At 41.4% G+C, this 111,262-nt stretch overlaps 7 protein-coding genes and 1 long non-coding RNA gene across 21 annotated transcripts in view; 5 read left to right on the forward strand and 3 right to left on the reverse strand.

Moving 5' to 3' along the window:
* The window catches only part of zmynd11 (zinc finger, MYND-type containing 11), a 14,839-nt gene extending 9,106 nt beyond the window's left edge, over positions 1 to 5,733 (reverse strand). Inside the window, exons 1-4 of one of the 2 annotated variants that reach the window (XM_088428770.1) lie at positions 5,573 to 5,733; positions 2,438 to 2,573; positions 1,392 to 1,551; positions 724 to 747 (exon numbers count right to left, since the gene is read on the reverse strand). In XM_088428770.1, coding sequence (XP_088284896.1) covers positions 724 to 747; positions 1,392 to 1,551; positions 2,438 to 2,568 — 315 coding nt within the window. In that variant the 5' untranslated portion in view covers positions 2,569 to 2,573; positions 5,573 to 5,733. The remainder of the gene's footprint in view (positions 1 to 723; positions 748 to 1,391; positions 1,552 to 2,437; positions 2,574 to 5,572) is intronic. The other variant, XM_088428768.1, reaches the window with a different exon arrangement.
* On the forward strand, positions 5,278 to 12,530 carry LOC148414489 (uncharacterized). 2 transcript variants are annotated; one of them, XR_015867378.1, is made up of 3 exons: positions 5,278 to 5,824; positions 8,255 to 8,342; positions 12,429 to 12,530. It is a non-coding gene; the product is annotated as an uncharacterized LOC148414489 (long non-coding RNA). The 2 variants fall into 2 exon arrangements; XR_015867377.1 differs by having other exon boundaries at positions 12,389 to 12,522.
* On the reverse strand, positions 7,404 to 17,927 carry vipr2 (vasoactive intestinal peptide receptor 2). Of its 5 annotated transcripts, none has more exons than XM_088428774.1 (13): positions 17,753 to 17,927; positions 17,336 to 17,441; positions 15,154 to 15,288; positions 14,988 to 15,079; positions 14,304 to 14,401; positions 12,426 to 12,558; positions 12,189 to 12,339; positions 11,465 to 11,525; positions 11,324 to 11,393; positions 10,541 to 10,632; positions 9,851 to 9,980; positions 9,698 to 9,739; positions 7,404 to 8,903 (listed from the first exon to the last, which is right to left on the reverse strand). In XM_088428774.1, the coding sequence occupies exons 1-13, from the start codon at positions 17,798 to 17,800 to the stop codon at positions 8,730 to 8,732; spliced, it is 1,332 nt and encodes a 443-aa protein (XP_088284900.1). In that variant the 5' UTR covers positions 17,801 to 17,927; the 3' UTR covers positions 7,404 to 8,729. The 5 variants fall into 5 exon arrangements, with proteins under 5 accessions (XP_088284900.1, XP_088284903.1, XP_088284901.1 ...); XM_088428777.1 differs by having other exon boundaries at positions 14,304 to 14,377; positions 15,175 to 15,288; positions 17,336 to 17,444; XM_088428775.1 differs by having other exon boundaries at positions 15,175 to 15,288; positions 17,336 to 17,444.
* A 254-nt stretch (positions 17,928 to 18,181) lies between these two features.
* Positions 18,182 to 21,226, forward strand: LOC148414491 (uncharacterized). The gene is made up of 4 exons (XM_088428779.1): positions 18,182 to 18,824; positions 18,931 to 18,979; positions 19,316 to 19,519; positions 20,440 to 21,226. The coding sequence occupies exons 1-4, from the start codon at positions 18,453 to 18,455 to the stop codon at positions 20,952 to 20,954; spliced, it is 1,140 nt and encodes a 379-aa protein (XP_088284905.1). The 5' UTR covers positions 18,182 to 18,452; the 3' UTR covers positions 20,955 to 21,226.
* Positions 21,227 to 21,406: 180 nt separating this feature from the next.
* On the forward strand, positions 21,407 to 32,981 carry dnaaf11 (dynein axonemal assembly factor 11). Of its 2 annotated transcripts, none has more exons than XM_088428772.1 (12): positions 21,407 to 21,987; positions 22,131 to 22,298; positions 22,382 to 22,459; positions 22,997 to 23,169; positions 24,194 to 24,357; positions 24,490 to 24,642; positions 25,639 to 25,716; positions 25,800 to 25,865; positions 25,994 to 26,063; positions 26,840 to 26,935; positions 27,075 to 27,166; positions 32,656 to 32,981. In XM_088428772.1, exons 1-12 carry the CDS (start codon positions 21,978 to 21,980, stop codon positions 32,663 to 32,665), a joined length of 1,158 nt encoding a protein of 385 aa, XP_088284898.1. In that variant the 5' UTR covers positions 21,407 to 21,977; the 3' UTR covers positions 32,666 to 32,981. The 2 variants fall into 2 exon arrangements, with proteins under 2 accessions (XP_088284898.1, XP_088284897.1); XM_088428771.1 differs by lacking the exon at positions 32,656 to 32,981 and adding an exon at positions 31,212 to 31,845.
* Positions 32,982 to 36,552: 3,571 nt separating this feature from the next.
* kcnq3 (potassium voltage-gated channel, KQT-like subfamily, member 3) lies at positions 36,553 to 66,229 on the forward strand. 2 transcript variants are annotated; one of them, XM_088428764.1, is made up of 16 exons: positions 36,553 to 36,739; positions 37,243 to 37,669; positions 59,135 to 59,225; positions 59,299 to 59,425; positions 59,542 to 59,714; positions 60,256 to 60,429; positions 60,499 to 60,609; positions 60,716 to 60,811; positions 60,889 to 60,983; positions 61,068 to 61,094; positions 62,665 to 62,879; positions 63,895 to 64,000; positions 64,076 to 64,207; positions 64,276 to 64,371; positions 64,462 to 64,549; positions 65,218 to 66,229. In XM_088428764.1, exons 2-16 carry the CDS (start codon positions 37,380 to 37,382, stop codon positions 65,836 to 65,838), a joined length of 2,442 nt encoding a protein of 813 aa, XP_088284890.1. In that variant the 5' UTR covers positions 36,553 to 36,739; positions 37,243 to 37,379; the 3' UTR covers positions 65,839 to 66,229. The 2 variants fall into 2 exon arrangements, with proteins under 2 accessions (XP_088284890.1, XP_088284891.1); XM_088428765.1 differs by having other exon boundaries at positions 37,246 to 37,669.
* A 144-nt stretch (positions 66,230 to 66,373) lies between these two features.
* On the forward strand, positions 66,374 to 76,652 carry hhla1 (HHLA1 neighbor of OC90). Of its 2 annotated transcripts, none has more exons than XM_088428766.1 (14): positions 66,374 to 68,593; positions 70,606 to 70,690; positions 70,833 to 70,880; positions 71,075 to 71,140; positions 71,696 to 71,779; positions 71,852 to 71,935; positions 72,044 to 72,127; positions 72,204 to 72,260; positions 72,333 to 72,404; positions 72,653 to 72,742; positions 72,806 to 74,146; positions 74,697 to 74,835; positions 76,024 to 76,106; positions 76,520 to 76,652. In XM_088428766.1, exons 1-14 carry the CDS (start codon positions 68,441 to 68,443, stop codon positions 76,561 to 76,563), a joined length of 2,430 nt encoding a protein of 809 aa, XP_088284892.1. In that variant the 5' UTR covers positions 66,374 to 68,440; the 3' UTR covers positions 76,564 to 76,652. The 2 variants fall into 2 exon arrangements, with proteins under 2 accessions (XP_088284892.1, XP_088284893.1); XM_088428767.1 differs by lacking the exon at positions 66,374 to 68,593 and adding an exon at positions 69,911 to 70,042.
* A 299-nt stretch (positions 76,653 to 76,951) lies between these two features.
* On the reverse strand, positions 76,952 to 103,086 carry efr3a (EFR3 homolog A (S. cerevisiae)). 5 transcript variants are annotated; one of them, XM_088428760.1, is made up of 25 exons: positions 102,565 to 103,086; positions 95,060 to 95,136; positions 94,687 to 94,814; positions 94,123 to 94,273; positions 92,113 to 92,234; positions 91,604 to 91,753; positions 90,000 to 90,146; positions 88,092 to 88,170; positions 87,012 to 87,147; positions 86,321 to 86,392; positions 85,410 to 85,577; positions 85,229 to 85,343; positions 84,216 to 84,267; positions 83,555 to 83,727; positions 82,879 to 82,954; positions 82,602 to 82,763; positions 82,401 to 82,532; positions 81,896 to 81,963; positions 81,670 to 81,797; positions 81,358 to 81,408; positions 80,217 to 80,302; positions 79,524 to 79,572; positions 79,344 to 79,447; positions 79,210 to 79,259; positions 76,952 to 79,144 (listed from the first exon to the last, which is right to left on the reverse strand). In XM_088428760.1, exons 1-25 carry the CDS (start codon positions 102,572 to 102,574, stop codon positions 79,039 to 79,041), a joined length of 2,592 nt encoding a protein of 863 aa, XP_088284886.1. In that variant the 5' UTR covers positions 102,575 to 103,086; the 3' UTR covers positions 76,952 to 79,038. The 5 variants fall into 5 exon arrangements, with proteins under 5 accessions (XP_088284886.1, XP_088284885.1, XP_088284888.1 ...); XM_088428759.1 differs by lacking the exon at positions 102,565 to 103,086 and adding an exon at positions 99,116 to 99,155; XM_088428762.1 differs by lacking the exons at positions 86,321 to 86,392; positions 102,565 to 103,086 and adding an exon at positions 99,116 to 99,155.
* Positions 103,087 to 111,262: the final 8,176 nt, after the last annotated feature.

Consider the following 111,262-nt stretch of genomic DNA (forward strand, 5'->3'; position numbering starts at 1 on the left):
TTCCTCATCATATGCTGCGAGACATGTCTGTGCGTGAGTAGCGAGTGAGTTTTTCAAGGATCTTCCGCTCACGTCCGCCAGAAACGTAGTGCAGTCACAGACATTAAAGAACTTTTAGATTCTTCTGTGATTGTCTTTGGCAACCAATGGAGATACCCCATAAAAGTGTAGTTATACTAATTCATACTCATTATTGTGCTACTCGTGATCTAGTTCCATGTTCTCATAAATAATATGATAGATATGAGGAACAGTGAACGCTTTCTACTTACAGTTCTTGGATTTAAAAAAAAGGATAAAATAATAATGCACCATTTTATTCGGTGGTTAGTTTAATATTTAAAAATCATTCTTGCTTACTGATTTTTTTGGGGGATGAAGGGAAAATAAAATTTCCCAATGCAACTGAATGGGCATCAACTGCATACACAGCAGAGCTCTAATGTATCATGTATATAATTTGAAAAATAAAATGAATACATAAAACAATAACTTAACCAATTACTTCATAATATAAATCCAACCAATTTAATATTTTTACAAAAACGGATCCCATTTATATATTGTTATTTTATGTATTATTTAACCAAATTGACATAAGAACAAATCTCAGGGAAAAAAAAAAAAAAAAAATCTGTGACTGCACCCCTTGACCATCGTGCTTTAATGTTAGTAGAGATTGACAGAAAGAGAGAATTGTTTAAGTAAAAATGCAACACGTACCTTGCTTCCCTCAGCTTGAGGCTCCTGTGATGACAACGATTCACATAGTTCAAAAGTGACACCCGTGCAGTAATGTGGCGAGGCGGGGCGCGGCGCGGCGCTTACGCATACACACATAAGAATAATCAAAATACAATACTGAGAAAATTTCTATCAAATTAAAATGCACTATAGTGAACGCCGCTTCATCTCTCTATCAATATTACACTCCGCTTATGTTTATTATTATTATTAGCTTATTCGCTGCCATTAATGGATATAGACGTCTATGGCCGTCAGTGGCAGTGAACCATATAACATTCATTTCCTAAAACTATAAGGAATTCATGTACATTTTGTATTCTTCTTATTTCTAATTCGTGACTGGAAAACATCCAGAAGCGGGCGGTGGATACTGGTATCGTCTGCTATCGCGAGTTCCGATAATTTAAAATGAGAATGGTTTCTTAACCAGTGCCCGGTATTGGTAGTTTCCCATCCCTAGCAAAAACTGGTCATTGACAAATTCCTGACTCGTAAATCTATCATGCATAGGAAAAAAACAGCCTAGCCCTTGTTTTAATTCCGCATTAAATATAATATTATACATATGACAATAAAACTCTTGAATAACAGGATGTTGACTTTTTCCCCCCCCGAGATTCTTGGAGTCAAGTTTGCGGACTCACCATCTCGTCTCCAGGCAGCCAGTAGCCCTCCTGCTCGATGCCCGCCTTGGAGCCTTTACAGCCCACCGTCAGCGTCTCCACCACCAGGCCGTCCTTCACCGCCAGGCTCAGTTGACGGGCCGTCTCCTTCGGGTGCATGCCGAAAACGCGAGTAAGGTACCTGGCAGGGGGGCAAAAAACGGAACATTCACCAACCCTGTCACTACTTCCTTTGATAAGAGGATAGGTTATAAAAATAAAACCATTTGACGCTTTTAAAAAGTTTAACTGGGGAATCGAACGAACGGCAGGTTAGGGCTTGATTTGGCCAAAATAAAAAAAAAAGGTTGAGAACCACAGTTTTCGGAAAAATCAAAATAAAACTATCGAGAGTGTTCAACACTAACGCTACAAGCGCTAAGTGAGAAATATCAGAGCTGGCTGCAGTCAGGTTCGCATCTCCTTTCCCGAATCCCAAAGCGATTTGCCGGGCCGCTTCACACGGCACCTTGGCAAGGGCCTACGCTCGCCGCCTGCCAAGCCAACGCTGGCAGAGCGCGGCTCTTGTTGTCACGGCAACGCCAAGCAAGCGGCACATCGCCATGGATATTCCCGCCGCCGACAACTCCCCCGTCTCACTTCATTCCAGCAGACGGACTTTCGGGCCAGACACAGACAAAATGAACCTGAATTAAAATCCAATCGCCCATGAGTTTAGAAGTAAAATTTGTTTTTGTTGGCTGTCGCAAGACCTAACCAGTAGCCGAAGCTTAATCAATTTACTTGCAAATATCCTCTTTTGAATAAAGTTTAGAGATTTTTTCTTTTTATCCAATTGATTGAATAAATCGAAACTATAAATAGATTCAGTGACGATTATTATTAGATGGGATCTACTGCATTTTAACGAGAGAATTTGAGTACTTCCTCTTACATGTATGTGCATTGATAATGTTGAAACTGCAGAGTTACCTTGGCTATTAATCATACTTTTTAAAAATAAAATGCTGAGTGCATAAATGTCGCAAGGAAGCACGACATGATTCCATGGTGCAAACAGAACTTACTTAGAGATGCGGTCCATGTTGGCGATTTGCTTCTGGTTGCGAATGACCTCGATGGCGGCCCATACATACTGGACCACCTTGGGGTCCGCCAACCTCTTCTTCTCCACGCGGGACATCACTTCCTTGTTCATCTCAACTATGACCAAATACAAATGCAATTAGAGGATAATCTGAAATACTTGTTGAATTTTCTTTCCGACAATGCCTCGTTTGTGAAGATTGAACTAGTAGTAGGTCAGATAAAAAGGTTAAAAAATATCAAAAGTCTGTGAGTCGTAGCTTCAAAACCGCCATTTTAATTTAGCGTTGCACAATCGCTATCAACAGGAACACCAAGTTCTGTCAAACTCAAAGTCGGCTTAGTTAAACATATCAGCTGTTTTGCCGTGGAAAGCATCCATGAAAGGATGAAAATGGAAAATGTTAAAAACAGGATCCACTGATTTGACAAAATATTCAACAAATCCATTGACTGTTCATATAAACAATTGCAGCTCCACATGGAATGAACATGTTAGCAAAAAGTCCATGAATTCAGAATTCCTATACTTCGGCGTCTTCATTCATGTAACATTTTATTTAAAATTTTATCATTGTCTGATTAGTTGGATGTCATTTTTAACGGCAATCACAGTACACTGAAAGGCAGCGATGAATCCGAAACAGTTGGCCAATGAAGCGGAAACGTGTAAAAAAAAAAAAAGATATCCCTAGCAGCTCTCCTGAATCTGTTACCATTTTGTTCTGTAACATCTGTTTGAAAATCTGACAAAAAAAAAAGTTTATTATTGTCTTCCACAATGAAACCAGATGCTTGCAATTCTATTCTGATACAACAGAAAGATAATTGGCTCCAGAAAATGGAAAATGCTTACTGTGAAGCACTTCTAATTTCAAGGCTTTGCTTAGTATTATATTAAAAATGTCACTAAACAATAATTAACCAAAATAGTTGATTGATTTGGTAATACATTGGTAGACCGTTCATTGATTAAAAGAGCCTTGAATTTTTCACCTGGTACATTATGATCTCACCGTTTTTGTGAAATGACAAAATATGGACTGAAACCGATTAGGAAACACTGAAAACACAGCAAAATGGAGGCTGTGCTGCTTCCTGCGAAAGACTCTGCTCCACCTTGGAGGATATTTCTTCCAAACAATTTATTGGTGTTCATACTCGGCCGCACAAGCCTGACCTGCCCTCCGAAAATTCATTTCATGAGGTCCTCCCCCAGAGCGAGAGCGAGTGCGTTGCTTTTGTAAAAGCGAAGCAATCGAATGGGGCTGGGAGCTGGCATTTTTACACAAGGGGGACAAGATGCTCTGATCCAAAACTGATCCTGAAATGAACCGGCCAAGGGCAGGAAAGACTCTGAAAGAGGTTGTTCATGCCACATTTAGCAAAAATGAGCAGTGGCAGTGGTGAGTGCCTCATTGTGTAGAAAGAGGCTACCATAAAAAAAAGGCTATCAAAAATGCCAACAACAAGTTCAATTAATAGATACATGCTAAATAAAAAGTAGTTGAATAGTATTTGACTAACTACTTAATAGAAGAGGATTTGTACTGGTATTTATTTGTCAGTTTTTTAAGAACAAATGGTATCAATACTTGGCATGTGTGTTGTTGACGATACTGTATGGATATCGGTTAAAAAAAAGTGATGTTGAACATCCTTAATTTATAGTGATGGCAATGCTTGTTGACAGAGTAAATGGCAGTAGAAAAAACTGACAAAGACCATTTGAAACGTTTCACTGCGTTTGAGCAAGTCTGGGACAATGTTGTATTTTAATGTTACTTACAAATAAATGCAAATGACAAAATGAAACATTCAGCTTGAAGGTTGAAACTTACGGATGCAGCCAGCAAGCCTTGGAGCTTGTCTCAAATAAAGAGGGAAAATACAGTTTTTAAAGCCATGTTTTTTTTTTTTTTTTGCTGTGTATCAATCTTTTGATCTGCCACAATAACACATTAAATGGGAAAAACTCTTGAGGGGTTTTCTCAGAAATTTCACATGAGATTCAAAAGAAATTAATTAGATCAATTAGTTACAAATATTAATAAACCAATCACATTTTTAAAAATCTGAACAAGTTATGGAAATCATTCCGAACTTCTTTTTTTGGGAGGGGGGGCTCTACATGTTTGAGTGTTCAATTAAACAACATCAACAGCACATCACCATCAATAATACTGTCATTTTTTATAACCTGGACCTTTGCCTTTGTATTATTATTTTATCGTGATTATAATTAATATGTTTTGTTACCAATGAGTTCAATTTCGACCTCTTCGGCTGCAAAGATTTACAACTGCCACTAGGAAGTGATACTAATATATCACTGGGAAAATCTTGAAAAAAAAAACATGTCTAATAAATGTGGTGCAAATAAATTATTGTTGGACATATGAAACGCAGAGCGTCCGAGAATGGGCGACAGCATGTCGAGGTGTCAGTCACTCGCTGATGCTCACGCTCATCGCTAGCCACCAGTTGAACCTCAGGAAATATAACGAAGCGTTTAAGGAAGGACAAAATACGTAAATGTTGAATAATAGCAAAAGTTGTTTTTGTCCACGAAAAAACATTCGTGGCAGGCAGGCCACGAGCATTGCAACACACCACAGAGACGGACTGCGGCTGGCTAGCAGCTAGCACGCTACCTGGCTAACGTGCGAGACAAACTGCGTTTAAAATGCAAATTAGGGCCTTAAATTATGTAAATTGTCATTTTTATAGCCCGATATTATAATTACGTTCAAAATGAGACTGGCCGCTAAAAGAACACGACGACAAGTTGGTTTAGTTTGCTATGCTAAAATGTTGTGACGTTGCTACGTTTAGCTAGGCAGCTTGAAAAGAGATTAAAAAAAAAACAGCATCCCTCCTCGTTTTAAAGGGTTTTTATAATTTGTTGGTTTGGAAATATTCAGCCAGGCGAGACAAAGCATTCTTAGAATCGACTCGAGACAGGCAGGTCGTGGTTTGTTTTGGAGGGCGCCATGTTGACGGAGGGAGCTCCCAAGTTAGCCGCCTAGCAGCTCACGTCCGCCGGACAGTCGTGTCGAACCGAGCCGCCGCCGTCTACCTGTCTGTCAACAAGGTCCGACGTTAACGTCACTCACCTCCGGGCGCGGCGTCGCCAGCGCAGGGGCGACGACGAGGATCCACGCGGAAGAAGTTTTCACACCCGTAGCGAGCGAAGCGAGGCGAGGCTACGGGGCGACGCTGCGTGTCCAGCCGGCCACTGTGGAGCAGCGCGCGGCTGGGAGGTAAACAGAGGAGAGGCGACTGTCTGCAGACGAGTAGTGGGCGGATCGAGACAAATATTGACAGTGTCGATATCAAGGCAGTATCATAAGAAGATCGATACTCGGGTAAGCTGTACAGTAATGACTCGCTATCTCGCGGTTCAAGTTTCACGGCTTCACTACATTACACCGCAGATTTTATGAAAAATATTAATTTATGAAAAATAATCATTTCGACTGTGTGTGTGAGAGGATGTCAAATTAAAATGTTTCATTACATGTATAGAAATGTAGGTTTTTTTTTTTTTTAAATATGTGAAATATCTAATTTTAGCTGCTGCTGGCTTCTAAAAACCACATTATCCTTCTCACTATGAATGTAATATCAACAGCGGCCAGAAGTGGCGCCCCAAAAAAAAACAAAGATCAAGCACAAACGTATGAACTGTTAAATTAAATCATTTCCAAAACATTATTTCCGGTGCAGCCCACGCGGCTCGGGACCAGTTGATCCATGGACCGGTGCCGGGCCGCGAACCGGTGATTGGGGACCACTGCTGTACAGTACTATTTGTGATAAATACTACCTCCTCCATCTGCTTAGGAGCCGTGTTGCACTTGTCATTGAACGGGAAAACAAACCATTTTTTTGTTTAAAAATTGGATGCTTATAACGTTTAAATGTGACACATTATCACATTATGATGGCAGATTTTAGCACATAAAGTGATAGTTTCATGTCACATCGGGACAACATCACGTTATACCATGACACAGTATGTTACCAGAAATTCATGAAATTTAACATGAAAAACATTACATTTATCAAGAATGACAATTTATCATGTTCAAATTCGAAAATTATACCATAAAACGTATCAAGTTAAAACGGGATACTGAAGTTTTTTTCTGGTTTGTGATGGCTTTTGTGAACAAAAATAGAAGCGATCATATGCCAGCTTGCCCTAATCATCAGCTGACCTCCTTTTATGCGGTAATAATTGGCGAGGCTGCATCGGGGCTTCTGTCACTTGTCGGACACAAATCGTCTTTGTGAACTTACGTGAACGTAGCACTCATTTTTTCTCGGCCTGGCCGTGGAATCCATCAGAAGACAATGAAGGGTCGTGCATTCCCACCGGACATCGCTGACCCATGAAATCCGCCACAAGCACGCACAAGCCGGTCACTGTGTGCACCAACATGGAGACGCGATTGTAGCCCGCTGTCCATTGCCAACGATGAAGGGAACGTGTACTCTACACTGAGTTCGAGCACCCATTTTTCACAGGACGTGCGTTCTGGAAATTGTTGGAACAATTGGTGGAACATTTTGGTGCTTGGTTGTACTGTTTTATGTGCTAGTTTGATAAAATATATGTTTTTTGGAACGGTTTATAATGACTTAGCATCTACGCTATTTTCTGTTAGCCCTTCTATGGCATTTTGCATTATACATTAGGAGATGGTATGGATTAGTGGGGCATTTCGTTGTTTCGCTTTTTGCTTTGTCTTCTTGTTAAAAAATATCATAATCATACTTTCCAGGAGCACACCTATGGTATTTAATATTAGACATTAGCATTTCTTGGCAAACTGGCAAAGGAATAATTGGAAAAGTGTCATCATAATTTTGAGCGTTTTAAGAAATTATTGAGCGACAGTTAGACACAAACGCAAAAGGACCATCACAACTTTCATCATATCATATGACCTGCATTTATTCAACACTTAGTTACATTTCCCATTGGACAAAACACATTTTGGAACACATTTGAAATACAAGTTTGCACTTGTTTATACTTAATTGTAAATGTGTGTACTAAAAACAAAGGGCTATGCAATGTAAAAGTAAATGTGGGCGTTACACAAGGTTCTATCTCCAGCCCTGTGTACTTTTTTTTTCAACACTTTACAAATGGAGCAAGTATTTATATAATTGTAATGTTTGATTTTATTACAATAATGTGACAGACATTTCAAATGTACTGTTTTGAATTAGTAAAATGTCTTTCTTTAAGGCACAATGGGATCTCATACACAAGCGCCTGATTGAATAAAGTTTAACAATACATTACATGATTGTCTTTAGTGTAGTACTACAATATTTTGGTGGAAAATCATGCCATGCAAGGCAGTTTTGCTTTGCAGATGACAAATGCCAAGTTGTTTTCTTTCTAAGTGTAAAATGATCTCAAAGTTTGCACTTTCTGACGTTTCCTCAGTCGCTCCTTCTGGCTTTCACGTATTGGTCTTCAGTCAGCATGTGGGAAAAAAAATCTAAAGAAACCAGCCATTAAGCAAAAATTACACAACTGAATATCAGAGATCCTTTAAAAAAATCGTGATAGACCATGAAAAAAGTGAACTGTAAAATTGCTTGGGTCAACTGTGCTGATGCATTTTTTTTTTTGGTCAGCCCGTCTTTAATGTTTTGCATTGTATAGGTATACTAGTCTTATGCTAGCAGGCTTTTGTTGAACGGAAATATATGGCCTGGTGTAACATTTTTGGTGTTTAAATATCCAATGTTTTATTTTCTTTTTTATGTGTCAGTTTTACAGTAAACTTTGACCCAGAGTGACAGTCATTTTGAAGCAAGCATGCGTAACACATCTTGTTGAAATCACCATGCAAGGAACAGGTAAGGAATAGTTTCAAATGTGTCTTTTCAAATGTCTGAGTGTGCTTTAGGTTTAATTGAGTTTAACCTAAAATAGTGCAAGAATGATATGGAAGAAAATGACCAGAAAATTGTCAAAATTCACAAGGGTTAAAGCGCTAAAACTACAGTATTAATTTTTATGTTGTTGTGAATTGTCATTGTGGTTGGGGTCGGAAAGTATCCCCCATGGTAAAAGAGGCTTCGCCATCCGTCCAAACTACCTGTTTAAAATATTGAGTGCATTTTACGACCGTTCGCAAGTATTTACGGCGAGTCAGCCCAAGATACTCCCTTGAAAATTTACAATCCATTTCTGAAGTCCTTCAAGTCGATGCAAGTAAAACTGCTGAGCGAGCGAGTCTCGGTTCACAGCACGGTGGTCTCGGACTGGAGGATGGACTGAGTTCTGGAGTTGCGTTGGAAGTGGACCACATGTTCAGATCCTTTCCTGGAGGCCAGCGCCATGCTGAAACGTTGCGCTCGCTTCAGGCCACAGTCCAGGCACAAGCTCCGCCATTTCCTCTTTAGCTCAGTTTGAACCTGCACACACGCACAACAGCCTTACTTTGTTTTGTTAGGAGATTAGAAAATTCAAGGTTACCTCTAAAACCATTTTATGCAATGAACATTTCAATGTTTCAACTGGAATCTAAGGGTTAATTCACTTGTTGATTAGAAATATTTTCATCAAGTGCATTTTTAGGTGAGGAAAAAGGTGACGTCTGTTAAATTTAAATTTCTCCATAATTGAAATGACAAACAGACCGGGGTAGTTTGAGATTTTCTGCTCTAGGTTTATTTCATCGAAAGCTTGCTTTTGTCACAATTTAATGGTGTTGAGGTAAAATAGGGACCACTATGCAGAAAAGAAGGAATATTCCAAAAATGTATGAATTCAAGAAAACAAACATACAAACAAGGCACATGGAATTATCAAAACGTTAAATTGACAAAGCCCTCTCCAAAAAAATGCGAGGGTTAAACAAACAGCAGGAAAAAATTAGATGACATGGCAGGACACAACATGGCATGGCTGGACATGACATGGTTGGACGTGACATGGCTGGACACGATATGACGGGACATGACTTGACTGGATATGACGCAAGATGACTGGACATGAACCAACGAAGACTTAATGAAAGTAGAGAACTAAATAGATAACAGCTGATAAGACAATGAGGTACACCTGGACAAGACTCAAGTGACAGGATGGAGCTGATTGGTCGACACAAGTGCAAGGAGAGTTTTCTAGTTTTTTGGGCCTTGAAATTCAATGAAAATAGTAGAAACCAACTTGCAGTCACAGTTTAAGTGGATTACGATTTACAAACCTCGCTGTTGAGGAAACAGTAGAGAATAGCAACCACCAAGCCCTGAAAGGCACCAAATGGAATCATTTCAAATGAATGAAACAAATCAGCAAGATAGCGCCTCATTGTAACGTTTACATCCTATTCATCACAAGCATATGACGTTCAAAGCACCTGGAAGGATCCGAGGGCCAGGTCAAAAAAGATCTTGTAGTCTTCGGCCATGGATTCTGAAAGAGATACAAAGACGACGTAGTGGATCCCAAACAAGGGAATGAGCAGAAGAGTCGACTTGGCCAACCGTCTGAAATACCAAACAACAAAAGAGAAATACATCAAAATGTCATCAATTATAAATCAATGTCCTCCACCTACTGCCCGAAGTAAGCTGGGATAGGCACCAGCAAGCCTGTGACCCTTGTGAGGATAAGTGGCTCTAGAAAATGGATAGATGGATAAATCAAAACTAGAATCAAGAGTGGAAAATGCCCCAAAAGTAAAATGGGTGTTCCACAAGGTTCCGTCCTCAGCCCCCTTTAGTTTGTAGGTCAACAGTTTATAAAAGTACCAAATACTGAACTTATACAACTTAACGTTTTCTTTTGATCCAAAATTGTGAGCATGTCATTTAAGAACAACTTTTTTTTAAAATATTGAGTACAACCTTCTTTTAATATTGAGTATATTTTTCACACAAGAGGTTGATAATTCAGAAAATGACAACAAAAGTATTTTGATCGAGATTAACATTCCTTCACATTTGTTTAGCTGCGCTGACGTTGGAAAGACAAAATGGTCCAGACCCTTTAAGCCAGCGATGACAAATGGGTTGAAGTCCGTAAAATGTACGTGTTAGCTACCCACCCGTACTGAGAGTGGTCGCCGCAACTCACGTCAGGACACTGCAGTTTCTGCACCAGGATGCGAACGATGCGAATGAAGAGTAGGAAGTTGACCTGGAAAAATTCACAAAGCAAAAATGTCACATTTCAGAAAAAATAAGAACGCGATACCAATCAGTTGAGAAGGAAAAATAGATGATATTGGGATTGACAACCTGTCCACCATTTGTCCATATGTGTCCTGACATTGATGGGTGACTTATATATTGTGTGTCCATATGTGTCCTGTCATTAGATGGTGACCAGTCGATTGTCTACACTGTATATGGTGTGACATTGATAGGTGACCAATCCATTGTTTTTCAAAGTGTACAATAATGACCATTCAATAGTTTTGTTTACATGGGTCCTGCCATTGACTGGTGACCAGTCCATTTCTTGTCCATATGTGTTTTTCCATTGACTGGCAATCCATCTATTGTTTGTCCATGTGTGTGTTGTCATTAGGTGGCGACCAGTCCATAGCTTCGCTACATGTGCTTTGCCATTGAGCAGTGACCAGTCCTTAATTTGTCCATATGTGTTCTGTAATTAGTGGGTGACCAGTCTATAGTATTTCTGTGCTTTTACAGTGGTGACCGGTCCATAGCTTGTCTATGCATGTGCGGCCTTTGAAAAGTGACCAGTCCATAGTGTCTAAATCTGTTCTGTCTATGCCCAGTCATTCAAAGGCGACCAGTCCATTTGTCTGTGTGTACCCTGCCAGTGAGTGGCGACCAATGTGCAAATGCAAATTCCTTCCTACCACAACGACGAGCCCAATGGGTCCATTGATGACCCAGTTGGGTATCGGGTTGTCGTTCCTCTCCCAACACCTGTCAATCAAAAGGTGCATTCATCACAAAGATGCACAAGCATGTGATTGGCCACGCAGCCTGTCACTCACCCTGTGTCCTCCAGATAAATCCTGGTTAGCACCCACGTCAACACAAAGACGGCGGGGATTCCTGCACCAAATATGGAGCGCATACCAATTCAACTTCCCCCCTAATTATTTCTTTAATCCTGAAATCTTTTTTTTTTTTGAGGACTTAGTACATAATAGTACATATTTGTATGAGTGGAACAGTTAGTTAAAAGATAAGACAGGATCCGCATTAGCATCTCTGGTGAGTACAGTATCACTTATTGAAAGTTTTTTATATTGTCCGCAGACTTTACCTCAATCTGATTGGCTTGATCGTGATTGGCCAATATTTGGCGATTGATGCAAAATTGGCGATCGGCTGCAATGAATGCTGAGTAATCAATGACGTTCTTGATCGGTTCCGCAAATTACATCCTGCATGGACGTTATGAGAGGCAACATTATGCCTTTTATCTGCATAGTGTGATTATCAATTTTGTAGAGTTATAGGAATGTTTTGCTAGTAAAATAAAAGCATCCCAATAAAATGCAATTTAAAAAGCCAATATGAGTGTTCCACAGGGTTCCATCTTTAGCCCCCTGTCTTTTTTTGGGGGTCACAGTTTTACAAAAATACAACCAGATATTTCTATATATTTTTATCTCTAAGTTAAATTTTTGTTAGTAGATTTGACACGATAGATCAACTATACACAAAATCAAAGTGAATAAAGTCATGTTTGAATGCCATGATGCATTTTACCCCATCCGGTGAGCATGTAGACCACAAAGTGTGTGTTCTGAGAGAACATGGCCACAAGGAGTGTATGAAGATACAAGGCTTCCACCAGTAGCCAGAAGAAGTTGGCCATGATGAAGTACTGTAACAAGACCAGGCTGGCTCGACACGCCACCTGGTGTGCACACCCACAATTAATCAGACCGTCACTTGCTCATCACCAGACGTACTTGGCCGAGTGCAACTAATGAAGTGTCTCACCAGCGAGGGCTGCGCTGAGCAGCGCGCCACGCGGCCAAACAGGAAGTGGTCCTTCACCAGCACGGCGACCGCCCTCAGGATAAACGACAGGAAGAGGTTCAGGTGGATGAAGTTCCTGGTGCAGTGCAGCTTCCTGCGCAACAAATCATCGTTGTCACGGCAAGTCAAAACACTAGAGTTGCAAATCTTCTTGCAATGATGAATGGCATGAAAAATGCATATTATTATTATTACTACTTTTTTATATAAAAAAAAACTTATTACAGCTAAAATTGATAAAATGGGCTATCTCTTTAAATTGTGATGAACAGTAATTTCTAATAATTACTTTAATCTTTGATTAGCACTACTTTAATAATCGGTAATAATAAACTTTTTAAAAGTAACAAAACTTAATTTTAATTCATGTAGTAACCAACTTAAATTCACAAAACATCACAAAAATTATTCAATAAAAGAAAAAAGATAACATACAGATATTGATAACATTTTGGATTTTACCAGTCACACTAACAGAAGAACCACTCATGTCTCTCAAAAAAATTGAGCAGTATTACACAAAAATACAGATACATGGAGCTGGTCACGGCTTCTCAATAAGCCAAGGTAATATTAATCACTCCTTGCAGAGGATAAAGAATATATGCCGTGAGTATGAATAATATGCTATACTGTCTACATGTATTGCTGTGTTTAAATCGTCAAGGCTTCAAGAGTAAGAGCACCAGAAAACTGATGCTATTTGTTAGCCTGTCAATTTTTGCATTCATTTGTTAGCATTGCGCTAAACTTCTAGCAAAAAAAAAAAAATCAGCCCAAGGAAGGACCTATAGTTTTTAATAAAACAATTCTTACTATACGATTGTGCAGCATAAACACAAACAGTGTAATAAACGGAATGTAAAGAATTTAGGTCACTCTTATATCGACACAGTCAATTTTTCCATAATAATTCCCCTTCGACAGCTTGTTATCCTCTAATCTGGCCCGTCTGCTATACACCTGCAGCGACACACACCCACACATTTCAAACACACAAACCCACGCACAGGATGTGACAGGATCATAATAGCATCTCAGTTAATCTCTCATACACGAGGCAAGTTGTCCTCCAGGCGTCCAGCTTTGAAACAACTTTGAGAATTCCGACAAACGCCAGCCGCTTTTTAGCCCTTCCTACACAATCAAGTGTTTTTTCCTCGTTTTCCCTAATCCCACGCGACAATAATGAGCGGATGCTGTCACACGTTCAGATCGCTGCCGTGATGCCTTTCGACATGCCGGTAAAAGGATTTGACTCGGTTCCAGACATACGATACATGTGCATAAAATATGGAAATGGATCATCAGGAGTTATCCCTCCATTCAAATTGTTCATTATATCAAGAGGGAGACAAAGCTAAATTTCGCTAAAATCCTCATTTCCATTTCTTTCTGTATCTCAAAAATCATTCTCTTAACTGAATGTTCTCTTCTGGCTGTCCCAATACTTTTGACCAACGTTCCACCTTTCACTGTTTCTACTTCCCGTTGTTGTTCCGATACTTTTGTCTCCAATTTATTTTGATTTGCATAGTTTCCTAAGACATTTGTCCACATTTATTCTTCTACTCTACTTCCTGTTTGCGTCGCCACACTTTTTTTCACTTCCCCAAGTAGTCCCAAAACTTTTGTCATTATTTGTCACTCTTTTCAATACTTGTACATGTCCCAACACTTTTGTTCACGTCTTATATCAACTTCCTGGAAGTGTCTCAATACTTTAGCCATTTTGACATCCTGTATAAGTCCGAATATTTTTTTTTTTTTGGTAAATGCTTACAAAGCTCATATGCGCCCCCTACTGTGAAGGAGGCCAATAAGAGACTTCCATCTCACCTGAAGAAGCAGAGGACAGCGCTCCCAGTGGTGAGGAAGATGAGTGACAGGCTGTGGCCCAACGTGTACAACGTCTGCACTAGCACGTAAAACACCAGCTTAACACACACATACACAAACATACGTGTCAACAAAATTGCTGAAAATGATGACGATAACATTCATGCTAATACATTTGCTAAGCTAACTAAAGCTATAAAAGCTTTTCAGGTTATGCGTTGCTTTGCCAAGTATATGCTACGTTAGCTTAGCATCCTGGGATGTTTTGGTAGACTTGTGCGTCTCTCTTGTGTCTGAGTAACACAATGCGGAACTTTATCCAGTTAAGTGAGCAAACACAAGGAGGAATTGACAACCAGACATTGGCAATCCCAAATGAACTCAACTCAAATGAACCTAATACTAAGCTGGGGAGCCACAATTAGCAGAGCAGTTCTGCCAAAACAACAACAACATGATAACAACCCATTTTTGTTTCAGCAAATGTTTGTGAATGCATTATAATTATGATTATTATCAACGAAAATAACTCTACCCACAGAATAGGCTACCCCCTAATCCCAAAACATAGCCTCAAGGTTCCAATTTATTTATTTATAGTCCAATTAATGCACATGTCTACACTCTAAAATAGGTTGTTTATTTTGGAACATCAAGTAAAGTGGATCGTGAGGACAACTGCACCTTGTCCTGGCTGGTGTCCGAGCCACATGCGCTGGTTATATTGGGGAACACCTCGGACCATCCGGACGCCGTGCACCTCCTGCTGATGTTCCCTGCAGGAGGTCATTATGATTGAAATAAATAAATGATAAAAAACAATAATTGTAAATGCAAACGTATTCCAAACCTAGTCGTGGCTGGACTTTACCGTTGGTGCCAAAGACGGTTCTGAGAAAGCGAGGACATGGTATGGTGGCGGTCTGGCCAATCCCGGTGCGTTCCCAACATGTTATGTTGTCCCAAGCTCCTTTGCAGCCCGCCTCTGAATTGTACAAACGTGAAAAAGAGAGAGTTTACATGCAGTAACAGCTATTAATTGAAAATAACAATAATAATAATAGTGTAGGTAATGACAACAAAAGCAGTCAGAACTTGTCAGAAAATGTGTGTTTGGGAACACATGACCAGATGATCTACATTGTAGTATATAACTGACCCAGAACTTTTTTTATGAGTCGTGGCTTCCAAGGAGGACAGATTTGATAGGAAGAACAAGTGTTGCTGTGTGTTCTCTCTTGACAGGTCTTTTGCTCCGTTGGCACTCCAGTTCACCTCAATGTCAGTAAAATGCCTGTTTTTAGCTCCTTCATTCGCTATTACTGATCGCTCCGTTAGCTTTTTTGTTGTTTTTTTTTATAGCGGTCTGCTTAAGAACGATGACACGAAGCAGGCGCGGCAGCCACACGGTGAAAGGCGGAGTTTAGGTGAACGAACCCTTTCACTTCCTGTTTAGAAATCCACCCACAAAAACAAAACCTCATTTATAAAGATAAGATTTTCGATTTTCATACGCATATGTGGAAAGTTTAAAATCTCATATGAGCTCTTTAACATGCATGAAAACTTTATTCACATATCAAGCCTGGGAATAAACAAACTATTTTTAGAGATGCCTCAAAAATGCCTTAGTAGCACCTCATACTAATTAAGCAAACATTCCAGTACCCTACCATGCCCAGGGGTACAAAAGCCCGCGCATCGCTAATCGCAGCTCCAGTTTTATTTTATCTTGAAACCAAGGCCAACAGAGTCGTGTTTATCATCCCACATGAACCAATCAGACTAAATACAAAGAAATAAATAAATTAAAAGTGGCTTTGGTTTGCAGAAGCCGATTTTGCGTCTGGGGTGGAATATGCGCAGAGATGATTAGGAACAGATAACATTCCACGCCGAACGCTGCCCAGATGATCTCGACAAAATAAACTGGGGGGCGAATAATCAGCGGCGCGCGCGGGATTTTGTTTGGAGCGGATTGAAGGTTGTTCATCTCTTGAGTGCTTTGCCAGCATCGTGTTTCAACGTCTCGACATATCCTCATTATCATATAGGACACGCGCATGCGTGTGAGAATGCGAGTGGGTGTCTTCTTCATTAATTGCTTCACAAAAACTAATGATGAGAGCGAGAAAAATGCTGAGCACGCCATTTTTTTTCCTTTGTAACTTGGGAAGAAGAAAAACTATGTTTTTGTTTTTTTTCAAGTCCGAAAGTGAAAGTAAACGAACACTTGCTTCCTGGAAATTTTAGGAATCTGCAACTTTCATGATTATTTAGTAGGGATGGCCGAGTTCCAATACAAGGTTATATCGGTGCCGATACCAGCCGTATTTCAAGGTATCGGTTCTCTCAATGGCAGTATTGGAACTAGGAATTAGAGGAATAAATAGTTGACAATTCTTGCAGTTTTAAAGGAAAATTGCTATATTGGTGTATTTGCAATAGGTCTGTTTATAAAGTTATCTGTCAGATGTTTTTGTGTATCAAAAGTACTAAATCTGTACTGAGTATCGGTGACAATGGTGCTTAAAAAGTACTTGAATCGGTCTGGTGTTGAACATTCTTACTTGGTATTTTGATGACATTCGAAAACAAATGTGTTAGACTGAGTTACAATTGGGGTTTCAAATCAGGGTTAGGATTTGGAATTAAGGATTCAAACCAGAGATGAAGTTTCAAATTAGGGTTTCAAACCTGGGTTATAAACAAACTTTGGGGTTTCAAACCAAGGTAAGGTTTTCAAATCAAGGATTTAAGCCTGGAATAGGGTTTCAAATTAGACTGTTAAGCCAAAGCATTGGTTTTAATTCGGGCCATGGATTTCAAATTACGGTTTCAAATAAGTGGCGAGGCTTCAAATTAGGTTCCAGTCAGGTTAAGATTTCAAATTGATCCTGAGCTAGGGATTCAAACCCGGGTTAGGTTTTCAAATTAGGGCTCGGTTTTCAAACTGATGTTAGGATGTCAAATGAGGGATTACTGGCTGAGTTAAGGATTTAAATTTTGTGTGCTTTGTTTGTCCTTGGTACCTTTTTGCGGTGCTTGTCTCTCTTGGTCGTCCAATCGCTTTACACACTCTGCGTGATCTTTCTCCACCTCCAGCAAGAAGCTGCAAGTGGGGTGGCGTCCAGTCACCTGCTGTGCACAGCATAGAAAAATCGTAGTTGCAAAAGTCTACTTACAGTAAATAAACATGTTCTGAAAATGTCAATATCTAGAAAGTGACCATAACTTTATGAATACAGCTTTTATTTCTTTGTGTGTGTGTGTGTATATATATATATATATATATATATATATATATATATATATATATATATATATATATATATATATATATATATATATATATATATATATATATATATATAGTAAAACTACACTCATTCAATCAATCTGGACAAAGACAGTAGAAAAAAAAAACATCCAATAAGGAATTATCTCACCAATACAGACGTGGAGAAAAACGCCAAGAAGAAAATACAACTTTTCATATTTTCTTTTCAATCGCAACAAACAAAGGGGTCCATCATTAAACTTCTCCGTTATCAATATTAGTTGTCCTGTTTGAAATATGTCCGCCACGGTCCAGAGGGACAAGAAAGATGCACGTCTTCAGCACGCAAGATCGCTGAGGTGTCATTTCACCGTAGTAGGCTAAAACACTTCCTTCTGTGCCCTTCACAATAAAGTAAAAATCGGAAACAACGTGTTGATTTTAGAATGTGTAAACGTTTATTTTACCATTTCCAACTACCTCTTTGTAATCTCGCACTTCACAAAAACAACATACGTCAAAGACAAATAAAATGGAAATAATACAATATTTTTTTAAACAAGATCTCCTCTGCTAATATATGCCTGTAAGTAATTTGGTATTGACCGTTTGCATGCCTAATTAATGTTAATCTACAGTTTGTGATAAAGTGGTATCGGTTAATGCGGAACCTTTTAGTAATGGTCTCAATGGCATTATGCAGAATAATTTTGCGTACTACAGTCGCTAGATGGCGGTAATGCACGTAAACGCCGCCTTGCCAGCCGCCAACGACACTGCGCAAGAAGAAGAACAAGCGTGTGTTTTCGGCGGTGGTTGAGGTTGTAGTTCTGGCCGCGGTTGCGCTCGAATCTCGATCTTAATTGAAAATGTCGCAGGTTCTCACGTCTCAAGTCCTCCACGACCAGCTGAGCGCCGTCATGGCGGCGCTGAGCAAGGCCGCCGTGCTGGATATCTGCAAGCTAGTCGAGCGAGCGTTGGCCGGCCTCAGAGACGAAGTCACTCGCAGCCAGCAGGAGAACCGCGAGCTCCGCAACAGACTCAGCCTCATCGAGTCCGTCGTGGTCGGCGGGACCCGAACCGGGTCTGGCACTGATCTCGACTCTGGATCCGCGTCCGGCCCGCGGAAGGACACCTGCGGGAAACCCGAAGGACACCGTGACCACCGAGCAAGCCAAACCAAAAGAATGGCTCCTGTTTCCGGGGAGAAGGGGAGCACATGCGGGAATGCTACCATTATGGTTACTGCGATATCAATGCTTATTTCATTAAGCCCTTCCATAGGGTTTCATATTGTATGCTACATTTTGGCAAGTGCACTTTCATGGATGTTTGTTTGTTTTTCAGCTTCCCGAAGGTGTGCAAATCAAAGCTGAAGACTCAGATTGTGAGGAAGGTGAGCGGTGACGCCATTGAAAGAGGCGGGTATAGAGCGAATTGCTTATGACGGCTTTTTGGCGCAGAGCTTGTGTTTAAAAAAAAAAAAAAAAAAACTTTATTCAACAACAACAATGTACACAAGCAGTACATTCCATGGAAGTATAATCTACTAGAAAAATAATAACAAAGCATAAATGAACAACTGGTAAAAATAAGGTGATGAAGGTAACAATAATTAAAATATAGAAATAAATACAATAATGTAAGTAAACTGTACAAAAGAAATGAGCTCAAGTCCTTTTCCTTTCTTTGTACGAGTCACAGTCTTTGCACAATCTTCTGGTCCGAATAGATTCGGGGGCAGAAGTTGTGAAGTCAGCAGTCCTCGTGAAGGAAGTCGTCACCACATCTCCGCCCGCGCGGCAAATTAAGAAAAAGAAGCAAGGCTACGACTCGGATGGAAAGTCCAGTCCCTCGGAGGTGCACAGCATGGCCGCCGTGTCCTCGTCGGACACCGCTCAGCTGGCTGTGGATGATGTGGCGGCAGGAGAGTCGGGTGCGTTCAGAAATGTCATTAACTTTGTGTTGCGCCTTTAACGGCATGCTTAGGTAAAAACAGTCATGGCTTGCCTGCTTTGATTTTTTTTTTTTTTTGGTCATGTGATGCTGCAAGCAACTGTGACGTCATTTTCAGTTGATGGCAAATGGGAGCCTACTGATAGGATCAAAGCATTTTGCTTTTGCTTATCGTTTCTACTCAAAGAAAATATTAATCACAATGCTGTGTTTAGACAAGTGGAATAAACCGAACATATTATCGGTAATACCGTTTGAGACTTTGTTTACAATAGAAAAATCATCAATTTGTCAGGTCCAAGTTTCTGTAGCCACAGCATGTAAAATGTGTAAATAATTTGCAATATTTGAACCTATTTTCACGTACATTCTAACAAGTTTCCCAGTCAGAAATTTTCCATCTTGGTAGCGTTACACTTCAGTGGAAAATATCTTAATTTTGGTATAGAACTGCAACTATCGATCAATCAACAATTGATTATCAAATTCCCCCTTTTTCAAAGGAATTATTTTTCAAAAAACTCCAGCGACAAGTGAAATCCAAGAAGGGGCTGATTTATTTTTTTTCACCCTCTTCCCTTTCCCCCATTTATGATCAAGATTCAAACCTTGATGGAAAAAAAAATAACCGTGAAATGGCGAACACTATAATCAGTAACCATTTTTGAAAATTGATTCATCCTTTTGTGGATTAGTTCAATTAAAAATGCTCAATCCTTCAACGTAATGTCATATTTGCATAGTTTTGAATCAAAAGATGTTTTTAGTATGAAAAAGGCAGTGAAAAATTCTGGTCTTTTTTTGAGAGGCATTGCGGATAAAATCATTTATTGTAACTTTACTCGTATGATTAAAAAGTTGTTAGTTGTAGTGTAAAATCGTGTCTGTGATCTGTTGTAGAAGCTGAAGGCAACCTATTAGAGTGTGACGTTCACCTCCCCGTCGTTGACCAGCTGCCGGCTAACCCCGGAGTGGCGCCGCTGGAGCCACGCCCGTCCGAAAACGTCTCTTGCGATAAACCGGCGTCCGATCACGCAGCCTTCAACGGCAGCAAGCCGAGCGAAGCCTTCGGCCTCCAAGTGATCAGCGTGTCGGGCGCCGCGCCGTCCGACTTCACCGCCCCGCTCGAGCACGACGACGAGCCAACGGGTAAACCGCGTCGCTTCACGTGCCGCATGTGCGGTAAGACTTTCGCCAAGTCGCAGAACCTGGACGTGCACATGCGCATACACACGGGCGAGCGACCGTTCACCTGCCAGCAGTGCGGAAAGCGCTTCACGCAATCGGCGCACCTCAAGTCGCACCTGAACATCCACACGGGGGCGCGACCTTTCGTATGCCGGCTGTGCCCCCGCAATTTCCTCAGCAAGTACACCCTCAACATGCACCTCAAAAAGTCACACAGCGACACGTGATCAAAGGTCGAGTATGAGCGCGTCCTATAAATGGTAACTTGAGGATTAGATCTATTTTTATTTTTTTCATTATTTGAGCGTCTTATACACAGGTGTGTCTTCTATTCGAGGAATTACGGTGTTATGAAAAACCTGCCCCCTTTTATTGTTGATCGTAGTTTTGCATGCTGTTAGCGTCCCTTTAGCTCCCCCCAATTATGAAAATGTACTGTCACATTTCTTTTTTTATTCAATTGTATAGCAGGATACCAGAGATATATTCCCAGTCCCAAAATAAAAGTGGTTCCTTCAAAATAACAGCTTGATGTCATGTTAAGTTGGTGAGCATTTGTGTCTGTGTTTATCTTTTTAACCAAAAAAAAGAATGCATTAGCTCAGCATGCCTAAAATTCGCTATTTAATTTTCACTCCTGCTTTAAGCAACAAAACGAAGCAATTCCTTCTAGTTCAGCTCAGTATGTTTGGCTTTTTTGTGTCGTAAATAAAAGTTTTAGATATGTAACTATTAATGCACAAGCAGAATAATATTTTTTAAAAACGTTAAACGATTTTAAAACACACATCTTCAGTGACCGGAAGTAAATACAGTACGTGGTTTTGCGTTGTTCAGAACAGAAGTGACACTTTGATTTAACTTGAATTTTCTCTTTATAAACATTAAATTCAATACAACAAAACGCGAGGTTTAGTACATACTAAAGTGTTAGCTTTATGGCTAGCAACATGTGAGTCACAATCTGATCATTCGTATGGGAATATGTGACGTTTAAGTCATTTCCGTACATGCTTTTATCACTGAAAAAACAGCAATATAATTGAAACATTAAAAGTAAGAATGCAATGCATATCTATTTGGCTCGTGAGTCTTGATGCAAACAGAAGTCGTAGCCATCAAGATTTTGGAGCTGCGTGCTAAGCGACAGCACGGAGGATGTTTAGTGTCGGCGTTCCTCGTGTTTCCCAGTGTTTTTGAACGCAACAGCGGTTTTGGTTTCTACGGCAACGCCTAACAACAGACGAATTATGGTTCACAGTAAGTCCACTTTAGTTTACATTAATCAGTTAAATGACCTCTGAGTAAGGCTATACGTTATATTAAACATATGTTAAGAAGTGAAAAGGGTAAAAAATATATATTTCTTTAGTTATCTAATTGTTCATCATTCGCGCATGTAGTTACAGAAGATCTAATACGGCGTCGCGCCGAGCACAATGAGTGTGAGATATGCTCCCTGGAGGAGGTCTCCCTGCACCAGCAGGACATCGAGAGGATCGAGCATATCGAGCGCTGGTGCAGGGATCTGAAGATCCTTTACCTGCAAAACAACCTCATACCAAAAATCGGTGAGGCCCACTATTCACTTTTGCATGTCTGCGTGGTGCAAACCCTACAATGAGTTTCTTTTTTCTTTTATTTTTCTTGGCAGAGAACGTGGGCCGCCTCAAGAAACTGGAGTATTTGAACCTGGCATTAAACAACATACAAGTCATTGAAAACTTGCAAGGTACATCTGGGTGTGTGTTAACTTAAGAGATTCAGAAGTTGACGTGCTAACTCGCTGAGTAAACTGAAAACATCACTAAAGCAAATATCAACAAAACCATCAACACTTCAATCCAAATTTATTCTATTTAGTTTACTGCGACCCAATGAATATATTTGTTAAGTGTGTTTTTCAAATTCTTGCCTCCTTTGTGGATATCAAAATTATAAACTACTGATTGCATTGCTTCAGTTTAGGTAAAGCTCAGCACAAGGTTTGAGTAGAAGATCAAGAATAGGGGTAAATCTTGGCTTTTCAAGGGGACAAATGCTCACACAAGTTTAGGCACAGAGCACATACAGTACAGTATATGTAAGGGAAAATGGAATATTGTGCCGATTTTACTAGAAAATTAGTTGCAATGTGAGGAAATAATTCGATGTGGCGTGAATCAGTGGTAACGGTCAATCGGAAATACAAGGTAACATGACTAAACTCAAAGTTACTGTTCCAACTCATCACTTTTTTTAAACAAATGTTGTGTGTGTGCGTGCACAGGGTGCGAGAATCTTCAAAAACTGGATCTGACGGTAAACTTTGTGGGACGTCTGAGCAGCGTTGAGAGCCTGAAAGAAAACATCCACTTGCGTCAACTCTTCCTGGTGGGGAACCCCTGCACGCTCTTTGAAGGCTACCGCAAGTATGTTGTCGCCACCCTACCACAGCTCAAGGTATGACGCCGCACGCAAACGCAGCGGGCAAGGGGTTCGTGCTGTGAATTCAATTGTTAATGAGGTGTCAAGGCGGGTTTAGTTTTCAAGTGACATTTTCAAGATGGAGCAGGGTTTGAAGGGATTAAGTTATGGTGAGGTATTTTTTTTTTAAACTTGTGGCATTATGTTACAAATGATGGAAATCCCTTTGATTTGTTAATGACATCATAAAAGTATCAATGGGAAAAAAAATACTAGGGAGCTGAAATTTCCACCGAATGAATAAAACATGCAAAATTTCAAAATGAAATAATTCTGACATTTTTATGTGATTGTAGCAGACATGCGAGATTTTTGTGTACAAAAATAATCATTGTCCAAAATTTGGACCATATAAAACCATTATAATTAAAAATTTTTAGATGCATTTTAATAGGATTTATTCCATTGATTTTCCTGCGATTTTTGCAACATTTTGTTGAGCGGCGATTAAACTATGTCAGCAAACAGAAAATCCTTTGATGACTTGTTTCACCTCAAGACAGTAGGTGGCGGTAGAGAGCAGTTAATGGCTATGTCTTCAAGTGTCATCATCACATCACAGGCTACAAAGACATACCATAACATTTTTTAATTTTTTGTGGGTGTTAATAAATTTAACCTACATGTGTATGGATAGAAATGATGCCACTGAACAATTATAAATTGGTTGAATTTTGAGGGGTATCTTGGAAATCATTCATGTGACATTTTCATCATTTTTACCTTGACGAGGAAAGCAGTTTTGTTGGTAAAAACGAATTGTTATTCATACTGCGCATCCTACGAAAAGCAGTGCGGTAAAAAATAAGAGGAATAATAATAAATTATTAGTAGAAAATGTTCATTTTTATTTATGTTGCAGGCTGCTTAAAAATAGAGGGCGGACCACAAATGGCCCCTGGCCTTAATTTGGGATATCAAATGAATTTGTAGGCTTTCAGACAAATTTTACAGTTTGAAAGTAGGGTTCCAAGTCTTTTTCACCTTTGTCTGTGTTCAGTGTCTGGATGGCACCGAGGTAACGCGGTCCGAGCGCATCGCCGCCAATCAGGGCCTGGAGGAGCTGAGGAAGCGTATCCTGGAGCAGGAGGACCAATATCTGAGCAAGAACGCGCACGAGCGGGAAGAGGCCAACAGGAAGCAGGTCGCGGAACTAGGAAGTGGGTACGAATCAGGTCTCCATGAACACATTTTGTAACAACATGGACCTAAATAGTCCTGAAAATATCCAGCCAAATTTTTTTTGTAAATTCGGCAAAGTAATGACTTCCTGCCCCACGGTTTCTTCCCGCTTAGTCCTCCTGACTCAGAAGAGAAGCCGGAGCAGACGACAGAGTCGGACGAAGAACGACAAGAGAGGGAATTCTGGCACACGCCGTGTGCTTTCACTCCGGAATCCCGCCTAGAGGCTCACCGCCACTTGGAGGCCAAGCGGAAGGCCAAAGAGAAGTGAGTCACCCATCTGCGGAGCTAGACAAGCACGCATGTAATTAGCATGTTTACTTCACTTTTTGAGGTCCGGAGTTCGAATCTTGGGCCTTCAGTAAAGGCTAAATCAGGGCTGTCACACTCCTTTGAACCAGTGTTCCAGAAAATGGAAAAATGTTACGATGAGCTGCGTTCTTCACTTTTCACCACTTGATGTCACTACCGCATTACTCAAAGTGCAATTTTCTCTTAAACTGAGCAGCAAGTGAATCACTCTTCAGATTTGATCCAGTGCGAGTCATTGCAGTTGAATGTCGTCACGTTGAAAGTAGAGTTACGTGGATCGGTAATTTTGTTTGGGCTACTTTTTGGTTCGATTCAATTTCAGTCGAGAATATGTGGTCCTATGTGGTCTCCTGACATTGATATATTGATATATATATATATATATATATATATATATATATATATATATATATATATATATATATATATATATATATATATATATATATATATATATATATATATATATATATACACACACACACACACACACACACACGCACGCCCACAGACAGACACACAATTGTTCCATCAGTAAGGAAGTGCTTTAGCTCAGCACGTTTTTGGCTCCCGATGGCCACTCGACAGCGACCTGTCACCGTGACCGGTCACTGCGACGAGTTACGGTGATGAGGCGCTCGACGCGGCCCCAACCGCGGGGTGACCCTTCACCTACGGTTCAGGGTTCACTCCTCGGACGAAACATCAGCTGCAATGTCATTGTCAAGGGCTGAACATTAGTGTGTGTGTGCATGTGTGCGCACATGTGTGTGACTGGCTGACAGATGACTGTACTGTACCAATCTTATGCAGTCCGAGGGGTGAAGGACCATCCCCTCCTCCAGGCAGGAGCTTCATGAGAATAAATCATAGAGAATGCTACTGCAGGAAACACACACACACACACACACACGTGCGGAGCTCAGTTGACGGTGTTGTGTGTCCCTGCAGAGGCAACGAGAAGAAAGTGAAGCCCCCGAGGACTCTGATAACTGCTGATGGACGAGTCCTGAATGTCAATGAGCCCAAGTATGACCACACACACACACACACACACACACACACTGTATCGTGTAACGTCTGATGACTGATGAACTCCTCTGACTCTGCAGGCTGGACTTCTCTCTGACAGAAGACGACAACAACAACAGGATTGTTTTAGATCTGGCTGTGTATAGGTAAATGCATACAAACACACAAAAAAATACACACACTCAAACACAACAGCTCAAAGGTGACTAATATTTTTTTTTAACAAGCTTGGAAAAGTGAACGTGTGTCACTGTGACTCCCGCACTTTACCCAGGCACATGGACACCTCTTTGATGGACGTGGACGTGCAGCCAAAATACGTCAAAGTCGTCGTCAAAGGGAAAGTATGTGTTGACTGTTGACCACCTCATGGGCATCTTCATGACATACGAGTGAAGGACCATCTCCTTGTAATAGGGGATCAAGTTACTGCAATTGCATCACCGTTGCCATGGCTACCATTACCACAGCAGCATTGTTGTCTCGAGTCACTGTTTTGTTTGTTCTGTCTCAGCAAGACAGCAAAGTTAGGAGCATCCTATGCAAACCTGAGACATTATTGGAAAGACCGGGATGTCCTTGACTGAGTACACCAGGATTTAGTTAGGTTGCTCTAATGAGTCCGAAGATATAGAACAAAAACAAATGTCCACTACAAAAAAAACATCATGGCGACGGTTCCTGTTGCACTGTACTGTTGCGCACATAGGAGATTGACAGTGAAAAGTGTGATGCTGCAGATTAGGTGCCGGTGAAAATGCCGAGTCAACAGAGTTCATTTTTGCAGAGTCAGCAAACGGAACCTCATTGGGGGAGGGGTCCAGGGGAGGTCCATCCCACCTACCCTCCGCGTGACACAGCGATGTTTTGGGTCACCTCGGTCCCTCCCGGCGGCCTTCCGTCCTGACCAAAGCGCTCGTAAATTGTGTTCGGCGTTTTCTCACGCCAACTGGCAAATTGAAGCCCATGTTCGGCCATGGTTATTTTATGGCCAGGTGATTGAGGCCATTTCAGCAGATTCCTTGAACTTCTCGCACGTCCGCAACTTGTGGAATGCGTCTTATAAAAACTGTCACGATGAACCTGCTTGTTACTAATTGTTAAATGATCAAATGTGCAGATATTTCAACTAGTTCTGCCGGCTGAGGTCAAGCCTGACAGCTCCACAGCGCAGAGGTCGCAGACCACAGGACACCTGCTGCTCCACATGCCCAAAGTACGTACCTGCTCAGGTGCAAAATCAAGAGCCAATAGGGTGTCTTGACTTGACTCCCAATTGACTTACCAATCCACTAAATCTACCGATTCGTTGTTATTCCCAACTAACGTTATTGTTTCCTATCGCAATTTTGAAGGCTCAAGGTGAAATCAAGTTGACAAAACCCGCCTCACATCCGCCCAAAGACAAGCTCTGCCATCGACGCAGCTCGGCCGACAGTGAGAAAAGGTAAAGATAAACACAAACGGGTTATCATGAACCAAAACTAATAATTTAATTTCAATTTAAACAAAATGTCCATCAGGAAATGACCTCTATGGTACTACTATTGGCACGGACTCGCTCAATGTTTCTCAAATTGGGTTAAAAGGCCCTTTATAGCTGTATTTAAAGACAAAATAATTTCAATGTTTTTTGCCACTGTGCCAGGAACTACATTTTCAAATTAAAAGCAAATTGACTGGAACATCAAACAACTTATTGCTAAACTGTGTCATAGTGATGTTTGTCTTTATTGTGTTTTTAAGTTTTGCACGGACGTGAATTGTCACTAATGATGCAATGTTGCTGCAAAAAAGCCAGAAAAAAAACAACAATGCAAAAAATCACACAATCTATCTCCCGGAGATTTCTGAATAAAATTCAAGAGTTACCACTGCGAATGCAATTTTAAAGTGTAATAGATCAGGCACAGATGGTGAACAATATTTAGGGTTTTTTTTTTGTCATCCACCAAAACCTTGCGCTAGCTAGGCTATAAAAATATTTAACAGGCTGTACATCACTGAAAAGCTTGAGAACCTCCTTAAATGGTAAATGCTAGTGCGCTATTGCTAATTGTGATTACTAACACATTTTGTTGGTAGCTTTAACGATATTTAACACCGGATCTGAAACACTCGGCTTCGGCGCCTCCTCATCATCAGCATTTCGCAAGCGGGTCGGCTTTTTGTCCTTCAGCCCGCCGCCGGCCTGTTGACCGGCATCTTTAATGAAACTTGGTATCAAAAAAGCTGACGGCTGATTTATTCCTCGTGGACGCCATTCGGCCGACCTCTGTGCGCGATTGGGTTTCATCTGCTCACTGATGACATCATGATCGCATCATGACCAGCATCTCCTGGTACAGGTAGAAGAGAGATGAAAACCTGACCTTTGCACTTTGGTATGTCAAGTGTAGGGCTGTGCAATAAATCGAAATAATCAATTTTTCATTAAAAAATAACAATTAGAAACTTAGCTAAATGGCGAAATTAAGCGTGTTTAGCCATTTTTCGCTGTAAAAAGTTCATTTTTGGGTTTTGATGATTATTTATCATCTACTGTTAAATATCATTTAAAACGTGTTACCACTTCCTGTCGACTAAAAACGACTTTTTTTTTCGGGTGGCAGAAACAAATGAATGGCGTTGTGGTTCATTTTAATGCTGCGCCGCTGTATTAACCCCCCAGGTCAGGTGTGTAAGGTCAAAGTTGACGGTGGGAGGTGAGGAAGTTTATTAAGCATCTGCCCTGGGAGTGATTTTTGATGAGTAAATATTTAAGCCTGTTTCAATAATGCAGCGCTAGACAGTTTCACTGGAGATTGATGGCGTCCCCCGGGACTGATTACGCTCTGGATATTTACGCCTCATGCGTGAACCCTGACCCCCCTGACATCGTCGCAACAAATAATCTGCCCGAATGTTGCAGCATCTGTAAGCGCTTATGTTGGCTTAACAACGCCATGTATCCTCACGTTTGTCTCACATGTATGCTAACATGCTACATCGCTATTTCCCCTTTTGTTTCTAGTATCAATGATATTGGAAATTATATTTGCCACTTTTCAGGGTACTCAAAAGGCACTTTACACAAAACAGGTTATCAACAAAGACCGACAATAACCGGTCCCTAGCCAGCTAGCTAGCTAGCTCCAGAAACGCGAGAAATTAGCTATTTGAGACAAGAGTAAATCATTCTGGGTTCTATATTGGTTCACGATATGGCGATAGATCATAGTTAAATCTAAAAAAAAATTTAAAAAAAGGTTTTGGGAGAGAGAAACTACTCTTACAGGTTGTGAGCATGTCAAGCTAGCATGTTTAGCCAAACCCTTCAAAATAACAGACAACCAAACGTCGTACACTCACTATAGAATAGAATAGAATAAAATAGAATGCCTTTATTGTACAAGTACACAATGAAATCCTAGTTTACTACTACTACTAAACAAGGAAAAAAATGGGAGGTAGAAGCTACACTACTTTTGCCTGTGAGCATGTTGAGTTAGCATGGTTAGCCAAATGCCTCAAAGCAGGTACAAGGCAACCAAACATTTTGCACAAACAGAAAATGTCTTCCACGAACCGGATGATGGAGATTTGTCTCATTCATTCATTCAAGTCCTGAATCAAACAGTCTCAAAGAGCATCACAGGTGAAAAAGAAAACACAGAAAAGATCACACAGAACTATCCAAGTACACAACGTCATTCCCTTGAAGAAAATTCTCAGAAGAGAAAGGGAAAAACTCAAAAACCCTTCTGGGGACAATAAGAAACCTTAAAAAAGAACCACAGGTGGGAGGAGCCTCCTTCCAGGCTCAACAGGTGGCACTAGATCCCAAGTGCCAAAAATAACACATTGTGTCATATTAATCAATAATTGTCCAATGCGATGATGCCATCGCGCAAGATCCTACTCAAAGTCTCTCAAAGGAGGTGGTCCATCTCAAAACCCACATTGATCATCATTCATTCATTCATTCATTCATTCATTCATTCATTCATTCATTAACCAGTCAAGTCAACTGAGAATAGCTTCTCATTTACACAATTTAGGCGATTTAGTCTCTGCGTTTACATGTATATTCTTAATTCAGTGATAGTCAACGCACGTATCCTCCGCCTATTGTGAACCAAGAATCTAAAACGTCTCACAGTGATACGAGAGTACGAAAATGAGTCAGTGGTTCCGACATGTATGTTAGCTTCTTAGCGGGTCAAACAGCTTGATAAGGTAATGCCGGCGGGTCTTTGATTATCTGCGGGCGTCCAGAAGACGACGTCCAGCAGTGATTGCTTTAGTCTGCCTCTTATCTGCACGCTGGCAGATGGGCTTAAGATGGGACCTGTGACACGGACACGGTCCCCTGACGCTACGCAGAAGTCACTCAAGCTGTCACGCCGGCCGTGGCAAACTCAATTAGAGAGCCATCAGTGAGGGCCGACTCTGGGCCAGCACAGCGGAAAACTTTCTTTCAAGTCGCGTGAGGAAGCCACGTGCATGCCGTGTCTCCAAATGGATCAAAATCACACCGGTGCAGACCGCTTTCAACGTGACAGCCGGGCTGACCTACTGACCGAGAGATCCATCGACTGAACCGTCGTCCGGCTAACAACTAGTTGGTCGGTCAACCCTGTAAAAAGCTACGGACCCATCATCCGACCATCTAGCGCGCTGACCCTTCAACTCACCGACTACCCGACCAATCCCTCTGCTTCCTGTGGACCCCCTCACTGAGTTAACAACCCGTCAACTCAGTGAAACTCTGACATAGGTTATTGACCCACTTACCTACCAAACAAGTGACCCATAATCCTAGCATCTGATCCCAGCAACTCAGCTGACTCAGGGACCTTTTATCTTACTCGCCAAACTAGCGAAGTGAGAACCAACCTCACAAAGCCACCATCCAGCAAACGACTAGTTGTTCCATGTGGCGGAGCCACGGACCCACCATCTTGACGAACCATCCCATTGACCACCCGACCAACGCTGATCCACGGAATTTTTAGCTAATTCACCAAACTGGTGACCCCGGACCAAAAGACCCTTTGACTGAACCACCAAGCCCACATCCAGGTGACAAGCAGATAATCCATCAACCCTATGACTAAGCGACGAAGCCTTCATCCGAAGAACCAGCCCCTTTGACCCGCTGACCATCTGACCAACCCCCTTTCTGACCTGCAACCCCCAAAGGTCTAAACCACGGAAGTCAAACTCAAGTCCTCGAGTTGCGATGTCCTCAAATGATAAGGATCATTTTCGAGCTCTTGCGCAGCTTAATAATGAGCTCATCATTTGAAGCAGGTGTGTTGAGGAAAGAAAACCGTAAAACGTGTGGGACAGCGGCCCTCAAGGACTGGAGTTGGACACCTATGGTCTAAAGACATAGCAACCTACTGCCCAAGTTCAGCAACACATTTTTGTCCAACATTCATACGCCAGCCACCACATGTCCTGCTTCACAATGTCCACTCACACAATGTCCATTATTGACTCCGTAGGGAACGTTCGGTACCCGAGAGGCTGGAAGTGGACGCCAGCGGGAAGGTGGACATCGCCAACATTGTGACACGCAACCGCGCCAGCGAAGGGCCGCTGGAAGCTTCCCGCTGGAATCCGAGGATCGCCCCGCCCCATGACGACGAACCCTCGGAGGGATTTGCGGATGACGCTGATGTCCCGCCGCTCATTTAACGGAACAGAGACGAACTCAGTCGTGTCTTCAACGTGGATGTTGATTAACGTCATGTGGAATGAAGGATCAAGATGTTTTGAAGATCAAGAAGTGTATAAGATGTTGCGAAAACAATAAGGTAAACTTAGATTAGCTTAGATTTGGACTCGAAAACGGATTGTCTCCTGAGGACACCAGACAGCTCAAGGTCTTGTTTTTCTGACTGGGAAATCAAACTTAACTGGTATTCATTGAAGACATCACCTTCCTGCTTGTCACGAATTTGGAATAAATCAGGCAAATGACAACAAATCAAGTGCATCCTTGTCCTTGATGTCTGTCTTTCATTGGTTGTGTCTGTTGCCACGGAAACAACAAAATCCTCCACAATTGACTCACTGGGCACACTCAGGTCAGGAATGACCATCTCTTTTTTTTCCTCATCTTTGTCCACATGATTTTTTTTCTTACTTTATTTTTTCTGGTGTCTTCCACACGCTATTGAGTCTTTCATCTTCAGTAGTCACTGATACAATACCAAGTTCTGATACCATTTGTACTTTTTGATATATCAAAAAAAAAAACCTGAATCTTAAAAATTTCACAGTGGCAATTTCCTATCCTTCTTTTATCATAAAACAGCTTTAAGAGCGCACACGATACTAGTATCGAGAGTACCGATACCACTACTTAGTATCGATACATGTCCATCCCTTGCAATTTTGTCGACACCGTGCTCACCCTTCCTCTTCCATTTCATTTCCCTCACTTTTTTTCACCATCTTCTCTTTTTTTCCTAAAAACCTTAGGAAAACCTTTCATCTTCAGTAGTCACTGATACCAATACCAAGTTCTGATACCATTTGTACTTTTTGATATATATGGATTTCCCAAAGTAGATTTCACAGTGGCAATTTCTTATCTTTCTTTTTGCTATTTGTACTTTGTTATCGTAAAACAGCTTTAAGAGCGCACACGATACTAGTATCGAGAGTACCGATACCACTACTTCGATACATGTCCATCCCTCGCAATTTTCCTGACACCGTGCTCACTCTTCCTTTCCTCTTCCGTTTCATTTCCCTCTCTTTTTTTCACCATCTTCTCTTTTTTTCCTAAAAACGTTATTTACCTTATGCTTACCACTGTCTTCTACGCCAGTCTTTCCCTCACTTTATTATTCTTCCATTTTGTCCTGTCCCTGACTCCCCTCGGTCTCTGGCGCGTCCGCTGGCTGACCCGCCGTCACATGTTCCGCGGGTGATGGACAGCTCTGTCTAGGACCTCGTTGCCGTGGCGGCGCGCCTCCCAAGAGCGGCCTCCGCGCCGCGGATGGAAGGGATTGACGGCCAGATGGACAACTAGAGGCTTGGGCGCAGGCGGGGCGGCGCCATGGCGTCAAGGGGGCGGGATGTCGGAAAGCGAGCCGAGGGGTCAGGGCCGGCGAGGCCTGACCTACATTTACAAGTTAATATGTGTCCCGTTAATTTCGATTCCTATATTCCAAATACTTGATTGGTTTCCCGCTCATTTATGTGGATGTTTACTGAAACTAAAACTGCAGCACCCCCTGCTGTCTGTAATGAAAAACGAGCTCAATTTTACACATTGTCCCTTTAAATAAAACCACAAAAATGTTAATTTTCTTGTTTTTTGTTTTGTAAATGAACACCTCACTATCCCGTTGCATTGTTGTGAAAATTTTTTATAATATTAGCTTTTAGGCTCCATGTACATTCAAACATATTAGTATGTTAAAAACTCATTTATTTATTCGGTCAGAGCAAGCTAGGAAGGTTCAATACCACTGATAGCAGTACAGGCGCACAACTTTCATTGAACAGTCACTGAAACCGATACTAAGTACCGATACCACTTGTGCCTTTGACACCCCCGCTCTCACAAAAAAAAAACAAAAAACAAAAACCTCCATATTCCAATATAGCATTTTCTTCACGAGACGAGTATCAGCTACGCTGGCGAGTACCGATACCTTGAAACCACAACCGATACTTAGTATCGGGACTCCATCCCTCCAGCACGCGAAATTGGATCAAAACACACCAGCGAATGAATGTCGGGATGTTAGGACCCTTTCCACCCACGGCCTGCCACATCCAGTGCTTGGAAGCTGGATATGTTTTTTTTTGTTTTTTTTTCTGCGAGCCTCCACCATAGCTAGCAAATGCGCGGCTGCGACGATGAAATTCTTTCCTGTAGATGCTCCTTTCCTCCCTTCTAACCTCCCTCTCTTGTTTTGGGATGAATAATTTAAAGCATGAGAGTATCACCCCCCCCCCCCCCCCAACACACACACACACACACACACACCTCTGCCTGCTTTCATCCCTTCTGCTCACTCTAAACCACAGCCAAGGGCAGAAGCTTTTTTGATTTTTGTTTTTTTTTTTTCCTCAGTGAGGAGATGTGGTTTGACATCACAAATATTTTTGGGATTTTTTTTTTACTGTAAAAAAAAAATGGAGCAGACCCCTGAGAGTTTCCCGGTGGGTGTGAAGAACCCATGCGGCCCACGGAGAGCTCCTTCTTGTGTAACAGGAAGCAGAAGAAGAAGAAGACGTCCAGTGGAAAAACCGCCAAGCGCAGCAGTTTTTTTTGGGGCTCAGCTAGAAATACAAGCTCACCTCCTACTCCATTTTTTTTTTGTCTTCATCAGAGCTTCTCATCGTGTCAACCAATCGGCTCCCTCCAGCCGTTTATGTTTCTTTTATCTGTTTTGAGTCTCAGATTTTTTTTTTGGGGGTGTCCTTTTTTTAGGGGGTGTCTTTTGGTAGTATTTCTCCTGATCAGTACGTGGATGTTTTCTTTAACCAATCGCATTTCGGAAATATCCTTAAGGGCCAACGCACTTGATGATGTCAGCATTTTTTTGTCCTCTTATCGGTCAATCAGAGCAAAACTTGTTACAGTCAAATTGGACAGGGACAAGTCACCAATGAATAGACTTTTTTAGGGTATCCGATTTGATATCGATACTGGTCTAATACCACCTCCTCAAAAAATATCATTCTACATCCCAAATCTCTGATATTCATAACGTTGTCAAATATAAATTTTTAATTACTTTCAACCCCCTCAAAATGTTCAGAGGCATCAACCCTCGTTTGTCCATTTTTGTGTCCATTTTGTCTCAAACTTAATTGTGACATCATTGCAAAGGCCAGGATGTCCTCTACTGAGGACACTAGGACTTGGTAGAGTCGCTCCAATATCAGTGGGCACAAATAAATCAGCTGTGTTTTAGGATTTTTTTCTTTTTCACATGATTCCATCTATAGTTTATTTTCTGAACAAAAAAAACTTAAAATTCACAATCTAGTCACTTGGCAGGTTCTCCGCTCAGGCCTTTTACCCCCCCTGAAAAATTTGGACCGTTCCATAATGGTCCACATGAGCGCATGTCGCCTTTAAGAGCACATTTCCTCCGCGCTAATTAGTTGCATGTGGCGACAATTAAGTGGACTCATCAGAGATGTCCAGCCAATCTATTTTCGGAGTGCGGCGTAATCTTGTAAAACGAGGGGGCGGGGCCGATGACATCACAGCTGTCAGCTGAGCCGTGTCAGCGCGGGGCCGACGTCGGCCTCCAGATTTTGTTTCTCTCGTGGTGTTTGTCCCGCCGCAGTTCAATTAAGTGTCAAGCAATCATGAAATTTATTGATATTGATGAAACACATGTCAAAAGTTGTTTATATTTAACTTAAAAAAACACATTTAAAGGGGAAGTCAAGTCGAAAATATTCTTCTTATGATTTATTTTATGCATAGTCCAAACACGGCATTCTGGCTAATATTATGTTTGTGGAATATTAATCAAGTAGCAAAATCCAACGTTAACCTCTCTGGGCGGCCATTTTGCCGTTTGCTTTCAGCTGAAAATGACATCACGGTTAATAAGGGCTCAGATAACAACCAATCACGACTCACCTGTGTTCTGAGTTTGCATGTGACGTTCACAAGCTAAGTCATGATTGGTCATTAGCTGAGCCATGTGATGTTATGTTCAGTCGACAGAAAGAATCAAAATGGCTGCCAGAAAGATGGATGAAAACTGGTGGTTTTCACAAACACAATATTGATTAGAATTAATCTTGTTTTTGATGTTTTGGTTGTTTTTTTTTTGCTTTTTTTTCGTTTTAAGTTTGGAACATGTTTTTGCGACTGCATTTTTCTTTTAAAACATTTGCATTTTTCTGAATTGGGAGCTGTTTTTGACTATTTTTTTGCACGTTTTCTTTTGAGTTTGCTTTATTTTGTTTGTTGATTGGATTTTGCTGTTTTTTTTAAAATGTGTTGAGATTTTTTCTTGTGTTTGTAGCACGTTTTCCCCCATTGGCCACGGTACAAAAATAATTGAAGTAAATGATATTTTAACTTGACGGATGGACAAATATATAAGGCAAAATAAGACAATGGAATTATGGAATATCTTTGATTATGATTTTACTGCCGCCATATTTTTTTAAACACAAACTTTTGTTTCTTAAAAATTCCCAAATTTGATCAAATTACAAACGTTTTTCACCAAGTCTATTATTATTATGATGATTATTTCATTTTGAATGTGTAATCACCCCCAAAAAAGCAATTCACAATCGCGTGCTTTGCGTGTGTGTTCCTTTACGACTTGTTAGGACCACTGTGAGTTGTTTACAGACATAGTGAGGACATTCTGGAAAAATGAGGACATTTAGGCCGATCCTTACAAGTTCAGACCTCTTTTTGGGGGTTTGGACGTGCTTTTGAGTATAGTTTTGAATTGGATTTTGGTCGAGGTTATGCCGGGTAATTCATTATGTCAGTTACCCCACAAAGCAATTAAGTCTTACGTTTAAGTACGACATGCTGTGCAAATCCAGGCCGGGTTTTACCGCCCTCTAATTGACTACCAATCAATCAAGCAATCGATCAATCCGCGTGAGCTTTATTGATAGCGGAGTGATGGATGTCCGGACTTTTTTTTTTAGCCCACCTGCGTCTGTTCTTTCCTACGGAGCGGGCGCGCGCTCGTGCGCGCGTCCTCCTCTTTGGGTGAACCAGGTGTACCTGCTCGTGTTGGCTCCGCGCGCGCACGCATCCTTGGTTGCTGCGTGCACGCGCACGCCGCCGCCGCTGTTGCTGCTCGTCTCTCTCTCTGATCTGCTTCACTTCCACTATCGAGCCGCTTCCTCGCTGCCTCGCTTCCTTCCTTCCTTCCTTCCTTCCTTCCTTCTTGTCCTGGTGCTGCTCTCCACCCTGCTCCTTTTCCTCTTGTTCGTCTTCTATTTGTTGTCGTCGTTGCGGCGGCGGCTGCATGGAGGCAGGAAGCCAGGGAAAGCCGAGCCATGCACGCCGGTGAGCCTTGCTTTCTTTGTCTTTTCCTCCCTTCCCTCACCCCTCCAAAAAAAAATAAATAAAATAACAGCAACCAAAATGTTTTCATCGTTAGACGCGCGCGCGCGTGAGTGCACGCGCGCTTCCAGGTCTTTGTCTGCCGTGCCTTTTGAGGTGTTGCTTTCGTATCGAAAGCGTATTAATACGAAGTACTACTGATAATACAGTGGACCCCCGTATACTCACGACTCACCTATTCACGTTTTTTTCAGTTTTTTTTTTTTTACCTATATAAGAAAATAAAAAAAAGGTAATGGATGCTGCTCGTAATAATTTTCAATGCAAGTGGTGAGCTTTATGTAGATTTTTTTTAATATGCGAATAGTGAGGGACCACTGAATTTTTAAATTGTATTTTACATCTTTCAAAGCACAGATTGAGACAATAAAAATAACTACAGAGTTTGTAATAACAAGAAGTAAAAAAAAATTAAAAAATGAAGCCGTTTTCTCTTGTCTTCACAGCAGCCCCGCTTCCCGGCACCTCCTCTCATCCCGGCATCCTTAAATGACCCCAGGCTGAGGGCACGGGGCGGGTGGGGGGTCACCCGGACCGAACCGGACCATGGCATGCGGCCCGACCCGGGCAAGCAGCACTGACCATGGGACTGCGGTCCAGGAGCGCAGCGAGCGGCTCAGAGGACCGTAAGAAGGACCCCCCGGACCCGCAGGCTGAAGTGGGGGGGGACAAGGATGGCGCCCTGTTGGCAGCGACGACGACGGACTACAAGCGGGGGTCGCAGGGCACGGCCATCGGGCTCCTGGCCAAGACCCCCCTGAACTACAGCCGGCCGGCCAAGAGGAATAACGCCCGCAAAAGGAGGATTCAGAACCTCATCTATGACGCGCTGGAGAGACCCCGAGGATGGGCGCTCCTCTACCACGCCTTCGTGTGAGTAATCCCACCCGTGACCCGTGAAGTTAGGCCGGCTCTCAAGTCCAACTTGCGCAATTCAACAGGGGTCTCGCAACCTGATAGAAAATTAGATCGAAAATCGGACTACACCTGTCTACATCTAAAATCATAGTTTTTCAGGCAAATCCGGAAGGTAGATTGCGTAATATTTCTATTGTTTATCATCTGCCAATTGCATCAACAACGACAAGGTTCTTCCTCATAAAATTACACAATAAATGCATACAAACAAAGGACAGCACAATTTAGCAATGCGTTGAATCAAGTTCCAATTCATTTGCTCTTAATTTGAAAAGAAAGTTATGCTATTCCTGTCAAGGCATTAAAATGCCTTAAATTAGATTTGCTGATACCTTCAGGAACCCTGTGGAAATCACATGTATTCACACATTCACTGGGGGAACACTTACCTTCATTGGCGAATCACTGACATACGCTCGAAAAATTATGGATCAAAAAGGGACAGACTTAATATTTCGGTTAATTTGACTTATTTGAATGTACTGAAGTAAACTAAAATTGTTATTATCCATTTCTGGATGATCATTTGTTTTTATTGACTTTTTATTTTTCCGGATTTTTAAATTTCCCATGTCTAAGGTAAACTGATGTAAGTAAATGGGTAATATTTTTGTATAGCGACTGTTACTTTTCTAAAATTTCATACAAAAAAAAATAAAATTAAAGCGTCTATCGTTCCTAATAATACCACATTGGAGCGATATCATAATTCGACAATATTACAGGCTGCAATGTAAAACTATATCAGGACGATCCTAAAGTCCAACAAATTATGAGTGTATGTTATGTGAAACTCTCCCACGTTTTCAGCAAAGAAATTAGAGTTTATGCAAGTAAAAGTCATTTTTAATTGTGTAAAGATTCAAGTAAAAACAAAAACAACTTGCTTGCTTTGTTACGCTAACATTGCTAGCGCTGTTGCCACAAATCAAGTTGTTCCAACTTCATTGACTGCTTTATCCCTAAAATATTAAAGTTGTTTTTTTTATCGGGCAATGGAAGGGTGCGCCCCACTTTTGCTCTATCAATCGCATGTCACATCACTAACCAGACAACACAATTTTACTCATGGTGAACGTTTTGATAATGCTCATCTAAATATAGATATATTTTAATTGACTTATTTTTAATATTATTTCATTTTTTAACATGTTCTTATTTGGGGAACATAATGGGGTGACCACCTTTAATGGTGGGGTGGCGTCTAATCTCCTGGATGATTTCACCGTGATGTCATTGAATGCAACATTAAGACGTTTGCTATTTTCTCTTTAATTTTGCGTGAAAGGGTCTACAGCATGCGGGGATAATTCAACGCAACATAGCAGTTTTGCCAACTAAAATAGGGGAACGTGAGATTTGAACAGGGAATCAGCAAATCGGATATAATGCTTTTCCGATTCCTAAAAAGAACAGTGCAGCTTCTTTTCAAATTAAGAGCAAATTAATTGGAACATGAAACAATACTTATTGATAAAATATAGTGAGCCCTGTGCAAAATGTTGTCTATATTATGTAAAGTTTTATAGGGATGCACATTTTATCAGTCTTTATTTTTTGCTTTGTGATGGTTATATTTCCCAGTGGGTATATAATGGAAAAGAGGTTGCCACGGCGCATTGGCGCGTGGAAAACAATCGTCGCCGTCTAACAGGCAAACGCCAGTCAAAGGCGAGCGAGGAATGACACTCGGTGAGTCAGCCGTCGGCGTGCCTCTGGCGTCCGATCCTTCCAATATGGCCGCCCCATATGTGTGGCTGTCATCGTGGTTTGTCAGCCAACGCGTGACATCATCGTCATTAGAGTGGCGCTGAGACAACTGACAATCACAAGATATCAACATTACCGATTGATTCTTTACGTTTCGCAAACTGGGTTGGAAAATATGGCGCGGTGCGTGCGCTTCTGTGAACGGCGGCGACCTTTCAACGGACGCCGTCCCGTAATTCCCACGGCACCGCTTGTCCATTTTGTTCCGAGCCTTCATCTTCACACAGCGCTCTGATTTGTGTCGGACTTACGGGTAATCGATAATAGCAAAAGTAACTATAGTACAGTGTTTTTTTTAAATATATATTTATGAAATTGAAATGGGAATATTTGTCATAATTACAGTGTTACGACTTTTGAAGACTTTTGCATTATGGGAGTCCAGGCTAAGCCAACCATGGAAGTCATTGAAAGGCTTGCAAATGTCATGCGTTGGCCGCTAGCGCAAATAAAATTTGAACACATTTAAAATGACTCATCTAGTTGGTTTTAAATTATTCAATAGTCACTTGACTTTGTTTTAAGTGTCACATGACTGATTTAAAATGAGTCAATTCAAGAGTCACATGTTTTCGTCCATGAGTATGATTGACAAGCGGGATGGGCGGGCTTGTCAGTAATGAGCCAATCGTCCACCTCCTGGATGGCATTCAACCGCCCCGGGGATTGTGGTGGGGGGGTCACGGGGAGGGCGCGGCGTTCCCGGAGGAGCTTGTGATTGGACGGAGAATCAGCTGACGCCAGGCCTGGCGAGGGCCTTGATCTTTATTGCGCTCCGCAGGAATTTCTTCCTGCTTCAAACACTTTTTATGCACTCAAAGAGCTTTGTGGCCAAAATGGACGCCCTTCAGGAAATTGACCACATGACCACGTGATTTTGAGGGTGCTTCCATCATGTGTACTTAAGACACCCTTGGTCAATGTGAGCGTTGGGGGAAGTGGCGCCGGTGTTTAAGAGCATCGTTAGCGGTTACTTTGCGGTCATTTAACGTAACGTGAAAGTCGTTAGCGGCGGCTAATCAAACGTACAGAAATGAAATACGGGCAACGGCGGGCTGCCATTCGTTTGTCACGCTTGACACTTCCAGATCGATGGAGGCGATTAGCTGGTTTTTACACGTTATGTATATTTTTTTTACGTCCCCGTCGGGAGTCGTCTCGGAAGTGGCGCCGACCGGAATGCTGGCGGCTGTCGAAAGGCACTTATGTTTGTCTCTAGGTGGTCGGCTGGCACATTAGCGAGCTACGTGCTAATGCGGCAGGAAGGAGAACCTGCCGAGAAGCTAAAACGACGAATGACATTTCGGGCTACAATTTAGAGCTGTAACACTCGCCTTGAAACACGTAGCTTCTACAAAACACATACCATTAATAGTGCGTATATTACTTAACATGCTAATAAACTTATAAATCACATAATTATGCTAATAAACGGTTAGCCATGAGGCTAAATTAGCCACGTTGTTGCACATGCTCGGAGATGCTAGTAAGCACGCTCATAGAATAGATATGTCACAATGTTAAGTATGCTAATAAACAGCCATGAGAGTAAACTTGCGAATTTTGACTAATTTATCCACGTTGTTCCACATGCTAGATGCTAGTAAGCACGATCATACAGTAGATATAAGTCACAATGCTAAGTATGCCAATAAACGGTTAGCCATGAAGATAAACTTGCAAATGTTGGCTAAATTAGCCACTTTGTTCCACATGCTAGATGCTAGTAAGCACGCTCATACAGTAGATATAAGTCACAATGCTAAGTATGCTAATAAACGGTTAGCCATGAAGATAAACTTGCAAATGTTGGCTAAATTAGCCACGTTGTTACACATGCTAGGAGATGCTAGTAAGCGCGCTCCTAGAATAGATATGTCACAATGATGAGTATGCTAATAAATAGTTAGCCATGAGAGTAAACTTGCGAATTTTGGCTAAATTAGCCACGTTGTTGCACATGCTAGGAGATGCTAGTAAGCGCTCTTATAGAATTCAAAAGTATTCAAATTAATTTTGCAAATACCTGCAGAAATTCTGTTAAAATCTGACATCTGGTTCATTCAAGTTTGGAGCTAAAATTATAGCGGTATCTCGAGGCATATTTTATTCGGCATCTCCAGAAGATAGATCACGGAACATCATCTGTTCTGTTTCTAGCTTGTTTGTCAGAAAATTACATTTCTAATGACAATCTGTATCCAGACAGGCATTAAAAACGTCACCATACCATAATTTAGCAATAATATGCTTAAAGTTCCAATTCACTTGCTCTTACTTTGAAAAGACAACTGTACTTTTCTTCTCACTGTATTTAAAAGCATTGAATTAAATTTGCAGATACCTGCAAAAACTGTTAAACCTGAAGTGACTTTACGCACTTTATGTACCCCATTTGAGAACGTCTGGACTAGGTCATGTGACTCCCTTTTAGTAATTAGACTCTTTAATCCGACTAAGTCATGCCTCTCGCTTTAAATGGACTACTTTAACTAGACCAATTCAAACGACTCTTTTAATTGACAGAGTAACTGGACTCCCTGTAAATCAAGTCATCTGACTCTTTAAATCGACTAAGTCATGTGACTCGCTTTGAATCTACTGGCTAATAAACAAGCTAGTAGCGCATCCGGAACGGCCGTATTGTGGGAAGCGGAGTCACAAGATGACGACTGGAGAGTCTGATTAAAGGTGAATCATGAGTGCGCTTTTACGGCGAGATGGAGGACCTGTGCCGAGACCTCGCATCGCCACGACATTCTTGCGCATATATTCGAGCGGCGTAAATCAGCTAGCGCGAAGCGCCGGGGCCACATTAACGCGCATACACAACCTCGTATATTATCGGGATTGGTGTTAGCTACCAGAAGAGGTACGTGCTTTATTGTTATTACTACTCAGAAAAGACATGCTTTATTAGTATTGCTCTTAAGAAGACATACTTAGTTTGTATTATTTATCACAGGATGCACACTCGTTTAACCACTGGGGGATATTTGGACACGATTCGGGCTTTTTGATGTTTTTGATGCGTGATATCAAAAGGAAAAGCAAACCAAAAAACACTAGGTGGCTAAAATATTGCATAGATTGTCAAAACCTTCTAAATATGGGAGGCCAAGAGGTACACCCTATAGGTGTTAAAATGGAGCCCATGTCAGGTTCATTTACTGCCATTAAACATTGGAAATTGGAAACATTGGAGTACAAAAAAAACACTAAGTGGCTAAAATTTTGTATAGATTGTCAAATCTTCTAAATATGGGAGGTCAAGAGGTACACCCTATAGGTGTTAAAATGGAGCCCATGTCAGGTTCATTTACTGCCATTAAACATTGGAAATTGGAAACATTGGAGTACAAAAAAAAACACTAAGTGGCTAAAATATTGTATAGATTGTCAAAACCTTCTAAACATGGGAGGTCAAGAGGTACACCCTATAGGTGTTAAAATGGAGCCCATGTCAGGTTCATTTACTGCCATTAAACATTGGAAATTGGAAACATTGGAGTACAAAAAAAAACACTAAGTGGCTAAAATATTGTATAGATTGTCAAAACCTTCTAAACATGGGAGGTCAAGAGGTACACCCTATAGGTGTTAAAATGTCGCCCATGTCAGGCTCATTTACTGCCATTAAAAATTGGAAATATTGTTCATTTTGGACATATTGAAAACCCAATGTTTTATCATACATCTCCCCCGATTTTTGCATTAATCCTTTTCAACGGCAACTCGCGAGAGGGGCACAATAGAAATTTTAGTGTTGACACCCCCAAAACCACCAGGTGGCGCTAGCGGCCAGTTTACAACATTTGCAAGTCAATAACTTTTTTTAGTTTTAGGCACTTTGATGCACTTTTGGGTATTTTTTTCTGTTTTAGACTAAGCTATAACGTGTATAAACGTTGTAAAAAATAACCGTTGTTGATTTATATTCATATTTGTTCATGTTAAAGAGAATACAGGATTAGGTATGCTTATACTTTTTTTTTAGATAATAATCCTATTGCCTACCTTATTATTTGCTCGATTATGGAATGTAGTCTGCTCGGAGAAGTGAACGGAAGAAGAATTTCATTTTGTGGTATTGCTATGCATATGGCAATTAAACTCTTGAATCTTGAATTTATAAACTCTTGAATCTTGAATTTATAGTCAGCGCATTGAGTGTGTGTGTGTGTGTGTGGGGGGGGGGGGGGGGGGGGGGGTGAAAATGTCTCTCTTTCCTAGGGGGGGCTTGGCAAAATATAACTGAGAAGCACTGCATTAATTCATTTTGTGGTCAATTATTTCACGCCTAGCTTGTCAAATTTAGCCTCATTGATGCCATTATCTCTTTAAGCCGAATCATTTGACGTCAGATTGTTTAGTTTTAATTTTTTTTTAAGTTTTTTATATCCTGGTAATTTCCGAACGCTCATTTCAAAAATGAGTCATAATAATAGTGGCGTAGTTGTAGTAGCGTTGGTGGAAGTGGAAGGATGTTTTGAGGGGATCATTTGCACATGCGTGTAACGTGCACGTAATGGCTCCCATCAAGGCCTGACAATTTGATCTTCACGAAGGCGATCAATGGCTGATGGATGGGGAGGGGGCTGCTGGGAGGGGGTCGGCAAGACCCTGAGGAGGATGAACTTACTGGCTGCAGAAAGGAGATCTGCTTTTTGTAAAAGACCCCCAAAACCACTCGCTGGCCTCGCATTCATTTGGGATTCGTCTTTTTCTTTTTTGCATTAGTATTCGTTTTAAAAATGTCTTTCCCGAAGAAGTTAACTTTTTTACGCTCAAAACAATTGTTTTCCATCAAATCTTTTTCCTTTAAATTGATTTATGTACAAATGTGCTCATTTTCAAGATTTGAGAGGTTCCCCTATTGATAATCCTGATGAAATTTAACAAAATTAACAAAGGAGGAACCATAACATAATTTGGCATAAAGTTATTTCATGTTCCAATTAATTTGGTCTTAATTTGAAAATAACATCATTTTCCTATCATGGCATTAAAAAGCATTAAATAAGATTTTCTGATACCTGCAGAAACCCTATAAAATCTCAAAAACCCTCTGAAGTCCTTTCATGTACCCTTGGGGCACTGCTTCTTAATTATTTTTTCGCAAAACTCCCCATAGGAAGGAGAAACTCTTTGTTTCTCTCCACCCCCACTCGTCGCACCAACTACAAATAGAATCTATAAAAATTGTACACCTAGAATTGTGAAAAACGCACTAAAAAAATCAACTTTCAACAAATTTAACTACTTTTACAGCGTTTGTACAGGTTAGTCGAAAACGGAAAAAAATAAAATAAAATTACCAAACAGCCAGAATCATTCAGTCAGCCACGCCCCCCCCCCCCATTTGAGAAGCAGTGAATTAAAGCATCAAACATCCCGTTTATTTAGCAGCAGTCTGTGTCTTAAAATCTTGCTAGGAATCATTTTGTAAAAGCCACGCGAAGCCGCAGAGGACACGGCCGCTTGCGTTCGGGTCTTCGGCGAGCGTGATCGGCATCAAATTTCCCGACTCCCCACCCGGTGAAGTCGCCGGCCGCTGACTGTGCACTCCTGCGTGAACCACGCTCATTATTTATTCATCCCCTCAACTCACGAAAAAAAAAAAAAAAGCCTTCCTAATGGAGCCTGGTCTTCGCTTCCTGCCCTCGTGGAATGCTTCCTGCTTCCTGGACGCCAGAAAATCTCTGATTGGCTGCCGGAGGAGGCGGACTGATTGCTTTGTACTTACTTAGTTGAAAGGAGACAGACCTCGCCTCGCCAAAATCTTCATTGAGCGATCAATCAAGCGTTGTTTCCAAGAGCGTATTTGAATTAGTGAGAGATTCAAATCATTTTATGTCCAAGCAAAGTGATTTGATTTCATTATAATTTACCTGAATTCTTTTCTGCGTTTTTGTCAAATTATTATGGGGGTCGTTTTTATGTTCGTCGGCAGTGTGACAGTGGGACGGAAGTGCAGAAAGGCACTTTATTTTTTACATTTTTTACTTTTTTTTCAGATTGCTGAAGGATATTTTCTTGTAATTATCGGCGATTGCTGACAAACGCTTCACACTAATTCGGAAAAAATGGAACAAAATTGCAAAAGTTGGTAGTTCTTTGCAAAAGCAAATGAGTTTTGCTTAACTCTTCAAACCTTTGTAAAATTGGTATTTTTTTGCTATTTTTAATAATCTGTTGATCTGCATTGACGACTTTGGGGGAGACCCAGATTTTAATTTGTAGGAGCACTAGTTTTAATAGTCGAAAATGTCATTTTTAGTAAATGTCACAGGTGCTTAAACGTGGGGCCACATATGTACCCTGGGCCATATTTTGGACAACCCTGTCCTGTTTCTTCCTTTCCTTTGCCCTCCAAGTTTTCGTCCATTGCCTTCTCTGATTCTCACTATGCTCACTCTTCCTGCTCTCTCCACTCTACTCCAGCTCACCTGTTGCTTATTTGTAGTGCTCGGGCTTATTTGCAAAATGAAGTAATTATCTAAAACAGTTTTCTTCTGTGACAGTTTCATTCATGCTGATATCATATTGGATCAATATCATTATCGGACATTTTTGCTGTGTCGGAAGTGAAAAAATTAGACGTCCTTAGTGTTTTTGTATAAAATAATTTATTTGTCTTGATGCTGAAATGGCGCGCTCCCAACGCGGAATTTGCTTCTCGTGTTGCACATTAAAAAGTTGATTTTCCACCGTAAACCATCGTTTAAGTCCCCCAAAATGGCGGTGGCCCACCGAGAGCTTCCTGCTTCTCTTTTCAAAGTCAGCGCGGATGATATTTAACACACTTGTGTTGTTTTTTTTTTAAGACAAATCGACGTCAGCGCTGCAGGCTCTGGGGGGGGGTCCGAAGGGCGACAGAGGACACGGTAGGGGGCAGGGGAGAGGGGGTCAGCAGCGGGGGGGGGGGGGGGGGTGACATCAGAGGAAATGCTGACACCACAAGTTGGATTTATTTGCAAAGACACCAATGTTCCCGTTTTTGACGGGACAAGCACTTTTTTTTCTGTGCCCCAGTGATTGTGAGGATGTCACTTTCACTTCAACTTCCTGTTAAAAATAACAATTAAAAATAAATTGTAAAGGCAATGGACTCATTGCCAAGCTTCTTTTTATGGCACAAGGCCCCATCGTTCGTCATCGTTATTAGTCCGAGGACAAATACAGCTTTGAGCTTTTGCACTTGATAAACTTCGCAAAGTTTGCAGTTGCATTCATTAGAAAATTTGCCATCTGAACGAAAACTGGCGTGGTTATACCCGTTGAATTTATTGGGGGAAAAAAATAAATAAATGAGATTTTATTAGTAAATCTAATTTAATCCTTTTAAATGTCCTGACAAAAAAGGAGTACTAATTTTATGAGTAAATCTAATGTAATCCTTATAAATGTCCTGACAAAAAAAGAGTACTAATTTCCTTTCAAATTAAGAGCAAATTATTTGGAACATGACACAAATTATTACTAAAAAAAAATACAGAATGAAAAACAAATATGGCTTATACTTTCTCTGAGGACAAAATATTCTATGCCAGGTTGGGGTCATACAGGGATAAAGTTTTGATTTTTTTCACGATGTTTAACTCTTTCAGTACCATGGATGAGAATTCTCATCTTTTAAAATATTAATAACAATAATCAGAACATTTTCATCAAATGCATTTTTTATGAAGGGTAGCTGACAACCTTGACTAATGCTTCCCTAAAATAAGCCAATTGAGCACTGTAGTATTAACCATGACCATTGGATGGCAGTGTTTCCACACATACAACAAAGATATTTGCAATTTTAAGTTAGGAATCATTCTTTTAAATCAACATAGCACACAATATTCTGTTGGCCTTGAAAGAAGAGTGAAAATGCTAAATATACGCGCCTCCTAGGGTTTTCCTTTTCTGATAACGCCTGGCACTGAAAGAGTTAATGTATGCACTGTAAACACATGAAAACAGTGCTTCTGAATCAACATCTTTTCCCAACAAATAGAAATTGAGAGATAATATAATGATAAAAATAATAATAAAATGAAAAAAAACTTAATCGAAATCGAGTCGTCCCTCTGGGTCATTCCACGTTTGATGATATGGTCCACTAAATACTTTTTCCGCAAATTCCCGATGGCAACTATTTCCCTGCTTTGTTTTCATCATTAATTCTGTTTTTTCATTTCCTTCTTCATTCCCTTTATCCTCCTCCTCTCCCGATTGCTTCTTGACCGCCAAGTTTTCTTCCACAGCAACCTTCAATTCTCACTCTGCTCACTCTTCCTGCTCTCTCCATTCTACTGTACTTGCAACAACTCACTGTTTAAAAAAAAAAATACAGTAGTTGCAGACATCTATTTAGTGCGGCACACTGAAAAAGTCTTGAATCGGGAAGTTTTTTTTTTGTAATAACTCCCAATAAGTTCGGAATCTATTGCCGCTCTTGGCTTCCATTTTCAATCAAACGTCACGCGAGGGTTGCCCCCCTTAAAAAAAAAGACAAACAACACCCGAATGAGGTCAGCGTGAAGGCGGGGCAGACGACACGACTATAAATAAATATTTTCCAATCCGTTTGCGATAGAGAGGAACAGCGGCGGGACGTTAGCGGTTGGAGGCGCGTGACCGAGCCCGGATGATGGATGGCGCTCTTAGCGCCGTCCTTCCTTTGAGGGATAATTACATTTGGAGAACACACAGCGCGGCTCCTCCGTTCCGCCGCCGTCCAACCACAACACCAAATGCACACTACGCAAAATCGTATTCGTATCGTGCCAATCGCTCCCTCATCTACTTGCTCGCCGAGCGCGTCCGCCTCACAGTTTGCATGTCGACTTCGCCATGGAAATCCTCTGTGCTAAAAGCCGGTTTAATCACAGGCCAGATTGTGGTTTTCGCTTCCCTCGGAGGGTCTTTATGACTATGAAACCATATAAATGGCTCATCGAGGGCTGTTTATGAGAAATCGACTGTTAACTGATTGGCTGCCGTTTGAAATGGATTTTTGATGTACTGTACCCATCACGGTAGTGAGGGAATTAAAAAAATGAATTTGAGTGGGAAAACCTCCCGCAGACCAGCATGCTTTTCACAAAAACACACCTGTAAACAACATACATGCACAGATACAAGACATACATAACATACACACACGCACAAAAATCATATATTAATCCTTATGCACACACTTTGCAAACTATACACATGGCGTTTTTTACTATTTTTGTAAATGCTTTTAAAGGCGTGGTAATTAGGTTTTGTTTTTTTTCCTTCGACCAATCAAATTGCTCAGAGGCATCAGTTCTATCCATGCATGTGTAGGTTAAGATTATTAACACCCACGAAAAATGGTATGGTCTGTTTTTGTAGCCTTACAAAGTGACAATGACACTTTAAGACATAGCCATTAACTGGTCTCTACCGCCACCTACTGTCTTGAGGTGAAACACATGTCAACAAAGATTTTTTAGTTGGCTGATATAGTTTGAGCGCCGCTCAACGCAATGTTGCAAATATCGCAGGAAAATCAATGTCACAAATCCTATTAAAATGCATCTCAAAAATTGTAATTATAATGCTTTTATATGGTCCCAAATTTGGACGATGATTATTTTTGTGCACAAAATCTCACACGTCCAGCTGCAATCACATAGAAATGTCAGAATCGTTGCATTTTGGAATTTGTTTTAATCATTTGCTGGAAATTTCAGCTCTCTAGTGTTTTTTTTCATTGATTCTTTTATGATATCATGAAAAAAAATCAAAGGATTTTCCATAATTTGTAACATAACGCCACAAGGGTTCAACACTTTGCACATTAACAGGCAATATTTGTGATTTTGATGAATAAAGGTTAAAAATAACTTGATTATGAGTCAGAAAGGACCAACACCATATTTCAATACATTTTACTCAACTTTCTGGCTTGTACAAAATGCCCAAAATATTCTAGTGCTCCATATAGGCTGGGGTAATAAACGTGAATGGAAAAAAAAAGAAAAAAAAAAAACACTCGCCCTAGCGCTACACAGAACTTTTCAGAAAGCATACTTGGAATTTTCCCGCGTGTGTTTTGAGGCGCGTTGTGTTGTGCAGTTAGCGTGTTGACAGAGTGGGCGTCGCCATGTTGTCATTGTCGCGCGTTATCTTTTTTTTGCAGACGCACATTTCACTTCGCTCGCTCATTGCTTTGCTTTGACAAGCACTTTGCACCTGATGAGCTCCCCGCTGGCATCTGGAGCGCACCGTTGCCGCGGCAACCGCCAGACTCGTTGCCGTGGTTACCTGCCGGGATGGGCGAGCGGGGTTTGGGGGAGCAGATGCTCCCCCTTTTGGATCTCCTCTTATCTTGTCGGGTCCTACACACACACACATGCACACGCACGCGCGCACACTTACACACACACACACACACACACACACACACACACACATGACACACAAGCGCATACATGGCGCTGTGTGGCACATTGCGTCATGAAACACGCTAACATCAGTTTAACATGTTAGCCTGAGTGTGTGTATTGGTGTGTGTGTACACATCACGCAGGATGACAGTGGTGTACACTAAAGAGTTTCAGTTGCCTAGCAACCGCATCTAAAAATGCCTCATAACCAAAAAAAAGGTGGAAGCAGCAGCAGCAGCATCATCAGCTTCATTCTTATCAGCATCGTCAACACGTCATCTTCATCAGCATCATCACTTTCATCCGCCTCATCATCATCATCAACACGTCATCTTCATCAACATCATCACCATAATCCTCAACCTCAACGTGATCGTAATTTTCATCAGCATCTTCGTCCTTATCGGTATCGTCAACACATCATCATCATCTTTGTCACCATCATTATCATTATTGACATCATCTGCCACATCATACTTATTAATATCATCAAAGCATCATCATTTTTATCAGCCTCCTCATGTTCTTCACCTCGATTTTTGTCATCATTGTTCACCTTTATCATCTTCATAAACGTCTTCCTCATTCACAATCATCATGAGATTCATTGACATCATCTTCCTCATCATCATCATCAGTCTGATCATCTGCATCCTTATCAGTATCATCAACATCCTCATCTGCTTCACCTTCACATCATCTTCATAATCTTTATCATCATGGTCATCAACCTCATCTTCATCATTCACAATCGTCATCAGATTCATCTACTTCATCCTTGACATCATCTTCCTCAGCATCATTATGAGCGTTATCATCAACATGTCACCCTCATCAACCTCATCACATCATACTCGTCATTAAACTCATCTTCCTCATTTTCATCATCAGCCTCAATCATCATAATTATCATCTTTATCATCATGCTCAACAACGTTATCGTCTTCATCATTCGCCATCATTATCATCATCAAGAAATTCATCGACATCACTGACCTCATTTTCTTCACCATTTTCATCAACCTCATCATCTTTATCATGTTCATTATCATGTTTCTCATAATGATCAACAAATGAATCTACTTCATCTTTGACATCATCTTCCTCACCTTTATCATTAACTTTATCATCTTCATTAGTGTCTTCAACACATCATCCTCATTGGCCTCTCATCACATTTATCATGTTCATCAATCTCATCATCATTGCCATCATCTCATCACCTTTATTTGCCTTATAATAGTCTTCATCATTTTCATCTTCAAATTTGTTTTCCTCACATATACCATTTTCATACGCATTATCATGGAACCTCATCATCAGTATCATCATCATCTTCATTATTGACATCTTCTTCCTCACCTTCATCATCAACCTTATTATCCTCATTATAATCGTCAACATGTCATCCTCATGGGCCTCTCATCATGTTCATCAACCTCATCAGCAGCATCATATCAAAATCATCATCATCAGCAGCAGCCCTATCTTCATCATGATTGAAATTCTCATTATCATCTTCATCATTTTCATCATGAAATTTGTTCTTTTCCCCACATATACCATCTCCATGCACATTCTTATCACGGAACCTCATCATCTTCATCTTCATCTCAACATTCTCTGGTTGGTTTTGTCGCCTCCTATGACCTCCACGTTCCCGGCCGGCCGCCTTTGGCCAGCTGACTAATTAGACAGAGGCCAGCTTGTTAATTAAGCTCGGGCGGCGGCGCCGGCCGATTGGCCGCCGCCACTTGTGCCGTCCTTCAACTCGGCTTCAACTTCGCCGCAAAGACATCGAGGACGCGCGTCCGGGTTCCAAACGGGCGACCGATCCCTCGTGTCCATTGTCTGTCTATTTGTGTCCCGACATCGGCGATTGACCATTGGTCATTCTTCTTCATTTGTTTGCGGACATGTTTGGGATCCTGGTGCCACAGCCTGAAAGCTTCCAGGAAGTCTTTGTTTTGTTCTCACTGTTTTCTTCGTCTTCCGCTTCCTGCTGCGATAGAAATGCTGCATTGGTGAAATGCATCATGGGACTTGTAGTCATGTGGCTAATGGAACTTGTTTTGTTGGCTAAACCAGACCTGGAAAACACAAAAAAACGGCATCTGGTTGTTTGATTTTTATTTTTGTAATTAAATTTAAGTATATTTGCAATTAGAGACACATTTGCCCACAAAGGTCAAAATTGTAAGTCCCAACATATGCCCTTTTTAGGAGTCAACTTCATCAAACGTTTGTTGTGGTATCTCATAATTTATTCAGAAACTCCGGAAGATGGATGAAGTAACATCATTGGTTTTATTTCCAACTCTCGGTTCTGCAAAAAAATCCCTATAAAACATTTTAAAAATAGGTTCCTTCATGTTCCAATTCATTTGTTCTTAATTTGAAAATAAAAATTCGCTGCTTCTGTCACAGCATTAAAAAAGCAAGCAAATTCCGAGCTGTATCTCCCCCCTCTTCACTTTCCTCCTCCTCACCCTCTTCACGGATATGAATGATCATCTTGCCTCCGCTCCTGGGAAATAAAATGTTGAGATATAAATCTTGAGCTGGGGACCCGGCGGGTTTCAGCGAGCTCTTATTTGCATCGAAAGCAAGATTCGTGACATGACACCCTCAACATTTTATTTCGCATAGCGGAATCTTTGAAGTGTCCCAGGATGACCTCATGTTCGGCGTGCAAAGGTCAATATCGCTTGTATGTTCTTTGTCCTCACTTTTAAGACAATTTATCGGGCTCGTGTAGCGACCGCGTTATATTAGTGACATTTGTTTCCGTTAATATTAGTGTTAATGTTTTTTGACGTCATTTTTTTTTTTCATGTGCGTCCATGTAGGAGTCATTAAATGCAGCGCTGGGTTAGTGAAAGGTGGTGTAATGCACAGGTGGCAAACTCAAGGCCCGGGGGCCAAATCCGGCCCGCCGCATCATTTGATGTGGCCCGCGAAATGCTACTTCAAGGTTCGCACCAAAATATCCAATTTGCAAGTTTTCTTCAACTTTAAAAACGTTTCGGGGGAAACAACAAGCATTTGCTGTTACCGATCTCTCTTTGGAACAGTGACTGGCATCTGATCTTAAAACTAGGTAAATATGTGACGATCATATGTCAGAAACTAGAGGTATAATTTGGCCCATGACTTATTTAATTTGTATTTATTGAGGAACAGAGTCGTTTGGTTGGTTCAATGCTTCTCAAATAATGGGACGGGCCCCCCTGGGGGGGTGCGAGGTGATGAGGGACCCCACGGAAAACGTTTTTTTTTTGCCATCTGAAGTAGAAATGCAATCAAATAAGTGTATTTTTTCTTTATTTCAGGCATTTTGATGCACTTAAAAGTATTTTTTTCAGCTTCACAATGAGCTGTAACCCGTAGAAACGCTGTAAGAAGTTTGTTTGACTTTTTTCTTTTGTCAATGTTAAGAATGATACATTTTTAGGTGAATTTAGAATTTTTTATGGATAATTCTTTTTCCTAAATGGGGTTTTGCAAAAAATAATTGAGAAGCAATTTACTTGCGGTTTGTGATGAATCTGCAGTCAGGACCCATAAACATGAATTGGGGGCCAGTTGAACTGCATGATGTTACATGAGTCGAACTGCAGTCCTGGAGGGCCGGTATGCTGCATGTTTTCGAACCTCGCTCTCAAACACACCCGATTCAAATCATTTTGAAGCTCCTGCAGATACTTTTTTTATGGCTGGCTGTTATAAATGATGATTTTTGGTCTATTCTCCCACTCGTGGTCTTATTTGCGAGGACAAAGATGACACGGGTACACAGACAGGCGTGCTGAGGACGAGGCAGCGGCAATGCGGTGGCAGACATGTTTGTTTGTTTACTCTAAGCCGCCTCAGGCGTCCAATGGCGGGCTGCCGTGGAGCGTCGCCATGGAAACCGGCGCAGACGAGGCACGACTGGTGATCCCTGACGGGGAGGCGGGAGGGGAAGCGAGCGGGTGTCGCCATGGCAATTGGGGGATCTTCCTGGGAGACTGGCGAGAGGAGCTGTTGCCATGGAAACGGGATGCATGTCATTCAATGCGTTTAGTTAGGGAAGGCGGTAGTTTGGTTATGGGGGGGGGGTCTGGCTGCAAAGTGACATTTAGGATCCAGGAGATCCAGGAGGTCTCAACCTTTTTTTTCCCCCTTTGCAACTCCAATTGTAGTAGTATTTCTCATCTTTTTTTTTACTCTGCAATCCCAGAATATTTATTTCTTGATTAAAAAAAAAGTCTCTTGTTCCAATTAATTTTCTCTTAATTTGAAAAGACAAATGCACTTTTCTACCAGTGCATTAAAAGGTTCAAAAACTTGATTTGCTGATATGTGCAGGAATCCGCTAAAAATCTCAAGTACCCCATGCTGTGCCTTCAGCTGCCCCCAGGGGTACTTCTTCCATTCGAGATCCATTACTATACCGCAATGGGGCAATAAAATATCAAATAAAATTTAGCTTCGTGTTCCAGTTGATTTGCTCTTAATTTGAAAAGAAAAAATGTAATCATACCCCATTTTGCATACTGTTGCTACAACACAAAAGGTTGGTTGATGTTCCACTTAATTTGCCCTCAATTTGATCACAAAATTTTACTCTTCCCGTTGAGGCATCAAAAAGTATTGATTTGCCGAAACCCTGCTATAAATTTCACATACCCCCTGAACTGCCTTCTTGTACCCCTAAGGATACTTGTACCCCCATAAATGTGCCATAAGTTGCTTTACGTTGCAAATTATTTGCCATTAATTTGAAACAAAAATGTGTTCTGTTCCTGTCACATGAAGCAATAAACTGCAACAAAGAAAACTGCTGCTACAAAATAACACAGCAATAATTTGCTTCATGTTCTTGTTAATTTGCCCTTAATTTGAAAAGAAAGTGTACAGTTCCTGTTGGGGCATTGAAAAGCATTAAAAGGTTTAGTGATACCTGCAGAAACCCTCTTCAAATCCCATAAACTCCCTCATATTGCCTTCACATACCTCCCTTTGAGAACTGCTGCAATAACCCAGTGGAGCAATAATTAGCTTCATGTTCCAATGAATTTGCTCGTAATTTGAAAAGAAAACTTGACTGTTCCTGTCATTCATTAAAAAAAAAGCATTTGTGTATTTGTGCCCCCATTTAAGAATCACTGAAAAAAGCTAGTCATTTCCCCCAAGTCACCACTTTCGCGTCGGCGTGCGTCAGCACCAGCCACTCTTTCCCGCACAAAGCCTTCTTTCATAACGAGCGTTCTTGTCAGCTGGGAGTGAGTGGTAGTGGCCCGGCCACGCCTGACTGGCTCCCGCAGACCAGCTTGACGCTCACTTTCCAGGATTTAGCCCAGATGACTACTCGCTTCTAGTTTGGTAGCAGAAATGGCAAATCAAGGTCCAGAAAGTCCAAAAGCTGATTGCTCATTATTCGTCGATCCCGCTTGGATGTTGGCGCCCTACGAGACGGCGATGGACGCCGTCCAGTTGGGTCCGGTCCAGCGCTCGTCCATCACATTGATGGACGAGCCGCGGGAGAACAATTGTAAACAAGGAATTTGATTGATGGGAGATGGATGACCTTCATCAACGTCACACTTAACGGTTTTCACCTCGTGTCCATTCATCTTCCCCTCCGTTTCTTTCTCGTAATCTCCCGAATCCGTCGGATGACGTTTTGACTTCCGAAATACACCGAGGCCTTCCTCGGGCTCGCTTCCTCCCGCGGACTGAGCGCTAATTAAGCGAGCGGGAAACGAAATGTAATTAAAGCGCGGCCTTCCCGAAGATGAGGTTGCACCGGGGCGTCGCTTCTCCCACAGCATCACCTGCAAATATGATGAGTCAGCGGCCTCCTCATCTGGAATAACAACGCACAAGAGTTTATGTTGCGACTCAAAACGTGACGTTAAATTGGGGGTGAGCAATATCAACTTCAAATAGTCCGAAAAATAGGATTTTCTTCATAAATCACCTCTTTATTTATAGACAAGGCAATTAATACATTATATACAGTGAGTTTCTCCCACTACCAAACAAGCATTGAAGTAGTCACCTCCAAAAGGGCCCCCGTTAGCTTAATGCTAAAGCTAGCAGTGAGCATGTGCCATTAAAACCCCTCATAGTGTAATAAACTTTTCAGCCATTTTCAGGAGTAAAAAGTGAAAAAAACATATTTTGTATATGCCCTTGACTGATTTTGACGTCACAAGTTTGCAATTCTCAAGTACTGATCAATCACGAATCACCTGTTTTTCGGGTTTGGCCATGTGACCTCAAGCTGAGCTGTGATTGGTCTTGAGTACATGTGATGTCATTTTCAGTTGGCAGAACGTGGAATCAATGTTTCATTGGTGTTACTTGTACATAAAAGGGAAAAAAAATACAGCTTGAAACAATTTTTACAGCTAAATAAACTTTGTATACTTTTAGACAATATTTTAACACAAATGGTGGAATAAAACAAACGGACACATAATATTTTACACACACTCTATCTCCTCTATCATAATTTCACTGTTTCCATATTACTATTGGTAGTTAGTGGTAGAATACTGATATATATATATATATATATATATATATATATATATATATATATATATATATATATATATATATATATATATATATATATATATATATATATATATATATGTGTGTATATATATATATATATATATATATATATATATATATATATATATATATATATATATATATATATATATTAGTATATCAGTATTCTACCACTAACTAACAATAGTTGCCTATAAGTGTTCTACCACTAATATATATATATATATATATATATATATATATATATATATATATATATATATATATATATATATATATATATAATAGACCACAGCGTCGAGGAAAGAAGATGCAATGTTTCAAAGTCATCTATAATTTGTTTTTGTGCTGTAGTCTTTTCCTTAATGCAATTATTATCTTGATCATATCACGTAACATCCCACATCAAAGAGACATGACATGAAAATCAATGAAAGTTTCCCCGATCGATCCCGCCGCCGCCGCCGCCGCCGCTCGGCTCCTCCCTCGGGACGTCGGAGCGAACCTGACGAGGAAAGTCATTATCCGCCGCGAGGCCCGATTAACTGCAAGCTCCCTAACGTGCACTAATGGATCCAATTAGCGTCGCTAATCACGCTCGTTTGTTTGACATCAGTCGGACCGGAAAAGCACAAAGCGCTCCCGTCAGAATTGCGACGCTCGCTGAGCTAATCTTCCTTTCAGCAACTTTCCACCTGTCAGCAGAAGAAGAAGAAGAAGAAGAAGAAGAGACAGCAAGCAGATGAGAGATAAAAGCCGACGTCAGCGCAGTTCTTGTACGGAAAAAAAACTCGTTGGCTGGATTCTGATTTTTAGCTCAGAATTTTGACTTTGTTCTCAGAAATCAAAGTTTGAATTCTCACAAATTCTCACAGCGAATTTGCACCTTATTCTCAGAATTTAGACTTTCTTCTCAGAATTCTGAGAAATCGCACTTAAAAGTTAAAATCTGAATTTTGAGAGATCGGAATTCTCATTTTCACGTCAGAATTTGACTTAAGGTTGAGAATTCTGACCTTGTTCTCAGAATTGTGACGTCTGAGGATTCAGATTTTGACTTCAAAGTGAGAATTCTCACTTTTAAAGTCGTAATTGTCATTTTAAAAAGAGAATTCTTTGAAGACAGAATTCTCACAAAAAAAATTGACTTCTGAGAATTATGACTTTTATCTCAGCTGTCAAATTTTGACTTTGAAGCCAGAACTCCGAATATAGTAGGATTTCTGACTGTACATTGAGAAAAGTGAATATTAACATGAAATTTTTGTGAATTGTCAGAATTCTGCTAATCCTTTGAATCCGCCTTTGAAGTGAGAATTCTTCAATGTCAGAATTCTCTCAACCTTCTCTCGGAAAACGGTCTTCTTGTCTACGAATTTTGAGCTTCTGCGTGATGATACATTTGGCCAACAGATGGCAGTGTTGCATCATTCTGGGTTAGAGATTATGTAAAATGGTCATACCCAACTCATTCGCTGCCATTGACGACTATAACCGTCAAAGATCCATTTGACTGGGCCAGAGTATGAAAAAATTAACGGATTTGGGAATGGGTCTTTGACGTCTATCGCCGTCAATGGCAGTAAATGAGTTAAGTGATCAATCGAAATAATGTTATAATCGTTTTTATCATCGCTTTGATCAAGTTTCTCATTCGATGAGAAGTTTGTCAAGGTTCTTCTTCTCTCACGCTTTCCCACACAAAGGACGCGTCCAATCCGCTGCGTCTGCAGTCTTCTTATTGGATCTCTTCTGTAAATTGCTCGTTAGGAATCCTCGAGGGAGGGGGGCGGGGCCTCCTCGGATCGGAGCGGATTAATGGCAGGCGAGCGACTTTCTTCATTTTCTTTTATTAGCCGGACGACCTTCGGAAAACATGAGTCTCGGATGAAGCGGCAGAAGTCACGTGACCTTCAAGCGAGCGCGTTGACTAGGCTGAGAGTGATAACGCCAAAATGAATGTGATTGGCCGCATTATCGCCAAGGGGCGTGCTCACTTTTGTTTTCGGGATTGGCGACAGAGAAGTTGGTGACTCTTGCGTAACCTTTAATGGAGATCTATGGTAACCGCGGCAACCAGGCCGGAACATCAAAAAACACACAAGCAGTGTGTGCGCGCATGTTGTATTGACGCAGCGACAGCAACGAGGCGATCGAGTGCAATGCGAACGAACATCGGCGCCGGCCGCATTGTTAGCGCTTCATTGAGCAAACAAAACACTTGGAGGCAAACAGGAAGTTGCATTGATTGTCCTCCGGGTAACCTTGGCGTCCGGGGGGCGCCAAGGACTTAACGGTCATTAACATCAGAACACACTTGGTAACACTCCCTGGAAAGTTTTTTTTTTTAAATAATTATCCCTGAATAAACATGAAGGAATCTTGTCCTGAAAAAAAAAAAAAAAATATATATATATATATATATATATATATATATATATATATATATATATATATATATATATATATATATATATATATATATATATATATATATATATGAAGATAGAGTTGTGTGCGTGTGTTTTATTCTGCTGAGTCGGCAAAAAAAAAGGAACCACGTACTTTCAGGAAGTTCTGAAGTGAATGTGGGCTGCCCCCTAGTGCTCAAAAATGTGTCCTACATAATTTACATCCGTTTTTGAATGAAGTGACGTTTGTGTGTTTGTAGATTTCTTATCGTCCTGGGATGCTTGATTTTGGCCGTGTTAACAACCTTCAAGGAGCACGAGAAGACGTCAGCTCATTGGCTGGTGGTTCTGGTGAGCTTTGCACACACGCACATGACGCAAAAAAAAACAAAAAAACTGACGATGTGTGTTTCGTGTGTTACAGGAGACCTTTGCCATTTTCATCTTTGGGGCGGAGTTTGCGTTGCGCATTTGGGCTGCGGGATGCTGCTGTCGTTACAAAGGATGGAGAGGAAGGCTCAAGTTTGCTCGCAAGCCGCTTTGCATGCTGGGTAAGGACACCCGTAGAATCAACTATAAACAATACTGTATATAAAAGCACCATATGGAAACAGTACTGAATGTTAAAGTCCTCATGTAATCAATCTTGCGCCACCTCTTCGGTCAGACATCTTCGTTTTGGTGGCGTCTGTGCCGGTGGTGGCGGTCCGAAACCAAGGCAACGTGCTGGCCACGTCCCTGCGCAGCCTGCGCTTCCTGCAGATCCTGCGCATGTTGCGCATGGACCGGCGAGGAGGAACCTGGAAGCTGCTGGGCTCGGCCATCTACGCGCACAGCAAGGTGAGACCACTGAACGAAAAGCTTTTCCTCGTTTTCAATCCCCCCTTTTTTTTTTTTTGGATATAGTATGCATCCGTTTTAGCGCATTTGCACTTTCAAATGCACTTTCCTCAAGCGCGGCATTCTTGCCTCTTTGTCGTCAACAACGAGGCTGCGTGGATAATTTTTCTGATGGACTTTGACCCATTATGAAAAGGAAAAGATGGCGAAAGTCGTATCCAATTTCAAACAAATTGGACCGGTCCGAAGATGTAACTTTTTGTTACAAACTGACTGAATCTTTCTCCTCCATCAAACGAGCTTGTAATTTTTAGAAATGTACACGATTACCACAAAATATCGTTGTACTACTTCTGTACTACGGGGTGTATTTGCTGCCATGAGCTCTGCTGATCTCTTAACAAATGCACTTTTGCCACCTAGTGGCTGGTTTGAAAAGGCGTTTCAGCCTTATATATACGTACACCCCGTGTTTATATGGGATGTAAAAGAGTTAAGAGCAAATTGAAGGTATTTTATTGTGTTACGGTGACTTCTTCAGGAGCTGATCACGGCCTGGTACATCGGCTTCCTGTCGCTGATCCTGGCGTCATTTCTCGTCTACCTGGTGGAGAAGGACGACGTGTCGCTGGACGCGTCCGAGCAGGACGACCCCACCGCTCAGCCCAAAGCTCAGGACTTTGACACGTACGCCGACGCGCTGTGGTGGGGGCTGGTACGTAAGCGCGACGGAAGGCGGCGACGGCGGCATGCAAACGTCACAGGTTGCGTCGCGCTCGCACAGATCACGCTGACCACCATCGGCTACGGGGACAAGACGCCAAAGACGTGGGCGGGGAGACTTTTAGCCGGCACCTTCGCGCTGATCGGCGTCTCGTTCTTTGCTCTGCCTGCGGTATGTGATCACGTCATTGCTGAGGCCACGGGATGATGTCACGGTGATGACATGTCGCGCTGATGATGTCACACTGCTGACCATGAACTTTGCATTGATGACGCAGGGTATCCTGGGGTCCGGCTTGGCCCTGAAGGTCCAGGAGCAGCACAGACAGAAACACTTTGAGAAGAGACGCCATCCGGCCGCCGGACTCATCCAGGTGAGCGGGGAGGAGACCCCGCCCATTTTCGCTGCCATCCGATCGGACGATCGAGCGTATGCGTGTGGCTCTTGCAGTCGGCGTGGCGCTATTATTCCACCAATCCAATCAGGGAAGACCTCATCGCTACGTGGAGGTTCTACGAGACCATCATCTCGCTACCGTGCTTCAGGTGAGTCGCATGGATGCACGCGCAAACGCAAATGTCCACCACTGTCGCTTTTTAACGAAGTTTGTCTCCATGGTGTCCACGCAGGAAGGACCATCTAGAGGTCATGGCAAGGTAGGACAAGTCGTTGTGAAAGTCAGGACAAATGTATGATCTGTATGTGTGACAATATGGTGGCCATCGGGAAATTCGGGAGTTTCCTCGAGGGGCCGGTCAAACCCGGATAGTTATGTCTTTACAGGAAAGGAAAAATGATACAATTGTCTGAGAATATTCTGCCCTTGCTATGTTTCGTGATAGTTATGCATAGACAATTCCACACCTGTCGACATCGGTTGGTGACTCTTCCACTTTATCCGCTGTTGGTGCTTTAAAGGTGTAAGACTGAAACAATAAAGACATGAAAACTATTTGCATGCCGCTGCAAATAAAATACAAACAAAGTAACGCGCCAACGTGTCTGCCGCATGAAATAACACGAAGTTAAACGAGCATGCTAACAGTCGCGAGCTAACGTGCTATCCGCTAGCTAAATGCTAATCGCTAGCTCGATGCTAATCGCCAGGCGTATTGATGTTCGCCATAAGCAATATATTCGTGATACAAACATTCAAACAATAACCCCAACAGACGTGTAAAACTATACATAACAAAACATATATACGTACAGGCTGTACTTGAGGACACGGAGTAGTAGTCAGTCGTGCATTGTTTTCGCGCTAGATTACAGGAAGTGCTCAGTGCAACAAGATCCGGTTGCCTTTCACAATAAACGCAATTTTTTTCGGCGAACAAAATGAAAGTTCATAAGGAGTAAGAACACTCTATATTATTATTTTTTTGTCTTGCACCCACAAAAAAATATTCATGCTAAAACTATTAAGTACTAAAGTTCTAATTTTTATTATTAAAACCTAACAGACTTGCTCCAAAAAAAAAAAAAAACCTACATTCAAAAAGCAAGTCCAAACTCTAACATGAAAACCCAAACTAACCACCGGTCGCCATCTCAACAAGGCCGATAGGCGTCCCAATACTTTTCTTTGCTCTCTTTCACTGACAAATGAACACATCAGGTCATTGTTGGCCCGAATAATCTTCTCATCATCTTTCGTCTTCTTCTTCTTCTTCTCCTGTGAGCGTCGCAAAGCCCCAAAGAGGCCATTGTTGCGGCGGTATCGGGTTTGGCCCCCCGGCAGGAGTCTCGGTTTCCGCCCGGCGCTCTCGGCTTTGTGGGGCGCCACAAAGGAAGCGTCTTGGAGTCTTCCGCTGCTGCCAGGCCGCATTGTGGCGTCGTTTTCAAAAGACGGATAGCAGATTTTCCAATGTCCTTTTTCTTCATTCATTCACTCCCAAAGACGTTTTTATACGTTTCCTTTAAGAGTCCAGAAATTCAATAGCAAAAAATGAAAATATGTCAATAGGTATCACGAAATGTTGACTGTCATGTTTTGGTCACATGACCAAACTCACAGGTGATCCGTGATTGGTCAATAAATGAGACATGCGCCCATGTGATGTCATTACATAAAAAATAACGAATTATAGACAAAATATTGGCTTTTTGGTTTAGTATCCCTTTCGTATGTGGTTATCGATCATTGCGTCGTGTAATAAAGTAAAATCTCAAGCATTTTTTGCTGACCTTCCTTCTTGTAACCATGACGACCGTGTCGCCCGGCAGCCAGAAGATGACGCTGCTGGAGCGCGTGCGCCTTCCCAACGCGCGTCCGGCCATGGCGGCGGTGGCGGTGGCGGCGAGCAGGAAGATGGCGGCCGCCGTCGAAGCGGCGGAGGAAAGTCCCTCCAAGGAGCCCAAGCCGGCCGGATTCAGCAACCGCGAACGCTTGCGCACCGCCTTCCGCATGAGGGCGACCACGCTGCGCCAGAGCTCCGAAGGTGCCCCACTTAACGCTCTCTCCACCGGGCGCGAAAATAGCAGCAGCGTTGCGTGGTGTAAGAAGTAAATCCTGCAAAGAAGCGTTTTTTTTTCTATGTTTATATTTTTGTTACATATTTTTTCATTTTATTAGAGATTCTATTTTGTTTCTTGTAACTCGTTCCGTTTGTTGTTTTTTTTCATCATGCGCATTAGTTTACCATTTAAATCAGTGTTTATTATTTTATAACAGAATTTGCTTGATTTTTGCTTTTTTTTAATCATACTGTACGTATATGTTCTTTTTTTGTCATTGTTTAGTTTAAGTTTTTATTAAGTATTTTATTTACAATGGTTTATCATGTAAAACATTACATTTACATTTGTTATTTGTTTATTACGTATATTTACATTACATTTTATTTTAGTTTTTTATTATTACGCTTTTTCATTCATCATTTATTACGATTTTTATTCTACTGGATATGATTTTCCATTTCCATTTATTTGTATTTTTCTTGAATATACCTGTACATATATTTTTCATTTGCATATTTTCATGTTCTGTTATTCCTTTGGGATATTTTTTGATTTGATATTTTTATTAAATTATTTTTTTGGCATTTTATTTTTTCATTTAGACCATATGTGTGTTGTGTATTGTAAATATTTCATTATAAATGTCTCCATATTCCATTTTTTCTGTTTGTTTTTATTGTTACTATGAATATTTTCCCAATTAAGTTTTTTTGTTTATCATATAGTTTTTATTTACTCTGTTGTTTTTTTTTAATATGCCTTTTCCTTTATTCTAAGTGCTCATTTTATTTTTCCCTAGTAAACTATTTTGATATGGAGGAAATAGATAAAAAAGGGTTAAAGTCTTCTAGCTAATCAGGACAGCAAACAATATGCAGTTTTGTTATGAAAAGGCATTAAAAAAAAAATCCACAACGACAGCATACCCGAGTAAAGCAGATTCCATATGAAAGTCTTCAGCGTTGCATGGATGGCTGGAAGAACGTTTGACCTTAGATGCAGCAGCCATCGCCGAGGCGGTCCCGGAGGAACGCGGTTTCCCGCCCGACATCCTGCTGGAGGAGATGATCCCCACGCTCAAGCTGGCCATCCGGGCCGTCAGGTCGGCGCACGAGCCGTTCGCCTCTGCCGGGCGAAACGAGGTGACGGACCTCCCGTGCGTTGTTGCGCTCCTCAGGATCATGACCTTCCTGCTCAACAAGAAGCGCTTCAAGGAGACGCTGAGGCCTTACGACGTCAAGGACGTGATCGAGCAGTACTCGGCCGGACACCTGGACATGCTCTGCAGGATCAAGTACCTGCAGACCAGGTGAGAACTTCGGGGAAGCCCAAACCTGATGTTCTGAAAGCTCCTCCATCATCTTCATCTTCTCTCAGGATCGACATGATTCTGGCACCCGGAGCCCCCCTCACCCCCAAACAGAAGAAACCTGTTAAGCCGCCCTTTAATTACTCCAGCAGCCAGTCGCCCAGGTGGGGCCCAACCTCAATTTTCGCATGTGAACATGTGCGCAAGGTCAAAGGTTATCAGTTATCACCCGTACTGTTTTGTGGGTGTTCCAGGCACGAGCCCTTCTTGTCCAAACCCCACTCCATGGCAGAAGTGGAGGACCAAAGCATGATGGGAAGATTTGTGCGCGTGGAGAGGCAGGTGAGCGAGCGGACTCGGCTGCTTCTCTTTCACTGCTGCTCAGTGCTGCTCAGCATCTTGTGGCAGAAGGTAGAACTACACCCCAAAGTCGAACCGTTGAATTTGAGATGAGAGCTCCACGACACTATTTTTTGCTTTGACTTACCAACACAGATTTGAGACAAGAGTACCAGCTGCCGTTCTAGTTATTTTCAGCCAGAACATTTCTCTGGATAAAAATTGTATACGTATACCTAAACCATACCTAAATCATTTTTAACAATAACAAAAGAAAAACAGCAGTACGAATCATTTTTCAACAACGGGTGATTTTTTACAGCGGTTATATGGGTTACAGCTTAGTCTAAAACTGAAAAAAGTGCATGAAAGTGCCTGAAATCATTTTAATTTTTTAAAAAAAGATACAAATCCTTATTTTATCACAAATAGACTTCACATGGCAGAAACAAATCCTTTTCTCTGGGGTCACTTGGTCCCCCGGCATCGCCTTGCACCCCCCCCATTTGAGAAACACTGCTTAAAGTGATAATTCCGAGTCCATTTGAAGGTAACACCCCACCTTGATCCTTTTTCGTAGGAGCTAAAAGTAGCCATTGGGTGCCTCATTTATATTTCGACAGTATTTTTATTTCATTCTCATTTTAGTGCAATTTTTCCACCTGCTTCAGGTGGAGGACATGGAGAAGAAGTTGGACTTCCTAGTGGACATGCACATTCAGCACAGCGAGCACCTGCACGTGGACTCGACAGGCGCCGCCCACATGACCATGGAACCCTGCCACCCCTCAGGCGGCGGAGACATCCGCCGGCTCTTCCCCAACTTCGGCGAGGCCTTCCCGCCTACGTCGTATCGGCCGCCGGGCGGAGGAGGCGGCGGCCGCTCTCAGGGCCAAGCGCGCCCGCCGTCCTCCGTGCCCACGTACGTGGCGCGCCCCACCGTGCTGCCCATCAGCTCTCTGCAGGACCTGTCCGGCAGGACCACGGGGGGGCACGGCGGGGGGCGCGGGGGCGACTCGCCGCTGTCGCTGCCGTCGGTCAACCACGAGGAGCTGGAGCGCTCGCCCAGCGGCTTCAGCTTCTCCGGCGGCGAGCGCGACGGCGAGGAGGCGGCGGGGGCCGCCGGAGCCAAGGAGGACGGCGGCCGGACCCGACCCAGACCCAGACCCGTCTACCTGGCCGAGGGCGAGACGGACACGGACACGGACCCCTTCACGCCCAGCGGGGGGGCGCTACCGCTCTCCTCCACGGGGGAGGGGCTGGGTGAGGCGGTGTGGAGTACGCCGCCCTGAGCGTCGCCCCTCCTCAAATCGGAACCTTTAATCCCAGCCACGCCTCCGGAACATTTCTCAAAAGTTTACGGTCACCTTCCACGGGAAGTTAAGTTATTGCTAGTTCCCTATCAAGATTGAACCTTTAGTTTTGTAAATCCCTTTGTTAATTCCCATGAAAACAAATCTCCACACTCCCCCCCCCCTAAAAAAAAGATGTTGCAACTCTGGGAATCAATGATGTCATCTGTGATGTCATCAGTGATGTCACGGCACGGGTGGGACTGTGGAGAAGGAAGCTTTACGCCGCTGCATGTGACGCATGCCCACTAGCGTAGACGCCGGCCTGCAGCTGGATGACGCTCACACCTGCTATGCCATTTTGGAAGAAAATTAAAAGAAAAAAATCATACGCGCATTTTACACGTCACACATATGTACACTACACATATTGAAAGAGGGAAGTGTTCACAGCTCAATATGAATTAAACACGTTATTGTTTTCTTCAATTTGACAAGGTGAAGCATTACAATCAATTTTAAGTCACTTTTCAACATTTTGGAAGACTAAACGAGGCAGTTACGCTTTGTTTATTTAAAACTAAATAAAGACAGCTCCGTTAGCTTGATGCTACGTTAGCATCTATCCAATGCTTTAACCATTTTTGCCAATAGTTCTCAAATCGGGGTACAATAAGGAACTTCAGGGTTTTTTTTAACAGGGTTTCTGCAGGTATCAGCAAGTCTAAAATGATCTAATCTAAATCTCTTTTCGAATTAAGATTAAATTGATTGGAACAAAGCAATTTATTGCATTATCGTGACTACCTTGTAAAATACGGCTACATTTCGTGTATTTAAAACAGCTTACAATAGCAACAACTGTTAGCGTGATGCTAAAGTTAGTTAGTATCTATGTAATGCTCTAACTGTTTTGGTTTGTGAAAGTACTTCCAGAGGTACGAGACATTTTAACAGGATTTCAGCAGGAATCAGTAAATCAAATTTAATTCATTGACAGGAACAGTACATTCCTCTTTTCGAATTAAGAGTAAATTGATTGGAAAGTGAATTCATTGCTAAATGTTATTGTAGTGACAACTTCACAAAAAACGGTTACGCCTCGAGTATTTAAAATAGCCAACTGCCAAATGAAAGCCCTCGCTAGCTTGATGCTAATGCTAATCCGGGCCTATGTTTTTGTTTTAACAGTTTAAATCCGCGGTTCTCAAATGGGTTTATGTTACATTCTAGCAGGTTTTTTGCAGGTACCAGCAAATCGAGTAAGGCTTTTTAATGCTGTGACAGGAACAGTACAATTCTCTTCAATTTAAGAGCAAATTAATTAGAACATGAAGCCCAGTTCTTAGATAAAAACATGTGACCAACGTGGAATGCTGTGAATACTTCCCAGGTGCGCATAACACGTATGTACACGGCACGCATGTACATATCACATGTACACGACGTACTTGTATGTACACTTTTAGTTTGCATGGATGCATGCTAGAACGCCATCTAGTGGCCATACTCAACCAAAAGATTCACGTGTGTGTGTGCGTGCGTTCTGATGTCTGTCCTTCACACCGACAAGTGGGCGGTGCTTCATTGTCACATGACTTTGCTGAGTGATTGACAGCCTGTCAATGTGACGTTCAACGTGCCAAAACACACTTTTTTTTGTTGTTTTATTTTTACAACCTTCGATTGGTCCTGGCGGAGCGTCGCTCTGACAACAAGCCATCATCGTCTTACTCTTTACGGAAATGACAAAACTTTGGAAAATCAGTGAAATAAATTCAGTATTTTGTGGAGATTTTCTAATGTATGAAAAGTATTTTCTAAAAGACTTTCAAGCCTTTCTAGTATGTGGTCTTGTTGTCATGTGACCTTCAGGGTGTGTGCTCATTGGCTCTAGCCTTTCCCCGGTAACGATAGTAACAGGAAGTCCGAGGCGGGTCCTCAACTCGGTAGTCTACGTCATCAATGTCGTCATCTTCGCGCGGATGAATTCAAATAACGTGTTTGTGCCTCCACGGAATTTAAACCACTCAACGCTATTTTTCACGCTACTTAAACGCGAGTCGCGTGACGTCACACGCCACTCATTTGACGCACACTGTCCGCTCACTTTATTAGGAACAGCCTTGACGAGAATTGTGAGGCTGAAAATGATAGTTGTGTTTCTAATGAAGTGTCCGGTCAATTCCGCCATAGTTGTGATCATTTAATCATGGGCCAATGACAGCTCGCGCGGCATGACTCGCCTGTAATAGTACGCAATTACATGTACTCTTTTTATAATCAAGCGTAGATATGATAAGATTTTAACATGGAAGACTTTTTTTTCTGCATTCACTCTTGATTCTGAAACGTCAACTGTTGAGTCGCCGTGTTTATTGCGAAAAAAAAGACGTTAGGTGACGTAATGATGCGTTCGAGGACATGTTTGATGATAGTAAAAGACATGGTTGAGGACTTGACGACAGCTTTGATATGTTTCATGACATGTCTAAGAACATGTTTGATGACATACAAATAGAAATATTTGATGACATGACCAACAACATTTATGATGGACATGTTTGATAATATGGCATTTTAAAAGACGTGCTTTAACAACATGTCAATTCTGATGGTTTATGAAATCCTGCCCCTTTCTCTGATTGGTTCCCTGCTGATTGATACTTCCTGTTTTTGCTGTTTGGACGAAGCAAGTTCTGCTGGACAACAACATGGTCTTATTCACACACAAAAAAGCCATACAATATTCAAGGTGTGTATGTGTGTGTGTGTATGTGCACGTACACTTGTGTTGATCCGTCATGATGATGTTTTGTGGATTCTGATCCGAACATGAGCTGAATCTTTTTGGACCTTTTGATTGCTACCAATGATTTGTGCCTTTGCCTTTTCACACTTATGGTTTCCTTGTTGTTTTTTTTTTTTGTTTTTTTTGTCTTTGGCGACAGCTGGCAAGTCGCATCACAACGTTGTCGTGTGACGAGCAACAAAAATTAGAAATATCTTAAATGACAACAACGTATAACCTACTGCATATATCTTCATATCTACTCTTGACAACCAGTAAACAATGCTAAGCTAACATATGCTAAGCTAACAACCATAATACACTGTCTATTTAGCTTGTAGTGTGCATGTGAACGTGCACGACATTAAGGCTACATTCAGACTGCAGGTTTTATAGCTCAGTTCAGATTTTGGGGTAAAATAGGCCCGAAAATCTGATTTTGGTCGTATTCACCTCCAATATGAACGTAGCAACAACTAGAATGTTGCTATGACAACGTGGGAACATTGTGCCAAACAAAATGACGGCCTTCTCTAGCTAGCGCAAGCGCTAGTGTGCAAGCGTACATTTTGGGTGTCAGAAGAAAGTCTGAGCGACTTGACGGCGGCCGCTTTTTGTTTCAACGTTAAGACAAGAAGTGACCTTCACCTGTCCCCGCAAACATGTTTTTTTTTTTTTGTTCATCAGATGCAAATATGCAAATTATTCTCGTTATTATTACGATCACTTGTTTTTTATGAACTTTTCTCTTTTCAAGCGCACCACTTATGAACAATAAAACACTCAAGTGACAACAAGTGTGTATTTTCTAAGCTTCGGGTCTCACACGCACACAAATACACACAGCATACTCACAGACACAAGGACACATTCAAGTTTGTCGCTAAAAAAAAAAACAAACCTCTAAAATCAGGTCTTGACTTTTAAAAAAGATTTGGACCAGTGAGGTCCACTAAAATGGCCCTACAAGGCCAAGAGGTCCCCACAAAAAGGTAAAAACTCAGAATAACAAACCCACACACACACACAGGTTTGTTTTTCTTAGTGGGGCCATTTCATTAACATTGTAAACCCAAAATCTAACCTTAATCATAACTCAAATCAAAATTCAATTCAAACATGAACTTTAATACCAGGTCTTGACCCTTAAAAAGAGGTCTGGACTAGTGAGGCCCACCAATATGGCCCCACAAAAACGAGAGGTCCCCACAAAGAGTAAAAACCTGCTTTCACACACACGCACGCATTACAAGGTTTTTTTTTTCTTGGAAGGGGGGTGGCGTGACGGACCCCCCCCCAAACGGGGCAATTATCTCATGGCTGTAGACTCAGATGACACTGACCAGTCACTTCAGTACTGGTCGGGTTCCGTTCGGTCCACTTGGATGTGAACCCACTTTGGATCTGTTCTACGTGAGTCTCCTTTACTCTTTAGGTTCTGGTTCTAAGGTAGTCTACCTTGGTTCTGTTTCGGGAGTTCATTTTGGTTCTTTGCCAAATTATATTTCTGCTTTGGGCTGGTCAACTTTGGTTCTGGTGCTGGTTGAGTTGACTCTGGTACTTTGTGAATCTTCTTTTGTTTTATGCTGTTGGCAGTGTTTTTTTTCTTTTGTAGTTTGTAAATGTACCTTGGTTCTGATTTCAAGAAAGTCCAGGATGTCCTACAATACACATTTGAAGCATTATACATAATACAATTCCAAAATATGCATGTGAGGTGGAGACATTATTTAGTTCTGTCCACATGCTGTCACTTTAAAATTTGTGACTTTCAATGTATGTGGCTTTAAAAGGCGGGGCTAGGCATGATGACTTATTCCAGAATTGGCAAAATAACAGAGAGGAAATGGTTACAAATTTTGTGATCTCAGACACAAAACCTTAAATCCTACTGAGGTCAACTGAGGTAGTATTTATTTGTTCATTCTTTCTCATTTTGGTTCTGATCAACTTTGACCCTTGTTTGTACGCGTCAGACTCTGTCTGGTGGGCGGAGCTTCAAGATGAGACTTCTCATTTGCCTTGGCGTATTCTTCATCGCCATCGTCCTCTTCAAACAAGGTCAAGCACGCGCTATTGTCATCCTCAAATCATTTTTCAGACGTCATTTAAAGAAAGTGAAAAGATATTGCTGTTGAAAATGTTGATTTTTGTCCGCTTTTAACTCAACTCAAACGATTTCCTTGAATTCAATTGACTCCAGATCGCGCGCCACGTGGAGGCATCAACAAAAGATATGTCAATTTAACAGGTATTTTCTGACATTTATTATATTAATGTCTAAATAATATATGCAAGAGTAATATGTGCATTCCGTAGCAACAGGTGGCGCTAGAACCTGTGATTAACAGTAAGCACATTGTAGCCAATCAGAACTGTGAAGAAAGTCATCAATGGAGAAGACACAAATGCAAGGGTGACAACCACAAACTTTTCCCTCGACAGAAATTCCAGCTGACGCGATCGACTTGATGCCATTGGTCAACAGCTTGATCAGCTCCAGCCAATCACGTATGTTTGCCTCGTTTATAGTTAGTTATTCAAAAGTAGGGTTTTAAATTAAGGTTCGAAACTAGGAAGTAGGGATTTAAAGTGAAGTTACTGTTTCAAAGTAAGGTATACCTAGTAATTGTTCTCTTAAAAAAACGAAAAAACTATTTTTTTACATGGTTCATGTTGTTTTGCGGTGTTGCGGACTTGAACTGAGTTCGTTTGCACAAAAGATAAAGTTGTAAACCATTAGAAAAATCGGCAGTGGCCACGGGGTCGTTGGTGGTTGACGGCTTTTAAAGTTAACAAAATAAAGGCTTACAATAGTCGGGCTTTATTTGGGGTCATTTGCACTTATTGCCTTAGTTTTAAACAAAAATACTTCACTTCATTCTTGTCGTGTCTTTGAGGCTTTTCATTATTTTTCTCTCGTTTGATTAATATTTTGATTTTATATCGTTTTTTAGTATTTTTTTTAATTTTGTGTGCTTCCGGTGTTATTCACGCTTGCTGTTTGTCATGTTGCTTTCTACTTCCTTTCTGAATATAGCTTTTATTTTTTCCATTTCCTGCCAGGTTCCCAGACGCTGTTCTCGCTGCTGACTGTGACGTCATTCAGCCCACTATCTCTTCACAAGCTTACGTTGCTCGTCTATAACAGTACAACCAAATATATTAATATTATAATTATTTCTTAATGAAAATATTTATTTATTGTGGTAAACTGTGTAGTCTCTGGCAGCGAAAAAGTGGACGAGCACTTGTTGAGGAGACGTTTGTGTTATTGTGTCACAAATGACACTAACGATTTGACAGGTGTGTTACTGCAGCCCGGATCCTAAACTTTTATTTATTTATTTTTTTTAAACGAAGGAACCCGTTGTGTTTTTTTTGTCTTTATAGATTGTATTTTTGTCTTTATAGACTTTACAGTTCTGCTTTTAGATGTCATGAAAAACTCAACGAGTTCTCTGCACGAAGTCTTCAAGTCCTCATCTATACTCTCAGGTGTGTGTGTGTGTGATTTTGCGTGTACGTGTGTGCCCGCGTTGTTTACATACTAATGTATGTATTTGTGTGTCAGTGAGCCAGAAGAACAACTCTGATTGTATTTACATTTGTGTGATGGCAGGCAACAAGGGTAACGTACATTCACCTCTCAACTGACGGTCTGAATGCATATTAATATGATGCAATTATTTCAAACGTGTAGGACCAACGTTGTGGGAGGTGGGTGACGTCACAGTCATCTTCAACACAACTGTGGTGGAAGGGCCACTCAAAGGTTTGTAAATGTTCCAAACATTATTGTGAAGATTGTTCACACCCGAATGAAAATGATAGACTCCTTGATCGTCAGGTGACAGGCCGGCAGGTGGCAGTATTGCCCCATAAAAATAAATCATTAAATTACATACGGTCGCTCCTTCTGTTACTAAAATGTATTGCGCGTTGTATACACATACTGTAACTAGTACTACAGTATGTATTTATGTGATACAACACGTTCATTTGTGTATTTTGATGTTATAGAGTGGCATCAGGCTCAGTCCAACATGAGTGTGGCAACGTCTTCTGTCGCAAACGTGGAGCTGGCCGGCAGAGTTCATTCCACTGCGCAAGGTACGGCGCACCCGGGTGTTGGGGTCGAGTTGACGATGCTTATGCTTACTTGTGCCACTTAAGAGTCAGCGGCGCCGCAAGCTGGGCCCACTCAGACAGCTGCGTCCAGCTCGCAAAACACGCTGCGCCAACACATTCGGCCAGAAAAGGCACAAGGACGGGAGCACTATCCAGGACAGGAACACCAAGAGGAAGAAGAACAAGGACAAAAACTAGAACCGGATAAGAAAACGCAACAGCAACGATACCAAGAGCAGGGGAAAGAACACGAACAGGGATCCAGACATAAACTAGAACAGGTACAGGAAGAAAACCAAGCACAAAAACAACATAGGCAGGAACAAGCTGAGTGGCCAGGATATGAACAAGAACAGGCACAAGGGCCAGGTAAGGAACTCAGGCAGGAACAGGAACTAAAACAAAGTTGGGATCAAGAAAAATTACACAGACAGGAACAATCTACACAACAGGAACAAGTGCAATTAAAAGAACAAGAACCAGAAAAGAAACAAGAACATGAATTAGTAGAAGAAGAAGAAGAAGAAGAAGAAGGGCAACGAAAAGAACAACAAAAACAAGAAACATATTTGGAACAAGAACAAAAGCAAAGTTGGGATCAGGAAAGAGTACATGGACAGGTACCAGGGGCGGAACAAGCTCAAGAACAGGAACAAGTACAGTTGAAAGAACAAGAACCAGGACAGAAACAGCAACATGAACGAGAAGAACAAAAACATGAAACACATTTGGAACAGGTACCAGGAGGAGGACAGGAACTGAAGACGGAACCTGGAGATGAACAACACCAAGAAGAGGAATCAGTACAGCTAGAACAAAGTCAGAAACTCACAGATGAACAAACAAAAGACAGACATCCGGAACAGGAAGAAGGACTTGAAAAACAAGAACACAATCAACATAAAGAATGGTGGAAGGAACAAGAATATGGACACGAACAAAAACAAAACCAAGAATTGGATCAGGAAAAAGAGCAGGAACATTATACAGAGCATGAACAAGGTCAGGGACATGAACGTGAACAAGAAGAAAAACAAGAAGAAAAATTGGATGGACAGAAACAATATCAAGAACAGAAACAGGCCCAGGAACAAGGACAGCTGCAAGAACAGTATCACAAACAGGGGAAAGAACAAGAACAGGACCAAGAACCGGAACAGGAGAGAGAACTGGAACAACATCAAGAACCTGAGTTGGATCAGAAAAAGGAACAAGATGAGGACCAACAACAAAATCAACATCAAGAACAGGAACAAGGATCAGAAGAGCAAAGGGAACATAGAGAGCACCCGGATCAGCTGCAGGAACAAGAAGAAGAACAAGGTCCCGCCATCTTCCATCCTCTGCCGTCAATCAGGCCTTCCAACACGCTTGAGCAACATGCAGGTAAAGTGTGTGTGTGTGTGTGTGTGTGTGTGTGTGTGTGTAACCATGATAACAGCCGAAAGAGCTGGATTACTAAAACAGTGGCACTTTTTTTTGACACGAAACGTAAAAAATATCAGATGAAAAACAAGTAACAGTGCAACATTTCTGCAGCTGAGCCAGGGCATTTCTTGTCATTTTATTTCTTAGTTCATAAATTGCCCACTAGATAGCGGTAACGTCAAGCAAGAGAGAGACGGTTCGACTCCATTTCTGCCTGGCAACACAAGTGCGATTTGTCACTTGCTTATTATCTCTCACACACGCGCACACACTTTTGTAAAGCAAATGACTTTGCAATGTAATTAAATGGATGCTTGAGTGTACTATAATGCTAATGAATATTTCAACTGAATTCAGGCCCTCTCGCACTTAACTCTCTAAAACAATTAGGACAGTTAAACAAAAAAGTTCATTAACATTAATCATTTAATCGAACTAATTGCGCATCAAATTAATCAACAACTATTTTCAATTCACTTAACATTCAACCCATTTGTGGATGATGAAGGGTGTCCGCGGACTGGACCTGGTGGCGTCGCTGCTGTTGCCGTGGCAACCGGCGGCCTCGCTAAGCTTCCGGCGTGTCTTCTGGAGCTCTGCCGTTTTTTCTCCGTCTGCATGTGCCGACCGATCGCCTCGCGCAACAGGTGAGTTAGCGCAACAACATCGCGACTCTTGGAAATGTTCTCGTTTGCTTACATGAATCGTTTGTCAAAGTTACAACTTCTTCGGGAACTTTGGATGCTTGTTTTGCGATTGGTCTTTTTGGGGGTCTTCTTTTCACAATTTTGCAACTCTTTACTCTGACAGGACGCTTTATATCTAATATTTTTCTGCGGACAAATATATTTTTTTAGAACAGGTCCGACACTTTATATAAATTTTTGTAGCTAAATATTTTTCAATAATTAGGTTACTTCTTTTTGAGAACAGATCTCTTCTATAATCCAAAAGAGGACATGACTTGATTATTTTTTAGTGGACCAATACAAATGCATTTTTAGAGGTTCTAGAGGGTCTTTTATATATTTCTGTGTCTTTGGGACTCTTCTTCTTTGCCCTTTTTTAACCTTTCTTTGAGTCTTTACTTGGAGTCTTTGCTCACTATCCATCTCTGCTTTGTGTCCTCTGCCCTCCTTGTCCAATTCTTCTTTTCATCCTTGTCTAATCCTTTCTTTAATCTTCTTATCTAGGTTTCATTTTAAGACTTCTCTGATTTGACCTTCTTTGAGTCTTCTAACACAAAGAGTCGTTTGTGACTTATGACATTTTTCATAACTCCTTATCTCTGTTTGGATTCAGCTTGTCTTTTCAAGTGCTCCCGTTCGACTCTTCATTTCTTAAACTCATGAAGGATGACTCTATTTCTCTCCTCCGACTCTTCCTATTGGACTTGTCTTTTCTGACGCTATTGTTTGACCCTTTCATGACTGTTCATTCCCGACTTCGTTTCAGACTCTTAGATCTCCAGCCTCTTTTCTGGCTTCCATTCAGGTCATTTTATTTTTCTCACTGATGCTTGGCCATACTTGAAAAGACATCATGAGTACTGTGGCAAACATTCAATTGTGACAAAGAAGTTGATTTCAGGGTCAGCGGAAGCTGTGTCGTCAAAGACACTTTAAGTCGTTGACGACAATAAAAGGCCAAATGGATGCGGGGGCGTGTTTCCATGGCAACAGCTGCAGTATCACGTAAAAATAGAACACTCTTCTCGTTTCTTAAATCATGACACGGCATACACACCGCCATATTCTCACTGAGCTGATGTCTTTTCAAACATGTATATGTCATGTAAAATTAATATTTATGAGGGCGAATATGTTGGTGTTCAGGTTGTGTGAGGACAGCAGCTCGTGGTACCACAAACACACCGACGAACTCTGCAGACGAGTACAAAGAATCTCGTTCTCTGCCAGTAAGTCACAGCACACACACCACAAAAAACAAACAAAAAAATTATATATACATATATATATATATATATATATATATATATATATATATATATATATATACATACATACAGTACACATACACACACACACATATATACATATATATATATATATATATATATATATATATATATATATATATATACATACACACACACACGTATACAGTATATTTGATTTTTTTAAAAAATACTTATAGTATTCTGACTTAAGTCTCACAGTCAATTTACTTTTTTTTTTTTTTTACATTCAAGTGTAATTTGTATAAGTTTTTCCCTTATGAACTTTGTTCTTCAAAAATGACATTTTCCGAACCACATTTGCATCACGATGACATCACGTCGCCGATGTCATCTTCCTTGCGTGTGTGCAGCAGTGAAGCAGACATGTTTATTGAAGATGTGCGTGCGGATGTGAGCGGACACAAAGAGGCGCTGCCACTCTTCGTCATCATCATCATCATCTTTGTCACATGACTAATACCATCATCAAATAAACATTTCACGTCCTACATCTTCTTCAATTAAAAAAAAAGCTTTCTGTTACTTGATGTCTGCTTTGTGGAGCACACAAACTGCAGATTGGCACGTGTAAAAGGTCAAAGGTTGAGAACCAATCAATGCATGGATTGAGTGGGGAGAAGGTGGGGGAAAAAAAAAGCATCAATTGCCAATGTTGTTGTTGCAACAACTTCTCGACGCAATTTAAATAAACAATCTAAATCAAAATAATGAACCTAGTGAGGAAGCGGTTATAAATATGGTTGCCCAAATGTAGCCATCAGTGAAAACACACTTTGTCACGCTAGACCGCGGAGAGAACTTTATTACCAGTAACAATAATGATTAGCCAACAAACAACAAATCACTTTCCAAGTGACTTCCTTAACGAAGATTCCACACTCAACGGCCACATACACACAAAAATGATTTGATCTGTTGAATTTTTTTCTTCCTGTGTGTCTCCATCTTTATTCTACTTGATCAGAAGATGAATGAGACAAGAAAATGCTGGGAGCGTTCTTGTGTAAAAAAATGCAGTTGAACGTTTTATACGGTCAATTAAAATGCAAAATTTTCCATAATCAATCAGGATTCATTCAAAACTATTCCGCTATCTCCCCTGGAGTCTCCGTAGCCCTGAGCGCCACCATACAGAACTTCTTAAAGGGCCAGACTTAAGCTGTGTTTATCATTTCTGTTGTCCCCTAAAGGTAGTTTGGAGACAACAGTGAATTCTCACTCCAGAGCTGAAGTTGCCGTCACGCATCGAACAAACTGGAGCCCGTCAAGTTCACAATGCAGCAGTTTTAATTCATTTTACACGTTCCTGACAAATGTCGATTGAGGTGGTAATGTAAGACGGCGCGCTATCTAGACCTGTGCATGTACGTTTGTAATTAGCGGACTAAAAACAGCACATTTGATCAGCAAATATAAAGAGTGACTTTTCGTCTAGTCGCAGAAACAGCATTAGCGTAAGTTAAGTACGTCAACACGTGACAACAGACTTTCTGTCTTCTGCAATAAAATCAAGTTGAAATTGGCAGGCGATGATAGAAAAATAGATCTAGTGCTAAAATGACATTCACAAAGTAAGACCGTTGCTTAGAAAAATCATCTCCCAATTTTTCGACTGCACTTGATAAAATACATTTGTGTGCATCATGCGTGCGGAGTGCGGTCGTCACGTTAAAAGTGACGTTGACATTCATTTCGAGGCCGGCTTTTATTCTGAAATCCTGCAGCTGTTCCACGACCAACTTCCTGTTATTTCACTCAAGTTTTATGCATTTACTTTCTAAAGATGCTCAGACTTGTTCCAAGTTCTTTCAAAGTTCTCTGAAGTCATTCGAGGTTCTTCAATGCGCAGTTCTTCATTTTTAGGAGATTAATAAAAAAAAATATTCCTTCAGGTCTTTAAATTATGTCACCAGGACAACCATTTTGTTTTAAGTTGTCAAATTTTTCCCCCAAAGGTCCTTAAAGGGACAGTGCGTAAGATTTAGAGCGTTTTTGATTATGGACTGCAGGTAGTGCTGCAGGTGCTGCATTTACCATTGTCCGTAGCTATAACAAACATGGCCGCCTCGGGAGAAGTGCCACCCCCCATGTAGTCTAATTTAACGATAACAAGACCTATTTATAGATCTCAAACATACTGTTGGTCATTAAGAACACAATCATTTGCAAGTTTTTGAAATTTACAATAATTTAATGTATTCCTTTTTAATGAAAAACAGTCTAAATCTTACACACTGTCCCTTTAAAAGCAAATTTCTTTGTTCGTTTGAGTCTTTGAACGCCATTGACAGCAAAAAAAAAAAATCTATAAATGCATTTTGGACAATTCTATCTGCACAGGATTTTTTAGAACTTCTTAATTCAGAAATAATGTCTTTTTAAAGGGGTTGGTCCTGGTTTTCGGATTTTTTTTACCGTTCCTGAAGCCTTCTTTCCTTTGAATTTATTGTGGATTCATCAAAAACCCGTCGCGCCAACAAACTCCAGTTCCTCAAGCATCTTTCCGACATGCTTTTCCTCCGCTTGTTTCACATGTGATTCAAAGCAACAAAGGAGATTGTTTTGCTCTCTTTCGCTAGCTGCCGCTGAACGCTTTTGTACCGTGCTCGCCAACAACAAAAATTGTTCAAGGGTACGCTTTTAAGTCTACCACAACATTGGAGTGGAAGCGCAGCCTGAGACGGTGACATGATAACGTCATCATGTGATTGCTGATGATTGTTTAGATATGAATGGATATTAGTGACAGATGAAGATTTTGGCTCACAAAGTCAACAGTAAAGTCAAGTGCAGATATTTTGCTATTTCGGTGCATTACCATGGTGATGAAAATTCGAGCGGTGTTTGCGTTTTGTGTGTGGACACGCACTCAGTAGACGCACAGGTCGGGAAACTTCATCTCATAGATGGGCACCGACTGGTGCTGGGTGTGGCCCGAGGACACCGATACCACTCCGGATGGACTTGGAGGGGGTCTGGAGGGACGGGCATCTCAGGTGATTAGCGCAATGTGAACATTGATTGATGTCGCCGCGCGTACCTGATGGTGAGTTCGAAGATGTGCGCCAGACGCTCGTGGAGCATGTTGGCCTACACACACGCACAATAGAAGTTAGGTGAGCTTTGGCGTCCCGAATAAATCCGTTGTCACAGTTTTCGCTCCTTGACGGGTACCTTGGACTCGCAGTGCGCCGCGATCTCCTCGAACGGCGCTTTCTGAAATTTCTCCATCACCTGACGACGACGCTCGCGCTCTTGATCCTCCAGGACACTCGTGTCTGACCGAAGCATACGCACACATACAATGAGAACGAGGTATTTACATTCTATGCAAATTTTTTTTTTTTTTTTTACCAATAGCTTTCTTCAGGGTCTCAAAGGTGATCTCCTCAGCCAGCTGTGACTAAACACACAAAGTTTTAATGTTAATGGTAGGTCAACAACAAAGTGTCCGTTATTAAGAGCAGCCTTCCATAAATGAAAATACAAGAATTCCAAATACTATAACAAAATGTCACTAAAATAACTGGCTAGCACAACAAAATATATGTATGTAGCTGTACCTCGAGATACAAGTTTAATTCATTCAATCGCAGACATGTTTAAGTACTGAAGTAATTGATTACTTTATGTACTTGAGTACTGATGTAATTGATTACTCTAGTTAATTAAGAGCTAAAGTGTTTACTTTGGGCCTTAAAGTACTAAAACTGATCACTTAATGTACTAGAATACTAAAGTAGTTGATTACTTTAAGCACTTAGTTTAGTTAGTAATACAGTACTTGTCGTCCTTTGAGAAGGTTAAAGAACATATGCTTGAGTACAGTGCAAAATGCAAAACTTACAACTTAGGTCATTTGCATCTCAATGCACAGCTGTTCTAACATATACTATGGTAATAATCCAAAAATAATGTCAACTAAATGAGTGTTTAATATCGATCCTCACGATTGTTCCCCTGGTGGTAAAAAAATGTCCACCAGGCAAACACGAGGCTAGCTGCTAGCGGGCTAATTTGCATAATTGGAGCAACTTGTGTACCGACCTTGTCCGGTTGGCTGCTGGCCAGGATGTCCACCTGCAGTGAGATGGTGTCCACAAAGCTCTTCCTCCTGGTTAGGCGCTCTTCATCTGTGGGAGGGACACCAGGTGGTTAACGCCAATCAGGACCGCAGACGCTAACGGTTGGCATTTTCTTTCCCATGACCAGAGACCAGAATGAATGGACCGATAGTCACGGAATTCGACGTTTTGGTTCAATAATTAGAACTTGTTCCTTTATAATTCTGTTTTGACCGAAGAACAATATATTTGTATTAGCTTTACAGACATTACAGGAAAAAATAGTTTTATAATTACTGTAGCAGTTGGTGCAAGTTGAATAAAAAAACGCTGGCTGAAGGTTTAGAAGGATTTTTTTTGTCCTAGGATAAAATGAAGCTACTGTATGAGGCCAGTACGAACAAACTAACACAAGCTAAAGGACTTCCTCTGAGCACAACATAAAAAAACAAAATTAAGTACTCACCGTGAGTCCACGCGAGCCACGGGGACGGGCGAGGACAAGCCGTGAGGCATGAGCGTCGTATACAGGAAGTGACTAAACAACACTGCAAAGCAGTGGTTCTCAAACTGGGGTATCGTATCGGTTTTTACTCAAGAATTGTGCTCATACTGATCTGAAGTGGCATTGAACATCCCTAAATCTAATTATACAGTAATTTGGTAATTGGTATATTTTTAAAATGTCCACAAAAAGATGCTTTACTATGAGGGTTTGTTTTTTTTGTTTTTTTTTTTGACTAATAACGACTCCAAACAATCGTTTGATGCTTTTGTTGACGGCTGAGACATTTTTCATTTGTTATTGCCAACCCAGCAAATGCAAAGTCAAGAAAACAAATGGTGGATTTAGAAAAAAAAAAAAAACAAACAATTATTCTTGTCAAGTCCTCTGTCTGGCAGCAACATAAAATATCAAAATATAATCCACTTTTGTCAAAGATGGATGCGACTGAACTGCCCCAACATGGCCTGTTATTTTTTTGCATGACCAATTTCAAATTAAGATTGTTAGGAGGGTTCTTGGAAGACTTTATTTCTGGAGCCCAAAAAGTTTGAGAACCCCTGATCTAACGGTCACGTAGGTGGTCTGTTGCTATGGTTACTACGGTTACTATGGTTACCTCTGGACGTCTGTTTGCACCTGTGCAGGATTTTTCCCACCGTGTAAAGCACTGACAGAAGAGGGAAACATCAAAGTCACTTGACACTTCTCAACAGGAACATTCCTGGACTTCCAGACGAGAAGACACAGAGCTCCAAATTTTTGAGCAGACGTTGTGGATGTTTAGACGTAACAACTAGTCGGGTAGAACTTTGATTGGGCCGATCGGATGAGAAAATGTGAGCAAACGGGAGAGCGATGTCAGTCCGGACTTTTTGAACTCTCAAAGCGAAAAAAGAGGAGGTCAAAAGTGAAGACGTGCGTTGGTTACCTGTGACCTGCGGCACGTATGGAACGTTGAGTCTGTCGGCGTTGTATCCGGCTCCCGCCAGACTCTCCGCCATGTCGGCGCTCTGGAAGAAGAGCGCCGCATCATCCTTGTCCAGGGATTCGGGAAGCCTGCACAAGCCACATTGAGTAATGGTGACATCATTGTCAAGAAAGAGGAGGAGCATTCAATGATGATCACAACAGAAAAGATGAAGAAGGAGTCTTACGAGCATTTGTCCCGGAAGACGTGCTCAGGGAGAAGATAAGGGGCGTCCATGTTCCGTAGCTCGATCACCTGAAAGTCCACAATACAACCAAATTATCAACCTAATTTAAATTTTAATTTGTTTGTTTTCCTAATTTAATTGTAAAAATATGAAAATGATGGTGATCTTTTAACATCATATTACAATGTTTTCAGATGTGGATGTCATTACCAGTCAGAAGTTGTATACACCCTCATAGTTAATTTACTTTTTTTTTTTTAATTTGTTGCTTTGTTTTAATAGGTTTTGCCTCTTGTCAAGCCACAGTTAAAAACAACAAACTTGTTCCTAACCTGTTTTGCCTGGATAAATATAAGTTAACGAAAAAGGTTGAAAAAAAAATTCAAATTCAATGTTTATATTTCTGTTTTTACGAGCGGTTCTGTGGGGACACAGTCAAAATGAATGAGTATTTAAGGTTCTCGACCCCCATCCATGCTGGTGTAAGTGCTGTAGGTATGCTGACCTTGCTAACGTGCTGGCAGAAGGCGGCGTTGGCGATCATTTGGCTGAGAAAATTCAGGTACGCCGCCACCAAGGCCAGTACGCCGCAACGCAGCCACATGGACAAATTCTCCTCGGTCGACAGAGCCATGTCCTACACATACCTCAGTTATTTCCAACGTGAACTCTGGCTTGAAACACAGTGCAATAAAGTGGCGTGTACCTGCAGCGCAACAGCGAGGCGCACAAGCTCGACAACAACGTCCTCGTTAGCCAGCTCAATGGTGAGAATGGCGAGCGTGGTAAAAAGCAGCTCGAAGTTCTTGTGAACGTTGTCATCCTCCTTGCAGCCCAAGTAGATGTGGCGGTAGAGTTGCTGGCCGTGCTGACAAACGCAACAGCGCCAGAACAGAGTCATTCTTTTAGTTTCCTTGGCGGCGATCAATGAATGATTTTTTGGGGGGGTTTCTGTGACAATGAACAAACAGATCATGATTTACCTTCTTCATGAAGGCCACGTCCTGCTTGGAAATCTTCTCCCGTTTGATCTTCAGAGCTGCCACGTTGGGGATGATCCTTGGCACAAACACAGTCCACGTTAGCATCTGCCATTTGTCCTTTTTAAGTTTAGAGTAAATAACATATGAATTTGTTCACCATCTAGCATGAAGCATTTTGCATTACATTTGTGTTCTATGGTATTTACAGTTTTAATGTTATTTATTGTTTTAACTGTTTTTGTATTCCTGATTTGAACTCCAAATACAGAACTAAAGGTTGTTAAAAAGTTGAGCCGAGCAACAAATACCTAGCATTATGTTGCATCTGGAAATTTGCAATCAGCATTAGTTAGCGCTACAATTAGCTTTATTTAGTCACCGATGTTTAAAAATTAGCATTAAGTGTTTAGCATCCAGCATTTAGCAATCAATCGGTAGCATTGTCCAGCATCGAATATTTGGAAATCCAGTACTGAATGTACAGCATTTAGCCATCAATCTATAGCATTGTTTACCAACTAGCATTTAGCATGTAGCAATACTTGGCACATTGAGCAACTACCGAAGAGCATTAATTAGCATCAAGCTTATAACATTTTGCATTGAAAAATGACCAAATTAGCCTTCAGCGCAAGTCAGCATTCCTGCCTATTACAACATGATGCGTCGGTGGCACCTGATGCCTCGGAGTTTGGCGCGGTTGTCGTGTCGGTCGATGATGTTGTGCAGGATCTCCAGCACCAGCTGACGCAGCTCGCTGTCTTCCATCAGAGAGATGGAGAAGAGTGGGTCCAGGAAGGGTGGCGGCAGAGCCCCGGACATCGACTTGGACTTGAAACCCGATGTCACCTGGAAACACCGTGCGGGAAGAGGCGGAAATCAAAGCAAGACGGGAACCAGAAGCTTAACTTATAAGTAGTACCTGCACTTCAGACTAGTACCTTCTCTTGAGACTCAAAACTACTATATTCTATATAAATAAAAAAACAAAACTTCTCTTTGTACCAAGTGCCTACCCTTGGGGCCCTGGTATTTACTGTAAACACAAGGAGAGTAGAATCTTCTCTTTTAGGACTAGACTATACTCTTAGGATAAGACCATTCTTTAGGGACTAGTACCTCCTCTATACTACAATGTATGTTACACTTACTACGGAAAAAAAAATAATTCTTGGGACAGGTACATTTTAACTGAACTAGAACCACAACAAAAAACTGGACTGGTTTTTGTTCACTCTGAATGACAACCACCTTTCGGGACTACACTCGAGATAGGAAGCTAATGTCGGGATGAAGTATAAAGTCGGATTTAAGTAGTATATCTTGTAATGACTGACCATGATGAGGGAGCTGAGCAACATGGTCTGGATCCTCTTGGTGCCTTGATGCCTGAAGCCATCAGCCCCGGAGGGTGAAAAACCAAACAAGAACAAGGTCAGCAGCTGCTGTGGCATCAGACAAACATCAGTGTTTGTGATGGGGTGGGTGCCGCAATGAGGGGATGGCAGGGGGTCTAATCCTGTTGCGAGGGGAGGATTTGCTGTTAGCACGTTTGCTGGATTAGCTTCCCTCCTTTTGGCCAGGACGCTGACACAGCAGGAGTCTGAGAGGGCGATTCAGGATAGCGGTTACAAGAACAGGGACTGTGTATGTGATGAGAAAGTGTGCATGTGTGGAAGTACTTAACTGTATATTCAGTTATTTTGATTTTTTATAAACGGTAGAAAACTGTAGGGAGCTATTTACCTGTTTAAGATTTCTTTTAACTTATAAAGACATGCTGATGTCCCCTGGAGATCCCTTGACTTTTTGTTAGATTTTTGCAACAAAAATGTATATTATATAATGTATATTATATATATAAACATGGCCGCCTCCGGAGAAGTGCCACCCCCCATGTATTATAATTTAATGATAACTAGACCTATGATTATATTTAAAAACATACTATTGGTCATTAAGAACTAATTGATTTGCAAGTTTTTGAAATTTACAATCATTTAATTAATTATTTTTTTTAATAAAAAACAGTCTTAAATCTAACACACTGTCCCTTTAAGGGTTGAATTCTTTTCCTACGAATAATCGGTATCAGCCCAGAAAAAAAAAAAAAAAATCCGATCTATCACTAGCTCATAGGTTTACACAGCCCTATTATCAGCACAACTGTATGTTTGCCAGCTATTGAAGGATGACACAGTAGGTTAAAGCCATACTGTTCAGATATTGCTTCGAAAAAAAAAAGTGAGCAGATAGGTGGATTAGACAAGCAAGTAAATAGATGAGATATGTACTGTAGGATTGTGGGTGGAGTAGCTGGCTTTGCAGTGTTGACTGGCTTGCTACTCACCCAATTTTGACTGTGTCAAGCGTGTGGCATGGCGTCCCATAAACGGGCACCTTGCCCATGATGAACATCATCACCTCAGCCCTCTGGTAGTCTGGCAGGTTACCCCCGAAGAATCCTGCCGGTGCCCAAGAAAAGCGCGTCACTGGCACATGCCAATACAGGAGAAGGAGCAAATTCGTACCGATGGTCTGAATGATGGCGTTTTGCACAATGCGCTCGTCGCTCTCCTTGCCGCGGCCCGACGAGGCGCTGCAAGCGGAGTTCCTGCGCGAGCTCTCGCCCAACTCCATGTCCACGCTCATGCGCAAGTGCTTAAGAAGCGTGTTGAACACCTCCAGCACCGTCGGGCCTAAATGCGAGCAAGCGGTCAGTTAGAGGCATGACGTACTTCAATGGGCGGATATGTTCGAAGATCACCACGGACACTCTCACAAACTACAACTGCACTTCTCCAAACTATGCTTGTACGTGCTAGCACACGCTACAACAGGGCTGGGCAATCTTTTGTGGTCTGGAGCCATATGTGAGTTTCAAAAATGGGACACACAACTAGCTCATGATACATGAAAGGTTTAATAAGTAATTAACCATATATTAATTGGCTTTCCATTTGTGACATTTCTCATGTATAATAGTTTGTTTAAACATAATACTTTATGCACGTGCATTTTATAACAGCATTAAAAAAAACATTTGAATCCGTTTAATCCCAAAAGGCATAATTGATGTTAATGTTTTGTTATTTTTTCTTAAAGAGTCCAGACAACCAATCCTAAGTAGTTATTTATATTATATTTCAATTATTTGGCTAAAGGAGGTTCTAAAAAATGGCTGATACAAAATGAATTTTGTAATAAAGTCATCTGTTACTTAAATTAAGAACTACATTGATTTACTACTTGATTACTTAATAATAGTGTGTGTACTCTTAAAAATACATAAATATGTCTTTGGCAATGAATAAATTAAGAATGAAAAAAGTCACCCAATTGAATAGCAGCAATGATCAGCAGACAATCAAAATCTGATTTTGCCCAGCCCTGCTACATGTTGATGTAAAATCTGTCCTGCTGGGGACGTTTGACGCCATACCGAGCCACAGGTTGGGAGGTGTGGCATATTCGCTGTCCGCTGCCTCCCCTGTTTTACACTCTTGGATGCTTCCTGGCCAGCAGACATTTTGTTTGTTTTGATAGAGGTGGTGAAACACACAGACAAACACACACAAAACCAGCAATGTGTGCAGAAGCACTAATGCGGTTAGACACTATTTGAATGGGTAGGGACCAGGCCGGCTTAACTATTAGAAAAATAATAATCCACATATAATTTATGCTCACTGTATACACACTAGCAAAAAACTAAACAGCAAAATTCTCTGAGGAAATAAAGCTCCCACCAAAAACAACAGATTGGCTTTCCCTCTTCCACCAAAATAAATATTAGAAAAAAAATATTGGGGAGAAACAAAACACACAACTAATAAAAAAGGTGATTGCACAAGGGCCAAACTGTCAGTGTGGTGGTCCTCTACACTGTATTTAGTCCCTTGTTAATTATTGGATTTAATCATAAGATTTGGATATGGGTGAAAGAATTGGTCATGGATGGATGGAGCGTGGCAAGATGAAGGTTTGTGAATGCTGACTCATTCGCTTCCAACGCCCAAATCACGTCAAAGGAATTTTGGGTGTCTGGGTCCACTCCGTGTCTTGATTCATCCAGAAGGAACATTTAATTAATTTATTTTTTTTCCGAGGATGAGCAGCTCGCCAAGACTCACCCACGGAGCCTTTGGCGGCGATGGCCACAGTCTCCAGCAGAACTTGCACGATGCCGGCGCGTACTCTGGGAGTGCTCTTGTTGTGGGTGTCCAGGTGGCCCAGGACCTGCTGGATGACGTGGTGAGAGTGCTGTGCCTGCAACAATGCCAGGAAAACAACACAGTCATTTTTGTAAAAAAATAAATAAATAAAAACATTAAAAAAAATAGTTGTCATTTGTTTTTTTTTAGAAAGAGTATGGCTACAGAATACATTCAAAAGTCAAACATTGTTTATTCGTAATTTCTAAGGTTTTCTTATTGAGTTAGTCTGCCAACGTTTCCCATAGTGGGAACAATAGGAAAAAGTCTACAACTCGCGGCCACTATTTGTCCACATATTTGCAACTACCAAAGAGAGTGAACCTGTTTTTCATATTGAATATTCATGAGAAAGCAGACAGTCTTCCTTGCCAGGCTTTTAAGGCTCACTAAAACAGGTTGAAAAACTCCTTTGTGGGTATTTCCCATCCAAATCATGTTGAAAACCCTAGTCAAAGGAAATTAAAGTTTCAAAGATAAAATTATGTTGTTGAATGGGGCATTCTATTTTATTAGAGAAACTATCATAGTCATTATTTCATGGAATTTAAAGAAATACAGCATAAATACTGAATTGGGGATGTCAAATTTCATCCACTTTGGTGTACCCTAATGAGCTCAGAAAGCATTCTGGAGAGCATCGATTCTTTTCATGAGTCAATTAGCAAAGCCACTGACACCTTTTACATCTTGGAGTATAGGTCTCTAACGTGTCTGAAAGCTGATTAAACCTCAAGTAATTAACTCAACAATCCATTGTCATCATAAAAGGAAGGTATTGTGTCGGCATATAATTATTGCACAAAGATTCTCCGGAGGGTTTTTTTTTTTTTCAATTTGTGCAAGTTGTGCCTGTTTAGTTTCTTATCGAATAATTCATTGCTGTTACTTTATTCTGATTATAATGCAATATATCTGGGGGCAAATATAGAGTCTGTTAGTTTAGATTTTTAGGCAGGTAGATGAAATAAGTAGAGGGGGATGGATGAGAAATCTGACCTGGATGGAGTACATGATGATCCTGAAGCAGGAAACAGCAAACTCATTGGGGTCCCACAGGTGATGGTTGTCCAGATGACTGCGGACGCAAAAGCGTCATGCGATTAATTCACGCGCGCTTCACAGGAAGTCGATGCAAGGTCACGCGCGACAGACGGCGGCCGACAGATTGGTCCACCGACATGCCCCCCACACCTCCCCGGATGGCAACCTAGCCATCACCCCCCTCCTCCCGGAGGCCGGCGCGTCTGCATGCCGCAGCTGCCACTTGCCTCCCGATGAGGAAGATGGCAGCTGGCGTAACGCCTTTCCCTCCCTGAGGTCTGCTGGTGTTATGCAGCAGTGGTCCTGGGGGGAGGGGGGTACCTGTCAATCATATGGACGTACCCTGATTGTCATGCTGAGCAAGGTTAATGCTAAATGAGCTTACCTTTCACAGTCTAGCCTTTTTGTTTTTTCGTGCATCTAACCTAAATCTGCTATTTTGATCTGAATTGGCCATTTAAGTCTCATGATAATATGTCTTTAAGTCCTTTAAAGATTAATTTATCTTACAGTTTGAAGATGCAGTCCCTTGGGCAGTTTCACTTTATGGCGTGAAATTTAGACATCTATCATAAGTACAGACACACAAAAAATGCATGAAAAAACAAAAAGTCTTGACAGCCTGCCAACACTGGGTGAAGTAAAAACTTTTTTTTTCCTTCAATCGTCCTAATGGACATCTTGATGGTGTCAATTGTGACTTGTAGCGCATGAAAAAAGCACAGCATCCCATTTTAAGAGGAAGGCATAAATCCTCAGTCAAGCTGCAGTCCAACGTGACGTCAATGTGAAGTTCCCCCAAACCCTCCTCCTCCTTCCCCCATGATGAACCCCAGTGCTTCTATTTATAGCAACAATCCTCCCCCTGCGGGAGGAGATGAATCCTGGCTAGTGACACCACAAGAGAGAAAAAGAGAGAAGCCGTGCAGTCATTAAGATTCGGCCGCTCAACACAACGCCGACACTGACCACTGGAGGGCACAAGACCCCCTTGGACCCCCTCCCCCCAAAGGAATGCAAGCAAGATCGAGAGTCAACCTTGAGATCAGCATGTGATTAACGAGTGATCATTAATAAGGCGGTCAGACATTTGCTTGATGGATTGAAAATGAACAATAAACATGCAACTAATAACTCAATAGTTCTCACTTTACATGACATGCAATACGACGCAAACTAATGGGTACGAGGCCAATCCATTGATTGCATGCGTGTGTGTGTTTTACATCAGCGGTTCTCAAATGGCAGTACGTGTACACCTGAGGGTATGTGAAGGTAATTCAAAGAGGTTTTCTGCAGGTATCAACAATCTAATTTAATGTTTTTAATGCTGTGTCAGGAACACTACAGCTTTCTTTTCAAATTAAGAGCAAAGTAAATGGAACATGAAGCAACTTCTTGCTTGTGTTATTGTGATTGCTTTGCAAAACCGTGTATGCGTTTATATGGATATGCATTGTCATTAGCAACACATTTTTTCCATCAGAAAAGCAAGAACTAAAACCGATGATGTTACACATTCTATCTGTTTTAAATCTTGTTTTGTCTTTATTCCCTCCTTTCAAATTGACTTTGCGGTGGTTAGGGAGTCGTGGCTGGTAAAAATATTTCACAGGGGGTTAGTTTACTTGTGCTTGTACTTTATGCAATTGTACTTGATGTGTACATTTTTGTGAATAGCATTTGTGCGCGCAGATTACAAGTGTGTAATTTGAATGCATCTGTGCGTATAACTAATTCAAGCACTGTAGCTTGAATATGTGTTGCTTACAAGTGTAATTAAAGGGGAGGTCAACCCCAGAATTTTGTTCAAAATATTACTGTATTTTCTATGCAACCCCAGTAGCCTGTGTATTTACTCACACAAGCACGGGTCTGACGGCATTGTTCATGTTTCCATAGGCGGCGCGTCCCAGCAGTTCTCTGAAGCAGCTCTCGGCCAACGTGGACGGGTTCTCGTCGCCGTCTTGCCCGGACACACAAGGTGTGCTCGGATGTCCCGCACCCACCCTGACAGACACAAAAACGATTTTTGCCTTTAATTCCCTTGAAAGGAATAGAACCTGACATCTGCCCACTGAAAAGTGCGTGAGATCATTAGGCGGCTACAAGGATCCAATGGAATAGGACGCTATTAAAAATGGCATAGAGAGGTGGTGCGGGGTCAATCTGAGCCGGATAATTGGACACCGGCGACATGTGGAGATGCTCTAGTTGCAACAGAGCTCCTAGCGCAGAAAAATAATAATCCTTACCCGGGGAAAAGCTGCCAAAGCAGGGAGACGAAAAAGGAAGGAAAATGTCTGACCAGGTCTAAAAATAGAATTATGTTGACATGGAAACAACTCCAGCAAGATGGTGAAAAGAAACTAACTCAGTACATCCATATCTTAAATCAACTTTCTCCATTGAAATGACTGGAAATCTCATTAGCCTGTTCCGGCATTACCCAACACAAAATCGTCACGACGTGCTTAATAATGTTTAAAAATAGCAGCACCGTAAAATTGGAATTTATTATAAAAAAAGAATGTGAGAAGTCGCCTTTTAGTTCAACAAAAAAAAAGAGATGAACAGTTTTTCTATTCATGCATCGATAGAACGCGCAGCCTTATGGTGGGCCCGTCTTGACCACCTGGGGGCAGTAAAAGACAGCCAGATACACAATTTATTACCTTGATTAGCGGTTCTCAAATGGGGGTAAGAGTACCCGTAGGGGTACGTGAAGGCCGTTCAGGGGGAAGGTGAGATTTTAATAAGGTTTTGTGCAGATATCAGCAAATCTAATACAATGCTTCAAATGCTATGGCGGGAGCAGTGCATTTTCTTTTCAATTTAAGAGCAAATTAATTGGAACATAAACCTCCTTACCACTAAATTGTGTAATAGTGACTCCTTTGCCAAATGTTGTACGCCTTTACTTTGTTAAGTCTTATACATTGTCACGTTGTCATTAGTGGAACAATTTAAACACAAACCAGAAGTAAAACGGATGACGTTACATGATATGTTTTCTGGAGTTCCTGCAAAGAATACGCCTAAAGATACCACAATGAACGTAGATCCAAAAATGCGTAAATCAGACAGGGCTGACAGCATCCTGCTTTAGGTTATTTTTTTCCATCCAAAAGCGCTTTGCACTGGCTAGGTGGTTCTTAGCTGAAAAAAAAATATTTCACAGGCAGTACATCACTGAAAAAAGGTTAAGAACCACTGGCCTACTTGCAGCAGACGATCATATTGTAGTGGGGCGTGTCCTGCCTTGAACTCAAGTGGGATTCATACTGCCTGAAGTCCTTTTTCAGATCATCAGAATGGCATTAATTATAGTTCTTTGCAGAGGCTACAGAACGTATGAACATGAGTGCCATTTTATCAACAGTGTGCATGCACTTGCACTTTTAAGTCAGGTCGCTCGTATCTCGAGGTGCCAGCGTAGGGTGTTTAAATGTGATATGTTTTGTTACCTTTCCATTTCGTCAGCATCCTGCATGTTGAAGAGCATGGACGGGATGAGTTTGTCCATGTGCTGTGGTTCCCAAATAATAGCCTGCAGCTCATCATTGACTGTCTTTCGGACCACCCCCTGCAAACCCTTGATGCCCGCCACACGGATCCTGAGGTCAACGCATAAAAAAAATATTTGGGGTCAGCATTATCTCCAACATAACAGACATCTATACAACTATTGCTACATATCGAAACAAATTGTAATTAAATTAAACAAAGCCTTCAACTTGAAAAGGTTTTATACCATCTTATCTTATGCCATTAATATCTATACATTTACATGACATTTGAGGACTGTATTTCTCATCATACCTATAATCTATTTGTATATATCTAGATTGACATTCACACATTTGTATACAACATATAATTTATAGGTATCTACCTATAGTCAAGTTCAATAGGCATAAAAGTACAAGTAAAATATTCATTAGTTGAGGGATGGCCTGCGACCCAAGGGACCAACCTAGTCCTGGTGTCCGGGTCTTCATGGGTGGAGTGGCACATGGCGCTGAACTGAGACACGAAGAAGTCATATCTGCGGTGGTAAGATGGGGTATCCTCTTCAATGTTGGCAAACTTCACAAACTGGGCGCAGGGGGAAAAATGAATAATAATCATCAGCTACAGCTTGACATGGAACACCACTAGCATCGTTGGCACTGTTATGGCCATAATGAGAATTAGCAGCTGTTAGAGGTCCCTAGTGGTGGTCGTTGGCAGTTGTTAGACGTCTCTAGTGGTTGCTGGCGTTTTTTTTTTTCCGTGTTTATTATCTGCTGTGGGTCATTTATGGTCGTTAGTGCTTTACAGCTGTAGAAGTGGTTAGTGGTCGTTAGCTGTTGTTAGTGGCCCTTTAGTTGTTAGCAATCATTAGTGGTTATTAGCTGTTGTCAAATATTAGAGATCATTCCAGGTTAGTAGTCGTTTCGGTTAATCACCATTTTGGGCTGTTGTTATCTGTCATTAACACTCAGGAGTGGATGTTAGCTGTCGCTAAGTTTCTTAATACATACTCACACACACACACACGTATATATTCTATATATACATATAGACATATAGAGTATACTGTATGTGTGTGTTTAGTGATAGCAGAAGAGCCATACAGAACAATATATAAATAACTGCTATGCCTAATGAGCAGCTTTCAAGTCACCCTCTTTTTCTTTTTCCTGCACTGTGACGCATCAATGAGCCCACACAAACTACGCAGGCACACACACACGCACGCACACACACACGGTCGAAGCACACGCTACACGGCAGACGTGGCCGCTTTGTGGGGAAAATGTCATTAGCCCAAGAGTGAACCCCCAGGCGCCATCCAGCCTCCAACCTGCCCGCTTCTCCATCAGCCTCCAAATACCACCGACAAATAAGAAAAAAGACCACTCGCCAAAGAAAAGAGCAGTCATAAATAAAAATCACACTGGTAAATAATGCAGCTCAGCCTCCTGCTATGCTGAACCGCCCACAATGGAGCAGGCAAACGAAAAAAAATTTAAATGAAAGGAGAGATTTTGCGCAGCACGCCTGCCTCACCGTCGGAATATCTGGGTTTTAATCTGTGTGGCGTTTGCACATTCGGTCAGCGCTATTGCTCATTATTCCTGCCCGGACACTGACTGGTGAACAGTCCATGATTTTTCTGTCGCCTGATGTTTACTGGCTACTGTCTCCCAATGCATTGTTTGTCCATTGTCTGGACTTTGACAGATGACCAGTCTATTGTTTGTCTGTATCTGCTCTGTAAACGAATTGATAACTGGTCCAATTGTTTCTGGTCTGAGAGTGACTGGTTACCAGTAAATTATCTGTCTTTTGTGGCCTAACCCTGAGTGGGGACAAGTCAATTGTTTGTGTATATATTATGACATTGACTGGTAGCCAGTGGACAGTTATATGGAGACTAGTTTTTTTTAATTCTGGAAAGCAGATAAAATGTCAGTCTGTCCATTTATTCTCCTTCTTTTGCATTGACCTTGAATGGTGTGTGAAGGTGGCGGCGCGTCTGACATTTGCTGGCGGCTCTCGCCGGCTCATTATAATCATAATAATAATTAGCCACGTGTTCCCTGGGATGTGATAAAAGCCATTTTCAGTGGCAGCGTTACGTTCAATTAGCTGCCTAAGCGCTAACGTGCGCCTGCAGGCTAACTGGTCGCCGCCTTTATTTTTCAAAAAGGCCACAAAAACTCAAAAGCTGTTTTGCATTTAGTTCTGATAAGCTACATGGCTGAAGAGGACTTTAAAAGGACTACTAATGGTACCTTGACTTAAAAGCACCATTTTTTATTCAAGTGATTTGTTTAGAGAACTCATTCACTGCGAGCCGTAAATAAAGCAGGAAACAATGATTGTTTCCTTCATATATACTGAATGAAAGATTCTCTTCTTATATCAGGAAAAAAATAATTATCCATTTATTATGCATTGCATAATATTCCCTATCTTATATGCATAGATGTCTCACCGAGTTGGTTCCTAGAACCTGCAGGTCCGGTTCTCTGGACTCCAGTAGCTTCGCCACCATGTGCAGGAAGCTCTCCACAAATGGTTTGATGCTCTGTGAGTGGCAAGCCATGAGTAGCTGATCCAAAGCCTCCATGGCAATCACCACGTTCCTAAGCAGACACACATATTGGTTTTAGCTTAAAAAACAAAACAAAAACAAAAACAAAAAAACCTTCACATACAAGGAGAAATGGCAGAGGAGAGGCTAGCAAGCTAATCAGCTCAGAAAATACCTAAAAAAAAAGTATCAATGTCACTAATATGACAGTATCATAATGGCAATACAGCTCTGACATGGTGCTAACAAGACTAACATGGTTAGTTGGCCTATAACTGGCCAAAGAAAATGCAGTTCCATAATGCTAGCATGATGCTAACACGCAGGACATGTTTGTTTTTATTCAGGCTACAACCGTAGATCCCGTTTGCTCGAGTGCACTCTGACTGAAAAACATTCTTTCGCTGTAATCTCTTGAAAGGTCAATAGCCCATGCTAACACGCAGCATAGCCTATGTGACTCACCCGTAGCGATGGCGCACCACATCGCGGCTGAGGCGCTCTGCTAGGTATGCCCCAATGCGGTCCAGCTTCTCCGGAGCAGATACAGCGTAAAAGGTCAGCTTCTCCATATCTGACTTACTCAGACCGTCCTGAACCAGGCACAATAACACAAAATGATAATAATGCAACATGATAGGAGGTGGAAGGAGAGTAGAGATCAGTCTGACCTGGTCACACGACTATAAAAAAGTTTAAGCCCATGAACTTCCTTTTAAAAGAAAATCCTTACATTTTGGAATTTTCCTTTAATTGGACTGATTGGAAAGCAGAGCTAGCTTATGAGCTAGCTTAGGTGTTAGCTTCACTGCAATTTTAAAAGCAAGCGTAATATCACCTTGGGGTCCTCGGGGAAGATGTTATCCACCAGACGTTTGTAGCGAGGCCGCAACGGCCCGCAGCAGCCGCACACTCCTGCAACACAACAGATTGTTAGCATGTTAGCTTAAAGGCAGCTAGCTTTAAAACTTCATTCATCCACTTTCTGACATTCTTATTATCATCGTGTAAGGGTGAGATACATCAGATAACTTCAGGCAAGAGGCAAGTTACACTCTGGACTGGTCGCCAGTTTGTTTATCATTACTGTGTGCATTGTGCCATTGACAGGCAGCCAAACTATAAAACCCCTGCCATTGACCGGCAACTGGTCCACACCTCATCCAAATTCAGTAGAGATAGATTCCAGCACACGTAAACACAACAACCATGCTCTAGAAAATTTATGGCTGTGTTGTGGTGTCCTTGTCATGGGATGTGTATTTTGGATCACGTTTGAAGCAGCGACCACTCTTTTCTGGGATGACATCCATGCGAACCCGCCATCCATCATGCCGAACCAAAGTCACCACCTGCATCTAATGAACGTCTTTGTTACCCAGAGGCCTTTGCACTTACTCACCTGGCGGGTTGTCCCCCAAGTGCTTACTACAACGGACTCAAATTGGCTGCCTTTGGTTGTCATGGCAACAGAGCCAGCATTCAAAATATTGATTAGAGCACTTCAGAACCAGACGTTTGATCGCTTTTACTTTGTCCACAATTCTTTCAACCCCTCTTGTGACTAGTTTCCAAAAAAAAAAAACATCATGAAAAGAGTGCTATCAAATGAAAATAAATATTAAGACCTAACAGATTCATTAGATGGCCAATTTTAATGACCAAGTTGAGGTTTTCCAAAATAAAAGAAGAAATAATCCTAAAAAATGGGTGTCATTGTTTAAATACCAATATATAATTATTCTCTGGAAACAGTAAATGCTGTTTGTTTTAAAATGCTGTAAAAGATGTTGTCACATGTTCTATCTGCTGAAGTTGTTGAATAAAATACCACTGCAAATGTAGTACCAACGTTTAATAAATAAGACATACCACCAAGACAAATGTAAAGCATTCAACAAATTGTGCATCATAACTTAATGCTTCATTAGAAGTGTTTGGGCTACTCCTGGTGTTTCCGCCTTGGCCAACAGGAGGCAGTCATAAAGACAAACTAAGAAGATTTAAAATCGTCCAAACAATTGCTGTATGTGTGTTGCATCTCTCCACCAAAGACAAATTGATACATTTCTCGAAATGTTGAGCACAATACAATGCTAGGATATAACATTTAAAAATGTCAGGATTCAATTCACACCTTCATTTTCTGACAGCCTTAAAGACAACGAACCAGCCGAAATTGAGCCAAAACATCCCGATTTTGTCATCTGATGGAAAAACATTTCATCCGACCTACCAGATTTCAGCAGCGCTTGATTCGAGTGTGTATATCTGAAAGTTTGGTCCGCTTCGGCGCTAGGAACCCGTCCGTACACCCTCCACACATCGGCGTGCAATCGCACACAGAAAGACGACATGCTGGTGACCGGTCGCAGACAACGTTTCTTTGTGACCGACGGAAGAGTGCTTGCAATGGCCGCACACTGGCATCACGTCATTATATGCACGACTACATGGTTCAGCTTTCAAGCTTTTGAAAAGGCGATGCCGCGGGTCGCAAGCTGAGACGAGACGGCAGGAGTCAGGTTGCTTCCATACAAGAAAGACGACACAAGGTGAGCATGGGTTATGCGCTTCATAGGAGAAACGTGGCCTACGGTGTCCACTGGGACAATCAAAGACTGTTGCAGTTTACATCCAGCAGTCAATCATCCTTTCCCTGCTCCTTGAGGACTACTGTGGGGGGAATACTTTGCGCTAAGCTAATTTGCTCAACAGTGGCGAGTAATCAACGACAAACAGTAAATTAGCAGGTAAATCAAATGTGCATTTTAGTCAGCAACTCCAGAAAGTAGTGTAACATCATCTGTGTTATTTCTGGCTCGTATGCCGTAAAATGGTCTCACTAATGACAAGGCTGATATTGATCACAATGTTGCTTCATTTTCCAATGAATTTGCTCTTAATTTGAAAAGAAAAACATATAGTTGCTGTCCAGGATAGTCCAGTGTGGGCCAAAAGTTCACCATGTGAAGCTAACTGTAATCGTCGCTATTGGTATCGGCTGCAAAATGCCAGTGCAATGATCAATGGGTGTACAAATGGAACAATAAAAAAAAAAGTTACAGCTCCTTTCACATAATTGTGTGTTTTGTTTTTTTTTAACTGGCTATCATTAGATGGAAACCAAATTAAGTGTTCACCATGCGTATCAGTGTAGAAAATGTGCTGCATATAGTATGCATTCCATGGTTGGATTCACTTTGATGGCCGCTGCCTGATGTGGTCCCTGCCGTGGAATATCATTTCAAAATCGATACGAATCCTCTTCTGACATATGAAAATGATTTTTCGACACAACACACATGTACACGCGCACGCACATGCAGACTAGACAGATAAAGGTGTGTCAAGACGCAGGAGATTAGAAGAGCTTCTATGTGAATTCTGCAACCTTTGAAGAGGAAGACAAGGTAGACGCTATACTTGGCAGTCAGTATGGATGACATGCACACGGGCACACATGCTAGCTCCCCATTGTGAGACGGGATGTCTCATCTGCACATGAGAAGGTGTCAGATGATGTCATCTGCTTTGCGCAACTCAGGAAGGGAACACTGTTGTAGAATTCAGATCAAGAATTCAAGGCGTCCGCGCTTCATTATGATTGAATAGCAGGAGGAAGTGGTAAACGAAAGTTTGGTGTTTCCAGGAGGAGGAAGAAGAAAAAAGGAGATTCCACAGTGGAGCTAACGGGATGTCCAATTGAGGAATGCCTCCAAAGAAAAAAAAGGGACAGATGACAAGGAGGTAGAAGACATTTGAGCAAGTAACAAATGAAAAGTAGGAAGGTGATGAAGAACAGAAAAGGAAGGATGATGCAGTGAAAGGATGAAAAGGAAAAAATGAGGAAAGGATACACAAATGGAAGCAAAGGAAGCAAGACAAGAAGGATGCACAAGGGGCAAGGATATAGGAAAAAAATGTGAAAAAAAGAAGAGACAAAGGAGAAAGAAACGAGACAGAATGAAAGCAAAGTGAGGAAGGAAGGAAGGAAGGAAGGAAGGAAGGAAGGAAGGAAGGAAGGAAGGAAGGAAGGAAGGAAGGAAGGAAGGAAGGAATTGGTGTAAGAATGGAATACAAGTATGTAAGGAATGAAAAGAGTGCAAGTACAGAAGATAAAAGATGCAGGAGTGGAAGGAAAGGAGACAAGGACATTAAAACAAAAAAGTATGGAGATGTCACGTGAGGATGGAAAGAAAGAAAGTGATGGAAAGAGTTAAGAAAAGGCGGTGCGTGAAAAAGAACAACCCAGCTCATAACGAGGCTGCTCTTCTTCCTATCGTCCATTTTGTCTCAGCCTCCTCATCTGTCGCCCTGTTCACTCAAAATCTTTCAGCCCAGTAAATGTTGCAAATTTAGTGTGTGTGCGTGTGTGTGTGTGTGTGTGTGCGTGTTTAGTCAACTGCTGTGCAGAAGCTCTTTTCTTCCTTTAAAGACCAAGTTTGGATATTCAACTAGATACTTGTGTGTGTGTGTGAGTGCATGAGTACGTGTGTGACAGAAGTGGGTGGGACTTAACCAGGCATGAAAGACAAGCTCAATGTCCTCTGACGCTTCAGGCTTTCTGCCAATCAAACATCTGCTGGCCTGTAGCACCAACATGAGTGCACTGTACTCACAGACTAGCACTTCCACACACACATACCGACACATGCGCACACACACACACACCTGCTGTGACCTCATCAGTCTGCACCCTCACTTTCATTGGTAGTAGCACCTGTCCAGCTTCTGTATGCTTGCGTTTGATTGGCCAGTGAGCTCAATAGTTGCCAACCGCCATGCCAGCTTCAAAACTAAGACTTAAACCGCGGTTCTCTCAACATACACACACAAACGCACACACAAACGTCCGCGAGCATGCACCGGTGGTAGCAAAGTAGCTTTCTACCTGACTCGTTGCTCTCAGAGTCCATCTTGGAGGAGATGAAGCGGAGCCTCGCCTGTCAGATGGACATTGATGTCTGTCTCTCGCTCTCTCCGCTGTTTGTAATGTGACTGGCCCTCGCTCGCCCACTCCCTCTCTGACCTTGCAGTGTTTCCCCTCAGCACGCTGCAGGTGAAGCTGCAGTGCTACACGAATTTGCTAACATGCTCAAAAGGCGCGACTGGCCCACCGACAACACGCAAAACGCGCGCGCGCACACACATACGCACGCACTGAGCGTGTGTTGTTTTAATCATCCTAATGGAGCGCAATTATGCCGACTGAGCAGACTCTGCACAGTGGCGCGGTTGTAACTGCAGGACTGCAGCTGGGCCTCACTGATACAGTAGCAGGATAATGAGTGCAGACAATGCACACATGATGCTAACCAGGTGTGCAGAAGAGTCGTCTTCATGAAAAGACTTAAAAGTTAACAACGATAAATTCACTTTGTTGCCTTGGAAAAGTCCATTTATCTTGATGCTAACACACAATAAAAATGTAACAGATGGACTAGCAAATCAGTGTTGTAGTTTTAATCATTTCGGTAAAATACGGTACTACCTGGATACAGATAATTTAACAAATACGAACTATTTTAGGATTGTGTAATCTGTCGACTATTTTTCGGATTATCAATGAATCTGTAGCATTAAAAGAGCAGAAAAAAAATGTAGATTTTCCCAAAATACTGCTACATGAAATGATATCCCATGTTTAAATTCACAGCATTTACATTCAGCTTTGGCTTTTTATCATTCTAATGCAAGTGTCCACAGAAACTGCAATGTCAAGTTACCTCACATATTAAAAGAACTTGGGCAAATTTTGGCAAAAAATGAATGCCATTTCCATTCATTTTCACTGGGAAAGATGATTTGATGTTTTTTTTTAAGTTATGAGTGTGGTCATGTATTAAACGGCACTCGTATCTGAAGGCAGCAGCCTCGCTCGAAGGCGACGTTCCTTCCGTGAAGCCGTTTCCATTAGCGCCCGCTGACTGCTTGCGTGGTGGCTGCGGGTTTGTCTTCCATAATGACTTAATTGAAGTGGTTAACACTTTGAGGATAATGAGCGCCTCTAGAGCGCAACATGCGTTACTTTATTAATAGCACTCGTCATCTACTTCCAGTCTCGGAGGCTCAAAATAATTAGGACATGGAGGCCGCCCGCTTGAATCATCGTAGGAAGCGTGAGAAGCATCAAAACTCATAAAATCTCATATGCACTTAAATCACAGGTGTAGGAAACATGGAGGCAACATTTTTGACTGGGAAACTCATTTGGATCTACTTGCAAATATGTTCAAATGAAATTACAAGTGCGTTTGAACATATGCTGCACCATAACGGGGTAAAAAAAAATGATGTTCAAGAGTTTTTCCCACAAACGTTTCAACATAATTGAAAACATGGTAGAATGTACTTTTAAATACATTCCAACGTATACGGTCCAACACTTGTAAATACCTTTAAATGAGTTTTTTAGTAGCTCCACACTTTTGATCAAAATAACATTTATGTGATAATATTTATGAATAAACAATGGTTTCTTATTTTTTGAACACACTGGTATAATGTAGGCCAGATGCCTAAAATGTGTTGGTTTTTTTTTTTTTTTTTTTAGCACAAGCCAAAATTCTGTGGCATATAGTAAATAATGCTAGATTTTTTGCATTCAGTCTTCAAGAATGTTAGGACGTATTTGTAAATTCCGAATATATTTGCACTATCAATTAAAAGTATTTGTAAGTAGGTTTAAATGAGTTTGCCTGTCAGAAATGTTTACTCCACATCAGCAGCTACACTCTTTCACACATATGCAAAATAAATAAATGAAAAAGCACATTTTTCCCACCACAAAAAAAAAAAAAAAAAAAACTTGAATCCACTGAAACCCAGTGTGCCATTTTCAAATTTCTTGGTGCAGATTATTTTCTGGTTAGGTCTATCAACACAAGGTTGAAAACATTGCACTACTCAATGTCAGTGACTTTTACAAAAAATGAATACAATGTGTTTTCCATAATACTGTACAATCCCTTCCAAAACATTTGTTTGAGGTTTGGATCACCGGCTGGGGAATCCTGTGAGCCTTGCCAAGTCTCTACCTACACCTGTTCTAAATTTAGCCATTCTGCAGCTTTCCCAGACACTAATCCGCATCCTTGAAATCAATGGCGACAGCTTTCTGGTTACTGGCGGGTCACACAGGTGTGCTCCTGGGGGGAGTTCACCGCTCAACATTCGAAACAGCTGTCTGAGTTTAGCAAAGTGTCAATCAACCGCTGTCACAACGTTAGTCCTTGACTGTGTGACCAGGAGGGGTGTCAAAAAACACTGCCATGGCCTGGCTTGTTAATCGGCTTTATTTTTGCTGTATTTTCTCAATATTATTATTGTTTTGCTAGAACAGTGGTTCTAAAAATTATTACACCATGTACAGCCTAAAAAATACTTAGCTTTCTAAGTACCGCCAAAATGAGCAAACTTTAAAGTACAGTACCATAGTGTTCATCAAATATTTTATATTTCATATTGTATGTCACTAGTTTGAAAACAATGTTTAGAGAAATATGAAAACAAAATGCACCGTTATGACTTAATTTAAAACGTATTGCACATAAATGTTAAATACTAATTTACTTGAAAAGTTAAAAAAAAAAAAAAAAAATCAATCAAATTGCAGCATCGATGAAAAGTAAAATGTGGACTTTCCACGATTTTTTTTTAAAAAGTCCCATTTCTGATCGCTAGAATGTTATTTTTGTTTTTGTTGTTTCGTGGTGGTGGTTGGCTTTAGAACGACATCATGAAGAGAGGATGGCAGCCACACAGTGAGAGGCGGGGTTTCAGTGAACACGTCCTTTCACTTCCTGGTCAGAAATTTAGCTATGAAAAAAACTAATATTTTATCATAAATGTGACATTAATATCCCAATGCGCCAAAAGTAACATTGCATCATTTATATGCATATACTTAACAGTGTAAAGCTTAAAATACCATATAGGTCCTATAGCACATTACACCTTCAAAACAGAGTAGGACAACATGAGAAACTGTCTAGTCCTGATCTCTTTGTATTTTCATATATTGTGGGTAGATTTGGAACTTACTCTGCTTTAAAACATGTGTTTTTGTAAAGTTTGAGTCAGTTTAAAACCTGTTTAACATGTAAATAGATTGAAAAAATCTTCACATAGCAGTTACATCGCGGTTATTTACGAATCGCGGAGGGTCTAGAAGCCATCCCCCGCATTAAAGCGGGGATCATTTGTTGTCAAAACACACCCTGACCAAACGACCGCGGGGCACTAAACGCACCACGAATATTTGCTCTTAAACTTGTTATCGTCGGCGTCTACGTCACAGGTGTTCATCGACATTGCAGTCAAACATTTTAATTTTCTTACCTGCTGGCATGCTGGCGATTTGCAAGTGCCGCAGTGGCTGAGTGGGCAGCTAGTTAGTTAGCTTCCATATCTCTACTGCCACCTGGTATCGGAATGGCGACCACTTCCGCGTCCTGACGCACCCGTCCGTGAAAGTCAGAAAGACAGCGAGTCCCAGACAGCGCAGAACCCACCGGCGTCGGCACTATAACCCGAACCCGTTCTAGAACGGGTAGCCTGCCGAGTGGCCGGTGAACGATTAGCTGCTCGAGCTAACGTCCGCGCACCAACCACCGCGAATCTCCGAGGGGGAGAGGGAGACCTGAGGACGCTCAAAAGACGTCGGCCTTCCCTCAGACTTTCTTCTCGTTTTGAGCACAGCACGGAAGTGTTCAGTCTATGAACAGAATACGAAACAAAAAGAGGAAAAGAAACGGAAACAGAACCCCTCCTGCTGTCACTCTTGGAATGTACGTCCCCCAAGTGACACTCAAACAACCGAGGATCCGTGAAGGCACCATGATGGAACGCTGATCCATCAGGTGTGTGGAGCTCGCGCGCGTGCACGAGATAACGGTAAGATGACGTCACTTCTTGACCTCCTACGCTCTTTCTTGGCTATTCGTTAACATTTATCACATCATTTGTTGATTTCGTGATTGACCAAGAGAAAAAATATATACACTGTATGTATCTTTTAATTCGAACAGAAAAGTACCGATTTGCAAATGTTTAAATATACATGCTTGCTAATACGTTTGTACATATCTATATCCGTTCAAATAAACGTAATTGCAATTGTCTGAAATGAAAAACAAAAGTAACTTTGTCCTCAAGTATTTCTTTCAAGAAATTTGCATAATGTGTTGTTGTTTTTTTTTCTCACATAACACTAGTATTGAGGCTAACTATGCAGCATGTGACTGAAAATAACACCACGCAGCGCTGATTTGAGTGTGAGAAAGTCGGTTGTGCTTTTTAAGCTCTTAAAGACCTTTTGGACTTAAGACCGATTAGGGGATTGGACATGTCTCTTCAAGGCAAAATAATTGACATCTGTCAGCAATGCTGACCACAGTAAATACTTATTTCGGTTATCTAAACAAGGTTATTATGGTGATGTCATCCACGATGTCCATGGTCCAGTTTGAAAAATGTTTTGAGCGCTCTCAGGCAAAAAAAAAAGAAAAAAGGGGGGTGAAATCAACACTGATTGATAAGTGAACTGTAAAATTCTATTTGCGTCAGAACAGGCATTGGGCTGCGTTAAAAATGGTTGGTTATGTTCATACACCTTTTTTTTTCAGACCAATACCAGTAGTAGTACTCAACTCATGAGTATTGACCAATACCGATACCAAGTACTGATACCACGGGTATTTAGCACACAAAATTTTCCTTCATAAAAGAAAAAAAAATTATGTTGAAGAAAATCCCATTTATTCCAATACAGCATTTTTGCTAAAATTTTATTAAGTGAATAGCAAATTTTTATGTTTTTTTTTGCAAAACTGCTCAAGTGTGGACGATACTAGTAGTGCTGGCTGCCATCGCGGCTACAAAATTTGAAATAAAGTCAGATACCCCTAAACACTATGACCCAGAAAACAGAAAAAAAAAAAAAACAGAATAAAAACAGAAAAAATGTGTAGAGTCACTACGCAGCGACCAGTCCATCGCTGTGTTTGTGTTCTGATATTGATTGGCGACCAATCTTGGGTTTCTCCCACTCTCCCGCAAAGTCAGCTGGGATAGGCTTCATATCACCTTCACCAAAATGAGGCCAGATGCTTTTGGGAATGGTTGTCCTAACTAACATTGTCTAACTGGAATCTTGTTGCTATTTGTGTCACAAAGCAGGCGTTCGCTTGGCATGGTTGCCACGGTAACGGCTCCTGAATGGCCCCGAGCCGGAGGGGGGTACTTTTCTTTCTTTTCATCGAGCCGTCGTCATCATCAAACGTCGGCGGGCGTTGGAAGGTGACAGACGTGGCGAAAATAAGCACAAATTCCAGTAAGAGCGGCTCAAAGGCGACCCATCTGAGTCTCCCGCCGTTTAACACAATGCACCCGCGTCGATACACGCCTGTCTGTCAAAGTGGCAATCAAACGAAAATCTATGCTTTTTCTTTTGCCTGTGTCTTACTTTGTCGTTGCTTTGCACTTGAAACAAAGATGACGTTTGAAAAATTGACTTTGTGCCACTCGGGGCACGCAGTTATTTGGTTTGACCTTCGCAAGGAGACAATAAGGAGGCTCCACAGGGTTCTGTATTGGGTCCCTTCTATTTACAATACAGTGAACAACTGAATATCTTTTCATGAATTTTTACATGGTTTTGTCCTGTTTCAACTTTTTCAATTCTAATACAATACCGATATCGCAGCACCACAGGGTTCTGTATTGGGTCCCTTCTATTTACAATACAGTGAACAACTGAATATCTTTTCATGAATTTTTACATGGTTTTATCCTGTTTCAACTTTTTCACATCTAATACAATACCGATATCACAGACTAGAGTGCTGTACGATAAAAACATTGATACGATATCAGCAGGTACGATATATCCTTTTATTTTTTCGTGCAGAAATGGCAATTTTCAAAATTAATGTACAGTATGCATGCTGGATCCAGATGCTGCTGAGTGGACTGCTTGTATTTAATGAATCCTCATATCAAAGGTTTTGGATGCAGAGCAAAATAATTCCATTCAGTTTTTTCGGATTGACATTGGACACATATTAAATATCATCTCAGAAAACCCCTAGAATATTGTTTTAAAATTATTTCATTTAAAAGGAATCTCAAAAACGAGAGCAAATTCAAAAAAACAATGTCATTGTCAGATTCAGTGACATCAAAATATGCGTAAAGGGGTTGCAACATAGCAACAAAATTTGTGTTGTTGACCGCTATTTGTTCAATGCATTTTAATAATCTATATTATAATGAGTTTAAATTAATTGCGTATTTCTGCTGTTCGAGTAGCAATGACATTGAAGGAGATTCCGAGTGTAATGACAAAAACGGCTGACTATTGTTGTTAGCGGGGCAATTAGCAATGTTGGCAGAGATTTTAGTGAGAGACAGGAAGTTGACAAATATGACTTGCTTTCGTCGCTTATGTGGAACGCTCTTTCACACCTCGACAACACCCAAGCTCAGGCGGGTGTCAGGATTCCCGGTTAACGCAACAAGCCACGTGCTAACATGCTAACAAAGTGTTAGCGTTCGCGCTCCAAGTTCTATTTGCGGTTCAGTTCATTAGCAGAATTGATGTTAAATTAGATGTGTTTGGACCGCGACTGTGCAATTTTCTTTTACTACTTTCATGTCATATGCAATACTATGACTTAAATCATAATTCCGTTGTTTATCTTCACGCGTTACTATGATCTATTTTGTTGTAAATATTTTTCATTCATTTTTCAAATGTTTATTTTTTTATGTATATTTCACATCAATTTGTGCACTGGTGAGGGATCTGCTTTCGATCTTATTGTAGCCTTCATGTGTATCGTGACAGTATAATCCTTTTTTTTTTTTATTTTCACTGGTTCTCAAATGGGGGTACGTGATGGCGTTTCCAGGGGGTAACGTGAGATTTCAACTGTTTCTGTAGGTATCAGGAAATTTAATTTAATATTTTTTGAAGACCTGACAGGAACATAGCTTTTTTTCTTCTCAAATTAAGAGCAAATGAATTGGAACACGGGGTGACTTATTGTTAAATAAAAAAATTGTTGTTGCTTTTTTTTCATCCTAAAAAGCAGTCATGGTTGGGGGCTTCCTGGCTGAACCCCCACCCAGAAAAAAAAAAAAAAATCACATGGGGCGCGTCACTGAAAAAAAAAATATAGAAAACCACTATACTACTAATGAGGATAAAATGCTCCTGAAGTCAACATCTGAGTAATTAAACAGATACAGTAGATGTCAATTCTGGATTCATCTGATTCAGGAAGTCCAGAATCAATTGCACTTCCTGCCTGTCAGCCAATTAGAGGCTGTCCTTGAGCCTCTGTCTGTGTATGAATATTCATGAGCTCGCTGTATAAACTGCTCTTGTGATCCGACTGGCAACGAGTTAAACTTAATCCCCCTTTTAATTTTAGACCTCATGAGCCGCGTTCTTACGAAAAGTGGACAGATGATGCATAAGCTTCTTAGTTTGTCACCGTTAGCCCTGACAATGTATTTTAACTTTCTTTTCTTTCCTTTTCTTTTATTTTTGATAAAAATCACCACTTATTCTTTGGAATGAAAAGTGTTGCAATCACCGTCTTTTTCTTCTCTTTTTCTTCATTCAATGTATCTTTTTCCAGCTTCACCTTCCTCATATTCACCTTCGTTCTCATTTTTATCATCATCATCACCTTGTTCCGCCTCATTTTTTTCATAATACTCCTCATCATCATCATCTATGCCTTTCTTACTTTCTTCCTCTTCATCTTCCTCATCTTCTCTTTATCTTTCTTATCTTCATCTTAGTCTTAATACTCCATCTTCAAATTCACCTCTTCCACATCTTCATCCTCCCCCTCATCTTCATCTACCTCCTCCTCCTCATCCTCATCTCCCTCCTCCTCATTTTCATCTTCCCCCTACTCATCTGCTTCTCCTATTTCCTCATCTTAAACCTCATCATCATCTTCCTCCTCTTCATCCTCCTCCCCTCCTCCCTCTTATTATTCAGCTCATGATCTTCCTCCTCTTGTGGTCTCATCGCGCGTGATGTCATGTTGCGGCGCATTCCGACGTGTCCGGCACGTCAACATACGTTGCCAAGACGTTAGTGCGCTGGGCCACACAAATTGTCGTTTAAGCATGAAATTACATAGTTACATTTTTCCTAAATATATTAGCATGTTTTGCATTTTTCCAAAATATATTCGCATGTTAGCTTTTTCACTACAGAGGAAAAAAATCAGTATTTTTCTGTAACAGTCTGCCAACCAGTTAACTGTTTGTCTCACTTTATGGTATGCTAATGTTTATGGTATGCTAATGTTAGCATTTAGCGAGTATGTTGTTTTTTTTTCTATGTAAAAAAAATACCTTGTTTCGTTGAAGATGTAGTGGTGACCTTTTGTTTCTTTGCAAAGGAAACAAAGCGGGTAAAACAAGAGAAAGGCAAACATCTGCGCCGCTGGAGGAACAACTGCCGCTTGCCGCGATGGGATCCAGGCTTTCCCACCGGCGGCATGGCTAACATACATATCTGGTGACATTTGTAGGTGGCCAGAGGACGGTAGACCGCTCCCTCTTCCTCGCTAGCGTTGTCATCGTCATCACATTATTCACCCAGCGGCTATGGTCATACACGACTTGCTATGCTAATGTTACGCTAACGAGCAGTTATTGTGAGGATAACTGGCTCAAGTTACATTCTGTGTGTTACGATTTAGTCGTAGCGGTGTAACAGAATTTCTGTTGGTTTGTCAGCATGTGTTACACAACGTTACACTGTCAAAGTTAGTGTGTTAGCCTGTGTGTAGCCATGTGTATTATGTAGTAGCGCCATTACAATCTGTGTCATTTTGTTAGCGTTGCAGAATTGCTGCAGTAGACATCACAAATAACATCAAGGTATGGGTGTTACACACGGTTTGCAATTGAGGTTACAGGCTGTGTAACAATGTTACAATCTATGTGTGACATACAATACTGCAGTTGCATTGCAAAAAACATTCTTTTAAAAATTGTAGCTATATTACGCAAAAAATACTCAAATGCATGTTAGTACGAACGTCTTTGTGTTATGTAAATAGTTGTGCTACACAACACTCTTGACAGCTGCATTCATTTGTTTAAAGGGTGTTATAAATTGAGTTTAGTCAAATTACATTCTGGAGTGGCTTTTACACTATGTTACTACTAGTGTGTTAGCGTTACAATCTGTGTACGCAACTGTGTAACGCACTTGGTATCAGTCACCGTAGCGATGCATTGCACGACAGCGTTACAATCTGGAGAGTGCGCGACTGCACAAGGAGAAAGACGAGCGCTCGCCCATGGGTGGTAGTTCTCCTCCTGAGTGCTTTTGTCTGAGCCAGCAGACAAACAGGCGAGTGAGTCAAAGCTTCTGTGTCACTTTGGGTCATGTTGAGCAGCTATGCGAGCCAACAATCCAACATTGGTTGTTACCTGAGCCTTGAGCATATGTGATGTTTTTTGTTTTAAAGTTGAGAAATAATTTAATTATCAAATGAAGTATGGAGCAAATTAGAACCTTTTTACTGCTAAAAAGATGAGTATCTCTTTAAAACAAAAGACTAGAAGTGGGCAGTGAGAAGGGAGGGTGCCAAAACAGAGGTGCCAGTACCACTAATAAATGTGTATACTGTCAAGCGCAATTTGATATGAAAAGATTAAAAAAAACATACCAACAGTGAGCGTCAGTGGAGTGGAAAAGACAAAAATAGCGGGACAATAATTTAGATATATTCAAGAGGTTCGAGCATCAAAATATAAAAATATAAGTGATGACTACTGAGAATTGTTAAACAACATAATGCTTTATTTTGCTACGTTAAGCATTTCGGACATTTCCTCCATATCAGACTCACTCGGATTACTTGAATGAACACCCACGAAAGAAGGCATGTGTGGGGTTGGGGTGTGTGTGGGGGGGGGGATTTAAAGACCAGCGCACCGGCACTGGAAGTGAAGCGAAGTGTGAAACGGAATTAAAAATGAATTAAGTTTTTCTGTCAATCAGGATTAAACACTGCAGCCGTTCACACAATACAACCTCTTAAACAACATATTGAGTCATCTGCAGCCATTAGCAGACTTACCAGCTGCTTGCAAAAAAATCCAACTTAGCAAATAGTTGAGAACCACTGCTCCTGACAACTGCTACTTTCCTATGTGTGTGTGTGTGTGTGTGTGTGTGTGTGTGTGTGTGTGTGTGTGTGTGTGTGTGTGTGTTATTGATGGTAAGGTAGGTGCACATCAGGACATTTGGAACAAATAAAGCTGTGGTAAATCATGACAGGGTCAGGCGTGCTGTCCGATCAGCTGCCGGTCGCACTTTGACACATTTTGCCGGGACGACCTTCATGGCGGGAAGCTGCTGCTGATGGACAGCAAGTGCTTGCTGTCCATCACCCTCACAACAAACCTTCATCAGCCGCTTCGTAAAATTTTAGCTCTTGTATGCAGGTCAGTGGGGTTGCACAAGTGTCAGTCAAGGAAATGATGAAGGCTGTAGCAACCTAAAAATTTTGTGCGGTATGAGCGAAAAAAAGTTGGGAGAAGGGAATTGATGGAGCAGCAAAGGTTGAAAAGAAGACCGGAGATATGAGTGAGAAGGAAATGAGGAAAACAAGATATAGGCATGAAAAAAGGATGGAGATGGATATATGGTAGAAAGCAAGGAAGGAATAACCGAAGGAAGGAAGGAAGGAAAAATCAAAGTAAGGAAGGATAGAAAGAAGGGAGGGAGGAGGAGGGAGGAAGGGAGAAAAGAATGGACGATGAATGACGGAGAGAAAGAGAGAAAGGGAAGAAGAAAAGACAGGAAGTAAGCAAGGAAAAATCTAAATAAGGAAGGGTCAAAGAAAGGAGAGATGGGGAGGAGGAGGAAGGAAGGCTAGAAGAAAGTGAGAATGGAAGAAGGAAGGAAAGGAGAAAGAAAAGGAGGGAGAGAAGATAGAAGGAAGGAATAAGTGAGTAAGGGGTGGAAGAAAGGAAGGAAGGAAAAATAAAAGGAAGGATGGAAAGAAAGGAAGGATGAGGGAGGAGAAGGAAGGGTGAGAGGAATGGAAGAAGGAGGGGAAAGGAGTGATGGATGAGGAGAAAGAAGGAAGGGTGAAAGGAATGGAAGGAAATGAAAGGAGAAGAAAGGAAGGAGGGGTGAGAGGAATGAAAAAAGGGAGGGATAAGGAGCGATGGAGGGAGGAGGAGGAAGGAATAATGTGAGGAAGGGTAAAGAAATGGAAGGAGACAAAAGGAGGAAGGTGAGAGGAACGGAAGGAGAAGGAAGGAGGGCAAGGAAGGAAGAAGAATTGAAGAGGGAGGGAAGGAGAATGGAAAGAAGGAGTAAGGGGGTGGAAAGAAGGATGTTAGGAAGGAAGGATTTGTTGACGTCCCCTCGGCCTCAGCGGTGCAAAGAAAGGTGGGTAAAAATAGACGGAATAGCAATGAGGCAACTTTCTTCCCCGACGCCGCAGGCCATGCGTGAGTCAAAATGCATGTGTGTGTGTGTGTGTGTGTGTGTGGGGGGGGGGGGGGGGGTGCTCCTCAAGGTTTACGAGAGAATCATCGCAGCTCGTCTCATCGCTGACAGGCCTTGGCCCCATTTTGCTCCGCTTCCCCCGCCAAGGAGAAGAAAAAAAAGGGACCAAATATTTGCTGCGATGACAATGGAGATCCCAAAATCTCCTCAAGCCCAAATAGTCATTTGAACATACACAAACTTTTTGACATCCAGACTTCATTTTCTTACCTAAAAAGACTCAGGTGTTGCAGAAATGCAAAACGATTTTGAGATTTTGAAATCAGACTTTCGAGTCTATTTCGCATTCATGAAATTTGAAACTTGGCTTTGTTTGCTCGATTGTTTAGAATTTGAGCTAGCGTCACTTGCAATCAGATTCATCTTAATGCAAGAAAAAGTTTTGTCCTGGACTTTTAATGACTCCAATCGCTCACCAAATCCTGGCGCCGGATGTCGCTCATTGGTGCATCTGACGCATATTTTGAGCGACAA

This window comes from Hippichthys cyanospilos, chromosome 12, assembly GCF_059441005.1.
Source record: "Hippichthys cyanospilos isolate Australia breed blue-spotted pipefish chromosome 12, RoL_Hcya_1.0, whole genome shotgun sequence".
NCBI classification, from domain to species: Eukaryota; Metazoa; Chordata; class Actinopteri; order Syngnathiformes; family Syngnathidae; genus Hippichthys; species Hippichthys cyanospilos.

Excerpts from the sequence above, each read along its gene's own strand:
- hhla1 (XM_088428766.1), top strand. The coding sequence starts at position 68,441 with ATGTCAATTCTGATGGTTTATGAAATCCTGCCCCTTTCTCTGATTGGT. Across the intron at positions 74,836-76,023 it reads CCGATCGCCTCGCGCAACAG|GTTGTGTGAGGACAGCAGCT; the intron begins GTGAGTTAGCGC and ends GTTGGTGTTCAG. Across the intron at positions 76,107-76,519 it reads AAGAATCTCGTTCTCTGCCA|CAGTGAAGCAGACATGTTTA; the intron begins GTAAGTCACAGC and ends GCGTGTGTGCAG.
- kcnq3 (XM_088428764.1), top strand. The coding sequence starts at position 37,380 with ATGGGACTGCGGTCCAGGAGCGCAGCGAGCGGCTCAGAGGACCGTAAG. Across the intron at positions 59,226-59,298 it reads CTCATTGGCTGGTGGTTCTG|GAGACCTTTGCCATTTTCAT; the intron begins GTGAGCTTTGCA and ends CGTGTGTTACAG. Across the intron at positions 64,208-64,275 it reads ATCAAGTACCTGCAGACCAG|GATCGACATGATTCTGGCAC; the intron begins GTGAGAACTTCG and ends ATCTTCTCTCAG.
- efr3a (XM_088428759.1), bottom strand. The coding sequence starts at position 99,140 with ATGGACTCTGAGAGCAACGAGTCAG. Across the intron at positions 92,235-94,122 it reads AGGTTCTAGGAACCAACTCG|TTTGTGAAGTTTGCCAACAT; the intron begins GTGAGACATCTA and ends CCCTGCGCCCAG. Across the intron at positions 87,148-88,091 it reads TCATCATGTACTCCATCCAG|GCACAGCACTCTCACCACGT; the intron begins GTCAGATTTCTC and ends GCATTGTTGCAG.
- vipr2 (XM_088428773.1), bottom strand. The coding sequence starts at position 17,800 with ATGAAAAGTTGTATTTTCTTCTTGGCGTTTTTCTCCACGTCTGTATTG. Across the intron at positions 15,289-17,335 it reads GAGACAAGCACCGCAAAAAG|AGGCGGGCTGCAAAGGAGCT; the intron begins GTACCAAGGACA and ends TGTACAATTCAG. Across the intron at positions 9,981-10,540 it reads GGCGACCACTCTCAGTACGG|ACGGTTGGCCAAGTCGACTC; the intron begins GTGGGTAGCTAA and ends TTGGTATTTCAG.
- LOC148414491 (XM_088428779.1), top strand. The coding sequence starts at position 18,453 with ATGTCGCAGGTTCTCACGTCTCAAGTCCTCCACGACCAGCTGAGCGCC. Across the intron at positions 18,980-19,315 it reads AGACTCAGATTGTGAGGAAG|ATTCGGGGGCAGAAGTTGTG; the intron begins GTGAGCGGTGAC and ends TGGTCCGAATAG. Across the intron at positions 19,520-20,439 it reads TGTGGCGGCAGGAGAGTCGG|AAGCTGAAGGCAACCTATTA; the intron begins GTGCGTTCAGAA and ends GATCTGTTGTAG.
- dnaaf11 (XM_088428771.1), top strand. Across the intron at positions 24,358-24,489 it reads GTCGCGGAACTAGGAAGTGG|TCCTCCTGACTCAGAAGAGA; the intron begins GTACGAATCAGG and ends CTTCCCGCTTAG. Across the intron at positions 25,866-25,993 it reads TTAGATCTGGCTGTGTATAG|GCACATGGACACCTCTTTGA; the intron begins GTAAATGCATAC and ends CACTTTACCCAG.